This window comes from Schistocerca nitens, chromosome 1 (genome assembly GCF_023898315.1).
Source record: "Schistocerca nitens isolate TAMUIC-IGC-003100 chromosome 1, iqSchNite1.1, whole genome shotgun sequence".
NCBI classification, from domain to species: domain Eukaryota; kingdom Metazoa; phylum Arthropoda; class Insecta; order Orthoptera; family Acrididae; genus Schistocerca; species Schistocerca nitens.
The window spans coordinates 599,143,720-599,287,898 of record NC_064614.1 but is presented as its reverse complement, the minus strand read 5'-3'; positions in this window follow the sequence as shown (position 1 = coordinate 599,287,898).

Sequence of the window (144,179 nt, the reverse complement as noted above, 5' to 3'; positions counted from 1 at the left end):
ACTCGACTACGTTTGCTGCAGCATGGACTATCAGCTCGGAGACCATGGCTGCGGTTACCCTTGGCGCTGCATCACAAACAGGAGCGCCTGCGATGGTGTACTCAACGACGAACCTGAGTGCACGAATGGTAAAACGTCATTTTTTCGGATGAATCCAGGTTCTCTTTACAGCATCATGATCGTCGCATCCGTGTTTGGCGACATCGCGGTGAACGCACATTGGAAGCGTGTATCCGTCATCGCCATACTGGCGTATCACCCAGGGTGACGGTATGGGCTGCCATTGGTTACACGTCTCGGTCACCTCTTCTTCGCATTGACAGCACTTTGAACAGTGGACGTTACATTTCAGATGTGTTACGACCCGTGGCTCTACCCTTCATTCGATCCCTGCGAAACCCTACATTTCAGCAGGATAATGCACGACCGCGTGTTGCAGGTCCTGTACGGGCCTTTCTGGATACAGAAAATGTTCGACTGCTGCCCTGGCCAGCACGTTCTCTAGATCTCTCACCAATTGAAAACGTCTGATCAATGGTGGCCGAGCAACTGGCACGTCACAATACGACACTCACTACTCTTGATGAACTGTGGTATCGTGTTGAAGCTCCATGGGCAGCTGTACCTGTACACGCCATCCTAGCTCTGTTTGATTCAATGCCCAGGCGTGTCAACGCTGGCATAAATAAAGGTTTCTATATACAAGCCTGGCTCTTTAAAACTACGTGATCACGAAGGCGGCATGAAACAAACGTCAAATTATCATGGAGTGTACTACGTTCTTCGATATTTCAGTGCAATCGTCTAAGGTTTGTAGGACTGACCGTCCACATTTTGCACACCAGGAATGATTACGTTGCGTGTCATTCACTTAGAGATCGCATTTGAGCGATGGCTGTTTGCTAGAAGAGTAATGTCTACCAGCACGTGTCTGAATTCAACAGTATCATGCCATATCGAGAGTGCGATTTGGGGTTCCGCGTTGTTGCTGCCGTCACTGTTCGGGATCGCACGACTATCATGCGAACATGTAATCGATGGATTCAGGATGGCCATACTCAATGACATGCAGGATCTCTATGCCTCACATGGCTAGCGCCCGTCGAAAATACAATGGAAATGGAAATGCCGTGTGGCTAGGGCCCCCCGTCGTGTAGACCGTTCGTCTGGTGCAAGTCTTTGGAGTTGACGCCACTTCGGCAACTTGCGAGTCGATGATGATAAGGACAACACAACACCCAGTCCCTGAGCGGAGAGAATCTCCGACCCAGCCGGGAATCGAACCCGGGCCGTTAGGTATGACATTCCGTCACGCTGACCACTCAGCTACCAGGGGCGGACGAAAATGCAATGAGGTGGCAAAAGTCTTAGGATGGCGATGTACACATATACAGATGGAAGCAGCATCGAGTACGTAAGGTATTAAAGGCCAATGCATCGGCGGAGCTGTTATTTGTAATCAGATGATTCTGTGAAAAGGTTTCCGATATCATTTTGGTCACACGACAGGAAATAACAGACTTTTAAGGCGAAATGGTAATTGTAGCTAGACGCATGGGACATACCGTTTCGGAAACCGTTAGGGAACTCGATATTTTGAAATTCACAATGTCACGAGTGTGCCGCGAATACCAGATTTCAGCCATTACCTCTCACCACGAACATCGCAGTGACCCACGGCCTTCTCTTAACGACCGAGAGAAGCGGTGTTTGCGTAGAATTGTCAGTGCTAACAGACATCAAAACTGCCTGAAATAACTGCAGGAATTAATGGGGGAAGTACGACGAACGTATCATTTAGGACAATGCAGAGAAATTTGGCGTTAAGGGGCGATGGCAACAGACGACCGAAGCAAGTGACTTTACTGACAGGACGAGATCGCCTGCTGCGCCTCTCCTGTGCTCGCGACCGTTTTGGTTGGGCCCTAGAGGACTGGATAACCGTGGCCTGGTCAGATGAGATCCTATTCCAGCTGGTAAGAGAGTGGCGCAGAACCCACGAACTCATGCACCCAAGTTGTCAACAAGGTACTGTGTAAGCTGATGGTAGCTCCATAATGGTGTGGGCTGTGTTTACATGGAATGAACTGGGTCCTCTGGTCCAGGTGAACCGAGGATTCACTGGAAATGGTTATGTTAGGCTACTTGGAGATGATTTGCAGCTATTCAGGGATATGTTCCCAAACAACGATGTAGAATATTTGTGGGACATAACCAAGAGGTCAGTTCTTAAAGAAAGAAGGAAGACTGGGTTTAACAGCCCGTCCATATCGAGGTTATTAGAGGCAGAGCACAAGCTCATGGTGCAGATGGTGTCAAGGATCGGGTACGAAATCAGCCGTGCCGTTTCAAGGAAAGGATCCCGGCATTTCCCCGGAGCGATTTAGGAAAATCGGGGGAAATCTAAATTTTGGATGACGGGGTTCGGGTTTGAATCATCATCCTCCTGAACGCGTGTTTGGTATGCTAACTATTGCGCCACCTCGTTCGGAGGTCAGTTCGAGCACAAAATTCTTCACCGGCAACACTTAAGCAATTATGACCGACTGTAAAGGCAGCATATTTCTGCAGGGCACTTCCAGCGACTTCTTGAATCTATGTCACGTGAAGAAAATGTCCAACCGGAGAGTGCGACGACGTTTGGAGCACCACAGATTGTCAGCACGGCGACCATTGTTGTGGCTTCCTATGACGCGGAAACGGAGTGGTGCGACCAATGACAGGAGTGGTTCCAGTCGTCTTTTGAAACGAGTCATGGTTCTTTGTGCAGTATCTCGATGGACGTAACCGTATGCGGTGGCCCCAATGATGGCGAACGTTGGGAGACTGTATTCATCGCCGTTAAAAGGCCCGTCACCTAGTTTGATTTTGTGGGGTGTCATTAGGCACATAACAGGACCGTCTCTGGTTCGGGTAGCGTGCAATGCAGGCATCAGTCTTCTGACGTGTTAAGGCTGATGTTTGTATACCATCTTTGAGATCTCCGTGAAATTATGTTTCAAAAAGGTAAAGACACCATGTTGCCCAAGCTTTCGTGACTCACCTCGATACTAAGAGTGTTCGATTGTTGTTCGTTCTCCAGATCTCTCGCCAAATGAATGCATCCAGAAATGGGTTTCCAAGAGTACAGCATGCCACCACTGGCCAGCCACCACGACTGGTGAACAGCATAGGTCTAATGCGGCATGGGATGACGTACTCGCATCTGTCGCCCAAACTGTTGGAATGGATACCCTGCTGGATTATAACCATTATTGCTGCTAGACGTGGCAACGGCGAGTATCCTGAGGACATGTTGAGAATCGGAGCCTCCTAATTTTTTATGTGAAAACTTTTAAAAAGTTTTTAAATAAAACAAACGTTATTAATATTCTACTTCTTTAATCTTCATGTTTACATATTTGTAGAGCCTAACCGCTAGAGAACGCCATATTGCAGTGTACAACCTGGCGGTGTGTAACGTAACTACGTCAGTGTTTAAGAAGCAGCGTGCTGCAATCGAGTTTCGAATTAGAAGAGTCCGTCCAACATGGAGCACCCTCTTCTTCGGCGTGACAATGTCAGAACACGCACGAGCGCTGAGAAATCTACAACAATTCGACGCCTTTGGTTCACTGTCAACGACCATAATACAATCTTACCTTAGCCCCATAGGAGTTTCATCTGTTTCCAGGCCTTAAAGACCAACTTCGAACACTTCACTTTGATAGTGATCAAGCGGTGAAAGCAGAGATGTGGTTGTGTTCCGTCAACAGTGTCAAATATTATAGTGACGGCATCAATAAACTGATCTCTCGTTGAGAGAAATGTGTTCATCGCCAGAGTAACTATGTTGAGAAAGAAATATGTAAACATAAAGAATAAAGACGTAGAATGATAATAATGTCTGTTGTATTTAAAAAGCTGTAAGAGTTTTCGCATAAAAATTCGGGGTAGTTACTTTCCAGCAACCTCTCGTAGATATCACACTCTGTATACCCCCAGATCAGTTACAAATATCACCATGTAATCTTCCTACTATACTGTAGGACTATATGCACAGTAAGGAAAAGTTCGCTATTTGCTATCATTCCTGCTGTTACAAGTTTATTGGCCAACAGTGTTTGTTCTCGCTACGAACATCAGGACTCACCAGCGCACCTGCTGGAAAATTACTGCCACATTTTGAACGTTGTCTTAAACCTCGAGACAGGGAAGCGTTATACCGCGGTTTGAGACGGCGTTCAAAATGTGGTAGTAATTTTCCGCCAGGGATGGATCCGCAAAGTATTTATATATCTAAGCTACGATCAAAAACTATTCAAGTTACATTACAACTTTACGAGACCGCTTTTGGAACGTCACATTCGGGAGGGCGACGGTTAAATCCCTGTTAGCCCATCTAGATTGAGGTTTTCCTCGATTTCCCTAAATAGTTCCAGGAAAATACCGGGATGGTGCCTTTCAATGGGGCACGATCAATTTCCTTCACCATCCCTTCGTGATCCGAGCTTGTGGCTGCGTCTGTATTGATGGCGCTGTCGGTGGGACTCTAAATCTAATCGTCCCTCCTTCCTTTTGCAAGATAAAAGTCATCCGTACATTCGTAATTAATACAAACGGTAATAACAATGAGGTTCACTTTATAGCGCAATACAAAAATAAAATATAAATAACATATGGATGATTATGAATTGAATGCAAGATGCAGATTTTTGTAACAGAATTTTTACGTTACAAGCTCTGCTAGCACAAAAACTTGGTTTGAACACGACAATGTTTTATTTTGTATGGTTCAAATGGTTCAAATGGCTCTGAGCACTATGGGACTCAACTTCTGAGGTCATTAGTCCCCTAGGACTTAGAACTAGTTAAACCTAACTAACCTAAGGACATCACAAACATCCATGCCCGAGGCACGATTCGAACCTGCGACCGTAGCGGTCTTGCGGTTCCAGACTGCAGCGCCTTTAACCGCACGGCCACTGCGGCCGGCCTTACTTTGTATGATCCAGTTGGATATGGTATGCTCTTATATTCCTATGGCCTTCGAACTGACTTATCTAGGCAATTATAAGGAGGACCCGCAGCTGACTCCGAAGCTTCGCTATTTTTTACTTTAACAAACAGTGCTAGAGGTGAAGGAAGCGACTGATGACTGAAAAAGTATTAGGACTGGCCTTGGATGAGGGCCTAAACTGTACGATCTGTAGCTTGACACTTAATGCTTGAGACGTCCAGCTAGTGATGTAACTGATTCCATCAGCCACAGGTACCACTTACTCTTAGACATGATACTGTATACAAGCCGAAAGTATTACTGTAACTACTGAGAAACATGATGTGCAACAGTCATGCCTAAGTGACCAGCACACATGCACTTCACTTACTGTTTGCCTGCCAGGTTTTCCAGAGAATATCTCACTTCTATAGTAACCGCTGGTGTCAGACTGCCCACTATTGGGCTGCGACCTACTCGTCCTGGTGGCTACTTTGCTAATACTCTGGCTCTCTAGGAAGGTAGGAGACAGAGGAGAGAAGTTAGTCTTAATTGTGCTGTCAACATAAGCCAGAGGAGAAGTGGATAACTGTATTTGGAAAAGAGAAGTTAGTCTCCAGACTGTTGAACCAGTGCTGCCACAGTAGCCCAGCAACAACAAGAGATAAGAGAAGAGCTACATGAATGAAACGTTCTGCTTTGATGACACGAGACGCAGCAACCGTAGATAACTTACACAAAAGAGACAAAAAGTCTCAGTGAATGGTATTTTAAAACAAAAGCAAGAAAAGGTACAAGAGCCTTCACCTTCACCTTCAGTGTCACTTCTACTGAGCACAGTACATGTTTTCATAAACTTTTTAAAGTTTTATTTTTGCTGCGGTCGACGGCCTCACCGTATTTTGAGAATGAAAAGGTAGGCTGTATTGTTTACATTACTTAACAAATCTGCCTGTTTCAACCTTTGTCCATTTACAAGCACGTATCCTAAGCTTCCAGCTTCATATAACATTATAATATGTCAATAATACATGTAGGCAGAAATACATCTTACTTCAGAGAGTTTGCCGGCCGCGGTGGCCGTGCGGTTCTAGGCACTTCAGTCCGGAACCGCGTGACTTTTACGGTCGTAGGTTCGAATCCTGCTTCGGGCATGGATGTGTGTGATGTCCTTAGGTTAGTTAGGTTTAAGTAGTTCTAACTTCTAGGGGACTGATGACCTCAGATGTTAAGTCCCAAAGTGATCAGAGCCATTTGAACCATATGAACTTCTGAGAGTTTGTGAACTACGACGAGACAACTTAACTTGGAAAAGAGAAGAAATACTCGCAGTCAAATTAAGTGGATCTACAAATAAGAACAGCACGCGCAGAAATGAGCTCAGATCTATAGTTTTTTATTAAAGCTTGCTAGTATTAGTGCATATTTGAAACATTGACTAATTGTGTTCATGCCAGATGTAGTTTGATTGACCTGCCCTAGTTGCATTTATCTGTATAAGTACAGTAAGAAAGTAGACACAGAAGTACTCTTGTGTGAAAATTGACATTAATGCGAAATTAGCCTCAGTTACTGAGTGGCAAAATGATTTGAACGCGAAATTAGCCTCAGTTACGGAAGGGCAGGAAAATTTGAAAGCAGAGATTAAGCAGCAGTTACACGACAGTTTTTCCGAATTAGAGCACCGGATAGAGGCGAAGACAAAGGAACTTAAAGATCAGGCCGAAGAGACGGAACGAAAATTAACTGCACAAATAGAATTGGTGAAAGCTCAATGTGAGGAATCTACTCACCGCGTACGTGTAGAAATGAAGGAGTATGTGGCTATTAAGATAGATACCGTACGGGAACAGGTGGAAATGGTTCCGCAATTAGTACAAAAGCAAGATGCCATGTCATGTGCAATTGCGCAACTTCCTGAATTGGCACGTACGCAGACTAACCTAAAGGAAAGTGTTGAACATCTGACAGAACGTCAAGACGTTATAGACCACCAAATTAATGTATTAACGGGTAAATTATCCGAAATCACATTAGAAAACAAAAGGCTAATGTGTGAAAACGTTGAGCAAAATGTTAAAGCAGCATTTCAGAGTCTATGTGGCAAACAGGAAGAGAATTTGTTTGCGAAAGGACTTGAGGAAGTGCGACAGCAGTTAGGTGCTGATTTCGAGCATTGGAAACAAACGATAGAAGAGTCGATACGCGTTTCACAACAAGGCTGAGAACAAATGAATACAGGCCAGCAGCAGAAGTTGGCAGCGACTATAGAGCCAGTTACTGCACATTCGCACACGATACCGACTTGTGTAAGTAACTCAAATATTAAATTGCCACGAGCTAGTTGTTCGCGTGAAGTTTTATCTGACGGAGATTACGAAAGCCTTTGCCATGCCGAAGAAAAAATGATAAAGCATCGGCAATTCCAGATTTTTAACACTGACAAAAGGGGGGTCCACCCGATTGTTTTTATTCGAAGTTTTAGAGGAGTGCTACCCAGAAATTGGTCGGAGTGGCAGAAGATCAGTTTCGTTACGGGGTATATACAAGGTTCGGGGGCGATCTGGGCCTCGGACATGACTTCTGTTTGCTCGACATATGACGATTTTGAGAAAGCGTTTTTAGCAAAGTTCTAGTCAGAAGGGGTACAGGAACGCCTAAGGCAGGAGGTGCTCTATCCAGAGCCTTTCTCTTTTTCAAAAGGAAGCCTTAGGAAGTATTTTGAAAAATATATAAATAAAACTAGATATTGGGACAGACCTATGCCCTTGCCAGACATAATAAACATACTTAAGGCAAGACTACCAACTAGCATCCGGAATCAATTAATTTACGGCAACGATAAAGACCTGGAGTCGTTCCTCACGACGTTAGACCATATAGATATTATCGAAGAGAACAACCAGAAAGCCCGTAACAACAGATTCCAATATAGGGAGATAGAACCTCCGCCAAATGGTAGGCAAGGGAACACACAGAGATCGATAAATAGTGGAGAAACCCCTCAAAATCTCAATAATAATACCGGCAATAGTCTTGCGAGGGGCTATCCAAGGAACAACAGGAATGGGAAAAGATACAATCCCGTATGGGGGAACGAAAGGAATTTCAGACCGCAAGCCTGGAACAATAACAGTAATAGAAAGTGGAATCAACCGGGGGGAATAAACTCAAATAACCAACATCAATGGGGACGGACATCTGCGAATCAACCGGTAATTACCGAAGTGACGGACGATGTCAACCACCAGGCGAATCAAAATCCAACAAACTTGTAAGGACCCACTCGTGCCCCGGAGGAGCGGTCAACAATTGGTTGAGGGGCAACAGGATATGTGTACCCATGCTAGAGTATAATGATGGACGATTACTGGCAGATGAATTGACCGAGGACTTAGAACCCCAAGATGAGGATAAGGAACAGGTGGCAGTAGCCGAAGTGCAAGTCATTTTGGAGACTGTACCTATAGTGGCGGTTTTAGACACAGCTGTGACCACAAATGTTATTTCGGAGGCTCTATTCAACAAGATCAGAAATATAAGACGAGTACCAATTTTTCCAGTTCAAAATTGCAGAATAATAGGCGCCGTTGGGCTAGATCGGCGAATGTAAAGGTGCAGTCACTACTTAGTGTAGAAGTAGGAAATGTAGCAATATTAAGCACATTCCTTGTTGTGAAAAATTTGGTGGTAGACTGCATTATCGGAGTCGACAGCCTACGTCAATACGAATGCAGAATAGATTTTAAAACAGGAAAAATTTGGTTGAATGTAAATAAACAAGAAATTGAGTTGGACTTGTTGAAAAAGGAAAGCCTTACCAGAAAATATAATAGTGGGATCAGTGTGCAAGTAATCAGGACTGCACAAAATTCTAAACAGCACGTAAATAATGAGGTCCAAGTCAAAGAAGATTTCGGTCAATTAGTGTATGAGAAGTTAAATGAATCCGACTGCATTGCTGAAGATCAGAAGAAGCAGCTCAAAGAATTATTATTAGTGTATGAAAACGTGTTTGATGAAAGGCCTGGAGTTATTAAGGGATACATATGCCATCTCTACGTTAAGCCGCACGAAACGTATTGTAGAACTTTCTATCCTGTTCCCTGGAGGTTTAAGGCGCAAGTTCAAAAGGAAATAGATCGCATGTTGAAATGGGGTTTAATCGAACCCTCCACAAGCCCATACTGCTCCCCATTGTTGGTCGTGCCAAAAGCATACCCGGGATCGAACAAAATAAAAGGGTTATTTTCTCATATCGACTAAAAAAAATATAATGAAGATTAGAAGATAGGGAGGAATGGTGTTCCGAGTGACAGAGATGAACGCTCGTAAAAAACATAGCAATAAACTGTGTGTATAGTGTTAGAAACCTTTAACTTGAAATAGTTAATCAGTGACATAGAGTATAGAAATAGTGACTAACTATTACTATGCAGTGTTGTAAAGAAGATAGTGGAGATAGACTTCACCTGTGGTTTGGGTGAACATGGAACATTAGCATTGCTAATGTTATCAAGATTTATAAAGGATCTAACTGACCTTCAAGAAGAATGAAATGTTTCCCGCAAATGACATTGAATAATCAAAAGAGGTTCCGAGTGAATATTCATATATAATCTCATGTGAACGCTTACATGTGTAAACGTGTGAAGGGATGTGTTGTGGCAGTGAATCGTGAGTGACGGTTAACGCCGCAAAGATAATTTCCCGCGCAAAACAGTTGACGTCGGCGCGAGAGTTAAAATCGATATAGACGACACAGATATGCTTTGTAAGAGACTCGCACCAAACGCGAGGGTAAACTGATTCATGTTGAACGTTAAAAGCAGAAGGTGTTATAATTAGAAGTTAAGAGTTTTTAATTTATTAATGAATGATTAAAGAAAGTAATATTCATAGAATTAGTAGTAATTTAATGGTTCGTGTTCGTTTGGGAATTTTGTTTGAAAGAAAATCCATTTCCATATATGAGCATGGATGAACGCCGTATAAATTAGAGAGTAAATGAAAGAAGTGAATCCGCATTCCTCAATGCTAATAACTTTTACATTTCAGCACTCAAGCGGAGAAATATGTGTATTTAGAATAAAAAGTTTTTGAGTATAGATAAATTATATGACTTATCAAGGAAATATGGATTATGTCTTTGTATAAAATGAACTACACTTTCCATTATTCGATGATTTGAATCCAAAATCTATTGTAAGTTGCATGAATCCTTTAAATTACGAAGAACAAATCAGTGATAGAAAATGTGTTAGAACTTTAGGTGGTGGTGGTGGTGGTTAGTGTTTAACGTCCCGTCGACAACGAGGTCATTAGAGACGGAGCGCAAGCTCGGGTGAGGGAAGGATTGGGAAGGAAATCGGCCGTGCCCTCTCAAAGGAACCATCCCGGCATTTGCCTGAAACGATTTAGGGAAATCACGGAAAACCTAAATCAGGATGGCCGGAGACGGGATTGAACCGTCGTCCTCCCGAATGCGAGTCCAGTGTGCTAACCACTGCGCCACCTCGCTCGGTAGAACTTTAGGACTTATAAGCACAAGTGAGGAGGCAAAGTCAAAAGGAGTATTCGAACGAGAGTAAATCTGATGATGCTTTTGGCAACATCATTAGTTAATGGTTAAATTCCTTGAAGTACGTCGTAACACAAAGGATCCATGAAGCCATAAGGATTTTGCTTTCAAAAAGGAGAATCTTGGACGGTGCAACCTAACCAGTTCTCTTACAGGAAGAGTTTCCCTTTTGGTCATTGCTAATTCTTTTGGAATGAATGTTGCATGTGAATTCGAGTATCCCTGTCCCTTCTACTCTTCCTATTGTGGGCCGCGTAGAAGATCAACTACAAAGGGGGCCGCGTAGAAGACCGACTACAAATGTGGACGTCGGGGACATGCAAGACCCGGGGGAGTTTAGCACCGCAAGATATTGTCCTAGGAACAAGATTGTAAAACGAGAATTCACGTTATTTATTGTAAAACGTTTTTTTTTGCTAGAGGCACAAACCACTCTTCTTCAAATCGTGATACAAATTGATCCCTGTCTTTCCTTTAGAGATCTATTTCAAAATTATATTTTCTTTTCTTCTATAGGCTTTCCTATCTTCTATGTACCGTAGGCTGGGGGTCAAGGCTTAAGAGGTTTTCCAAGGTTTCCCTGCTTAAGAAAGTTCCCGAATGGGTAGACCCTGATAACAGTTTCATGAAAGATCATCTTCCTTGGTTGTGCACAGCAAACATAACACCTGGATGCACGTAAAAGCAATACAGCCGCGGTACCTGTCTCTTCATTTCTTCTGTCTTCAACATTTCTTTTCTTCGTCTGTCTCAAACATAATATTCTTTTTCAGTCGGAGGACTGACAATCATCACTTCCGGGTTATCCACGCTAATAGATAGCTCGCGAAGTGTGTTCGGTGAATCAAAATTGAGCTCACAAACTTCGCTCGCTGCGAGGGGCATTGTAATCTCCCCCACGGAAAATTACCCTCTACCACGCAATAATTAATAATGGTTAATCAAATCATCCACAATTATTCACTTGTGGAAAAGTATCTGATCGGATTTTCCAGTAATATATGCGCCGACAGCTCGTCGACGCCAAGGTATTTTTCTAGTACGTTTATTGTTTGGAATAACAGAGAGACAGAGATGTATTCTCCATGGTTATTATAGAGGGATAAGGAAACAGCTTCGGAAGTATCGGTTGGAAGATTGTCGGGTTGCTAAAAGAGACATATTTACTCTTCTTCTCGCTAAAACGAGCTATTAACGTTTGTGCCGCTAGCGTGATAGGTAAAGAGAAAGACAAAAAACTGTAAAAGCAAATTACATAAGACTTGGAACCAACAGAAAACGGAACCTGTAATGGAGATGGATTGAATATACAATTTTCCTCAGAAATAAGGTTTGTGACCATTTTATTCTAGAGTGAATGACGAATGAGTTCTCTGTCTGAATCATTGATGATTGTCTTGGCCCTGTAATTAGTGGGGAAGTTTCAGCTGTGACGAAGAGAGCCTGCAATCTCCGAGTTTTTGTAGATCGTCCAAAAAGGCTTCGTCCACATCTGAAATTCTAGATCTGTCGTAAACTGAACGAATTGTTCAAACGATCGATTTTCCCAACTGAATGCAGCGCTTAATAATAATAACAAATGTAAAGATCTTTTCCAGCAAGCCAGCCGCTGAATATTAAGACGAAGGGCTCCACCAGAGATTCTACTAGGCTGATTTCACGTAAATAATATATTTAAACTGTACACAGATCAAGGACAGAGAGAGAGAGAGAGCGAATGAAATTCAAGAAAATACTCAGCATCCTCCATTAGCATAATTGTTTGTCTGTCTTATCACGGATCAGCCTAATTATAAAACAGGAAGCCCTAACTTTATTGTACCGATTTATGTGTGAGAGTGAAGGAGTAATAAAGGCGACAGATACACCTCTATACAGACAAAACATTACACCAAGTTAGCGGCAAGCTGCATTCACATACTTTCATCATTTAGAGTAGAGAATTCATTATAAGTTGTGGCGCAAAAGCCACAAATTCTTTTCAAAGAGCTTTATTTTATTTTCATTACTAGTTTTGGGCTATCATGACGATCTTGAGACGACTACCCATTATTAATACGTTATTACGTCAGACATCCGCACCATGACATTAGAATAACATAATAACAAATATTTTTAACATTCAAGTCTCCCTTGTCATGCAATAACCGAACCTACATAAATTTGTGCTGCAAGTATCCTGTTTGTGATGTCAGTTAGAAATTAATTAAACCTAACTCCCACAGTAAGCAAATACACTCTAAGACAAATAAAACGACACACCACGAAGGAATTATCCGAATGGGACGTGGTACATCGCTCTACTAGCCGGCCGCTGTAGCCGAGAGGTTCTAGGCGCTTCAGTCCGGAACCGCGTTGCTGCCACGGGCACAGGTTCGAATCCTGCCTCGGGCATGGATGTATGTGATGTCCTTAGGTTAGTTAGGTTTAAGTAGTTCTAAGTTTAGGGGACTGATGACCTCAGATGTGAAGTTCCATAGTGCTCAGAGCCATTTGAGCCGGTCGGTGTCGCTGGGCGGTTCTATGCGCTACAGTCTGGAACCGCGCGACCGCTACGGTACAGGTTCGAATCCTGCCTCGGGCATGGATGTGTGTGCTGTCTTTAGGTTAGTTAGGTTTAAGTAGTTCTAAGTTCTAGGGGATTGATGACCTCAGCAGCTAAGTCCCATAGTGCTCAGAGCCATTTGAACCATTTTAGAGCCATTTCAACAATTTTTGCCTACTAGAGAATAGGAAAACAAAGAGGAAAGACTGGACCCCTTTTGTTATCACTCGTTTTATTTAACAACCGTATAAACAAATTCCTTCAATTCAATAATATCTTAACCTGCTACCAATGTCTTTTATGAAACAATGTCATCTCATATATAAGAAAATTTTAAAACCACTAACAATTATGCGCCTGACGGCTTCAAATTAATTCACAATATATTGTATGTTGCTCTTCAGACAAAGTTTAATAAATATAATAAATAGCAGAGTAAACATAATTAGCACCAGAGTTAATTAGGGAGGAGTGACGCCAGGTCGCTCGAAGGATGAACGAAAACTTAACTTGGAGAAGCCAAGGCGGAAGCCGGCAGTTCGTACAAGACCCACTTCTCGAGCTTCGCCCCTGAGTCACCTCCCGCTACCCAGGATTTCACAGTCCCGGTACCCGTAGGTGGAAAGTAGCGTTTACTCCAAAACATCAGCCAGCCAGCTGTAACATTCAACAAGCACACAGAACAGGTCCGCAAGAACAGTGTAAACAACCACCATAGTGTATTAAATAACAGGTTCAATTACTGCCTTCTTTAAGATCAAGTACTTCATGTTTCGATTAACATTTATAAACATTTCTCCTGCGGAATGACGACCATGTAGACATAGCTAATCAGTTTTAACGAATACGTGCATCTATTTTCAATGAAAAATACTGAATCTTGGATTAATTGTCGCAATACAATGAAGCATGCACATTTGATGATAAAAGAAGAATTACACACCTTAGTAAATAAATGATTCCTACATACAAGGAATATTACATAGCATATCACTCTGAACATCTTCAGAACTTATACACCCAAGGTTTCAGCAGTACACCCAATAGTGGATCCACAGAATGCATTGAAAACCACAGGAACTTTATTATGGCATAAGCCAAATAAAAACGTTATATATATTTTAAAACACTATAGGAATGCCGACAAAATTTGCAGTCACATATAAAGGACAAATTCACTTAACTTGTAGCTGAACGTCCGATATGGCTTGCGTCGTGTACAGCGGGCGGCAATAAGGCAGCGGACGGCCGATGACAGCCGTGTCCGGAAGTAGCAGCACGCAACCCAGGGCAGCAACAAGCCTCCTCACAGGCACCAGGAAGGGCTCTCCACCAAGCTGTCCCACACACGTGGTCGGTTCCCGCTCCACCACAAGCGCACTACGGCCTCAGGTAACATCGAACGCCAACTGTCACGTTCTTCGCGAGAGCCTCCAGTTAACTCCTCCGGCAAAGATAGGGCAGGCAAAACTCAGCACGCGTCGCAAGCAAATACACTCCTGGAAATTGAAATAAGAACACCGTGAATTCATTGTCCCAGGAAGGGGAAACTTTATTGACACATTCCTGGGGTCAGATACATCACATGATCACACTGACAGAACCACAGGCACATAGACACAGGCAACAGAGCATGCACAATGTCGGCACTAGTACAGTGTATATCCACCTTTCGCAGCAATGCAGGCTGCTATTCTCCCATGGAGACGATCGTAGAGATGCTGGATGTAGTCCTGTGGAACGGCTTGCCATGCCATTTCCACCTGGCGCCTCAGTTGGACCAGCGTTCGTGCTGGACGTGCAGACCGCATGATACGACGCTTCATCCAGTCCCAAACATGCTCAATGGGGGACAGATCCGGAGATCTTGCTGGCCAGGGTAGTTGACTTACACCTTCTAGAGCACGTTGGGTGGCACGGGATACATGCGGACGTGCATTGTCCTGTTGGAACAGCAAGTTCCCTTGCCGGTCTAGGAATGGTAGAACGATGGGTTCGATGAGGGTTTGGATGTACCGTGCACTATTCAGTGTCCCCTCGACGATCACCAGTGGTGTACGGCCAGTGTAGGAGATCGCTCCCCACACCATGATGCCGGGTGTTGGCCCTGTGTGCCTCGCTCGTATGCAGTCCTGATTGTGGCGCTCACCTGCACGGCGCCAAACACGCATACGACCATCATTGGCACCAAGGCAGAAGCGACTCTCATCGCTGAAGACGACACGTCTCCATTCGTCCCTCCATTCACGCCTGTCGCGACACCACTGGAGGCGGGCTGCACGATGTTGGGGCGTGAGCGGAAGACGGCCTAACGGTGTGCGGGACCGTAGCCCAGCTTCATGGAGACGGTTGCGAATGGTCCTCGCCGATACCCCAGGAGCAACAGTGTCCCTAATTTGCTGGGAAGTGGCGGTGCGGTCCCCTACGGCACTGCGTAGGATCCTACGGTCTTGGCGTGCATCCGTGCGTCGCTGCGGTCCGGTCCCAGGTCGACGGGCACGTGCACCTTCCGCCGACCACTGGCGACAACATCGATGTACTGTGGAGACCTCACGCCCCACGTGTTGAGCAATTCGGCGGTACGTCCACCCGGCCTCCCGCATGCCCACTATACGCCCTCGCTCAAAGTCCGTCAACTGCACATACGGTTCACGTCCACGCTGTCGCGGCATGCTACCAGTGTTAAAGACTGCGATGGAGCTCCGTATGCCACGGCAAACTGGCTGACACTGACGGCGGCGGTGCACAAATGCTGCGCAGCTAGCGCCATTCGACGGCCAACACCGCGGTTCCTGGTGTGTCCGCTGTGCCGTGCGTGTGATCATTGCTTGTACAGCCCTCTCGCAATGTCCGGAGCAAGTATGGTGGGTCTGACACACCGGTGTCAATGTGTTCTTTTTTCCATTTCCAGGAGTGTATAACAGCGCCAAGGCGAGATACTTGCAAATACGCTGGCGCGCCACTAAAACCCCGCGGTTCAGGACGGACATCTGTAGACGATATTTGCATGCACATACAAATAATGACTGCAATTTCAGAAAAAATGGATGATTTATACAAGAGAAAGTGCTTCATAAATTAAGCAAATTAATAAGGCGTTGATCTATCTCTGACAGTTATGCAAGCAGTTATTCGGCTGGGCATTGATTGACAGAACTGCTGGTTGTTCTCCTGTGGGATACAGAGCCAATTCACTCCAATTGAAATGTTAGATCGTCAAAATCCCAAGCTGTCTGCAGGGCCTCGATTGGGGAGAGGGATCCGTCGAGTTTGCATATCGAAGTAGGGTTTGACAAGCACGAAGTCAAGCACCAGAAACTCTCGGCCTGTTCCGACGGGCATTATCTTGCGTAAATGTAAGCGCAGGATGGCTTGCGATAAAGCGCAACAGAACAGGGCTTAGTACATCGTCGATGTACCGCTGTGCTGTAAGGGTGCAGCGGATGACAATCAAAGGTGTCCTGCTATGAAAAGGAATGGTGCAGCACACAACCACTCCTGGTTGTCGGGCCATTTGGTGAGCAGCAGTCGTGTTGGTATCCCACCCTGTCCAGGGCGTCAAAAATGGTTCAAATGGCTCTGAGCACTATGGGACTCGACTGCTGAGGTCATTAGTCCCCTAGAACTTAGAACTAGTTAAACCTAACTAACCTAAGGACATCACAAACATCAATGCCCGAGGCAGGATTCGAACCTGCGACCGTAGCGGTCTTGCGGTTCCAGACTGCAGCGCCTTTAACCGCACGGCCACTTCGGCCGGCTGTCCAGGGCGTCTCCAGACATGTACTTGCTGCTCATCAGCGCTCAGTTCGAAGCTGGGATAATCCCAAACGACAATTCTACTCCAGTCAATGATATTCCAATCCGAAGACGTGTCTGGAGACGCCCAGAAGGGTGGCGGGGCACCATCCTGCCTGCCACGCACCATGCAATCCAACAACCAGGAATGGCGGTCTCGGATGTCATCCGCGGCGCCATTATAGCATGATGGTATGTCAATGATATTGTACGGATCGTTTGATTGCCATTTATAGCAAGCCATCCTGGGCTTACATTTCAGCAAGATAATACCCGTCCACGCATGGCGAGTTTGTACTGCTTGTTTTCGTGGTTGCCAAACTCTACCTCGCCCAGCGAGGTCTTCGAATATCTCCCCAGTTGAAAATGTGTGGTGAATTATGGGCGGGGACCTCCAAGCAGCTCGGAATTTTGACGTTCTAACCCGCCAATCGGACAGAATTTGGCACGATATCCCTCTGGAGGATATCCAATAAGTCTATCAATCAACTCCAAATCAAATAAGGTTGAAAGGTGGACCAAAGCGTTATCGACTTGCTCAGTTTGTAAATGTCCTTCTCTTGAGTGAATCATCCAATTTCTGGAAACTACAATCATTTGTTTGCCTGTACATGTACATCACATCTACCGATTTCCGCCCCATTCGGATGATTCCTTCGTGGTGCATCGCTTTTCTATTTTTTATTTTTTTATTTTTTTCTTAGAGTGTATGTTAACTTATTTTAACTAATTTAATTCCTTAGACTTCTTATCGAATTGTAAAGCTGATTAGTGCGTCCATATTAATTAACGCTATACACTCTGTTGGCCCTATCATCTTTTATCGAGCTTCTACGGACATTTCCTCGATAAAATTCTCTTTAACACAACTTGTCTTGTGTGCATATACACAATAGCCGGCCGATGTGACCGAACGGTTCTAGGCGCTTCAGTCTGGAACCGCGCGACCGCTACGGTCTTCGGTTTGAATCCTGCCTCGGGCATGGATGTGTGTGATGTCCTTAGGTTAGTTAGGTTTAAGTAGTTCTAAGTTCTAGGGGACTGATGACCTCAGATGTTAAGTCCCATAGTTCAAATGGTTCAAATGGCTCTGAGCACTATGGGACTCAACTGCTGAGGTCATTAGTCCCCTAGAACTTAGAACCAGTTAAACCTAACTAACCTAAGGACATCACAAACATCCATGCCCGAGGCAGGATTCGAACCTGCGACCGTAGCGGTCTTGCGGTTCCAGACTGCAGCGCCTTTAACCGCACGGCCACTTCGGCCGGCTAAGTCCCATAGTGTTCAGAGCCATTTGAACCATATACATAATAAAATACTCACAATTATAGATCAGAATTTCTTTCTGCTATCAACTTGTTGCTGGTGCAACACATCTTCATTGCTTACACTAGATATTTTAAAAAGTAGACTCCCGTAGCACGATTGTCTGGCAGACCCGAAGGGGTGAATTCAGCCGAATAACTGGAGAGGTTTCTTCCTATCCTTCACGCACACCGACACCTTTCCTTCGCGAAGTGTGATAGTTGTGTGTTTTATTTCATGTGTTAAGTATAGGTGTCTGTAATGGGTGTGGGTGTAGTGTGGTGTCATGTCCGTGTTGGACGGTGATGAGAGAAGGGAGCCGCCGAGCATAATATCCCAAGCGAGAGACTGATCACCATCACGTGAGACACTGCAGAGAGATTTCGAATTCAGTGCAAGGGTACCGGCACAAAGACTATTGATCCTCGCATTTGCCGAAAAAGAAAAGGGAAAGCTGCCAGCCCAGGTGGTTACCCATCCGAGTACTTGCCACGCCTAACATTGCTGTACTTCGGTGATCTAACACGAAGTCGTGTACTGAACGAGGCAAGAGCATCGAAATCTTTGCTTGTCGAGAAATGAGTAATACGCTTTCGTTAGAGGTTTATGGCTCAAATGGCTCTGAGCACTATGGGACTTAACTGCTGCGGTCATCAGTCCCCTAGAACTTAGAACTACTTGAACCTAACTTACCTAAGGACATCACACACATCCATGCCCGAGGCAGAATTCGAACCTGCGACGTAGCGGTCGCGCGGTTCCAGACTGTAGCGCCTAGAACCGCTCGGCCACTCTGGCCGGCTTAGAGGTTTATATTTGCTTTGTTAACAAGAACTTTACATGTAAAGCATGTGTCTAAAGCTGCAACTGACAGGGATAATTCTGTGTGACATGTGCATCGTCACAGATATGCAAAACCAGACGAAAAGACGTTCCTAGAACGAATTTAGTTGAATATAACTTTTTAATTTTATAGATTCACAGTGGTTGCATATTCGGATGTTTTGCCACGTTATTAAAATAATCTACACAGAAGTGATAAAGGGTGACAATTATTAAACGATATGAAAAGAAAGGTAAATTAGTTACAAAGTACGGCGTGCACACACTTTATTCAACATGTAAACGTCAGTACAGATACTCTGATTTGGATTATGACATGTTCGTTATGCGTCCCATCATTGCCGATGCTGTGGAGCAGACAAATAGCGAAATTCTGCATGACCCGCTGAAGTGTCGGAACATCGTTGCAGTCGATGAGCTCCTGAATACATGCCTTCAGCTCCGCAATGGTTTTGGAGTTATTTCTGTACACCTGTAATATAACCACACAAAAAGGTACTCCAGAACCAGAATGCGGTCCCCAAAGTGCTACTCCAGGACATAAGTCTCCTGAATCGATAGGGTCCAGCTCCGTCTTGCATGAACCATATCTTGTCGAAATCTGGTTTACTTTGGATAATAGGGATGAAATCATCCTTCAAAACCTTCACGAACCTTCCGGTAGTCAACGCGCCATCAAGGAATATCGCACTGATTATTCCGTGACTGCACATTGCACACCACACAGTCAGACCGCGAAATGCGGATTCTCTGTCCTCCAAATGGGCCAGTTTTGCTTATTGACGAACCTATGCGAAAGAAAGTGGGCTGCGTCGCTAAACCAAACCATACAGTGCATGCTAATACTCATCATGCCACGCGACCAGCCGAGCAGTTTGAACGTCCTAACGCAAACCGTTCAGAAGTTATGACGACTTTATTTCGTATAGTTCAATAACTGTCACCTTGTACTAACAAGGGAACCTCCCCATCGCACCCCCCTCAGATTTAGTTATAAGTTGGCACAGTGGATAGGCCTTGAAAAACTGAACACAGATCAATCGAGAAAACAGGAAGAAGTTGTGTGGAACAATGAAAAAGAAAGCAAAATATACAAACTAAGTAGTCCATGCCCATGATAGGCAACGTCAAGGGTAATGTGGGCTCAGGAGCGCCGTGGTCCCGTGGTTAGCGTGAGCACCGGGGGAACGAAAGGTCCTTGGTTCAAGTCTTCCCTCAAGTGAAAATTTTAATTTCTTCATTTTCGCAAAGTTATGATCTGTCCGTTCATTCATTGACGTCTCTGCTCACTGTAATAAGTTTAGTGTCTGTGTTTTGCGACCGCACCGCAAAACCGTGCGATTAGTAGACAAAAGGACGTGCCTCTCCAATGGGAACCGAAAACATTTGATCGCAAGGTCATAGGTCAACCGATTCCTCCACAGGAAAACGCGTCTGATATATTCTATACGACACTGGTGACGGCATGTGCTCCACATGACAGGAATATGTTGTCGATCCACCTAACTTGTACACTTGGCGAATGGGTAAAAAGATTCTTCTACCTTTCCCGATTTAGGTTTTCTTGTGGATGTGATAATCACTCCCAAAAAAGTGATGAAAACAGAAGAGTTTGTCACATAAACTGCTACAAATGAATGCAACAGTTTCACAGTCGCACAGTTTTCCCTGTGCTCTGTCAAAACATATGTTTTTAACGTTTTCAAATTTTTCCATGTGTAGACCGTCAAATCCTGCATATGTCCAAGCAAATCTGAACATGTCCTGGAATTTTGGAGAGCAAAGTTGATTATGTGTGAGTACCTGAACTTTGATAATTATCTGAAAACAAAAAATTAAACTTTTCACTCAATGGTAGACTTGAACCAAGGACCCCTCCTTCCGCAGGTGCTCACGCTAACCACGGGACCACGGCGCTCCTGAGCTCACATATTGCTTGATGTTGCCTATCATGCGCATGGACTACTCAGTTTGTATATTTTGCTTTTTTTTCATAGTTCCACACAACTTCTTCCTGTTTTCTCGATTGATCTGTGTTCAGTTTTTCAAGGCCTATCCACTATGCCAACTTATAACTAAATCTGAGGGGGGTGCGATGGGGAGGTTCCCTTGTAAGTAAATATTGTCACGCATTGCAGGAGCCGACGACATATTGCTGGCATATGTAATGCTGTATTAAAACAAGCGGAGCAGCCCGAAATAGGTAATCATAGTAAAGTAATGCTTTGTTAAAAGTAAATGAATTCTTTACAGACGAATGGAAAAACTGGTAGAAGCCGACCTCGGGGAAGATCAGTTTGGACTCCGTAGAAATGTTGGAACACGTGAGGCAATACTGACCCTACGACTTATCTTAGAAGGAAGATTAAGGAAAGGCAAACCTACGTTTCCAGCATTTGTAGACTTAGAGAAAGCTTTTGACAATGTTGACTGGAATACTCTCTTTCAAATTCTGAAGGTGCCAGGGGTAAAATACAGAGAGCGAAAGGCTATTTACAATTTTTACAGAAACCAGATGGCAGTTACAAGAGTCGAGGGACATGAAAGGGAAGCAGTGGTTGGGAAGGGAGTGAGACAGGGTTGTAGCCTCTCCCCGATGTTATTCAATCTGTATATTGAGCAAGCAGTGAAGGAAACAAAAGAAAAATTCGGAGTAGGTATTAAAATCCATTGAGAAGAAATAAAAACTTTATGGTTCGCCATTGACGTTGTAATTCTGTCAGAGACGGATAGTGGAATGTAGTCGAATTAAGTCGGGTGATGCTGATGGCATTAGATTAGGAAATGAGACACTTAAAGTAGTAAAGGAGTTTTGCTGTTTGGGGAGCAAAACAACTGATGATGGTCGAAGTAGAGAGGGTATAAAATGTAGACTGGCAATGGCAAGGAAAGCGTTTCTGAAGAAGAGAAATTTGTTAACATCGAGTATTGATTTAAGTGTTAGGAAGTCGTTTCTGAAAGTATTTGTATGGAGTGTAGCCATGTATGGAAGTGAAACGTGGACGACAAATAGTTTAGACGAGAAGAGAATAGAAGCTTTCGAAATGTGGTGCTACAGAAGAATGCTGAAGATTAGATTGGTAGATCACATAGCTAATGAGGAGGTACTGAATAGGATTGGGGAGAAGAGAAGTTTGTGGCACAACTTGACTAGGAGAAGGGATCGGTTGGTAGGACATGTTCTGAGGCATCAAGGGATCACAAATTTAGTACCGCAGGGCAGCGTGGAGGGTAAAAATCGTAAGCAGGTTCAGAAGGATGCAGGCTGCAGTAGGTACTGGGAGATGAAGAAGCTTGCACAGGATAGAGTAGCATGGAGAGCTGCATCAAACCAGTCTCAGGACTGAAGACCACAACAACAACATGTGGCTGTTTGCGATTTTATTTCTGAGAATAACTTGTTCATAGAGCCGGCCGTGGTGGCCAAGCGGTTAAAGGCGCTACAGTCTGGAACCGCGCGGCCGCTACGGTCGCAGGTTCGAATCCTGCCTCGGGCATGGATGTGTGTGATGTCCTTAGGTTAGTTAGGTTTAATTAGTTCTAAGTTCTAGGCGACTCATGACCGCAGAAGTTAAGTCGCATAGTGCTCAGAGCCATTTGAACTTGTTCATAATTCAGTTATAACACAGCGTAGAGGTTTTGAGATGTATACGTTACACAGGAGATAGCGTTTCCTGTTTACGAAGAGTGCCGTGTTGTGCAGTTTTGTCCCTGGCGCTGCAGAATCATTTATGCACTCACAGCAAAGGGAAGGGGAGATGATGGCGCCTCGGTTCCGTCGGCAATTCCGGCAAGGGATGAAATGTGTGTGTGTGTTTGTGTGTGTGTACGCATGTGTGCGTTTGTATGTGCTCGCCTGCAGGAAGGGGAGAAGGCAATAAAGCGAGCGCCTGTGACTGCTTGCGTGGGTGCGTGCGGGCGCCGTGCCGGTGATAGCTGCAGCGATTTATGGGCTGCAAGAATATTCCGCCGCCTGCGGGCTGTAGGCGCCGGCCCGTGCCCCCGGCCTCGCCTTCCACGCAACTAGCGGCGGGCGATGTAATTATCGTCGTGAACCGCGGCCCCCGAAGGATGCGCGCGGCGGCGTCGGGAAGTCGGCCGCCTTTGTAGGAAGCCGCCCCCGCAGCCGGGGGCCGACGCAATAAGGACCCAGTGTGGGGGCTAAAAATGGCCGCCTCAGACTGCGTAATTTCCTACTCTTCCGCAACCGAGGGCCTTACTTTGAGGTATACACACCACCAGTCACAGCTACGACTACACACTGGCACACGCTCATATTTTCTACGTCTTACGCTAGCAAGGGAGAGAAACTGTAGCACTAATAGTTGCAAAACAATATATCTTCTACGTAAAACATGCGATACATATTTCGCACTCCATCATCAGCAACACGGAAAACACGAACTGGAGAGGTGAAAAGTATAAGTTCGTAGCGTTTTCGTTTTGCATGTTGGCATTCTGGGCCGGCCGGGGTGGCTCTAAGCGCTACAAACCGCGCGACCGCTACGGTCGCAGGTTCGAATCCTGCCTCGGGCATGGATGTGTGTGATGTCCTTAGGTTAGTTAGGTTTAAGTAGTTCTAAGTCTAGGGGACTGATGACGTCAGATGTTAAGTCCCATAGTGCTCAGAGCCATTTGAAGAGCGACGGTGTGGTGAACTGCCGGCCACTGTGGCCGAGCGGTTCTAGGCGCTTCAATCCGGAACCGCACTGCTGCTACGGTAGCAGGTTCGAATCCTGCCTCGGGCATGGATGTGTGTGTGATATCCTTAGGTCAGTTAGGTTTAAGTAGTTCTAAGTCTATGGGACTGATGAGCTGAGATATTAAGTCCCATAGTGCTTAGAGCCATTTGAACCATTCCTGTGGCGAACTACGAATTGCTTTCCCAATGTGTAACCGTCACTCCTGACATATATTATTAACAACAGAGACTTATTGCAGGCGCAGTCCAGAACAACGACCAGGAAAACTGCTTGAAGTGATGTTACTCCACGATAACACCCGCTCCATTCTCCTAGACCGACAAAAAACGCTATACAGGAGTTGGGTTGGGAAGTCGTTGTGCGCCCACCTTATTCGCCTGATCTCGGGTCCTCAATTTATACACCATTTCCGCTCACTGTTGAACAATCTGCTATGAACTTCATTTCCGGATGAAAATACGCCCCGAAGATTGCTCGACGAGTTCTTTGCCTAAAACCACATGATTTCTATTGTCGCGGAGTCGAAAAGTTACCCCAGCGTTGGCAGACTGTTGTAAATAGTGAAGGAGAACATATTATTGACGACTAAAGTCTCTGTAGTGTATATTTGTTGCGTTTATTAAACTTATGGAAAGACGCTACGAACTTATGCACCGAATTAATAATTCTTTCTGATGCCAGAGTGAATCTTTCATTCGGAAGAGAACTGTGCGCTATTTTGAAACTTCTTGGCTAATAAAAACTTTTTTGCAGGAATGCACTCTAACTCGGAACCTTCCTGTCACGGGTGACATTCTTGTCTATTTTATTCTTTTTTTAAAAGAAATATATCAGCAATCTCTCCTACAGACCAGTTTGGCTTTTGAACGTTCTCGGCAAGATATTTGAAAAAAAAAATTATGCAAGAGATTACAACACCATGGACTGATACACGGGGTGAGCCTTCACCAGTACCGTTTTAGAAGACGCAAGTCCACTGAAGACAAATTTAATAAAGAGATTTCGCTAGCGACGGTTATTCGTTCTATGTACGGTCTAGCTATGATGACCGATATTGCTCGCGCAGTCGTTAACCCGTAGTGGCCGTCTTTTTCTGGTCGCCTTATGGAATTGGAGTGTCCAGGAGCGCTCTACAACTATCTGAGAGGTAATTGGCGCGGGAGTCGTGCTTCTTTAATATGCCCACCAAAGAAAATAACGAAGACAATAATAAAGGGCTGTCCGCAGGGACCAGAGTGTGGTCCAGCGTTTTGGGATATAGCTCTGGATTCCATTTTACAGAAGTTACATGACAGGGGTAACATAAGAGGACTAGTACCATTGCACTCCACAAACCTGACGGCTGATACCGAAGTGTTAAATTATCATTGGCACTTCGAAAAACTACGTACATCCTGCTGAAAGGGAACCTTGCAAGAAACCCTAAATCATAATTAAATAACGTAACGGTGAAAAGAAGCGCAGTAACGAGATATCTAGGGGTCTTCGCTGACGAACTTCGTTACTTTGCACATCATATAGAGGAGGCAGGCGGGAAAGGTACAAACGTGATGAATAAAATTAAAACCATTACAGATACGCAACTCGGCTTCCCTTGAAAACGAGCACAGAACCGCAGTGTACCGCAGGTGCTCTACCTTAAGACGTGGTGTCAATGTGTGATGGGAGATTAGCATCAGTAGTGGGATATAGTGCGAGCGTTTGAACTAACAGATTGCAACTAGTGAAACCATTCTCGTTAGTGAGAAGGTTCAACGAGAAGTGCTACTAAGATTAATGGGGGTCTACTGCACTACCCCGAATGCTGCTTTGTTAATAATTCTAGGAATATAACCACTGGACTTGGATATTGGGAAAAGGGGAGACCTTTATTAGTTAAACAAATGCAATCAAATGGAAACACGATGAATGCTCGGAACTGAGGCCAATACGAAAACGTCAATAGAAGATCGTATATAACAACTATGGCAAAATGAATGGGACACTTCAGGCGCAGGCAAGAGAACATACGGACTTGTCCCTAACACCAGGGAGGCACTAAGAATGAGATTCCTTAACCCGTAGAGTGGACTGATACATCATCTGACTGGCCATGGTCTGTATGCTCCGTATCTATAAAAAAAAATCGAAAGACAGATGAATCGTAGCTGCGCCTGCTGTAGTCTGGGCACTCTAGTACAAACATTGTGGGACTGCGCACTCTGCGAAGATGCGAGGGGTAATGGTCGTCAGTCATTGAGGAAATTGGATCCCAAAGCGAGTCAACCTGGCCATCCTGAACGATACTGCAGCCACAGTATCAAGGAATGCCAAGGATGACTTCTCGAGGCATTCAACCACACATCAGCATGTTGCCGTTCCGGCTAAGTTGGTTGGTTGGTTGTTTGTTTGATTCGGGGGAGGGGACCAAACGGCGAGGTCATCGGTCCCATCGGATTAGGGAAGGATGGGGGAGGAAGTTGGCCGTGCCATTCCAAGGGAACCATTCCGGCATTTGCCTGACGCGATTTAGGGAAATCACGGTAAACGTAAATCAGGATGATTGGACGCGGTTTTGAACCGTCGTTCTCCCGAATGCGAGTCCAGTGTGCTAACCACTGCGCCACCTCGCTCGATCCATTCCGGCTAGACAACATACTTTGCAGATGGAGAGCAGATAAAAAAGGGCAGTTACCAACGAATGAAATAGTTTCTCAAGAATTTAGACTCCAATGGTGCAAGTGATTGTGGAAGTGTGGACTTCAATATGTAACAGTGATTGGTGGAATTGCTAGCTATAGTGAAAATGCTGTTGACGTGCTGCCCGACGCCCAAGGAATCAAGCAATGTCTGTTGAGCAGAACCTTATGAGGACCGATCCAGTAGCGAAAACAACCGTCTACAAGTTAAATGCGCAATAACAAATGAAAAAATATAAAAACAAAACAGATTCTGCAATTTTAACAGTAATATTAGTAGGTGGGTAACTGGTTAAGAGTTTTGTTGTAGATTTTTAGTAGTAGAAGTAGTTGTAATACTATAAACATTAAGTATCAGAAAAAAGTAATTAATATATAAGTTTATTATTATAGAAGAAATTGTAATTTGTATGGCTTATTTTACCGTTTCAGATAATTGGCTGTAATTGTGAATAATAAATACAAATACAAAATAAAATACCAGCAATCTTCAACAGCCGCTACACACATACAGTTAGCAGTTCGATCATTTCTCGTGAACAATAGGAACAATAGGAACAGCTTCAATCAATTCATTACGCTAGAAAAATACTTTCATAATATTCTTTCTCCACGAAATTGCCTTTAAAGCTATTGAATACATTAGGGGTAAGGTTCTGTTAAATATAGTAAGTACACATTGTAACTAATACTCCAGTATTCACAAGAAGTAGTTTTCCTCAAAACAACTAATAACATTTTAGAAAATACTGGCTATAATTACTTTCATAACATAGAATTAATCCTGTTTAGAAAAATAGATCATGTCATCATATGAATATATATTATTGTAAATCCCAGTAGTTCAGAAAACTATATTCTGCATTAAGTCATAGTGTAATATCGATGTCGTAAACGCATGCATCCTCTTCCTCAATCAACTGGAAGGGTGACACCAGGCATGAAAGACGCATCATCTGAAGCCAGGAAACCAACTTTCTCCGCATTTCCAGGTCTCCCTAGAGAATGTGCTGTGTTACACTTCTCAAGAAACTTTTCATGCTCTACATAGAACATGCCACCACGTTGGTGCACCCCAGTAAAGACAAGGTCTGGCTTCATAGTGTTCTCTCTGATTCCGCACTCAGGAGGCTGTAGTGCAAGGCAATATGTAAACTCGTCCAAAGATGCTCTGCATATGCCAAGATAATTGCAAAAGATCTGATACCGGCTATGCTGGTAACGTTGATAATGGTACCTTTTGTTTTCTCAAGTGAGAAATCAACTAGCTGAGTGAGAACAACAGCTAACTGTACATTCACACTCATGAGGGTATCATGCTGGTCTAAAGTCTTGTTATATATTTGCCCTGTGGTAAACTGTTCACCATTATTCAACTGTACATCCAGTTGTCAAAAGCGACCTATTATTATGCGTTTACAGCCATCAAAGATGATCGCATCTCCCAAGAAACATTAACATCCCGTCTTGAATACCTTCGGTAAACTGCGATACGATTTTCTTCAAATTAGTTTCGTTACGGCCACGAAGAACGAAGAGACAACCCAATTTTGTCATTCTAATAGCAACATCCGCTCCAGCTTGTGTAAAGGCTACTTTCGACTTCAGTGATACAATTGTATCTTAATATGCAATTCATTCGCATTAATCATACATACTGGGCTATCTAGAAACGGTTCACGACCCATCGTCACAACTTTACTTCATTCAGCCAGTACCTTTCAGGTGACGACTCGTGGTTGGACGGTTCAGTCGATAATAGCACTGGCTGTAAAAGGCTTGGTTCCCGGTCGGACACACAGATTTAATTTGCTTTGTGATTCCATTTCTCGATGTCGTTAACCAGACGGTTAAGGCAGCATCCGATAAGGCTCTTAATGTCTAAACTTTCGGCAAGCAGGAGGATACCCCGCACAATTTCTTAATAAAACTCAAAATTCTTTCTAAACTATGTTCATAGATCACCAAACATAATCATGCTACCAGTTTATAAAAGGTACCTGCCGTCTATAACGTACGTAAATGAGAGTATAGTTCGTATGACATTTTAACTTATTTTGCTGACTACGCAGGCTATGTTCAAATACACGCAAATACACTTCTGCTCATAAATTAAGGATAATTGCAGAATGTGGTGCCACACAACGTGGCACTACACAGAACTGGCGCTAATAGCATAGGCACATAGGCAACACACACGACACAGATCAGTAAGTCCACGGTTTTGGTGATAAGTTGAGAAAACCGTCCCGAAACACATGTGCAACAAAACGCCACTGTTTCCTGCGCATTTACCGCGATATTTATTTGTTAGTATGATGTTGCTCTCGGCAGTCATCTTCTAGTCAACGAATGATTGGATTTACTTTTCCATATGCATTTCGATTCTATTTCTTCGGAAGCATAATCATCGCCTAAGAAAAGAATTTACGCTCATTATGGTCTGATATGTTAGGTATCCATTGTGTTAGACGTAGTTTCAGCACGTTGTGGAAATGTGAAGTACCCTCTCATGTTGGTATCCGGAATCTACACACGCGGGATCGGCTTGGGGATGGATGGGTTGTTTTGGGGGAAGAGACCAGACAGCGAGGTCATCGGTCTCATCGGATTAGGGAAGGAAGTCGGCCGTGCCCTTTGAAAGGAACCATCCCAGCATTTGCCTGGAGCGATTTAGGGAAATCACGGGAAACCTAAATCAGGATGGCCGGACGCGGGATTGAACCGTCATCCTCACGAATGCGAGTCCAGTGTGCTACCACTGCGCCACCTCGTTCGGTGGCTTGGGGATGGAGGGGGGGGGGGGGACACGATGGGTCAGTCGTAGCAGCGATTTCCTTGTCAGTGCATTAAATCACACTTGCACATGTGGCCTATTAGAGACGCCACATGTATGGAGTAACGAACAATAAAAGCTAATTTTACTTTTTCACATAGTGCATTTCAGCAAACTTTTGGTGGAAAAATACACAAATAAATTGCCTTCGCAAGCACAAAAATGAGCAATATGCAGTGGTTTCAACGCTTAGAAGCCTCTGGCAATAATTCCAGACCTTTAGGCAAATCTTGGGAGGCAGAGGGAGATGTCTTCCCCCGGAGTAGCGACGCTCTCAGATATACGTAAGTGCCAGCCGAATCTGATACTGACAATCAAGGCCATCACAATGCTGAGAGGCTCATCAACATTCAAACAGAAACAAAAGGCAGGCGCCGGCTCCCTTGCTCCCCAAGAAGCCGTGACAAAGAGGCCGAAGCGTCCGGGTTTCTTCCGGATGGAGGCCGAGGACAATATATGAAAAGGGAAACAAAAGACCAAGGTAGAGTTTCGCGGGGGTTCGCCCCTTAAAAAAAATTGAATAGCTGTTAGGGGAGGGTGGATGCATCGTACAGGGTTGCGACACCAGCGTAGGGGCAGCACGGGGCAGGTAACCAATCGCCGGAGGAGAATACGTCCTGTGACATCCTTGCCGATCAGAAGTCCCAACACAAACCACCGACACATAAATTCCTTTATATCCTAGACTACAGTACGCCCTTTTGTGAAGGATGTACTAATATCAAGAACCAGAATTTTTTGTTCTAAAAAATGGTTCAAATGGCTCTGAGTACTATGGGACTTAACACCTGAGGTCATCAGTCCCCTAGAACTTAGAACTGCTTAAACCTAACTAACCTAAGGATATCACACACAATCATGCCCGAGGCAGGATACGAACCTGCGACCGTAGCGGTCGCGCGGTTCCAGACTGGAGCGCCTAAAACCGCTCGGCCACACCGGCCGGCTTTCTATTCTAAAAAGTAGAAAACATGAACTACATTTTCTTTAACTCAGTGATTAATTTAATAACAGATTGAAAAATCAGCCAACCAGTTGCAAATCAAAGTTTATTATCCGTTCACCATAGTTTCGATATTTGTAAAAATATCTTCTTCAGAAGCTGTTGGCCTTTGTCTCTGACATAAGGTACATGTAACTTACGCAAATACTTTATCTTGTGACGCCTATTGTTTCATGTGATGTAATAAGCTCCATACTTCTGAAGAAGATATTTTTACAAATATCGAAATCGTTACCAAGGGATAGTAACCTTTATTTGCAACTGGTTGGCTGATTTTTCAGTCTATTCTGAATTACACAGTTGCTGTTTCGTAGCCATATTTAAGATTTTGATTAATTTTAACATATTTTCTGACACGTTTCCTCTCAAACGTTTGTATATATTTTCAACATTACTTTGTATGCGAAGTTTATATTCTGGAGAATCAATCTGTCCTGAAGGCGGGCCATGTTCTTCAACAAACTGACTGTCTTACAGACCCGGAGATGTTTCAAAGGAGTATTCCTTTACATGATCTTAAGTTGTGTAAACGTAATTTTGTTACGATACACTCTATTGACTACTATTATAAAATAGTGTTAAACTTGGTGAATCTAAGCACAGGCACCACCACGCAACACAGGAGTAACAGCTTCTAGGGGAAGACATCACATCTGGAGCGTACTTTTAGTTTTTTTTAGAATAGTGGAATTTACAGGACTTCCTCCACAAGCGCATTACAAGTCACCTCGAAGCCGAGACCAGGGAATCCTGAATATTACGCTTCCTGAAGATAAATACTCAAAGCATTCACAATTAAATCATAGAATTAACAGCTTTTAACGTAGCAAGTTCAAACACCACCAGTTTGTGAGAAAAGAGAAAAGTGAGTCGCAACAGGAAGCTGCACTCTCTTCCAGTGCAAGGAGAAACATTACGCCTTACATCTAGCGAGATCGAAACTGAAGTCAGCTATGAATCTGGTAATTTGGCAATAGGCTGTCACGCTACACCAGTAAGCATGAAACTGATTTATTAAGCGACAGACGAGAGTTCAGCATCTTCAAAATCAAAACAGGTGAGAAATGAATCATTCTCCGACAATCGTCTCAATGACGGAGACGCGTCATTAGCACCTGAAACACCTCCCGACATCAAACAGTGATTGAGTCATGTTAGAAGTGTTGTAAAGACAGAGTGTTAAGCGCACCGCAGTGTTACTTTACCTCCTATGTTTCTAGTCTAGGCAGTTCTGGAACTCAATAAAATGATAGACTTAAGATAGTTAGAGGATATATCGTTGGCAGAAACAGACTTAGTAAAGTTTATTAATGTGTGGGCAAACTGTACTACAACTGTGGAAAACTGAGTGTTTCATTTTGGTGCGACTTTCCAACTATCACATCTCTGAGCTATTACCCAGAAACTTTTTTTTGCTTAGATGATTCAGCGATCGGATTTTGGAATTCATCTGACGGTAGTCCCATCAACACAAGGCAGCGAGGTGTAGCAAACAGTTGTGACTTTTCAGTCTTGGACTACGGGTTAGTGCTTGCATCGTAGTCATGATAGTGCAGAATGGCAGCAGAGATGGAACTCGTCTGACTAAGGAAGGAGAAAGTTTCAGTTTCTTCCTGATGTTGCTGAAAGGCTTCAGATGACACATTTTGAGTCAAATAGGGGGCCCGTCCACTACCTTTTCGGAAATGAGCCATATCCCACATATCTGAACAGAATCGATAAATGGGCGATGACTAGCTGTGACTGTGACGAAATCGCACACCATATCTTGTTCTATGGGGATGTCCCCTCGTTGAATCTATAGCAAGGACTGCTAGGCAAGCTCTGAGAGGTAAGTAATGTTTATGAAATAATGAGAGCAAACGAGGACTTTGATACTAATAATTTTGTAGCTAATGCCGTCTCAGAAAAAGCAAGGCGTAGCTACAGTCAACAGACACCACAGCAAAGACGAGTAAGGCCTGTATACGATCCTAAGAAAAGTGAAAGAAGCCAGACATCTCTATACTTACCCGCCTCTGTAACGGAACGAGGGAGGTGGTCACAATCGTACCCAAGGAGACATACAGGAGTCAGTGAAGTGTAAGTGATATGCTCTGACCCGTCGTCACGCTGTCTGAAGGCAGCAAAATATTGCTCAAACGACGGAGTCGCAGACCAGGTACGGAACGTAGAGGGAAACTAGACATATTTCGATAGTACTAAATTGTATGTACGTGTTTCCATCTCAGCTTCGATAAAGATAAATATTAACCATTTCCAATCACAGTAGAAACATTGAAATGCTAGTACTAGGGTCAGCAACAGTAACATAATTTTCAGTAGAAGTAGCATTTGTTAAAGAGAAGAATAAAAATAGAACTCTAGGTGTTGGTACTAGTATTAGAGACTTTTTTGTAAGTGTAATAGTTATATTGTTCTTTACTGTTACAGTAGTATATGGTGTTGTAAAAGTAGTAGTAGCAGTAGGTATAATGACAGCTGTAAATTAGTCAAGATAATCTGAAATAATGAAAACCTGTTGCTCTCTTTCCGCTGCAGTAAAGAAAAACCCGACAGAAGGCCATGGGAAACGGCCATCTAAATACTAGAGTGAGAACAGAAAAACAAAAAACAAATAAAGACAGTAAAAATATGAGGTATTATAGACATTATATACTTAACTCAAGTTCAGAACGGGAAAGAAGGGATAAGAAAATGAGTGCACTACAATGAACTTTCACGCACATGTAATTCTAAATGTAATGGTCCATTGCTGTAATCGAGAATGTGGATTACGAGAATTAAATAAACAATAAAAAATATCATAATCATGCAGCCGGCCGAAGTGGCCGTGCGGTTAAAGGCGCTGCAGTCTGGAACCGCAAGACCGCTACGGTCGCAGGTTCGAATCCTGCCTCGGGCATGGATGTTTGTGATGTCCTTAGGTTAGTTAGGTTTAACTAGTTCTAAGTTCTAGGGGACTAATGACCTCAGCAGTTGAGTCCCATAGTGCTCAGAGCCATTTGAACCATAATCATGCAAAGAGCTGATCAGGGGAAAACGATTAACAATAATTCCTTCGTAGGCGGTCGTGTGATTCCATTGACCATCGGAATTACGAGTCTCACACAGCGCTGGATCATGCGCATTACGACGAGTTACCAGAGAACTGAAGAACGAAAGGAAGTAAGACAAATTAGGGTTTAACGTGCCGTCAACGACGCATTCATTAGAGTTGAGTATACGCTCGGAATGGGGAAGAAGGGAAAGAAATCAATCATGACCTTTTCAGAGCAACCAACCGGTCATCTGCCTTAAGCAGTTTAAGGAAACCATGGAAAACAGTATGGCTGGAACTGGATATGAACCACAAACCTCCCGAGCGCTGAACCAGTGGCTCGATAAGAACAGGAGGAAAGCTTTGTTAGATATGTTGCAGTTTACAACCAAGCAACCAAGCTTTCCTCCTCTTCTTACCGAACGACGTAGTGCAGTTGGTAAACCACTGGGCCAGCGTTTGGGAGGTTTGTGGTTCATATCCCCGTCCAGCCATAGATTTGGGAGGTATCAGATATTGCGGATTATTTGATTTATATGCAAGCTGAGTTCACTATTTTCTCGGGATAAATATTGTTGTACCACTTCCAATATTAATTCGCTGACTTGGTATCCTTGGGAGTCTCTCAGCTCCAGGTTTATCAAAATTTGTATGTAATGAAGTCAGCAGTCGAATCATCCTAAAATACATGAATGCTACATCCGTGAAGTGGTTGCAGCTGAATAGCCTTTTGATACACTGCGTACTTTATCCGAGGTCGACTGGTAACCAGTTCGTTGCATGGCTTATTTTCCGCGATGCCTCACACGTACGCAAAAGAGAGAAGGTCAAGCCTTGCCGCACTTCCCCTTGAAATGATTATTCGCACAGAGTGAATGATAGGTTCATTAAAGAAAAACTTAATCATGAAACAACTTAATCAAAAACTGTTAGTCGAAATTTTTATGTGGAAACGTCGATTAGTGAGCAAAAGAAAGTAAGTTCACAGCATCTGAACTTGCCGCCATAATTTATTACTTACCATCTGTAAAAAGTCACTATTGCCCAACAGGCGTAAAATAAAGCAAACGGATATAGATAGATAAATACTAAATGAAACGCGTTTGGCGTCAAAGGCACAATGCGTGAAGCCTTCAGTGACCAACGTAACAGAATCCTGTCAGAAGAACTGTAATTAAATTCTAGTCGTAAGTGAAGACTGTCAGTGTTACCAAAGTTAGTAGACAGATACTCATGGATCAAACGTCAACTGATTACGATACTAGCAAACCAAAAGCAGAAATGCAGACTCATGTTTTCAGACATTCCACTGCCCAATTTGTCTCACCACTGCAAATATGAGTGATATAGATACTGGTGACACTAATGGAGAGGGTCAAAAGGAATCCTGTCACATTTTATAACAAATTTGTGGCTGAGTTAGCTCATATGTTAACAACAACACATTGTAGATCTTTCGAACAAAAAACTGTGCCCGGCAGTTGCAAGAAAGTACAGGTCACATCCGTCTACAAGAAGGTTAGCAGAAGTGATACAGAAAACTACCATATCACATCCCTGATATCCAGTTCTCATACAATTGAAGAAAATATTCTGAGCTAAAGCGTAATGAGGTATCTTGAACAGAATGACATTCTGCGTGCCACCGAGTACGGATTCCAAAAACATTAGTCATGTGAAATTCAAATCACACTTTCTCACATGATATCCTAAAATTCATGGATCAAGGTAGATACAGTCTCTCTTGACTTCCGAAAAGCACTTCAGTCAAAATTTATCGCAAGTACGAGGGCTATCCCAAAAGTAAGGTCTCCTATTTTTTATAAGTACATAGATCTGTTTATTTCTACAATGAAGGCTTGAACACTCAGCTATTTTTCGACTTAATCACCATTTCTGTCGATGCATTTTTGTAGACGCTGTGGCAGTTTTTGTATGCCCATGTCATACCAGCTCGCCGCCATTCTGTTCAGAAAGTTATGAACTGGCGTGATTATTGCGTGGTCTCAGGTGTAAAGTGGTATAGTGGTATTCCCAGGTTTCGTCACCCGTGACAATTGAGTCCAGAGAGTTGTCCTCTTCGGCTGCAAGGCGGTGAAGAAATGCGCGGGAAGCATCATTTCGTTGCCGCGTGTGGTCCTCAGCCAGCATGCGTGGCACCCATCTTGCGCACCTTCCGGTAGTTCAATGTTTCCGTTAAAATTCTGTGAGCGGTGCTTCGGGAAACCTCAGGAAACAACGTGCAGAGATCATCCAGGTTGATCCGCCGATCTTCGCACATGCTCAACACAGTCTCCTCAGAAACTGACAGTCTCCCGCTCCTTTGTTCGTCGTGAATATCGGTCCGACCAGCTGCAAATTCTCTACACCACTTACGAACATTTTTGACATCCATTCACGACTCACTATACACTTCCGTCAATTGGCGATGGATTTCAATCGGCGCAGTGCCCTTTGAGTTCAAAAACCGAATAACTGCGCGCAATTCGGACTTGGCGGTAACATTCAACGGGAGCTCCATTCTCAACGGCTGCCAAGCCAAGATAGCGCCTCAGCGCGGCGTGCGCATGATTAGACACAGCGCGTGAAGCACTCTTCATAACAGTGTGACGAACTGCCACGCAAACTGAGTTCTGTTCTACATCAAGTGAAATTGTGATTGGACTGAGGATTGCTTGGTAGGGAGCACACAACATGTTATCTTGGTTCAAATGGTTCTGAGCACTATGGGACTTAACATCTGTGGTCATTAGTCCCCTAGAACTTAGAGCTACTTAAACCTAACTAACCTAAGGACATCACACACATCCATGCCCGAGGCAGAATTCGAACCTGCGACCGTAGCGGTCACGCGGTTCCAGACTGAAGCGCCTAGAACCGCACGGCCACACCGGCCGGCTACATGTTATCTTGAATAAAGAGTCATCGACAGACGTAAAAGCAACTTCAACTGTGCCGCTGGGAAGTGTGTTGAAACCCTTGTTGTTCGTGTTGTATATTAGTGACCGTACATACAATACTGATGGTTCCCTCAGACATTTTCACAGATGCTGTGAAGTACTACCGTAAAAAAGGTGCACAAATGTTCAGTCAGATCTTGATAAGTTGTCGAAGTGTTGTCAAGACGGGTAACTTGCATTAAATGTTCAGAAATGTAAAGTATTCTACAAGACAAAACGAAAAAACGTACGAGAACAGTATCAATGAGTCTCAGCTGGATTAGGCTGTTGTAATTTGTAGGGATATGAAATAGAACGATCGAATAGGTTCAGGCTTAGATTCATTTGTGGAATACCAAGGAAATGCAATCAGATTACAAAGGAGATTGTTTACAAAACATTTATTCTACTCATCCCGGAATGCGGCCTATAGGTGCGGTACTCAGACGATGTAGGGGATGTTGAATGTATACACAGAAGGCCAGCACGAATGCTTAGAGGCTTGTTTGATCCCACAAAGAGAGTCACTGAGGTGGTGAAAAATCTGAATTGTCTGACGCTTGAAGATGAACGCCAACTGTCTCGTAAAAGCCTATTTACATAGCTCCAGGAATCAGCTTTAAGTATGGAAGCTAGGAACACACTACGAGCCCCTACATATCGTGAAGACAAGATGACGCTAATTAAAGACCACAGAGGTACCGAAGCAATCATTCTTCCCTCACTTCGCAGTGGAAATGTCACATCTTCTAAGTGCTATATTTACAAAACGCGATTTCAGTGCTACTTTGTTCTCGGCACTGTATTGCATATCGCTACACTTATTCCAAGTGTAAAATCATGGAGGAAATATTTTAAACACTCATTACTAAATGGCGCATGCTCTTTATGCCAAGTACGGCTTCCTTCGGGACTTCGAACTGCCATATTCAATGTCTCCTCCATTTAGTTGCTGCACAGTTTGTGTGGTAAGCAGAGTGCATGTAAGCTTTAGTTTGTATCAGTAAAACATCTTTGTAGTGGAAGAAGGTACTTTGAGTTTCAAAAATAGTAAAAAACGTTGGAGAAGTGGACTCGAAAAACAACGTGTATCTGAAAAATGAAAAATTTTGTGAAAAACCATTTCTTCTTCAACAGCACAAGGAACTCTACCATAAAATTAATAACATCTGATACCAAGAATCCCAAGAATCGAATTTTGTAAGAAACAGAAGTCAATAATAAAAGACTTTTTCTTGAATTTAATTTATTATTCTCCGGGAAAAAATTAAAAGATATGAGAAATGGTTTTTGTTGACCAAAGATCTTCTAGTTAAAGTATTACTGCTCTATTTCTGTACTTGTATTATCATAAATAAAACGTAGTGCCACAGTATTAATGGCACTTCAAGCAAAAACGTTCTTATTGACACTTAGAACCAATTAGTTCCCTGATATGGCACTTAGAACGTTATTAATAAATTACTTATTTCTTAATTTGTCTGAACATGTTTTTGCAGTGATTAGGAGACCAGCATAATTCTGAGCTGTCAGAATACTTTCCCTGTATTTCGGATACAAATAAGTTACGTACAAAAAGAGAAATATTTTTTTTATTCTCTTGACAAAAGTGAGATTTGGCTCTTAGAACATTTGACATTTCCACTGTTCATAATTCACGGGCTGAGAATCATAAGGGTCTAAAACACACTATCAATGATTCTGACATTATAGCATGTATGCAAACTCCTGACATGTTTCGATCTTATGGTGAACCAACTTCATCTACGTCTGCAACCGCACACTGTATATACGGACATCCAAGAAAAGCTGTCTCAGTGATTTCTCGGATATTCATTTCCATATGGGCTCAAAGCACACAGCATAATTTTGTTGTTCTGTGATGCTTAATTGTTGGCAACTTAATTTAGTGTATACATCATGTACATAGCAGTAACAGTTCATGATCGGAGACGTACTGGCAGTTTTATCTTAACCTCAAGCCACAGAATATGCTTAATGAAAATCATGACAACGAGGACCATGAAGTGCTGGAATAGCTGGTAATTGTGTGCGCACTGCATTTAGTGTTTATTCTTTATGTTCTGATTCTAGTTTCACATTGAGTACAAACTGTACAACTATCAAAAGACATTATTGCCCCTAGCTTGTATACGCAAGTTTTGTGAATTAACATTAATAACGAATATAACCTTTTTCATAGGAAGTATAACACATGAACAAAAAACAGTTCTGACCTATGACTATGATGGTTTGTCTACGAAAGTGATTGTCACAAACGTCTATTTTTCTTTGCTTTGGGCCCTTACGGTTCTCAATGTCACTTATATTTTTTACAAGTTATTAAATGTAACTGGAGCAGCTTTAGGGAAATATTATCAAAAGAAAATTATGGTGACCGCTAAGTTCGGCATCAGGGTAAGCCACCGTTGTTCGATACTGAAGCGGAAAATCGGACATTACCCCTGGCCACGAAGCTCGATCATGAACATGCGTACCTGGTACATCACCTTTACCCCTTGTGAAATTGCTTCTCAGACAGCACTTTATTTAAGCCTACCTTTCCCTGAAAAAGTTATCAGTACGCCACTCAGATTAAAATATTTATCGTTGTACATTTTTCTTAAATGTGGAGGCTTGAGGGACAACAATGTAAAGAAGAAAGAAGTTTACAGTTGAACGTCTCTTCAACGATGAGATTCTTGGAGAAGCAGCACTACCTAAATACCACAAGGATGGAAGAGGAAGTCGTTCCGCTCATCTGCTAATCGCGCTGTTTGCCCAAAATGGTTAGGAAAATCATACAGTACCCAAATTAAAAGGGCCGGGCGCTGATTTGAAGGACGCGACGCCCCTTCGTCTCAGCTACGACCCAATATCTCAAGCAATGTGTCTCACAGTGGGCCATCTCGCTTCTAAACCCAAAGAAAATACAGAAGAAAAGGTGCGCGTTCCGACTCACGCGGAATCTTGTGTAGATTACAATGCTGCATACTTTCCCATTGCGGCTGTGTCATTCTAGTCTGAAGTCGATATGGTACACGCCATTACAGCTGACAGTAAACAGTGCATCGGACGACGGTATACTTTTCAGATATTGTTTGTGAGGTCAGTTTAATATTTGAAAGCGATCCTGATATTATCAATATTTACAGCAAAAGCTTCACAATCCAGGTGAGTAGCAGTTTTCGAAAAACAATAAGGTTCACTAATGTTCATTTTCATAATACCTGTTTGAATATTCTCAGACAGATTAGCTAACACTTTTTCACTGATAGTATACAAAGAAATATCATTTAATCACATATCAGTATGAGTTATTTTATTTAATGGACAACATATATTTTTTGAAATCAATTCAAGGAGTTGTGAAAATGTTTCACGAACTCTTCTGTTTCCTCTGGATTGGTATTCTATAGATGTTCCAAATTGTTCTGGGCTAGTGTAATCATTTGTTTCACTGCCTTGCCTATCGCACAAATCGGATCCGACGTGTCTCATTTCATTTTGATCTGTTTCAGTTTCGCTCTCCATTGAATCGGTTTCGCCAGGTAAAATGAAACTCTTTCTCTAAGTCCTGCTTCCATGCTTCCATTTAAATGTAGTGCTCTGCTTGTGTGTTACCACATAGATACTTGATGGTATTCTGTAATCCTTTTTTTTTTTTTTTTTTTTTTTTTACTTCGGTCTCCGGAATTTGCGACCTTGACTAAGCTGTAGCCTCCCATTGCAGCCATGAAAAATCGTCCTTATGGGCATCTGCTGTTGCCCCAAGGCGACGCCAGTTGTGGACGACGTGTGCGTGCGGTCTGGTTTCGTTGAACTCGAAGCAGAGGTACCAGAATCTATAATCTCTTTCTCACTTTTCATGTTCGTAAAGTGTTTTTCCAAAGTGTGACAAAATGCTGTGTACTTTTGAAGAAGGAATCCCACTCTAATACATGATGCGTAATATCGAGTTCCATTCCTTTGAGATAATTGTACAGACACGATGTTTGAATTTATTGACTAAGTGTTGGTACACTTGATAAAATCCTGATCGGAGGTTTTTTGGAATACTTACTAAAGCACTCCATCTTCAGGCCACGAGTGGCTTACCGGGACCATCCGACCGCCGTGTCATTCTCAGAGGAGGATGCGGATAGGAGGGGCGTGGGGTCAGCACACCGCTCTCCCGGCCGTTATGATGGTATTCTTGACCGACGCCGCTACTATTCGGTCGAGTAGCTCCTCAATTGGCCTCACGGGGCTGAGTGCACCCCGGAATACTCACTACCTAGTTCAAAAAGTTTTTTCCGAGCTTCTTTATCCATTCCGATTCCAGTTTGCATCAAAACAGTTATAACTAAAGTTTGAATTCTTGAAGTGTAAGAATTGTCCAACTTACGTCTTTGGTAAGGATTCTTTGGCGTCGCCAGTTTGTCTTCCTCGATTTCTTCAGCGACGTGAACCATTTCCCGTTTCTGTTTAATGTTTTCTTCCCTTGGAAGTTGAGTGTTTTGTGGAGTCTTAGGATTCCTGTTGTCGTCGTAGTCGTCTAAGATCTCGTCGATGTCTTGCGCGAGTTCTTCCACTTCGTTGTCAGGCCATGCTATGTCTCCTTTGTCACCAAATCGTTGGCTTGCCATCTGAATTAAACATACCTCTTAATCAACGGTCCATTTTGTCTACATGTCAGTATATTAATAGTAAAACAACTCTCAAATCTACACTAGAAGTTGGGTTGTAGTCATCTGCAGTAGTATAGCTCTTCAAAATTTTTGTATATAGTTTCGAAAAATTTCTTGGTATCAAAAAAATTCTGTGTGATATGGCTCATATCTGTGCTGATCCGGCAATGATAAACATTTGTTAAATTTAGCAGTTTGCCTGTTCACATGAATATGAGTACTGACTAGTAGTCGGAAATTGTCTTTTTTGAGTACTAAATACTGCAAATAACGCTTGCGATATAATGTAGTAACACAGCTGTTCCGCCGAAAGTCTCTTTAATGTCCAGTACACATATTGATCAGTGTAATCGCATTCGTATATTGATAGCCACATGCCACTATTGTGACCGTAGTTTTGAACAAATTCTGTCTATCAAAATGTTCCGACGGCCATTTGTCAAAGTCACCTGATACCTCGCATTAGTACCTCAAAAATTCCTCATAGTCTCAACACCACATTTTAGCAATGTCCGGTTTGTCATATTCTAAACGAGTCACAAAAGATGCTGTGAGATGATCATGAATACAACTCGAGTACCTGAGCGTCATTTTGTGTAATATTGTTTGACTTCTTGGAGTAAGAGGTTCGTCAATTACTTTTGCTTTATAAAGAACAACACCTCATAGATTTCCTATGTACCAAATTTCGATGTACTGGTATTCTTGCATACCACACCCTAGCTCTAATTGATCCTTCAAACCTACTAATACTTTCGGTGTTTTCCTCGTGAATTTTGAATTCTATGTTCGCAAACAGTTTTTCCTCCATATATTCGATACTAAGTTTACTATAAATCCAACTTGTCGCCCACACGTTTAGTCTATAAAGCACTTCTGCACTTTCATATAGTTCACCTTGAATACAAAGATAATATTCCTCAACACAAGAAGTTTCATCACCATCATGTATAGTTCTTAGTATCCTGTTTAATCTTTCATCAGTATCACTCATACTCACTTTTAGTCACACGAAAAATATTTATATCAACGTCGAACAGAGCTTCCGCACGCAGAGAGTAAGTCTAACAGACTGAATGTGCTTTCTAAGTGCAGTTCCCTATATGCTGGTCTCACCGGAAGATGGAAAGCGGATTTGGTCATCCGGCCGCGGCACCATGCGCTTCGCGCGCGTATAGTTCCGTATGCAGATAAAATAAGATGGGTAGCACTCCAGGGGGTATTTTTATGACACTTTTAACCACTGTAATGACGTATATCGACTTAGAACTAAACTACTACCGATGTAATACGAAATCATTGGCTACAAAATTTCCTCTCCCTAGCAACACTTTCGTAAATGGCTCTCCTGCTACCTTAATAGTATAGTTAACAAGTTGAGCTGTATTTTCCTGTACATATTCACACGGTTTAATGGACGATCGTTTGTCTACCGTGCGGCAGTGCCACACGACAAAAATGGGTCCATCATTATTGCAATTACCTCGTAAACTATTCTCTGAACAAAAAGTATCATTAAGGTTTTCTATAGAATTATTGGGGAGCCATTCGAAATTGTGAACATAATTTTCTGTAGCAAACTGACAATTTTTTTACAGGATGAGAAGTTCCCCGAGTAATATTGTATTTTTTTAAATACCTTCAGATCTATTAAAATTTAGTCCAGAGAGCGCTATTACTAAAACATGTGTATCAATAACTTAGAAAAAATTTAATTTTCTCGAAAGTCGGATGCCAAATTCAACGGACTCACAATATTATGCAATCCACCCAAGAAAGCGGAAATCAGCATCAGAGGACAAAAAATAAAAATCTCATCAGACTTTAAATACCTAGGAGTGACATTGCAACCAACAGCCAAATGCTTCACAAAACATACAACAGAATGTGCAGCCCAACAATAACAGCAATACAGGACATCAAAAACATCCGCCTACTAAGCCTAGAAACAGCCATGAAATTATTCAACACAAAAATCTTGCCAATCATGGCCAATGGGATGGAGGTTATATGGGACCGCCTGACAGAAAAAAATCTAGAAACACTAGAAAAGGTAAAATCGACTTACATAAAAAGAGCACTAGGTCTCTCAAAGACAACAAGATCTAGACTAATGTACCTGCTAGCGAGAGAGACATTCCTAACTGAAGCCATCAGACTTCGATATATGATGCCACACACCAGGGCTTCCAGAAAGCAACTGAAGATCATGGAGGACAAACGAGAAAAAATATGGCCGGAGTTCTATGGTACCGAAGCAATGACGAACGGCTCATGGACAGCACCAAACTTCGAACAGCGACATGTCGTAACTAGACTTTCTATTCACGGCTTTCATCATCTAATCTGCAAAAACAAAACTTATCACGACCCAACCACAATATGTGTATGTGAACTGTGTAACAAAGCCTGTGAACGATATCACATAGAACTGTGCCGTAAAAGAGTGAAGTCGATAAATGAATATGAAAATTTTTAAATGTAAAGTGTTAAGAAAAGTAACTGTATATCGCTATTTGGCTGCAATTTTATTAAATAAATATTTTGCAATAATTCCCGATGCCAATATCAGTCCACGCAATTTTGATGCACGGGTATGCCATAACTGAAGCTACTCCGTTGCCGATGGGTCGACTACTGAAGAGGCGCAAGTAGCTCGGAAGAAGGAACTCGACGTTACCGAGAACATTTTACACGCTAAAGTTCACGTGAGGAAACGATGCATGTAGTATTCGTCGGCTTCTGGCATCTTCGGATCCATTCATCCCGAGCGTCCAAAAGATGACAACAGAAGAAGATAAACAGATGCCACCTGAGATAAAAGATCTTCTGATTTACGAAGCAATTGCCATACGTCAACCCGACTGCGACCTTTCTGAAAGCAATAATGACGCAAGCGACGAGTGTGATTATGACTTCGATTTGAAAATATAAAATATCGAATAATAAATTTCAATACGACAATTTCGACTTCTGAATCGTTATCGGCGACCTCAAATGCTTTTTATCAGAAGTTTTACTCGAATCCGCAAAATTTATAATTTTTTGTCCCCAAAATTGGATCCGCCATTTTGAATTTTGTATTTTCGATACCAGATTCCTAATCAGCGACCTAAAGAATCTATAAAAAACACAGTTTTGAGGGATTTTATAGTCATTTCTCTATTATGTACAGGTTTTGAAGCGAGTTAGCCAACTGTGTGTAAATGCATCTTTACTCTAACAGTATACATAGTGAGCTCATGAACAAGTGAGTCAGAGACACCTTCCTGGCAGCGACAGTTCTGGACGTGAACTCCTTCGGACATTGAAACCAAACCATCTTGATCCTTGACCACTGAAATGCCTCCCACATCTCACAGACATCGGTGGGAACAGAATCCAATAGGCGCTCATCTAATTCCACTGCATTCCAGATGTGGTAGTTGAGACTGTGGTTAGGTGACCGTTGGAGGTTCGTAAGCATCATCATGTTACAAAAGCATTCTGACACAGCTCAGAAGCGAAGGGTTGCTGCATTGTCTCCTTGAGAAGACATGGCACCTGTCGGCTACCGTTGACACTGTAATCTCCAATTTACGAGTCACTGATGACGGAAAGGAGACAGCAGTTTCAGAGCATTCCTCTCTTGGAGACGTGGCTATATGTGAAATTTAACATGTTGAGGATAGGAGAGAGCATTGTGACCAAATATTACGTGTCTAGGGTAAGGATATGGCATACCGCAGAGGAAGCGAATAGCAAGATACCAGGATAATAACAGAATAGAGGTAAATAGTTTCATCAACAGTTCCGAAATCAAGATGACTTTGTACGTAAGTGAAATCAAATTTGAAATTATGACTGAAACTCCATTACATAACCGATGGGACAGGTACGTGTACGGCAGTACCCTACCCACTCCCTTTCGAATCACGAGATTACCGAAGCTATTGCAGAAAAGAAACTAGAATACATTATTCACTGAAATTAATTACGATTATTTCAAACCTTTCGTATTAATTATAACCACCACAAATACTGACATCGTTCTTACTTATTTTTTCTTTTATATTTTCTTTCATTACCCCTCTCATTTTTCATTATCTCTCTATTTTTATTATTATTATTTCTTTTAATATAGTTATTACATTTTTGTTTTGCAATATGGACGGTGGGTAGCCTTGTTGTTGTTGTGGTCTTCAGTCCTGAGACTGGTTTGATGCAGCTCTCCATGCTACTCTATCCTGTGCAAGCTTCTTCATCTCCCAGTACCTACTGCAACCTACATCCTTCTGAATCTGCTTAGTGTATTCATCTCTTGGTCTCCCTCTACGATTTTTACCCTCCACGCTGCCCTCCAATGCTACATTTATGATCCCTTGATGCCTCAAAACATGTCCTACCAACCGATCCCTTCTTCTAGTCAAGTTGTGCCACAAACTTCTCTTCTCCCCAATCCTATTCAATACCTCTTCATTAGTTACGTGATCCACCCACCTTATCTTCAGCATTCTTCTGTAGCACCACATTTCGAAAGCTTCTATTCTCTTCTTGTCCAAACTAGTTATCGTCCATGTCTCACTTCCATACATGGCTACACTCCATACAAATACTTTCAGAAACGACTTCCTGACACCTAAATCTATACTCGATGTTAACAAATTTCTCTTCTTGAGAAACGCTTTCCTTGCCATTGCCAGTCTACATTTTATATCCTCTCTACTTCGACCATCATCGGTTATTTTACTCCCTAAATAGCAAAACTCTTTTACTACTTTAAGTGTCTCATTTCCTAATCTAATTCCCTCAGCATCACCCGACTTAATTCGACCACATTCCATTATCCTTGTTTTGCTTTTGTTGATGTTCATCTTATATCCTCCTATCAAGACACTGTCCATTCCGTTCAACTGCTCTTCCAAGTCCTTTGCTGTCTCTGACAGAATTACAATGTCATCGGCGAACCTCAAAGTTTTTACTTCTTCTCCATGAATTTTAATACCTACTCCGAATTTTTCTTTTGTTTCCTTTACTGCTTGCTCAATATACAGATTGAATAACATCGGGGAGAGGCTACAACCCTGTCTCACTCCTTTCCCAACCACTGCTTCCCTTTCATGCCCCTCGACTCTTATAACTGCCATCTGGTTTCTGTACAAATTGTAAATAGCCTTTCGCTCCCTGTATTTTACCCCTGCCACCTTCAGAATTTGAAAGAGAGTATTCCAGTCAACATTGTCAAAAGCTTTCTCTAAGTCTACAAATGCTAGAAACGTAGGTTTGCCTTTTCTTAATCTTTCTTCCAAGATAAGTCGTAAGGTCAGTATTGCCTCACGTGTTCCAACATTTCTACGGAATCCAAACTGATCTTCCCCTAGGTCGGCTTCTACCAGTTTTTCCATTCGTCTGTAAAGAATTCGCGTTAGTATTTTGCAGCTGTGGCTTATTAAACTGATAGTTCGGTAATTTTCACATCTGTCAACACCTGCTTTCTTTGGGATTGGAATTATTATATTCTTCTTGAAGTCTGAGGGTATTTCGCCTGTCTCATACATCGTGCTCACCAGATGGTAGAGTTTTGTCATGACTGGCTCTCCCGAGGCTATCAGTAGTTCTAATGGAATGTTGTCTACTCCGGGGGCCTTGTTTCGACTCAGGTCTTTCAGTGCTCTGTCAAACTCTTCACGCAGTATCGTATCTCCCATTTCATCTTCATCTACATCCTCTTCCATTTCCATAATATTGTCCTCAAGTACATCGCCCTTGTATAAGCCCTCTATATACTCCTTCCACCTTTCTGCCTTCCCTTCTTTGCTTAGAACTGGGTTGCCATCTGAGCTCTTGATATTCATACAAGTGGTTCTCTTCTCTCCAAAGGTCTCTTTAATTTTCCTGTAGGCAGTATCTATCTTACCCCTAGTGAGACAAGCCTCTACATCCTTACATTTGTCCTCTAGCCATCCCTGCTTAGCCATCTTGCACTTCCTGTCGATTTCATTTTTGAGACGTTTGTATTCCTTTTTGCCTGCTTCATTTACTGCATTTTTATATTTTCTCCTTTCATCAATTAAATTCAATATTTCTTCTGTTACCCAAGGATTTCTATTAGCCCTCGTCTTTTTACCTACTTGATCGTCTGCTGCCTTCAACACTTCATCCCTCAGAGCTACCCATTCTTCTTCTACTGTATTTCTTTCCCCCATTCCTGTCAATTGTTCCCTTATGCTCTCCCTGAAACTCTCTACAACCTCTGGTTCTTTCAGTTTATCCAGGTCCCATCTCCTTAAATTCCCACGTTTTTGCAGTTTCTTCAGTTTCAATCTGCAGTTCATAACCAATAGATTGTGGTCAGAATCCACATCTGCCCCAGGAAATGTCTTACAATTTAAAACCCGGTTCCTAAATCTCTGTCTTACCATTATATAATCTATCTGAAACCTGTCAGTATCTCCAGGCTTCTTCCATGTATACAGCCTCCTTTCATGATTCTTGAACCAAGTGTTAGCTATGATTAAGCTATGCTCTGTGCAAAATTCTACAAGGCGGCTTCCTCTTTCATTCCTTCCCCCCAATCCATATTCACCTACTATGTTTCCTTCTCTCCCTTTTCCTACTGATGAATTCCAGTCACCCATGACTATTAAATTTTCGTCTCCCTTCACTACCTGAATAATTTCTTTTATCTCGTCATACATTTCATCTATTTCTTCATCATCTGCAGAGCTAGTTGGCATATAAACTTGTACTACTGTAGTAGGCATGGGCTTTGTGTCTATCTTGGCCACAATAATGCGTTCACTATGCTGTTTGTAGTAGCTAACCCGCACTCCTATTTTTTTATTCATTATTAAACCTACTCCTGCATTACCCCTATTTGATTTTGTATTTATAACCCTGTAATCACCTGACCAAAAGTCTTGTTCCTCCTGCCACCGAACTTCACTAATTCCCACTATATCTAACTTTAACCTATCCATTTCCCTTTTTAAATTTTCTAACCTACCTGCCCGATTAAGTGATCTGACATTCCACGCTCCGATCCGTAGAACGCCAGTTTTCTTCCTCCTGATAACGACGTCCTCTTGAGTAGTCCCCGCCCGGAGATCCGAATGGGGGACTATTTTACCTCCGGAATATTTTACCCAAGAGGACGCAATCATCATTTAATCATACAGTAGAGCTGCATGTCCTCGGGAAAAATTACGGCTGTAGTTTCCCCTTGCTTTCAGCCGTTCGCAGTACCAGCACAGCAAGGCCGTTTTGGTTAATGTTACAAGGCCTGATCAGTCAATCATCCAGACTGTTGCCCCTGCAACTACTGAAAAGGCTGCTGCCCCTCTTCAGGAACCACATGTTTGTCTGGCATCTCAACAGATACCCCTTCGTTGTGGTTGCACCTACGGTACGGCCATCTGTATCGCTGAGGCACGCAAGCCTCCCCACCAACGGCAAGGTCCATGGTTCATGGGGGGAGGTGGGTAGCCTTAATGGGTACTTTATTAATAGTTAACGAAACAAAAATATTTCTTAAAACAAAGAAGGATAAAACAACGCACGCTGTCGGAACTGTCGACCGCCAGCGAGTGACGATACCACAAGAATATACTGTGTACTTTGCGAAATAATAATAAAAATCTACATATGTTTTCTACAACTTGTTTCAAAAATGTGGTGTAAAAATACAATCCTTATTAGTTCCGTAAGTTAAAGATAACTACTAAATACACTGACGGAAAAAATTGCAACACCAAGAAATAATTAATGCAGAGTAATTAAATTTTGGGAATACATTTATCTAGGTAACATATTTTAGTGATTAACGTTGCAAGGTCACAGGTTGAGTAAGCGCGAGATCAGCCGTTGCAAATGTGAAATACTGGTGCGATAGCAACCGGTGTAGCCGCTAGAATGCTGAATTCAAGCATGCAAACGTGCATTCATTGTGTTGTAAAAGTGCCTCGGATGTCAGTTTTTGGGATGGAGTTCCATGCCTGTTGCACATACTCGGTTAATATAGGGGCGGCTACCGCTGTTTGTGGGTAGCGCTGGAGTTCTCGTCCGATGATTCCCTATACGTGTTCGTCTGGAGAAAGATCTGGTGATCGCGTAGGCCAAGGGAACATGTCGACACTCTGAAGACCATGTTGGGTTACAACAGCAGTATGTCGACCAGAGTTAGATATCGTGGGAATTAGTGAAGTTCGGTGACGGGAGGAACAAGACTTTTCGTTAGGTGAATACAGGGTTATAAATACAAACTCAAATAGGGGTAATGCAGGAGTAGGTTTAATAATGAATAAAAAAATAGGAGTGTCGGTAAGCTACTACAAACAGCATAGTGAGAACATTATTGTGGCCAAGATAGACACGAAGCCCACGCCTGCTACTGTACTACAAGTTTATATGCCAACTAGCTCTCTGTAGATGATCAAGAAAATGATGAAGAGTATCATGAGATTAAAGAAATTATTCAGGTAGTGAAGGGAGACGAAAATTTAACAGTCAAGGGTGACTGGAATTCGAGAGTAGCAAAATGGAGAGAAGGAAACATAGTAGGTGAGTATGGATTGGGGGTAAGAAACGAAAGAGGAAGCCGTCTGGTAGAATTTTGCACAGAGCGTAACTTAATCATAGCTAACACTTGGTTCAAGAATCATAAAAGAAGGTTGTATACATGGAAGAATCGTGGAGATACTCGAAGGTATCAGATAGATTATATAATGGTAAGACAGGAAACAGGTTTTAAATTGTAAGACATTTCCAGGGGCAGATGTGGACTTTGACCACATTCTATTGGTTAAGAACTGTAGATTAAAACTGAAGAAACTGCAAAAAGGTGGGAATTTAAAGAGATGGGACCTGCATAAGCTGACTAAACCAGAGGTTGTACAGAGTTTCAGGGAGAACATAAGGGAACAATTGTCACGAATGGGGGAAAGAAATACAGTAGACGAAGAATAGGTACCTCTAAGGGATGAAGTAGTGAAGGCAGCAGAGGATCAAGTAGGTAAAAAGACGAGGGCTAGTAGAAATCCCTGGGTAACAGAAGAAATATTGAATTTAATTGATGAAAGGAGAAAATATAAAAATGTAGTAAATGAGGCAGACAAAAAGGAGATCGACAGGAAGTGCAAAATGGCTAAGCAGGGATGGCTAGAGGACAAATGTAAGGCTGCAGAGGCTTATCTCACTAGGGGTAAGATAGATACTGCCTACAGGAAAATTAAAGAGACCTTTGGAGAAAAGAGAAGCACTTGTATGAATATCAAGAGCTCAAATGGAAACCCAGTTCTAAGCAAAGAAGGGAAAGCATAAAGGTGGAAGGAGTATATAGAGGGTCTATACAAGGGCGATGTAGTTGAGGGCAGCATTATGCAAATGGAAGAGGATGTACACTCCTGGAAATGGAAAAAAGAACACATTGACACCGGTGTGTCAGACCCACCATACTTGCTCCGGACACTGCGAGAGGGCTGTACAAGCAATGATCACACGCACGGCACAGCGGACACACCAGGAACCGCGGTGTTGGCCGTCGAATGGCGCTAGCTGCGCAGCATTTGTGCACCGCCGCCGTCAGTGTCAGCCAGTTTGCCGTGGCATACGGAGCTCCATCGCAGTCTTTAACACTGGTAGCATGCCGCGACAGCGTGGACGTGAACCGTATGTGCAGTTGACGGACTTTGAGCGAGGGCGTATAGTGGGCATGCGGGAGGCCGGGTGGACGTACCGCTGAATTGCTCAACACGTGGGGCGTGAGGTCTCCACAGTACATCGATGTTGTCGCCAGTGGTCGGCGGAAGGTGCACGTGCCCGTCGACCTGGGACCGGACCGCAGCGACGCACGGATGCACGCCAAGACCGTAGGATCCTACGCAGTGCCGTAGGGGACCGCACCGCCACTTCCCAGCAAATTAGGGACACTGTTGCTCCTGGGGTATCGGCGAGGACCATTCGCAACCGTCTCCATGAAGCTGGGCTACGGTCCCGCACACCGTTAGGCCGTCTTCCGCTCACGCCCCAACATCGTGCAGCCCGCCTCCAGTGGTGTCGCGACAGGCGTGAATGGAGGGACGAATGGAGACGTGTCGTCTTCAGCGATGAGAGTCGCTTCTGCCTTGGTGCCAATGATGGTCGTATGCGTGTTTGGCGCCGTGCAGGTGAGCGCCACAATCAGGACTGCATACGACCGAAGCACACAGGGCCAACACCCGGCATCATGGTGTGGGGAGCGATCTCCTACACTGGCCGTACACCACTGGTGATCGTCGAGGGGACACTGAATAGTGCACGGTACATCCAAACCGTCATCGAACCCATCGTTCTACCATTCCTAGACCGGCAAGGGAACTTGCTGTTCCAACAGGACAATGCACGTCCGCATGTATCCTGTGCCACCCAACGTGCTCTAGAAGGTGTAAGTCAACTACCCTGGCCAGCAAGATCTCCGGATGTGTCCCCCATTGAGCATGTTTGGGACTGGATGAAGCGTCGTCTCACGCGGTCTGCACGTCCAGCACGAACGCTGGTCCAACTGAGGCGCCAGGTGGAAATGGCATGGCAAGCCGTTCCACAGGACTACATCCAGCATCTCTACGATCGTCTCCATGGGAGAATAACAGCCTGCATTGCTGCGAAAGGTGGATATACACTGTACTAGTGCCGACATTGTGCATGCTCTGTTGCCTGTGTCTATGTGCCTGTGGTTCTGTCAGTGTGATCATGTGATGTATCTGACCCCAGGAATGTGTCAATAAAGTTTCCCCTTCCTGGGACAATGAATTCACGGTGTTCTTATTTCAATTTCCAGGAGTGTAGATGAAGATGAAATGGGAGATACGATACTGCGGGAAGAGTTCGACAGAGCACTGAAAGACCTGAGTCGAAACAAGGCCCCGGGAGTAGACAACATTCCATTAGAACTACTGACGGCCTTGGTAGAGCCAGTCCTGACAAAATTCTATCATCTGGTGAGTAAGATATATGAGACAGGCGAAATACATACCCTCAGACTTCAACAAGAATATAATAATTGCAATCCCAAAGAAAGCAGGTGTTGGCAGATGTGAAAATTACCTAACTATCAGTTTAATAAGTCACAGCTGCAAAATACTAACGCGAATTCTTTACAGACGAATGGAAAAACTGGTAGAAGCCGACCTCGGGGAAGATCAGTTTGGATTCCGTAGACTTAGAGAAAGCTTTTGACAATGTTGATTGGAATACTGTCTTTCAAATTCTGAAGGTGGCAGGGTTAAAATACAGGGAGCGAAAGGCTATTTACAATTTGTACAGAAACCAGATGGCAGTTATAAGAGTCGTGGGGCATGAAAGGGAAGCAGTGGTTGGGAAGGGAGTGAGACAGGGTTTTAGTCTCTCCCCGATGTTATTCAATGTGTATATTGAGCAATCAGTAAATGAAACAAAAGAAAAGTTCGGAGTAGGTATTAAAATCCATGGAGAAGAAATAAAAACTTTGAGGTTCGCCGATGACATTGTAATTCCGTCAGAGACAGCAAAGGACTTGGAAGAGCAGTTGAACGGAATGGACAGTGTCTTGAAAGGAGGATATAAGATGAACATCAGCAAAAGCAAAACGAGGATATTGGAATGTAGTCGAATTAAGTCGGGTGATGCTGAGGCAATTAGATTAGGAAATGAGACACTTAAAGTAGTAAAGGAGTTTTGCTATTTGGGGAGCAAAATAACTGATGATGGTCGAAGTAGAGAGGATATAAAATGTAGACTGGCAATGGCAAGGAAAGCGTTTCTGAAGAAGAGAAATTTGTTAACATCTAGTATAAATTTAAGTGTCAGGAAGTAGTTTCTGAAAGTATTTGTATGGAGTGTAGAGATGTATGGAAGTGAAACATGGATGATAACCAGTTTGGACAAGAAGAGAATAGAAGTTTTCGAAATATGGTGCTACAGAAGAATTCTGAAGATTAGATGGGTAGATCACATAACTAATGAGGAGGTATTGAATAGAATTGGGGAGAATAGGAGTTTTTGGCACAACTTGAGAAGAAGAAGGGACCGATTGGTAGGACATGTTCTGAGGCATCAAGGGATCACAAATGTAGCATTGGAGGGCAGCGTGGAGGGTAAAAATCTTAGAGGGAGAACAAGAGATGAATACACTTAGCAGATTCAGAAGGATGTAGGTTGCAGTAAGTACTGGGAGATGAAGAAACTTGCACAGGATAGAGTAGCATGGAGAGCTGCATCAAAGGAGTCTCAGGACTGAAGACCACAACAACAGCAACATGTCGACCAGCGTTAGAAATCACCCCCAGGAATGCTATTCAGGAATGGCAGCACGACAGGTCGAATCACCACATTGACATACAATTTTGCGTTCAAGATGTGTCGGATAACCACGAGAGTACTCCTGCTGTCATATGAAATCGCACCCCAGACCATAACTCCAGGTGCAAGTCCAATGTGTCCAGCGCACAGACGTTCTCTGCACGCCCTCAACTGGCCTCCTACTAACCATCACAAGGCCATGACTGGCACCGAGGCAGAACCAGCTTTGGCGGCCGTTGTGGACGAGCGGTTCTAGGCGCTTCAGTCCGTAACCGCGCAACTGCTACGGTCGAAGGTTCGAATCCTGCCTCGAGCATGGATGTGTGTGATGTCCTTAGGTTAGTTAGTTTTAAGTAGTTCTAAGTTCTATGGGACTGATGACCTCATATGTTAAGTCCCATAGTGTTCAGAGCCATTTGAACCATTTTTGAGAACCAGCTTTCATCAGAAAACACAACAGACCTCTACCCTATCATCCAATTAGTTCTCACTTGACACCATTGAAGTCGCAAATGGATATATTTTTGTATCGGCGGAATGCACGCTACAGGGCATCGGGCTCGGAGCTGTCCTTGAAGCAACTGATTCGTAACAGTTCTTTGTGTCATTGTGGTGCCAACTGCTGCTCAAATTGCTGCTGCATAGGCACTAGATGTGCCAGAGTCACACGCTGAACGCGATGGTTTTCCTTCTGGATAGTACCACGTGACTATCAGGAGCCCAGTCTTCTTGCGACTGTACATTCTCGTGACCACCGCCTTCAGTACAGTGGTTACCGGTACATTTCCGAGAACTCTTTCTGCAATATCGCCGAAGAAACATCCAGCTTCTCGTAGCGTTATTACACGTCCTCGTTCAAACTCAATACGGTGTTGATAATGGCGTGTTTGTCAACATAAAGCCATTCTTGACTAACATCGAGTCACCACGTCCTGTCTCAAAGGTAAGTAAAGCTCACGACCGTTACTGCGTGTATATAAAGCAAACCTGATTAGCGTTCTCATAGTGCCGCTGATAGCACCACTCTTATGCGATTGGTTCGGAATATAAACATACATCATCTTTCAGATGTAGAAGTACACATACCAACTTTCGTTTGTATGGCATGACTCTATCTTGGTGTTTTTATTCTTTTTCAGCCAGTGCACATATAATTAAAAAATGTGATAACATGACTTACACATATAGTGGAAAGCTGTTACTCAGACAGTTGGTTCAAGGTCTGGAGACATTACAGTCACGTGCTACATCAGACATTTTCATGTCGCTAAGCGGTAAAATCACTATCTGTCCATTGTGGCAACTAAAAGTAATTCAGCTTTTCAACATTATAAATACTTCAGAACTAACTGCTTACTGTTCGTCAGGTACAACGCTGTAGCATGTAACGTGTTTTTCTCGGCATAATAACAGACTGTGTGTATTGAGATAAGAGTATTATATCCATTTACTACTTTAAAACACTGCTGTAATTTGCTTCCACAGCAGATTCCTATCCGCGGGTGTGGTCATTTGGCTCCAGGTTTTGAAAGATTTGAGGTGTATAAACGTATAAATGAAGTGTTTGGAGTACTAGCTGGGGTAATGTTTTTCATCGTCGACTACATTATCTTGATGCTTCGTACATGGACGTGGAGGACCTTTTAGCACGTCCTTGTCGCATACCCATCTTCTTTTCGGAAACTCTATAGCGGACGTCTCCGAACTGTTTTCAGAGACTTCCAGTAATAATGATAATAATTAAGTGGGATTCAATGGCCGAGAGCAAGTCTTTCGACTGGATGCCACTTCGCTGACTTGCGTGTCCCTAATATACACCACAAAGACAAAAACCTACGTACCATAAAGGAATTGTGCGAAAGGCACGGAAATACGTGGATGTGATTTACATGTGCATACAAACAAATCATTAGAATTTCGTAGAAATTGGACTAATTATTCAAGAGAAAGAGCTTCAGAAATTGAGGAAGTCGCTAACGCGTTGATCCACCTCTGGCCCTCATGCAAGCAGTTATTTGGCTTGGCACTGATTGACAGAGTCGTTGTATGTTCTTGTGAGGGAAATCATCCCAAATTCTGTCCAACTGCCGCGTTAGATCGTCAAAATCTCAAGCTGGTTTGAAGGTTCTAACAATACCACCACTTGCAAAGTAGGTTAGAAATCAGATTAATAATGTGCTCACGCAGCGTATGTTCGCTTTATCGGGCAACAACAAAGTTATAGACTGTGGATGGTATCGTCAGAAAGGAAATAATGAAGTCACTGCAAAAAAAGTCATTAACTTTGCCACTTATCTTGAATGGATTCCCACGTAGATTTCGTCGAAGTTGTTATGGCTCATCTTATTGATTCTAGGGGGATTCCACTGTGATGCTAGAAGGTCCAGATCTGTATTTTAGCAATATTTAAAGACCTAACAAATGCGTTTTTCAGGAAATTCTTAATGATCAAACAATCCCAGATCAGAACAATGGTATGGTAGAAATAATTTTTGACTTGGTGTTCACGATCCACATTTTTATTAAACTTCTCGTAAATTCACACATACTTCTTCTTAATTGTCACATCATCAAGAAAACAGTTTTGTATCAATCTTCAAATATTTAATTTCCACTTCAACCAAACACAAAGCGAAATAACAACTTAAATTCTGCAAAGTGAAACAAAGAATGCTCTGTGCGCATTCGCGTCAAAACGGTTACAAGTAAGTCAAAGATTATGACAGTCTCACAGAAATGAATACACACAAGACCCATATCACTGTAATATATCGATACATCTGAGTACCTATACATTAATAAAACCAAATGTGAATATTGTCACAAAAATATGTCTGTTACTTCGCAGAAAAGTAGTACGATGTTACTGGTATCGAGAACTGGGGTTGGAGTACCGTAATGGTCAGATAAATAAAGAACCATTAGAATGATTAATAAAGACGTGACTAGAGACGACCCAGACTGCGATTGGATACCAACCCGACTGTCGCCCGTCATGTCGCTCGACAACCAGGAGTGATGGTCTCGGGAGTCATTTCATCTGCAGTAGTACCCTTAAAACACATCGATACGTATACGTTATCCTACGTCCCGTTTTGGTGTCCTTCAAGGCAAGCCATCCTGGGCTTACATTTCAGCAAGATAATGCCCGCCCGCACACTGCTGCTTGTCAAACCCTACGTTGTACAGTAAGGTCGGCGGATCTCTCCCCAATTGAGGACGTTTGGAGCATTAAGGAATCGGCTCTCCATCCAGCTCAGGATTTTGACCTTCTAACGAGCCAACTGAACAGAATATGGCACGATATCCGGAATAACCAAAAATTCTATCAGTCAATGCCAAACCGATTAATCGCTTGCGTAGGGCCAGAGGAGGACCAACGTGTCTTTTATTAGCTCAATTTGTGGAGATCTTTCTCTTGAATAAATCATCCATTTTTTCGGAAATTTTTGTCATTTGTGATACCGCACATTACATCACATCTTCTGATTTCCGTCCTATTCAGATAACTCCTTCGAGGTGCGTCGTTTAGTTTTTCGTCTTAGAGTGTATCCTCCAGTTACCAAACCGGAGAAAGGGGACCCACAATTTAACGAGGAGGCACGTGCTACACCCCTAGACTGTCGGCTCTGTGACAGCGCCAGTAACGATATATAAGTAAAATATGCTTTAACTCTTCCTATATCAGGACGATATACTCAACAATAACTGCCTATTTATTGAAAATTTTAGTTTTGTGACCGCATACGAAATGACAATTTGCGATCGTTGTTGCAGACTGTCCATTTTACTGACACCTCTGGAATGCTGTGCGACAGACGTCTCAATTTACTACTGTTGTATAGTATCAATTCTTTGAGATACTGATTCAGCTTGTATTGCGAAAATTCGTTTGTCATTCGTAATTAATTTACTGATATTGCTGGAAATGCGGGAGATTTGGAAAGGACCGTCTCTGTTTGTACAAACATAGTACTTTCTTTTTACATTTACAAGCCGTATTTGCAACAAAGTAAAGAAACTGTGATACAGTAGGTATGAAAGGAAAAACCTGAAGACAGGTCAACATTCAGTGTATTGGCGACCTTCGTCACGACGGGAGAATTACACGGTCGTTTCAGAATCGCGTCGCCGCTCTTTAAGTACTCTAGACAGACCACATCTCCAGTTGCAGGCAATCAGTGGCGGTTGTCATTATCATACTGCATAACGTAAACGGCATGAAATTGAGCCCTTTCAAGAGTTTACGGCTACCAAGGAAACGGGGGCCCACAATTACGTTCACCGTGAACTTTATTGCCTCTAAAGTGGCACTGTCATGACTAAACGAGGACTATATAACCCAATGTGATGAACCCTCATGGAAATGACATACAGCGTTGTGAAACCCAGCAAATGTTTTACAATTTTTATTTCAGACACTGCTACTGGTTAAACGTGCTTATTCTATGTTAGATAGCTGTTCCAGCTTTCCCACTTATTTATTCCACATTCTGTTGCTGCGTTCGGCTGTTCCTTTAATGGGCAATGAGACTTGCTTCGCTATTATTCCTCCATTGCAATTCTCTAGATGGTTCTTTGTTTGCTTCTGTCAAACAGAGTCTCCTTTCTCATCAATTTCTTTCTCAACGTAAAATTCCATACGCTAAGATTCCATTATCACGTTGTTAGCAACAAGTGCCAGTTTGGTTTTCTGTTCTACATATTGTCTTTGTTATCTTTTACTGCATTGGGGTGCAAATTTTAATAGTAAATAGCGATTTTGCTGATGTAGCGCTGTAAATGGGAAGCTCTCAATGTGGCTGTTACTGTTTACGTCTACATACTATTACATACTCTGCTAACAACTGTGAACTGCATGGCAGAGGGCATTTAACGTGGTACCTCATGTTAGGCTTTCTTTCTGCTCTAATCTCGTGTGGTATGCTGCAAAAATTGCGCTGCCATTCTTTCTGTACCTCCAATATCCCCTCTTAGTCCTATTTGGTATGTGAGCTATGCACTTGAGCAGAATTCTATGATGGGACGTATTTACAACCGGTTTGTAAGCAGTCTCCTTTCTAGACTGACTACACTTCACCAGTAGCCTGCCAACGAATCGAAGTTTGTCACCAGAGGACTCAAGCAGGAGATGTGAGGAGATGCATGTGACAATTGGCTAATAACCTGTTTTAATATGCTCACTGGTGTTCTATGCCAACAACATAGTAAACATGAACGGACGGAGATTTCAACCCCGCTCCTCCTGATTAGGAGTCCAGTGGCTTGACCTCTGTAACACTTCGTCCGGTAGGACGTAATAGTCTGTCAAAAAACGGTAACTCACTTTTCATACGTGTGCAGAATTTAAGCATCAATTAAAAATTTAAGTCATTAAGAAATAAACATGCTTCACTAATTTTAACGCAATTTCATCACATTATAGCGTCGATTTACCCAATGACTCTTTTTTCCAAATTATACTATCGTGTTTGATCGTAATATGCGCGTGGCCACTGGGATTAAAATACACATATCAAAAAAAGGTTCGCATCACCTCGTTTCCGAGAGTTCCGGAACCTGTACAGAAAATTGGAATAGAGATCAACGTAAACATCATTTCCGCCCTTTTTGTTGCTCATGAAAACCAAACATTGCATGTTGTACCACCATACAGCGAGACCTTCAGAGGTGGCCCTCCACATTGATGTACACACCGGTATCTCTAATACCCAGTAACACGTCCTCTTGCATTGATGCATGCCTGTATTCGTCGTGGCTTACTATCCACAAATTCATCAAGGCACTGTAGGTCCAGATTGTCCCACTCCTCAACGGCGATTCGGCGTAGATCCCTCAGAGTGGTTGGTGGGTCACGTCGTCCATAAACAGCCCTTTTCAATCTATCCCAGACATGTTCGATAGGGTTCATGTCTGGAAAACATGCTGGCCACTCTAGTTGAATGATGTCTTTATCCTGAATTGTCGTCCATGAAGACGAACGCCTCGACAATATGCTGCCGATATGGTTGCAGAATCGGTCGGAGGATGGCACTCTCGTATCGTCGAGCCGTTACGGCGCCTTCCATGATCACCAGCGGCGTACGTTGGCCCCACATAATGCCACCTCAAAACAGCAGGGAACTTCCACCTTGCTACACTCGCTGGAAAGTGTATTAAAGGCGTTCAGCCTGTCCGTGTTGCCTCCAAACACGTCTCCGACGATTGTCTGGTTGAAGGCATAAGCGACACTCATCGGTGAAGAGAACGTGATGCCAATCCTGAGCGGTCCATGTTTTGGGCCCATCTGTACCGTGCCGCATAATGTCGTGGTTGCAAAGATGGACCTCGCCGTGGACGTCGGGAGTGAAGTTGCGCATCATGCAACCTACTTCGCACAGCTTTGGTCGTAATACGACGTCCTGTGGCTGCACAAAAAGCATTATTGAACATGGTGGTGTTGCTGTCAGGGTTCCTCCGAGCCATAATCCGTAGGTGGCGGTCATCCACTGCAATAGTAGCCCTTGGGCGCCTGAGCGATTCGTCAGCGAAAGTTCCTGTCTCTCTGTATCTCCTCCATGTCCGAACAACATCGCTTTGGTTCACTCCGAGATGGCTGGACACTTCCCTTGTTGAGAGCCCTTCCTGGCACAAAGTAACAATTCGGACGCGATCGACCAGCGGTATTGACCGTCTAGGCATGGTTGAATTACAGACAACAGGAGCCGTGTACTTCCTTCCTGGTGGAGTGACTGGAACTGATCGGCTGTCAGACCCCCTCCGTCTAATAGGCGCTGCTCATGCACCGTTGTTTACTTCTTTGGGCGGGTTTAGTGACATCTCTGAGCAGTCAGAGGAATTGTCTCTATGATACAACATCCACAGTCGACGTCTATCTTCAGGAGTTCTGGGAACCGGGGTGATGCAAAACTTTTTTTGAGAATTGTAGTTATGTCTGAAGTTGCTTGATGATTTTTTTCCTTATACTAATATCAAATACAATATATTCTCCGCAATCATAGCGAGTTATATTATCATCTTCATCGACGATCACCTCGTCGCGAGTTACATTTCAAGAAAGAAACAGACAGGTAACGTTATAGTAGCTGTTTGTTCCATACATTTCACAACCTGTACACTGTGTCAGAACCTGTATCTGTGTCACTGACAGCGTCTTCGAGATGGAGTAGAAGAGGAGACGCAGTCTACAGCGTTGTCTTTTGGGCAATCATCCCAATATTCTTTTGAAGCGAGGGAAATTAATCTTTCTCTGTTTCTTCTCCTCTACATCCATTAGAAGTTTTTTCGCGTGGTAAAGCAGAAGAAAGTGAGTGGTTCTTCAGAAAAGTCCCTCAATCATTACAGAAGTCGTCTGTAACATGAATTCACGTCCGCAGCGCTCGGAGAACGTCGAGTTGTTACCAGTGTGTCAAGCGGAGTCTGCCTACGTTAATCCCAGCCAGAGGCGTTGCGTTCTCTCACGTCTATAGTGCTGTCTGCTGAAATGACTAAAAGTAATAAAAAAGACAAAACATCACAAATAAAACCCATTGATTATCCCGAAGAGAAAGGAGGAATATCAGAGTTCAACGAAACGTCGATGAAGAAGTTATTAGAGACGAAGTACAATCGTGAAAAACGTAAATCTGACGTTCGGATGGCGATTTGAACCGCCATCCTCCCGAGTGTGTATCAGGTTTTCTTAGCACCGTCCACGTCGCTCATGAAAGTGTTGGAAGAAAATTCTCAACATACTCTTCCGACAGAAAATTCTGACTATGAGTAAGAATATAATTAGTGAAACATAACGTTGTTTGCACTCTGGCACGAAAGTTGCACCTAATGAGACGTAATACACATTAATTTCAAACTACAGTAATGACGCAAATAGTGGAAATCAGACAAAACTGAAAAACACATCTACACCCGCTGACTTAGCATCTTCATATAGCCGGTTCTAGGCGCTTCAGTCCGAAATCGCGCTGCTGCTACGGTCGCAGATTCGAATCCTGCCTCGGGCATGGATGTGTGTGATGTCCTTAGGTTAGTTAGGTTTAAGCAGTTCTAAGTCTAGGGGACTGATGACCTCTGATGTTAAGTCCCATAGTGCTTAGAGCCATTTTGAACATCTTCATACACAAATTGATTCATTGATAGATTCTTTTGCGTACTTCTACGTCTCTCATCTTTACGAGGGACTTTCCATATTGATTTAAACTTAATTTTCCCCCGACATTATTGGTGCGCTATTTGACTCTATTACAGGCGCAAGTATGTAGTATTTGGCCTAACGATAGGTGACAAGACGATCACCAAAAGTGTAATCCCTGCGCAGTACATCTTATTGTCCCAGCTGCTGCCGTTATGTGAGAAAACAACAGAGTGTCATCAACAGGGACAGCGCTGGGAGACATGGTTTCTGTGGAAGGAGAGTATAAACACTGCGTACATTCACAGGTAATGAACGGCAGTGTTTGGAGAATGCGCCGTCACGAAAAGTTCTCTTGCAACGCGACAACTCTCGTTCCCATACGAATCGGAAAACCACGGTTGTCAACTCTGAAATTGGGTCACACTCAACGTATTCTCCGGACTTGGCCCCTTCTGGTTACCTCCTATTCGGTACTAAGAAAAAAATCTCTCACAACTTCCAGGAACTGCGAGCAGCTGTCCGGTGCGACAAACTCCAGAAAAGTGGTTCGAGGAGGGGCTTCAGGAGTTAAAGGGACCATGTCAGGGGAATAATGTGGGCACTGAAGTACCTGGAGCCACATTGGAATGAGGGCAGTCGTGGTTTTAGGACACGTATGGGGACGAGCGTTGTCGTGTTGCGAAAGCACTTTTCGTGCTACCATCCGCCTGTGGGTATCACGAACGCTTATACCCTCCTACCACAGAAGCCACGTTGTCCATCATTGTCTTTGATGATCACGTCCATGGTGTCCGCTCATGTAATAACAAGTTGGGAAATGGCATTACTGTGCAATGGCTACACGTCCAGTTCTTGTCCTCTGACCTACAGATAGATGAAATTATTACCTACTTGTGACTGTAATGACAAGTCAAATGGCGCACAATGAAAGATGGGAAAAAGTAAAATGTAAATCAATATGGGACGCCAGCAAAAAGGAGAGGTATAAGAGCACATAAGAGACTCAGTCGATGAATCAATTTCGAATCAAATGATGCACTGTGAATGATGGGAAAAAATGAAATGTAGATCAACATGTAACGCCATTAGGATACATCAGTGTCGAGATTTTTTACATACAAGTCTGGATTTAGTCTCGATCCTTTCTGATATATGCCACTGCTTCTCCTATCTGTTATTTCTTCATAATTTTCGTTGGCTATTCCATACTACTGACCAATATCATAGGGCCACTAGAGTCTACCCGCTTTAGGTGAACATCTAACTAAAACAGTCTATTTCGTTCACAATCGTCAGGTATTGTTCTAAATAACACTCGCTCAAGCTTACATGCTGTTACGCCTTCTTCTGTCCTCCTTGTACAAACTGTACACTGTACCATATTACACTGCTGTTTGTCCGAGCTTCGCCAACATTCGACATAACCTTTTGTGTTTCAACTGTTTCTCTAGTATTCGCGCATCTGCATTTTCTATAAATATGGGAGCGTTTCATGAACTCGTGAAACGTACTGCATCCCAAATGCTTTCAGTGTGTAAGCTCCTCCCTTGTTATTCATTCACCTATTATTTTGGCCTTCGACCTGGCGGGCGGAGTGCGTAGTGAGCAAGCTCAACAACCTTATTGGTTGGCTCTGAGCACTATGGGACTCAACTGCTGAGGTCATTAGTCCCCTAGAACTTAGAACTAGTTAAACCTAACTAACCTAAGGACATCACAAACATCCATGCCCGAGGCAGGATTCGAACCTGCGACCGTAGCGGTCTTGCGGTTCCAGACTGCAGCGCCTTTAACCGCACGGCCACTTCGGCCGGCCAACCTTATTGGTAGGATGAAGTACTGTCTGGCGAGGGAAAGGCCTGTGGCGAACGCAAGTTAACATATAAGTTATCAAATACGGAACAAAGGCTATCTTTATTTATATGGTTCCACAAAACGTCCATCAAGACACTTATTGAGTTCATTAATGACTATGTGCCACCACCATACAAACAGTCCTACACGTAATACACATCGTGCTACTCAATAAACGCGCCAGACCAGTGCCGCCAGCGAGACATTCATTCACACAACGACTTTCTCTCTTACATACTACTGAACAACATTTGCACACGCTGGCGTAAGCCGAACCAGGCCCATACCCAGGCCCAGGACCAGGAACAAAGAGCAGTGCCCTCCTAAATTCACACAACGGTATATAATTCACAAAACCGTTCAAAAACTTTTACATACACATATACTATCTAGTACATTGATAAAAGACTGGGACACTTGAGGTACACATACGAGTATAATGACCATGTCCAGATATCTCATACGTATTAAACATTGTTAGATTAAACATATTTTTTCACATTCCAAATATTCTTTTGACATCCATCACTTATACAATCATGTGGATGAATTTGGCTGTATTAAAGGGACTGTCCTATTATTTTCTGTATCTCGGCAGTCTCTTCAGTTCCACCTCTCCTGTTCTCGCTCTTACGTTTCAAGTTGAATCAATTTTTCAAATCCTTCTTACTCATATGAAGGGCTTATTTCAATAGTGGTACAAGTATACTTTTGTGCATTCTCAGATACAGAGTCCTAAAGTCAAATGAGCGCTGAAAAATCTGCAGTTGAGATACCTGAAATATTAAGGTATATATACTTGAATATTTCTGGTATCTCAGCTGCAGATTTTTCAGCACTCATTTAAATTTACGACTCTGTATCTCAGAATGCACAAAAATGGACTTGTACCACTATTGAAATAAGCCCTTCATATATTCCAAGGTATTATAAACTGCAGTTAGTCAACTTCTAATCAACCTTCCCAAATTCCTATTGTACCAGTTTCATAATACTTTCAGTTCTTGCAATATCACGAAGCACGTTTTCGAATTTCCCTCTCACCCAAACACTTACATTACTGGTAAGTCTTCTTAACATGCAAATCCATCTAGGCCTTCACATTGTTTATTTACTTTCTTTATTGCGGCTCAGATTTGTTCAGACTTTAGTTGCCATTTATTTGATAGGGTTCAGTGTTAACCGAAATGAAATGTGGGTATGGCATCTTTGGCCAGGAGTCCTGCTCTGGGGAGTTCGGCTACCTGGCGCAGGTCTTTTTTATGTAACGCCACTTTGGCGACTTGCTCGTTGATGATGGAATGATGATGAGGACAACACATACAGCCAGTCCTGTGCGGAGAAAATCCCCGACCGGTGTAACGTAACTTTTCCTTACTGAATGAATAAAATTTGGGAAAATATCTGGACATATCAAAACATATGCAATCTATTTAAGTATGGCTTGCCTCGGAAAAAGTACGTTACATCAGCGAGAGCGACAGCACGATGCAGTTATCAATTTAAAATACATCGCATAAACCTTGAAATATTGTATTTACCCTCGCTCTGGATTACTTATTACCGTACAATTGCCATCGTGTGATGACGTAACAGATCATGGCGCCTATTGTACTTCTTCATCGTTTGAAAGCATTCTTTGACCGTGAGGACACTGCAATAATTTCCACGTAAAAATGTAGTGACAAGAATCAGTTCGGACTTCAAGAAAAGATATGCAGGTGCGACTTCGTATGTAACCAATATTTAAACGACGCGACGCGATATACAGACATCAAAAAAACGTTTTACATCACCTTGATCCCGAGAGTTCCGGAACCTGTACAGAAAATTGGAATAGAGATCAACATAAACATCATTTCCTCATTTGTTTTCTTTTTTTTCTCATCTAAAGCAAACGTTGCATTTTGTACCACCATGCAGTGAAACCTTCAGAGGTGGTGGTCCAGATTGCTGTGCACACCGGTAGCTCTTGCATTGATGCATGCCTGTATTCATCGTGGCATACTATCCACAAGTTCTTCAAGGCACTGTTAGTCTAGATTGTCCCACTCCTCAACGGCGATTCGGCGTAGATCCCTTAGAGTGGTTGATGGGTCACGTCGACCATAAATAGCCCTTTTCAATCTACCCCAGACATGTTCGATAGGTTTCATGTCTGGAGAACATGCTGGCCACTCTAGTCGAGCGATGTCGTTATCCTGAAGGAAGTCATTCACAAGAAGTGCACTATGGGGATGCGAATTGTCGTCCATAAAGACGAATGCCTCGCCGGTATGCTGCCGATATGGTTGCACTATCGGACGGAGAATGGCATTCACGTATCGTCCAGCAGTTAGGGCGCCTTCCATGATCACCAGCGGCATACGTCGGAGCCACATAATGCCACTCCAAGACAGCAGGTAACCTCCACCTTGCTGCACTCACTGGAAAGCGTGTCTAATGCGTTCAGTCTGACCGGGTTGCCTCCAAACACGTCTCCGACGATTGTCTAGTTGAAGGCATATGCGACACTCATCGGTGAAGAGAACATGATGCCAATCCTGAGCGGTCAATTCGGCATGTTGTTGGGCCCATCTGTACCGCGCTGCATAATGTCGTGGTTGCAAAGATGGACCTCACCATGGACGTCGGGAGTGAAGTTGCGCTTAATGCAGCCTATTGCACACAGCTTGAGTCGTAATACGACGTCCTATGGCGGCACGAAAAGCATTATTGAACATGGTGGCGTTGCTGTCATGGTTCTTCCGACCCATAATCCGTAGGTAGCGGTCATCCACTGCAGTAGTAGCCCTTGGGCGGCCTGAGAGAGGCATGGTTCAAATGGTTCAAATGGCTCTGAGCACTATGGGACTCAACTGCTGTGGTCATCAGTCCCCTAGAACTTAGAACTACTTAAATCTAACTAACCTAAGGACATCACACACATCCATGCCCGAGGCAGGATTCGAACCTGCGACCGTAGCAGTCGCACGGTTCCGGACTGCGCGCCTAGAACCGCGAGAGAGAGAGGCATGTCATCGGCAGTTCCTGTCTCTCTGTATCTCCTCCATGTCCGAACAACATCGCTTTGATTCACTCCGAGATGCCTGGATACTTCCCTTGTTGAGAGCCCTTCCTGGCACAAAGTAAAATGTGGACGTGATCGAACCGCGGTATTGACCATCTAGGCATGGTTGAACTACAGACAACAGGAGCCGTGTACCTCCTTCCTGTTGGAATGACTGGAACTGACCGGCTGTCAGACCCCTTCCGTCTAATAGGCGCTACTCATGCACCGTTGATTACATCTTTGGGCGGGTTTAGTGACATCTCTGAACAGTCAAAGGGACTGTGTCTGTGACAGAATATCAACGTCTATCTTCAGGAGTTCTGGGAACCGGGATGACGCTAAACTTTTTTTGATGTGTGTAGCATTCTGTTGTTCTGCCTTCAAACAATGGATGCACAACCCTGATACGTATTCCTCTGTAACACAAAGAAAATTACATAAAAAATTAATGTGACATACTAAAGGATTCTACAAATGATTTACAAACGCCTTTTAGTTATGGAGTTGGCGGTTTTACTGAAAAATAATTACGAATTAGACAGGCAAATTATACGTACCTGTGTTCACTAAGGAAACACAAGAAGAAGTCAAGATCGGATGAGGAAGACCACGCTTCCTTACTTTTGTTTTAAAACATGAGTAACATTTAGATGCAGTCTTTGCCGGTTTAGGCTATAAACAGTCTGTGAATTAAATCTACTTTCCTCCGAATAATATTAAACTGATATTTGAAATTTACAAAAAAAGATAAAAAATTACATTCTCTTCATAAGATATGCTTCACTGGTAGGTAATCGAACCCGGAGCCCCGTGATCGAGAGTGTGCAGTGCTGACCACAAGACCACGTGATTGGTGTCAAGTGATTCTATTCCTGAACTCATAGCTTCCATACCTAATTTTAAACGTTATTTTATTGTTTGAATCTTTGTCTTATTTCTTACTTGAATGTTCATGACATCTATTTTAATATTCGCAGTCTAATTAATTAATTAAAAAATTACAATTGAGCGCCACGTTTGTGATCAGTACCAAATAAAACTATTTTGTGTGCTACATGGAGGAATGTAATTAGGTTTCTTATAATTTCTTTTATTGATGCAAAATATATATGTTTGTGTTATAGCTAGACTGATTGCAGTTATCCTTTAAGAAACTTGCTCCGAAGCAGTTAATACTTTACAACGTTTCTAGTTAACTTTTGCAGGTCACAACATGACGGGTGCATAACCGCTGCAGAGATTCTGCAAGCAGATGGCTGCAGCGTTATGCTAGTTATCAATCCCCAGCACGTCGGTACGACCACCATTTGGCAACCAACAGTATTACCGAAATCTGGGACACCACTTTAGCATTACGACAGAGCAATTATGTGCCGCTTGGGGCATCTACGCGACAACACTCTGAGTCGGGGCGAGTATAAATAGCGCCTGGCCATGCTGCAAAGGGAATCGAGGTGGAAATCACTGTTGATCAGGCTACTGGCTAGAAGTCCGAAGAACCGTCGTTGCTCTATCATCCTCCGTTCGAACGGCCATCAGCCTCAGTGGGCGTCATTCAATGACACCATTTGCCCGAGTCTCAAACTGGGAGTCTATTAGCCATTGTCTGTTAGCCATTGCCTCCTAGCAACTGCCATAACTGGACGCCATCAGCCAGATGTTGGAGGCAGAAGTTCGCGCCTTGGTGATCCTACGGTCACCCCGCAACACGGCCACGTCACCGGCACTGCCTCGGCTCTTAGCCGATTCCGAGTTGCATGCCCAGCCAGAACACTCTCCTCCGAGACATGCTGTGCTGTTTGCTGTATATTCTGTCTGTCGAGTGAAGATTTTTGCTTATATTTCAAAGTGCAACACTTGATGGTGACTGAGTCCCAAATAAAGTTTGCCCTTCCTACTACATTAATAAGACCGAATTAATATAACACAGTCTGACTAATCTCAGCAATGGTACTCAGAAACCAATACTTAAATAGCGCAACATACGCCAAAGTTGATGCCTGAAAGGATTTGACATTGTCCTCTAGTTTACTTTCCTCTTACTGAACCCAGACTGAATATTGATGACTTCTAACTTTTCTCTAATTAATAAATATGTGACCAAATTTGTGCATTTATACACTCCTGGAAATGGAAAAAAGAACACATTGACACCGGTGTGTCAGACCCACCATACTTGCTCCGGACACTGCGAGAGGGCTGTACAAGCAATGATCACACGCACGGCACAGCGGACACACCAGGAACCGCGGTGTTGGTCGTCGAATGGCGCTAGCTGCGCAGCATTTGTGCACCGCCGCCGTCAGTGTCAGCCAGTTTGCCGTGGCATACGGAGCTCCATCGCAGTCTTTAACACTGGTAGCATGCCGCGACAGCGTGGACGTGAACCGTATGTGCAGTTGACGGACTTTGAGCGAGGGCGTATAGTGGGCATGCGGGAGGCCGGGTGGACGTACCGCCGAATTGCTCAACACGTGGGGCGTGAGGTCTCCACAGTACATCGATGTTGTCGCCAGTGGTCGGCGGAAGGTGCACGTGCCCGTCGACCTGGGACCGGACCGCAGCTACGCACGGATGCACGCCAAGACCGTAGGATCCTACGCAGTGCCGTAGGGGACCGCACCGCCACTTCCCAGCAAATTAGGGACACTGTTGCTCCTGGGGTATCGGCGAGGACCATTCGCAACCGTCTCCATGAAGCTGGGCTACGGTCCCGCACACCGTTAGGCCGTCTTCCGCTCACGCCCCAACATCGTGCAGCCCGCCTCCAGTGGTGTCGCGACAGGCGTCAATGGAGGGACGAATGGAGACGTGTCGTCTTCAGCGATGAGAGTCGCTTCTGCCTTGGTGCCAATGATGGTCGTATGCGTGTTTGGCGCCGTGCAGGTGAGCGCCACAATCAGGACTGCATACGACCGAGGCACACAGGGCCAACACCCGGCATCATGGTGTGGGGAGCGATCTCCTACACTGGCCGTACACCACTGGTGATCGTCGAGGGGACACTGAATACTGCACGGTACATCCGAACCGTCATCGAACCCATCGTTCTACCATTCCTAGACCGGCAAGGGAACTTGCTGTTCCAACAGGACAATGCACGTCCGCATGTATCCCGTGCCACCCAACGTGCTCTAGAAGGTGTAAGTCAACTACCCTGGCCAGCAAGATCTCCGGATCTGTCCCCCATTGAGCATGTTTGGGACTGGATGAAGCGTCGTCTCACGCGGTCTGCACGTCCAGCACGAACGATGGTCCAACTGAGGCGCCAGGTGGAAATGGCATGGCAAGCCGTTCCACAGGACTACATCCAGCATCTCTACGATCGTCTCCATGGGAGAATAGCAGCCTGCATTGCTGCGAAAGGTGGATATACACTGTACTAGTGCCGACATTGTGCATGCTCTGTTGCCTGTGTCTATGTGCCTGTGGTTCTGTCAGTGTGATCATGTGATGTATCTGACCCCAGGAATGTGTCAATAAAGTTTCCCCTTCCTGGGACAATGAATTCACGGTGTTCTTATTTCAATTTCCAGGAGTGTATATACCAAGATTATCTTCGTCATGGCGAGGTTTAAATACCATCGTATCACAAAACATCCATTCAGAATGTGATGCAGCTGCCCACTTGAAGACCTTGAGGTGAATTACCTTTTGTAACCTGTAAGCAGTATAGTAACACAAACAGTGCCTTAATTCTGAACATTCGTCACGATCAAAAGTGGTGCCAAATGAAATATACGAGGGTTGTCCAGAAAGTAAGTTCCGATCGGTCACGAAATGGAAACCACTGGGAAAATCCGGTAAAGCTTTGCACAGATGTGTTGGGCAGTGTCTCTTAGTATGCCCGTCGATCGTGTCGCATTGCTCTTTTCAGTTTTGAGTGAACAGTGAGCAAGTAAAGGAGCGCAGGGAATAGCGTCTCCCGCCAAGTATGAGGGCCTGGTTAGAGATTTCGCCTGTGTCATGCAGCCCACTTAACACAACTGTCGAGCAGTTACTTCTTCAAGCCAATTCTCGGCCGCACACTGCAGGGGCAATGAAGACGCTCCTGCAGTGTTTCCGATTAGAAGTGTTTGATCACCCACAATACAGTCCGTAATTGGCTCCCCCTGAGTCTCATCCCTGCTCACAAGAGCCGCTGGCTATAAAGACAAAGCTTTTCCACAGACGACGAGATGCAGACCAGTACTGATAACTGGCCGAAAACACAGGCGGCTGCTTTCCATGACGAGGATACTGGATAGTTGATACAACACTATGACAAAAGTCGAAGATGGAGCGGCGACTATGTAGAGAAGTAGGTGGAAGGTATACCTAATTGTTCCAAATAAAACGTTTCTGGTTTTCACTGTGCCTTCCATTTCGCGACCGATCGGAACTTACTTTCTGGACAACCCTCGTATACTGAAATGGCCATGAAAATGTTTTTTTAGTTTGTTATTTCCACACAAAACATTCATGCATTGCCTCGTAGTTGCAAGAATTTTACTTTATTTAACTGGTTACATGAACGACATGGATTCTGAAATAAAAGGCATCAGCTTTATGTTAACTTGGACCATTATTGTTCCTCATACATATAGAATCTGCATGGTCCACAACTATTAACGAGAGATTAAACACCTGCTGTCTTTAATATACCCACACAAAGATTATTACTTCAATGTACCTTGGAAAACAATGTAAGATACAGCTTACATCTACATCTACATCTACGTGATTACTCTGACACTCACAATGAAATGCCTGGCAGCTGGTTCAATGAACCACCTTCAAGCTGTCTCTCTACCGTTCCACTCTCGAACGACGCGTGGGAAAAATGAGCACTTAAATTTTTGTGTGTGAGCCCTGATTTCTCTTATTTTATCATGATGATCACTTTTCTCTATGTAGGTGAGTGCCGACAGAATATTTTCGCAATCGGAGGAGAAAACTGGTGATTGAAATTTCATGAGAAGATCCCGTCTCAACGAAAAACGCCATTGTTTTAATGATTGCCACCCCAATTCACGTATCATGTGTGTGGCACTATCTCCCCATTTCGCGATAGTATGGAACGAGCTGCCCTTCTTTGAACTTCTTCGATGTCACCCGTCGGTCTCACTTGATGCGTGACCCACACCGCACAGCAATACTCTAGAACAGGGCAGACAAGCGTGGTATAAGCAGTCTCTTTAGTACACCTGTTGCACCTTTTAAGTGTTCTGCCAATGAATGCAGTCTTTGGTTGGCTCTACCCACAACATTATCTTTGTGATCGTTCCATTTTAGGGTGTTTGTAATTGTAATCCCTAAGTATTCAGTTGAATTCACAGCCTTCAGATTTGTGTGACCTATCGCGTAATCGAAATTTAGCGGATTTCATTTAGTACTCATGTGAATAACTTCACACTTTTCTTTATTCAGGGTCAATTACCACTTTTCGCACCATACAGATATCTTATCTAAATCATTTTGCAATTCGTTTCCGTCATCAGATGACTTCACAAGACGGTAAATGACAGCATCACTTGCAAACAATCTAAGACGGCTACTCAGATTGTCTCCTATGTCGTTAATATAGATCAGGAACAATAGAGGGCCTATAACACTTCCTTGGGGAAGTTTTACTCGATGACTTTCCGTCTATTACTACGAATTGTGAGCTTTCTGACAGGAAATCACGAAGTCAGTCGCGCAACTGAAGCGACATTCCATAGGCACGCAGTTTGGCTAGAAGACGCTTGTGAGGAATGGTGTCGAAAGCCTTCTGGAAATCTAAAAATATGGAATAATTTTGACATCCCCTGTCGATAGCACTCATTACTTCATGAGTATAAAGAGCTAGTTGTGTTTCACAAGAACTATGTTTCCTGAATCCGTGCAGACTATGTGTCAATAAATCGTTTTATTCGAGGTAATTCATAATGTTCCAAAACCCTACAGCAAATCGACGTTAGTGATATGGCGTGTAATTCAGCGGATTACTCCTATTTCCCTTTCTGGGTATTGGTGTGACTTGAGCAATTTTCCTGTCTTTAGGTACGGAATTTTCCGTGAGAGATCAGTTGTATATAATTGCTAAATATGGAGCTGTTGTATCAGCATACTCTGAAAGGACAAGTGTACAATCTGGACCGGATTCCTTGCCTTTATTAAGTGATTTAAGCTGCTTTGCTACAACATGGATATCTACGTCTATTTTCTCATCTTCGCAGTTGTTCTTGATTGGAATTCAGGAATATTTACTTTGTCTTCTTTGGTGAAGGAGTTTCGGAAAACCGTGTTTAATACCTCTGCTTTAAAGGCTCTGTCACCAGTGGCTTCACCGTTGTTATCGTGCAGTGAAGATACTGATTGCGTCTTGCTACTGTTGTATGACCAGAATATCTTTGGGTTTTCTGTCAGATTCCGAGACAGAGTTTCTTTGTGCAAATTATTAAAAGCATCTAGCATTGAAGCAAGCTCTGTAATCCGAACTTCTGCAAAACTTTGCCAATTTTTGGGATTTTGCGTTCTTTTAAATTTGGCACGCTTTTTTCATTGCTTCTGCAACAGCGATCTGACCCGTTTTGTGTACAATGTGGATCAGTACCATCACTTATTAATTTATGTGGTATATATCTCTCAATTGTCGTCGATACTATTGAAATCATTCCAATATTTTCTAACCTTACGTGATCAGATCTGAAAGAGTGGAGACTGTCTCTTAAAAAAGCGTTACGACCATTTTTATCAACTTTTTTTAATAGATGTACACTGCGTTTCTTTTTGATGGTTGTAGGTGTTACGGTATTCAGCATAGCAGCAACTGCCTTGTGGTCGTTAATCCCTGTATTCTTCATGATACTCCCTATTTGTCCAGGATTATTTGTTGCTAAGAGTTGAAGTATGCTTTCGCAACCATTTACGCTTCGAGTGGGCTCATCAACTAATTGTTCAAAATAATTTTCTGAGAAATCATTCAGTACAATTTAGGACGATGTTTTATGCCTGCCGCCGGCTTTAAACGTATAATTTTTCCAGCGTATCAAGGATACATTGAAATCACCACCGATTACAATTGTATGAGTCGGGTACCTAATTGAAATGAGATTCAAGTTTTTTTTTAACTGTTCAGCAACTATATCTTCTGAGTCAGGGGGTCGGTAAAACGATCCAATTAACAGTATAGTACGATAGTCAAGTGTAACCTATACCCACACTATTTCGCAGGAACTATCTACTTCAATTTCACTACAAGGTAAACTACGTCTGACAGCAATAAACACTCCACCACCAACTGTATTTAATTTATCCTTTCTGAACACTGTCAGGTCGTTTGAAACAATTTCGGTTGAACTTATTTCCGGCTTTAGCCAACGTTCCGTACCTATAACTATTTGAGCTTCAGTGCATTCTGTTAGGGCTTGAAGCTCTGGTTCTTTCCCAACACAGTTACAACAATTTACAATTACAATACCGATAATTTCTACAAGTACCTTACTGTGTTTTACCTGCCCCCTTTTTGACAGACGTCCTTTCTGTGGTTTCCTGAGCCCCTCTAACCTAAAAAACCGCCCAGTCCCTTCCACACAGCCCCCGCTACCTGTATAACAGCTTTCCGTGTGTAGTGGACTCCTGACCTCTTAAGCGGAACCCGGAAACCCACCACCCGATGGCGCAGGTCAAGGAATCTGCAGCCTACACAGTCACAGAACCGCCTGAGCCTCTGATTCAGGCCCTCCACTCGGCTCTGCACCAAAGGACCACAGCAGGTTCTGACTACGATGCTCCAGATGGTGAGCTCCGCCTTATCTCGTAAGCAAGATTGGCAGTCTTTGCCATTTCCGCTAATCGCCCGAGATCAGAGACAATCTCCTCCGATCCAAAGCTACAGACGTCATTGCTACCGACATGGGCCACCACCTACAGTTGGCTGCACCCTGTGCTCTTCATGAAATCTGGAAACACCCTTTCAACACCCGGAATGACTCCTCCCGGTGTAACGCCGGAGATGCATATCCTCCTATTTCCATCTATTGTACTATAATTTGTTTTCCTTATTTTTGTTACCTGAATATATGACATTTCTGTGTCTTTACATATTGTAATTGTTTTACTATTTGTATATATATATATATATATATATATATATATATATGCATTTATGTCGATGTATAATTGGTTTGTTTCGTAAATATTATTTGTATTTTTACGCTGGGTCTTGCCTAGGGAAAACTGCTATTGAACGATTACATCGATAGGTCGTGTGAAGAATCAAAGTGTGTAGGATCTTTGGGAGTGTTAACTCTGCCGCGTGGAGCGCGGGCAGAGAGGAGAGTCTGGCTGGAGTAGCGAGTGGAGCAGGTGTGTGGTGTGAAGCTCCCGCGAGTTGCCGCGCTTTCGGGGTTTGGCAGCATGTAATTGCGCTCGACTTGCGATGATAAGTTTCTGACATGGTGTCGCGGACGGGAAGCATTAGTTGGCGCACATCAAGAGCCCGTTTCGTCTGGTGACCGTGTCGAGAGGAAGGCGCGCCAACATCCAGCTTCTGCAACAGCGACGGCCGACAATGAGTGACTGTCGCCACATCCTCGATCGACGGCTTCAAACCTTCAATCAACCAACAAGGAAGACTGGAAGCACGTAAAGTTTTAGAACTGTATGGCAGACCTCAGCTTTTCAAACTTTTAAAATTGTTGCATCACAAAATTACAGCTACTTAGCATGAACCTTTGTTGCTCATTGTCCCAATTGCATTACCAAGCAGGGTCCCTTCCTTTTCCGAAATGAACCCGAGTGTCGTTGAAATTCAAACGCCAGCATAATTCCATTTCACTGCTTTAATTTCAAAGTTCAGTTAAAGTATTCATAGCTGGCTACAATACTTAGATTACACAAGCACAAATTAAGAGTGCTAGTTTTGTTACCATATTTTAGCTTACCTGTGACTGCAGCTCAGCTTGGTACGTACTAAATTTTACTATTGTTAATTGTTCAGAATCATTTAATTCAAGTTCAAAGTAAAATCTCTTATTTCTAAATTGCGTAGATTCAAGTTGCTTTTGAAATGATTGTTGAGGTAGTCCAAGACTAATCGTATTTTACTGAATTTCGATGTGCTTCAGAAAGAAAGCTCACTATTAACCTCAGTCACTAAATTAACTTTCAATTTTCCGGTTTTATTAATTCTTTTGCTAAATTATGTCAGAGTGTAGCGAAATTTATTACTTCTGGCAAACTTTCAGTTTTCACACTACACGTGTCAACCTTCAGTTGCCACGCTTCTAGTGCTAATTGTATGTGTAATAACCTTTCTTTTTCAGGTACTATAGTAATTGTCCATAGGACTGGCGACCGTAATTTCCCCCAAATCTCAAATATCTAATTACCGCTAGTTAATTGTTAACGTAACGGCCGCATATTTACTTTCTTTATTAACTTTACCCCTTTTCAAAATTAATTTCCACCAGTTTCATTTGCATGTTTCCTTTCATTTAGATGTAACCCTTTCCTCCCTCTTTACCGACAAATTAACCTCGGTGACGATTGCTTTTCCCAAATTTCCATTAGGTACACGCGGTTTAATTTTTCACTGTCATTTAGGTCGATAAGTGAAGGGGAGGTTACACGTGGCGACCTGGTGACAGGACAATCTTCGGATTTGAGGTTGTCCTGGACACGAATTTTGTATGGTGCAAATATTGTAACAAAGTACTGGTTACGAAATGGTCGATACGTCAGCGAGAATATTAGTGTGAGGAATCCTAATTAGTTTTGAGATGTGGTATTTATATTGAAAATTATTAAAATGAGTGAAGGCAACAATTACCAAAATTTGGTAGACTTGGATACGGAACAATCGGTCGAACAGTGGGAAACGCGCACCGCGGTACCCATTGTTCAGGGGCAGGCGGCGAGCATGAAAGACGCGACCGCCGAAACGCAACAAAGAGCAGAAATGGAATTCCAAACTTTAGAAAATGTTTCGGAATCGGAAGTGAAAATCAAATCTGAATCCCTTGATGACGAATACGGGGGGACAATTAAAGAGGAAGCCGCTACGGAAGTAAAGCCGGTAGTTTCCGGGAATTTAACTGATTTATTGAATGTTTTGATTAACGAAATCAAGAGTCAATCGGCCAAGCAAGAAGATCAGGCTGCCAAGCAAGAAGCTCAGGCTGCCAAGCAAGAAGCTCAAGCTGCCAAGCAAGAAGCTCAGGCTGCCAAGCAAGAAGCTCAGTCTGAAAAAATTGAACGGATGCTAGACAATCAGAACAAAGCTATTAACGTTGTTAACAACAATGTTGGAGTTGTTAACACAAAAGTTGATAAAATCAAAGAAGATATTGTTGTAATTAATACCGAAATCGGTAATCTTAAACAGGAAATGATAGGCGTTCAGGCGGAAATTGCGAGCATAAATACTCGTTTTTATTCCGAAATTAGCAGAATCGAGAAAAGTGTAGGAGGAGCAGTTGCTCCGATCATCGAGAATAAGGTGACGGAACAAATTCAATTAGTGAAAAAAGAGGATCAAAAATAAGGAAAACAAATTATAGTACAATAGATGGAAATAGGAGGATATGCATTTCCGGCGTTACACCGGTATGCAGACGGAGTGCACACTGGCTCCCTTCCCCTCGTTGTCAGCCATGTTCCGAAGGGGCCCCATTACGCGCCTAACGTTATATCTGAGTTCAGTATCTCAGGTAGATAGATTTCAACAAACTGTCGTGTTTCGTCCACATCTACTAATGCAAAACTGTTGCCTCTTAAAATATGTCCCACATACAGGCCATTGCTTCTTTCGTGCACACACGCAATATATATATATATATATATATATATATATATATATATATATATATATACTGCTGGCCACCGTAAATGCAACACCAAGAAAGACAAGAGGTAGCACAACAAAATTTATTTGGTAGATAACATGTTGACCAAGCTCCAGCACCTCGGATATGTAGCGTCGGCTATTTAAAGTACCGGCAATGCGTACTAGAGGCGTGCGAGAGTAATATCCAACACCGCCCCATACCATAATACCCGGTGCAAGACCAGTGTGGCGGTGCATAATGCAGCTGTCCAGCATCCTCTCTCCACGGTGTCTCCACACTCGAAACCGATCATCGTGGTGCGGCAGACAGAAGCGTGCTTCGTCAGTAAAGACAACGTCATTCCATTCTCCCGTCCACATCCGTCTGTCATCACACCATTGGCGACGGAGACGTCTGTGGTTCTGCGTCAATGGTAGACGAAGCAATGGACGTCTTGCAGACAGACCACTCTGCTGTAAACGGCGTCGAATGGTACGCGCAGACACTGGATGATGCGTTACAGACGCAATGTGCTGTGCTATGGTTCGGGATGTCACTGAGCGATCCGTCACTGCCATGCGCATAATTTGCCTATCAGCACGTGCAGTGGTGCACCGATGTGAATGCGATCGACCACGTCAGTCCGTCGTACCCTCCTGCATCCAACGGTCACATATCCGCATTACAATTGTTTGGTTTCGTCCAACACGACTAGCGATTTCTCTGTATGATAATCCACAATCTCGGTAAGCCATTATCCTTCCTCTGTCGAACTCGGATACTTGATCAAATGATGTTCGCTGTTGTCTACGAGGCATAACTGATCGTCTTGTGAAACAACCACAAGGTAAACACACATGCCTAACGTACACTCGTCGAAATCGCCAAGCCTTAAATGCCGCTATGAGGTGGCGCCACAGGCGCGCGTGATGTGCGTCTGCGCTGAAATTCTGATCAGTTGCATATCTCATCGCTGCAAACCCATGGTGTAAATTTCACCTGATTCGGATGCTTCCTTCAGGGTGTTGCATTTACGGTGGCCACCAGTATATATATATATATATATATATATATATATATATATATATATATATATATATATATATATATATATATATATATATCGCTCAGCATGTATAAATGTAGCTCGTTTCAATAACACAATGCTTCCTTCAGGGTGTTGCATTTACGGTGGCCACCAGTATATATATATATATATATATATATATATATATATATATATATATCGCTCAGCATGTATAAATGTAGCTCGTTTCAATAACACACCATTTCACCGCTACCACAGTTCACGAACAGAATAGGAAAAAAGCCAGTGTTCGAAATTTGCAAAAGCGTGGCCAGCGACTGCACATCTCAGCATTTCGTTGACTAGGCTACCTATGTGCCAAAGAACTTCAGCAGATATAACGCCGTACCAGACGTTACAACGGATGTCGATTACTGGGTTCAAAAATAATCGACAGCGGAACATACTGACTCTATGAAAGTTGACAAATATTCAAATAAAACAGATAACTTCCATCTGCTGCCTAGGATCGTGGATTCGATACCCACTCCAACCACGTGGTCTTGGAGCATCACTGCAGCCACTTCATATCAATAAATATAGATGGTGTGAGCGATAATTTTTTCCGACGTACCACAGTGCCGTCGGGGAAGCCGAAACGAACAATTTGATGCAAGATTCTTGTGATCTATCTAACCGGAAAAGAGCCTCAAACTGGTCTACAAAGCCATCTAAGCTCCGCCGCACGCGCCCCGCGCGATATTTTGAATATTCTCTCGCCCCCTTACGCCACCGGCTTAGTCAGTCCATTTTTGAAACTTCATTTCGTTAACAATAGTAATTAGAGCTTTCACGTCGAAAGTTGTCTGTCACAACCGCAACTTTCAGAACTGAATTTCCTTCCACGTTTGCTAAATTGCAGACGCTCTGCAAAGATGTTTCTGTACCGAACAATCAAGCTCTGAAAGTACCACTGTCTTTCACGAACGCAGCAGGGAGATGTGTGTGTGGAACATTTTGGGGAGCTATAACGGCAGCCTCTCCGAACGGAGCGCGCCTCCTATTACGCTGGGAAATGCCAGTTTAACATGTACACGCCTGTGCTGGGAACTGTGTCCCGCTTTGAGGAGGAGCGCGTATTCGTTCTTCCCTTCATCGAGAGGCGGTACTATTCCTGTTTCTCACCGTGGGACACTCATCGTATTCAAACTCCCTAGGCTACTGTTTTAACAAACTGGCATTTTTACTTTGAAACTGCGTGCTTTTAAAACAACGAGAGAGCAGATAAAATAATTTTACATTAAGTTAGTCACAAATTATGTGATATCTCATTTGTCTGGAAAGATTGCTCATTGAAGAGTCACACATAGTTGTCTTCTCAACCGTTCGTTGGGCCTGGCTGACAGCTAACACATCATACGTTAGTGTATTGCTGGTAGCATAATTGGTAGATCCACCGGTGGTACACGCCGACCGATGCCAGGTTGTAACGTGAGCCACCTTTGGTACACGCTGGCGTAAACGTGTTTGGTAGGACAAAACGAGTTGTAGTCTGTCTGTCTGTCTTGGGACTCCGATCGCCAAGTTTCCAGGTGCAGAGGTGTAGCTAAGGTTCAGCAATGTATTACATAGAATTGAAGTCTTGTTCTGTTGTTCGTTCTCATATCTCGTGCGATAAACGTTTGCCAAGCTTTTGGCTTCCATTGCGAGGCTTCGCACATTAGTATTTACTGCATATCCAGTTCGTTGCTTAGTGGGGTGGTCAGATTTCAAAAAACGGTACAGAATCAGGTTTACATTAGACCCTCCGAAAACTAGTATCTTTGAAGTCTTCACACGCTCATCTAATGAACTCTTTACAACAATTTCTAACGCATATGGAATTCTTTTTGGCACACGTTTCCTTTGTGGTGATCTATTGTAAGACGTGTTTTATTCATGGACGATTTTGTGCTTCATCGTGCTTTAAATGAAATTATACTCTCTTAAATGCAAGTTTAGGTGTTTATTCGTGATTTGTTGTTACTGTTTAACGATTCTAATACCTTCCTGTACTGATTGACAATTTCCTTTCGTAACTCATTTTCAAAAATTTCACCATTAACTTAAAAGCAGTTGTAGTTCGTAAAGTAAATTGTGTTATTTGCATTCTCCCATCAAGCATTTAAAAACACATGTGGTTTATACCTCAATTTTTTGCACCGATGCCTTGTAGTGATCGATCTTTAACCAAACCTAAGAACATTATTTTAACGAGAGTCCTTGATCACAAGCAGTATAACCATCACGACTGTTCCAACGCCGAGGGCAGATTTCAATCTGGAATTATCAAATCACTGCTGTTATTGTTAAAGAAACATCCCACATCTGTTCCACCAACAATTTGTTCTCAGACAGTGAGATGAAATGTCAGACACAATGAACAGTCAGTAAAAGGGACCAGAAGATATCATTCAGGCGACGTCTTTCGACTGACTGAATCTAATATTTTGATGTTTAGACTATTGCTTTCGACTGCACTGTACCAATGAAACAAAACATATTACCGACGCAGGTGGCCAATGATTATGACTATGAATTCGTATTCCGAAGTTTTTCCGCAGATTTCTCAAATCCCTTGACACGAGTATCTGGATAGGTTAATAAATTTCCAAGCTCAGTTTCTTTCCCCATTCTTCTTCTTTCCGAACCTGTGCTTCGCATCTAATGATCTCGATGTGAATCGGACTTTAATACTAATCTTGGTAATAATGTCTAACTAAGAACTGTTGTTCCTTAATGAGTACGCCTAAGGAAACAGCGCTGTTGGTCGCTCTGGAAAGACATAAAACTAAGTATAGCAATGTTTGTTTTAGACAGCAGCATCTATGAAGCTGTGTACGTACGACTGGAGCGGTATTAAACCCACGTTTCCACGTTTAGTGCCTATAACTTGTAGGTATGTAGTAAGCTGCGTTGCAAAGTGACAGGATTAGTGTGCAAGTGGAATTCCTGCTAAGCGGTCGTAAATTCTGGGTGCAATATCATGAAATGTTTATCTAAGGACCTGTAAGGGGGAACGTGCTTCCATCCGGTACAACTCACTCCACATTAGCTTACAATGTCGTAAACATAGATTGTTAACACTATGAAGTCTTGATTTTTTAAGAATTTGGGTCTGAAATTTCATAACTGGACATATAATGATTACAAGTTGCTATCTATGGACTTCCTACGTGATAGTATTCAATGATTTGATGGTAACCGCAAGATTAATAAAAGTAACTGGACGTAACGACCCTAAAAGTATCTCACCATATGGTAATTAGCATTCAGCACAAACATTTGACTTGAGCAGCTGTAGGAACACATTGCGTGTGAACGCCTAAATAAACTAATAGTTTTCAGTATGATTACATGGCTCCAACCGAACAAAATGATCTCTTAGGAGGATGAAAATTGTAGGACTATGGAAGTGTTTCTCCCTGAACATTTTGATATACAATTAATAACTTTAGTTCTCGTACTGGCTTCATTACAATTTTTGTGATGATCGGTAAATTACATTTTGACATGACGGTCCATACTTAGAATCTATGCATTGACTAAATATCTAATTAAATGCTTGAAACTTTAAGTACACATTAACAACACGTCTTTCTAGACAGCAGACAGTAATCATGTCATTTCAGTCAGACGTTGGTATTCTGGAATTGTTTTCCTCTGATAATCAAAATAAAGACTACTTTTTTTATAATTAACCAGTATGTGTCTTCCTTCCTGTTGTTAGAACGTTAGTCTTTATAGTTTGCTTTCCTCCAAGTATACCCTCAAACATCCGAAAAAAATTTCAGATCTCTAGCTCAAATAGATTTTTTTGTGCATGAAATGAACATGTCAGAAAATATAACTGTCGGGTAATGTAATTCAAAGTATTGTTTGATCTATGACTCGCAGAATATTCTTGGTTTACACGGTCCTCATCTTCTCTCTCCCTTGTTTCTCCTTTTTATCCTGCCATCTTTAGTTGCCTCAAGGATCCACTTTTCAGCTGCGGCCACTCTTATGGAATGGGTTGTTGTCAATTCCTAGCAACTCGAGAGCCTCACACCTGCTGACTGCCCCACATCAAAACGAATTTCAGGCAAAATAATTTTCAAGAATGACGACAGAGCGATAACTCTAACTGCAGAAAAGTTCATAAGGAAAACAACACTCTAAAACGAAATATATACAAACGAAACACAAATCATCGCAAAGCGTAGCTTGCAATAGGGCTGTTAACTTTAAAACCAGTCGTAATATGTATGTTTCTCGAATAGGAGTCTAATAACAACATTGACATGTGAAGCAGTGGAAAAGTGGGTGTGGACGCAAACCGAGACATCTTTAAGGGAAGGTTTACTAACTTTGTGTTCAAAAAATCGATTTATTTTAAATTGCATTTTTGGATCCATAAAAATGTTTAGAATCCACCCCTCAAACGGTTTTTCCGAATACGGAACGGAAATGTTTGTTATTCTCGGTTGAACAAAAAAATGCACCTGCCTGAAATAGGCCTTTTTGATGCACCAGTTTTTTTTCTTTCGAAGGACGAGTGTTTGTACCGCTGCTTGGGAGGATACACACAACATTCAATTGAAAGTCTGAACGCGTGTGTTTGGAAGTTAAGCAAGAAGCATTTGCATTCTGGTGCGAAGACTATGGAGACTGCGACTTTCCTGGCAGTGATCAGCTTCAACGAAGGGTATTCAGCAATTTTGAAGACCATGACAACGATGGACGTCATCCTGGGACTCTATTCGACGCAGTTCGCCAATCATTCGGACGGCCACCGGATTCAAGCGGCCGAAGACCGCTTGTCACCGGCCGTACGAGCGGCTCTGGAGCAGCACAGGATGGCCCAGGATGAGCATAACGCCCTCTATGAGGAAGTGGAAGGACTAGTTTATGGATCCGGAATAGCAGATTGAACGTAAGTTGCATAATACTGCATTTACATGTAGTCAAAACTTCAAACGCGTTTTTCTCGAAATGACTTTTTTAATCGCGCGGTATGGTAACTTCAAATCTAGTGAACCGACTGGCATGATTCTTTGGTTCCGACGAAGCTAACTAACGTGTCTAGGAGTTGTACCACTTTTATCCAAACCCATCAACAATAAATACTTTTACTTGGCCGAAAAATTCGAAAAATCGATGAAATAACCCTATTTTTTTTTCAAATGGACGCCATTTTGTTTACTATAGTCCATATAATTTAAGCGAGGTACAACTCCTAAAGAATCTTATATACTTCTCATACGTCAAGTCAATTTTGATTTCAGACGAGCCGACTGACCTGTGACATACCACGCGTGGAGGTCTACATCGAAATTTTGTTTCGTTCCGACGGCACGTCCGCCTTTGCTCTTCGACATTTCTGATCGAAAAAATTCCAGTTTGTAGAGGAAATATCAATAAACATTTTGACTAAATTTGACATTGATACCTATAACACATTCCGAGAATAAAATTCTCAAAGAACACGCTTTTTTCGGGCTAAAGATAGTAAACCTTCCCTTAACTTGATTTTTAAACAACTCCCTGATGTCTGTTCAGTTCTTTTGTTCGAAAATCTGTAAATATCGATTTCAGATGAAACAGAAAAAACCGATTTTTTGAAGCAGATTCACGGGCAAGTTACCTTAACTACTACCTGTTACTCTTATCTCAAAAAGAAGTTTCCCGACTAGAATTCCTGCCGGAAAGACATTTTCGCCCGTCGACAGACAAAAGAGAAATTTGCACACAGTGATGACCGGCAAGTGACAAATTTATGTTCAGTAAGATGTTTGATGCAGTCATGCCATAGTCGAAACATAAAATTTTAATAACTGTCCAAATGTTTCTTTTGCTGTTGTAAAACATTAATACTACGATGACCATTCTACTAAATAGCGCGCTCGAGACTAACAATAGTTCACAGTCTGGTTGGGGTCTAGGCAGTGAGTACACGTAACAGCAAAAGTCGCAGCGCATGAGAAAGGTGGTTGGGTCGATCGTCGAAACATTATGCAAAAAATGGGAACATTAACCCGGTGAACACCCGTAAGTACACCGTTCAACATTAACACTCTTCGCGTCGTTCTGTTGTAATTTTGAGTTCATGCATTGTACAACAACATGTTTCTTATAGTAGTATCGTAGAAGCAGTGTAGGAGCGGATACAGACACAAACAGTGATGAACCCAGAACAGCAGAGTCGTCATAGACAAAGAGACACCTGGTGCAGGAACGTTGAAAGAAAGACCAGTTCATAGCATAAGTTCCAACACCGGAGCTACCAGCAAACGGTCAAAGTGCAGTCAAAGAAAAGACAAGTCCGATGAAGCGTAGCAAAACGTGTAGATGGTATTCACAACACTGGCTGCTAAAGGCAGAACAGGTTATTGCAGTTCGGGTCATTTTAGAGAAAGATACATTTTAGTAGGTAGTCTGGGACAGAGCGAATCCAAATTGAGAATGTTTTTAGGGGAGATTTCCAGTTCCGTCATTTGCCTTAGTACTTAACGAAAAGTCTGGGAATTTCATTCAGTTCTGGGACGTTATGTCGCAGTTAAACGTTAAGAAACCCAGAGTATGTGAAAGTGTAATTGTTTGCTTGTATACAGAGTAACGACGAAGACTCGCTCGGCACGCGCAGTGTCACTGAGCTGCTTTCCGCCCGAGCCAGCCACTTTCTGTGAAGTCCAGGGCGCGACGCGGTGCTTAGGGGACACTACGAGGGCTATCTGGTGGCAGCCATAGAGTCTCGCAGTGACAGTGTTCTCGATGGAGGACACTGGTAACTATCTGATGTCGGGCACCGAACTACTCGTCATTAAAGCTTTCTACACCAAGTATCTCGTTCTTTAAGAAACATACAATTCTTACGTGCTCTGTTTAGTTGTCGTTTTCGTGTTTAACTCTTGTTCCATTATTATGTTCCTTTCGCTGATATTTACATTTGTTCTCGTGCCTCTCCGACTTCGAGTAAGCAAGGTTTACATTGTCAGGCCGCGTACTTACTTAATTTCCGACTACGGAAGGTCAGGCGCTGCCTAAAACATTTCCCAACACTTTCTGTTAAACAAATAATAACATTTGCAGTTCCTTTGACATACTTGCCCCACAGTCTGTGACAATGTTGGCAATATTCCGGAAATTATCTGCCTAATTCGGTTCTTTAGTTGGAATGTTTGTTAGCCACCGTTTTTTTTTTTTTTTTTCATCTTAAGCGTTTTTATTCGTCCGTTGTGATTATTTTTCCGAAATGAAGTCGTTTGTACCTCCTGAGGAGATCAGTGAATTTCATAACGATTTAGATTATACGAGTCAATGTTTTGGTCACAAAATATCTAATGAAAATTGATTACCGGTTTCGGCTTTTCAACCATCATCAGATCTAAAGCATTTTAGCAGCGACATTCAACCGCATAATCAGTACGTTTTCCCACAGTGGATAGTGATGTACTTCTAAATCAAATGGCTCTGAGCACTATGGAACTTAACATCTGAGGTCATCAGTCCCCTAGAACTTAGAAATACTTAAACCTGACTAACCTACGGACATCACACACATCCATGCCCGAGGCAGGATTCGAACCTGTGTCCGTAGTAGTCGCGCGGTTCCGCACTGAAGTGCCTAGAACCGCTCGGCTACCGCGTCCGGCTGTACTTCTAAGTTGTTCCTCACAAGACAATACTATTCTGATCCCTCATCCGGAGGTTTCATCAACCTGTCTCTACCTTTGATATAATTAACGCGGCAAGATCTCCACCCTCTTTTTTTTTAATCACGATAAGACGTATAACGTCAGCCTCGATTTCATACACAGTATGATCTACTTTTGAAAAGTTTAATTCTCCGACCGGTCTGCCACTTAGTTTTCTTCCTCTAATCCACTGTGCTGACCCGTAGTATATTCGACCGATTTGTATTTACCACTCCTTCACATTCACAGATTCATCATTCTTTTTGACGGACTACTTTTCCATCAGCGGATACTGCGATGCTACTGGCCAAACTGCATCTGTTGTGGCCTTCAGAGACGCTGATGCTTTAACGTCTAGATTTTTCTTAGATACATCTTAGATACATCATTCCTTCTGCGTACACCTCTTTGCACTATCATATCTGCCTCAAACTGATCGAGTTTTTTTTACGTTGTTCGTCTCGTTATTACTAATCTTGTTGTTACTGCAATAATGGCTCTGAGCACTATGGGACTCAACTTCTTAGGTCATAAGTCCCCTAGAACTTAGAACTACTTAAACCTAACTAACCTAAGGACATCACACACACCCATGCCCGAGGCAGGATTCGAACCTGCGACCGTTTACTGCAATAATGATACTACCGCATGCTGCCTCTATCCACTCCAATTCACCCCTCTCCTGTTGCTCTTTTCCATTTTTAAGACGGTTATCTAAGTGGAATTGCCTACAATTATTGCTCCTTCGCCTGGGTCCGGAACATATTTCTCCTCTCTTAATTCTATTTACTCTGGCAGTTCTCATGCATATTCGAAATTTTTCTGTTATTAATGTTGTTGTTATTGTGTTTGGACCTGCTCAAATTCCATTAAATCACTTCTCATGCCCTCGATTCCATACGAAGAGCTCAGTATTCTTCTGATCGACGTGGCCCTGTCCCATTCTCCCGAACTAATGTAACCTTGAACATTCCAGGGTAATTTTCGGTGCAGTACGTGAAACACAAAGTATTTTCTTATAATCTGTATTAGACAGTCATACATTTCTTTAAAACGAACCAAAAATTTCCGCAGTGCGTCACGAACTTCCGCTGCGCGAACTATTCTACTTCGAGCATCTCAGTTTTATTTCGTTACTACTGTTAAATCTCTGTTCTTTGCAGGCTGTTCAGTGGCAATTAAATTCCTACACGTCTCCATGAATGCCACCGGATGTATTTATGTATTTTTCCTTTCGGGTATAATTTTTGTAATCCGACACTTAGATGACTGTGGCATGCTCTTTGTAGCGACAAACTGGCTAACAGGCTCTTAATACCCTACAAATTTCCGATACGTTCGTAAGTTTTTTATGTTACTGGCTTTAATTCATTTACTACTTTGTCTTTAAGATCTGCCTTTCGTTAGTTATCAAAACTTTGTTTTTGCCACTAACATTCTGTTTTACTGCTGTTACTGTATCGATTAATTTGTTATCAATTGTCGCCGAGACCGAGGGTGACTCGCATGGCGTCACACATTTTCACCATTACAGAGGAAGGTTGTACTACCTTTGAGCCAAGTTTCAAACTTATGCGTCGCATTAGGAGACAACTGCAAGCAGAGCAAACATGAATGGAGAAATCCATTGACATAAGCCAATGTGACAAACGGGAGAGTGTTTCGGCCCCACTCTCAGGAACGAGCATCTCGGAAACGGTAAAACTGTTCGGCTGTTGGCGTGTTTCCATCGTGAGCATCTACGGAAAGTGGCTGAAGGCGGTGAAACCACAAGTAGGCGACAAGGTATTCGATATTCATGTCTCACCACAGATTGTGGAGCTAGGAGGCTTCGTTGCTTAGGAAAGTACGATGGATGGCAGTCTGTGCATGGTCTGACGATTAGGTATAAAGCTTGTGCAGCCACAAATATTTCAGCGCACACTGTTGAACGTGGGGCTCTGCGGAATGTGAACCCTACCTGTCCCCAAGTTGACCGAACGTGTTCTTCGATTACAATCGCAGTGCGCACAGGTCCAACATCAATGTCACTTGCTCAGATGAATCATGTTCCCTGTTACACCCGGTCGGTGGTGCCCAGACACACCGTCATGCAAGGTGAAAGGCTACCGGAAACATGGACCGCACCGCAGACGTCGGCCGCTGGGGAGCATTATTATCCTACGGGCGACACTCGTCTACTACTACTTACATATTAATCTACATTCTGCAAGTCACCTTACGGTGTGTGGCGAAGGGAGCATCTTATAACTCCATGTGGGAAGAATGAATGTTGGTAAAGCTCCGTATGAGCTCACATTTATCGTCCTAGTCGTTTCGCGAGGCGTATGTAGACGGAAGTATTGTATTGCTTGAATCTTGCTGGAAACTATGATCTCGAAATTTCAACAGTAAACCTGTCTGTGATGAACAACACCTCTCTTGTAGAGGCTGCCACTCGAGCTTGCTGAGAATCTCCGTAACGCTCTCGCGTCGCCGCTGGGTTTCGACGTGATGAGTTCTATCTAGAAGAAATTCCTGTATCCAGTCACAAATACGGTCCGGTACTCATTAAGGTCGTATGTTGCTCACTGAATGATATTGTGGGACTGTTTGGAATGCCCTCACGAAGTCAAGAATCACGGCGTCAATATGAGAGCCTTTATCTACGGCGCCCTAGGTCTTGTGAACGAACAGAGAGATAATTAACATGAAGGTTTTGTAAGTATCGTACCGCGTCATAATGTAAAAAGAAGTATACTGGAGAAACCAACGCCTTGGACACGGCTGCAGCTTTTTTTTTTTTTTTCTTTCTACGTTACGATGCCGTGCGGTACTCAGAAAATATTTGTGTTGACTGGCATTGACCACGGAAGCCTACGTAATTATAAGAGCGTGCTGAGTTTCGCTTGAACTGTTTGCAAAATCAATGCTGATTGTTATAGAGAAGATTTTCGTTTTCCATAAATGTCTTAATATAAGAGCGTAAATCATGTTCCATAGTTCTACAACAGATTGGCTCAACTGTATAGGTCTGTAATTTATGTGCGTCTATCCGACGACCTTTCTTGAAAACGGGAATGACCTACACTTTTTTTCGATCGCTAAGTACTTCCGTTGCTCCAGTGATCTACGAGAAACTGCTTCTAGGAATGGAGCGAATTCTTTTCCATAATCTCCGTAGAACCTCACAGGTGTCTCACCTTACTCATTTGGCTTTTCCACTGGGCTCCCATTGCACATGCGGAGGCACCATGACACCTGCAGATCACCTGTATCTGTTCAGGACTGACGTCTCCGCCGACGACGACGGTATCTTTCAGCAGGACAACTGTCCGTCTCACAATGGCAGAATTGTACTACAACAGTTTGAGGAGCATGATAGTGAAGTCACAGTTACGTCTTCGCCACCAGATTCACCTGATCCGATGTCGATGGAACACATCTGGAACACTATCGGGCGCAAGGTCCACGCCCACAAATCATAGTCCCTTAATTCACGGGAACTGCATGGCCTGTGAATACATACTTGTTGACATATACCTCCAGAAACCTTCCAAGGACTTATCAAATCCATGCGACGTGCAGTCGCCGCTGTATTGTGTTCCAGGGAGGGCCACGTTATTAAGTCGCTGGTTATAATAATGTGGCTCATCAGTCACCTGACAGCTCTGTGCTACTTTCTTTTCTTTCAGTCTCGTGTTTTTCGTTTATTGATTTGATTTTGCGAGATGTCTTTTGTTCAAGGTTACGACAACTTCTTGACACTGCGTTTGCAATTCCTATTTGTCGTTATTTCCTTAACTCTGCTGTCGAAAGTACCCCTGTGCTCTTCCAATGGTTTGGCCAAAAATGTATTTTATTATGCAACATAATGTCCAATGTATTTAGTGATTCACTCTTTGCTCAGGCGACAACGTTGGGCTTCTTATTGCCGCAGAAAGTACAAAACCCAGTTAATTTTGGCCCGCCGCACACGATTATGTTCTTTTCACATGAAAACGGTTGTGGATGGGAGGTTACACTTGGGGGCTGAATATCACGCCATTTGGTGTCGAAACTGGTAGCTTGTGTCAAAATGAATCAACGACGTAGATTCAAATACAGCCGCTGGTTTTGTTATCACTATTCAAGTACTTCGTTTCTGGCTGCAGTACCACGTTCCTTCATGGATTACCAGAGACTACATTTGACTCAGTTATCACACCGTTTTAATTCGATCTTACACGTTAGGCATAGGACTCCCTGTTCCGAACTTTTCTGACTGAAATCTATGATTTCTTGCCTTATGGCCACGTAATTTGCGTTTACCACGACTGCTGAACTGTCTTTCTCGGTGTTTCGTTTCCCTCCCCGTTATACTCTTTATGCTAGCTGCGATAGTTTATAGTGACTACAACCTCCACTACAGAATCCGGAATGTCTATTGCAGCTCAGATTTTTAAAACTCATTGTCCAAAATTCTACTTCAATTTCGCAAAAAACATTCTGTCTACTAACTGTCACCATATGTAACTCTCGCACTTCGTTCAACTTCAGGGGCTCTGAAAAGGTTAGAAATAATGAAAGTTTCAATTATTCCTTTTTAGCGTTTTAAAAATCTACAGACATTCCCGTTTCAATTGATATATAATTTATTCAGTTCACAAGAATACAAACATTTTTAAAATATTTTTGAAATAACTTCTGCACCGGTGTGACTCACAGTGGCGCTGTTAAACTGCTGTTAAATGTTGTACACACGAAACTACGTGATCATCATGTACATTTTAGTAATGTAAGAGAAAATACGTGTTACAAAATAAGTGTTGTGAATAACCTGTGATAGTTCGATGTACAGGGATAATCAATAACTACTGCCACCTGCAATAACTCCGAAAGTATGATAGTAGCTGAAAAGTTTGTGGGACAAATGTTGCATGGGACAAAGGAGGCCATAATATGACGTTAGTTTTTTGTTGCTAGGTGGGATCGCGTCAGAGATATGAAGTTCAACTTTGTTTTTCTTAAATGGGATGCTATAGTTTGGTACTTATTTTCCGATGGCGGCTATCGAGACGAATTCAATGACGTGTAACAGTAAGGTAATTGAAGGCCAACGAAGGGCAAAAAGGTGGCATGAACGTCCATTTACAGAGGGTGTTCGACGTGATGACCACTGGTATCAATACGGTGCTGAAATCTTCTCATCATGGATTGACGGGTATTCCTTATCACTTCGGCACTTATCGAAGCACATGCTCTGACATTTCTCTCTCGTATATCGTGCAAATAGTAAATATTCGCCGAATACGGCGTATCCATCTAACGTGCCATTGACCTGTAAACACCATTCAACGGTTTCACAATACAACACCAATAGGAACGGTAAGACTACTATCTTCGAATCAAACGAATGTGAATGATTTATTCCTTTGAAGAACAAGTCGTATGCTTTTCATTTACGGAGAGTGCCAAAGAAATTCAGTGAGAGCTAGAGACTTATACGCTGAAAGATATTTTCAACGTACTCACCCTACACGGCGTACATTTAAATGTGTGTTTGATAACTTGAGAACAACTGGCTCTTTAACGAATTGGAAACATACCCGGCAAAGGAAAGTTACTAACGAGGAAACGGAAATTGATACTGTTGCCACTGTGGTTCGAGATCCTTATGTTAGTTCACGTCAAATCACAAGGGAATCTTGTATGAGTCAGAGTAGTGTTATTCGTGTTCTATATCGCCATAAATATCTTCCTTAGCATATCAGTCTCCACCAAGAATCAACTGGTACGGATTGTATGCGTCGCATTGAATTCTGTCGATGGGCGCAACTTCAAATTCAGAGGGATGATACCTTTATTAATTTAATCTTATTTACTGACGAGGCTACATTCACGAACTATGGAAATGTTAATTTGCATAACATGCATTATTGGGCAACTGAAAATCTATGTTGGCTGCGGCAAGTTGCACACCAAAAACCGTGGTCGGAGAATGTATGGTGTGGGATTCTGGAGGACAGAATTATAGGCCCCTATTTCATTCAAGGAAATCTTAATGGTAGGAACTACACCACATTCCCGCAAGAAACATTAGGTCTGTTATTGGAAGAAATACCTTTAGGTACAAGTAACAATATGTGGTATCAGCACGATGGGTGTACGGCACATTTTTCGCAGATGGCTAGAAATTAGTTGCAGAGACAATTTCCAAATCGTTGGATTGGATGCGGAGGAGATGTGTCGTGGCTGGCTCGTTCGCCAGACTTGACGCCTCTGGATTTTTTCTTGTGGAGATTCGTAAAACACCTTGTTTATAAAGACGTTCCAACTACATCTGAAGATATGCGAGATAGAATTGTCAGAGCATGTGCTTCGATAAATGCCGATATTATAAGGAATACCACCTAATCCATGATAAGCAGATTGCAGCACTGCATTGATTCCAATGGCCATCACTTCGAACACCTTCTGTAAATGGCCGTTCATGGAACCTTTTTGAACTTCGTTGACCTTCAAAGACCTTACGGTTACACATCATTAGATTCGTCTCAATAGCCACTATCGGCAAATAAGTACCAAACTATAGCGTCCCATTCAAAAAACAAAGATGATCAATATATCTCTGACGCGACCCCACCTAACAACAAAAAACCAACGCCTTATTATGGCCCCCGTTGTCCCATGCAACTTTTGTCCCACAAATTTTTCAGCTCCTATCATCCTTTCGGAGTTATTCTTGGTGCCAATAGTTCGTGCCTCACCCTGTAATCTCTCGCTCGATTGTCGTGTGTTTCATATTTATTTACTGTTTTGTAATCCTGAAAATATTCGTAGTGAGTTCTGTTCACTGAAGTCTCTGTTTTATTGAAGGGTAATCATGGGAAAACGTAAAGTGACTAGAAATCCTCTGAAGGCTTTTAACAAAAGGAGAAATGTTGGAAAGCCTAATGTTGGTGTTATTACCGTAAACAATAAAGACGAAACGAAGTGTGTCAACCTAACCTTGCTGGTACACCTGCCCATTGCAATGAAAGTGAGAGAGAAAGTTCTTCGCAGAGCAAGCTTGGTCCAGTTAATGAAAAGTATTAATGTTTTATGCGCGAATCTGATGCGAATGAAATATTTGATGTCAGTTCTCAACGAAATTTTTTTCAAACTGAGTAAGATGTATTCAGTGTGGTGAAGTCGGTCAGAAACTCTCTATAAAAAATCACGTAGGACTTGCCAGTGAAATGGAACTGAAGCGTGGCAAGTGCTCATACATGACCACCTTTGGAACAGTCATGCAGTAGCTCCAAACGAAGAAAATGGTAGCAAAATCTATGAACACAACGTTAGATTTGTTTATGCCATGCGTTCAGTTGGTAAAGGTGCTACTGCAGCTGCAGTCTTCTGTGGCCTGACGAATCTTCCAATCCCCGAACCAAGTTTAAGAACTATAATAGATGTATAGGGTCAAAAATAGAAGATGTGTCTGTATAGACTCTTTGAAGAAAGCTGTGGAAGAGGCAATAATAGAAAACGGTGGTAACAGGGACCTGACTGCAGCATTCGATGGTATCTGGCATAAACGGGACCATACATCTCTTCATGGTGTAGTACCTGCCACCAGTATGTATACAGGGAAAGTTTTAGATGTAGCAGTAATAGCTAAATATTGTAGATGTCCACAAAAAAATAAAGATACACATGAAAACAATCGTACCGTTAACTTTAGTGGCAGTATGGAGGAATGGAAGTGGCTGGTGTTGCTACCATATATCGAAGTTCTCTTGCGTGTGATAAAATGAGATAAGCGAATTACCTTGGTGACGGTGATATTAAAAGTTTGAAACGTATTCAGGAATTGAAACCCTACGTTAGTGTTGTTGTAGTGCTAAAACTTGAGTTATTGAACACGTAGAGAAATGAATGGGATCAAGACTCCGGTGACAGAAAGCTTCGTACAAAAAACAAAAACTCGGTGATGGTAAAGGGTTGGATGGGAACGGAAGGTTAACTGTCAGTGTAATTGACAAAATATAGCATTATTATGGAGTGACTTAGGCAAAACACACACAGTGTTGATGAAATTAAGAAGGCTGTTTGGTCTCTTTTTTTTCATACTTTTTCAACCGATGAAAGCCCCCATCATCACTTGTTTCCTAAAGGAGTAAACAACTGATGTAAGTACAAGGGAATGCTAACTGACGCAGTGTACACTCATAAACATAGTTCGCCTGATGCGGTAATAGAGGTGATAAAACCTATTTTCAGAGACTCAGTAGCACCTGAACTGTTGAAAAAGTGTGTTCATGGAAAAACTCAAAACCCCAATGAAAGTGTAAATAGTGTCATATGGTCAAAATCCCCAAGACTTCATTTGTTGAAATAGAAACACTTCACTTTTGGTGTGTATGATGCTGTTGCTACTTTCAATGATGGTAACGCTGTAAGGTGCAAAGTATTTCGAAATAGGGGAATAAAGATAGGTTTCAACATGGTACGAACGATGCTTGCTTTAGATAATGAACGTCTTCGTGCTGCTAAAATGGCCAGGGTAAACAGTAGGAGGACAAAAGGAGGAAGGTGGAGGTGGAGTTTGCAGAAGATTAAGGTAATCCAAACTTCGTTGCTCGATTCTCAAAAGTTTTATTTTTTCATATAAATTACAAGATTTTTCAGTATCTGCTAAACAAATTTGCTTAAGATTTTCAGGAAATGTTACACAGTCCCTTCTGCGTAACTTAACACAGACTTTTTCCAAAAATCTGTATGTTGTTGAATTTATAAGCAAAAAAGTCACAAAAAAGTGGTGAATTTTCATCGTAATAGAAAAAAATTTCTCACAACTGAAATCAAATTTTTAAAAATACCTGTGTTAAATTGTAACCAATACTCCAATAAATAACCTGTAAAAATTTCAACTTCCTAGATCAAATACTTTCTGAGAATAAGTGTAATTCATAAGCGCTACTTTATCATTGGAAGGATAGGGCTTTCAGGGCCCTTACCTTAGTCGTGATTACTTGTATATAGACTACTAGATCCATAAGGCATAAATTTCGAAGCTTTTGTAATGAAAACGATAAGGAAAGTGTACATCTAATGAAAAGAATGATAATTTGTTATATTTTTTATTAGAAACTTAATTAATGAAAACTGTAGCGCAGTTAAGATTTGTTCGCTGGAGATTGATTAACATTCGTATTACAGTGAAACACTAATAAAATTATAAAAGAGCTCGATTGTTAGTCCTATAGCAGACAATTTCTCTTTGAATTAATTAGTTGTAATTATTTTCGAATTCACTTAACAATCATTTATCCTTGCACTGGTGACGTCAGTCACTGCCCGCACAGAAGCAAATTTTGTAGTTACGGGGTCGTAAAATTTGTTTTCCTTAACTTTGAGACTTATAAATTAAGGATCACTTAATATGGTGTTAATATAGTACTGAATAAATCACTAACTGCTGCAGGCAACACTGTATTAGTGATACTGTGCGGCCTCACGGTAACTCTTACTGTCACGAATTCTAATACCTGTATAAGATAATGTTGTGGTGGTGGTAGCCTTCGGTCCGAAGAATCGTTAGATGCTGCTCCTCACGCTAGTCTCTCCTATGCAAGCTTTTTCATCTCCGACTAACTGCTGCAGCCTTCGTCCATTCGGAGCTGCTTCACGTAACCATACCTTTGTCTCCCCCTACATTTTTTACACCCCCCCCTCCACAAACACCTAGAAACTTCCCTTCAATAGCAAACTGACAATTTTCGAATGCCTCACAACGTGGCCTATCAACGGATCCCTTCTATTAATCAAGTTCTTTAATACATCTCTTTTCTCCACAATTCGATTCAGTATCTCCTCATTAGCAACGCGAAATACCCATTTAATCTTTATCCATAGCACTACATTTCAAAAACTTCTATTCCCTTCTTGTCTGAACTGGCTATCATCCAAGTTTCAATTCCGTACAAAGGTACCCTCCAAATAAATACCTTCAAAAATGTATTTCCAACAATTAAATGTATATTTGATATTAACAGATTCATGTCTTCCATAACGCTTTCTCCACTGTAGCCAGTCTGCATTTCGTATCCTAATTCGGTGATTATCAGTTAATTTCCTACCGAAATAGTAAAACTCACCTACTATTTTTCGTCTCGTTTCCTAATCTGGTGCCTTCGGCATCATATGATTTTATTCTACTACATTCTGTTATTTTTGTTTTACTTCCGTTGATGCTAATCTTGTAACCTCTTCCCCAGAAACTATCTATTTCGTTCAACTTCTCTTAAGAGTCATTTGCGGATCCTGACAGAATTACAATGTTATTGTAAACATCAAAGTTATTATTTCTTCTCCCTGAAGTTAAACTCCTAAATTTTTCTCTGGTTTCCTTTACTGTTTGCTTAATTTACAGATTGAATAACATTGAGGATAATCTACAACACTGTCTTACTCTCTTCTCAATCACTGTTTCCCTGTTTCTGTGCAAGCTGTATACAGACTACCTGAGTGGTAGCTTCTACCAGTTTTTCCACTGGCCTGTAAATAATTTGTGTGAATATTTTGTAACGACTTATTAAACTAGTGTCTCGGTAATATTCATACCTCTAAGTAACTGATATAATGTCTCTAAAATGTTATTGTTAATGAGAAAATGTTTTAATGAATATTGATTATTACTTTTGGTTATTATTTAGCTTTTAAGGTTTGTCGTAGTTGAAGTTCATTTATAGAAAATGTGGCTGGTGTATTTTCTTTGGGTTCAAGCCTACATACATAACGTGCCTTTTATCAACTTGCCACGTGTTTCTTTCACTGTCTTGTAATGAATTATTGCAGTTAATGATACCTTCTGCCTTATTTAGCATAAAAGAATGATTTTAAAATCAGAGAATAACAAACACACATCTGTAGCTAGTCCTAACCCCCTATGTACTACTACTACAGATATTGTAACCCAAATCCCCATGTGAAATCTCTCAACAAAATTAAGTAGCAGATAATTCTCACTTAACTGCTCTCATAATATTTAACAGAGAAAATATTTGTTATACGTAGCTAGGACAACAACAAAAAAGAATGTTTGAAGTACACCTATTTCAAAAAAGAATATTGTCTGCACCAGGTCCGCTTAGTTATAACTATTTGTTGCGCCAATATGAGCACTGCTGCGAAGAAAAAGGTTTAAATTCAAATTTTCCCGGTTAATGGCAGCGATCTGGTCGATCAGGCGCTGCTAGTTTGTTTAGTCGTCTGCCTGCTATGAATGCTAAAATAATGCAGATATTTGACACACGGCACACAAAACTACAAAATAAAGGTATAAAATAACTAGTTTTAATCGATTCTCTACTTTAAAAGTTAGTTCATTACATATACGTTTACCGACCTAATATGGCTACGTAAGCTGTTATCACATATACGAGAACAAGAGAACCAGAGAACAAGACAGACGACGAACAAGAGAAGAGGAGCGTATATTGTCTTTTATACACATACAGAAAAACCATAGACAGTAATTTTCATTAATACAGTTACCATAATATGCCCATACGAGGCATATCGTCTGTGATTCAGTTTTACAAAATTAGTTATTTTTTATAATAGTTTGGTCCATACGTCCACATGACGTGTTCTGCTAATTTCATACAGTCTCATATATATTTCGTGTAACTGCGTTCCATGAAAACATATGAGGACCCCATATTGCTTTCCTTGGAACTGGAGTTATTACCTCATCCTAAAGTCTGAGGTTATTTTACCTGTCTCATATACCGTATTGACCCGCTCTCTTTATCCAGATTTCACCCTCGAAAAGTTATGGTTCGACTTATGTTCACTACCTTGTCCCTTTACAAACGATTGCTGTACAAAACTTAAACTCATTTACTGTAACACAACTAGCGTCTGTAGCCGAAACTGGCGACAAGCCATTTCATTACTCAACAATGCCAACTTTTACCAGTGAAATTGATATTAACATTGCATAGGTCTATTAGAATCTTTTCGTTAGCTTATAATTCACTTTCCGTTGGATATCGGTAAGAAAACCTGATTTATGACGGTATGAATGACCATTTAGAGCGAAAACCATTATCAAGACAAGGAATTCGGCGTAGTTACGACGTGAGGTTCAAACTTACAGTTGTGCGTTATGTCAAAACCACAACCAACAGAGAGTCCGGAAGAAAATATGGATTTGACGAATCTGATGTGCGACGTTGGGTTGCTTCAGAAGAAAAATGGGAAAAGGCACTTTCAGCGAGAAAATCGTTCAGGGGACCGAAACGTGGTATCCAGAACTTGAAGCTAAGGTTCCTATCTACGTGTAGATAACAGGAAAGATGAATTGCCTATCTCACGAAAGGCCTTAGAAGTCGCAAAAGTCTTAAACGTGCCACAACGAGAATTTCGTGCAAGTACTGGTTGTTGTCGTCGGTTTATGAGAAGAAATGGCCTTGCTCTCCGACGAAGTACTACGCTAGCATAGAGAATGTCAGCAGATTTCGTGGAGAAGCTGGTCAACTTAAAGCGTTACGTCATTCACTTGCGAAAGTGTCACTCATAGCCTTTTCATTAGGTGTGCAATGCTGATGATACACCAGTATTTTTTGACATGCCGCGCAATAGGACAGTAGGCATGAAGGGGGCAAAAAGTATCTCATTAAGAGTAACAAGGAATGATAAAAAAGAATAACTGTGATGTTAACCGTTACTGCCGATGGGGGAAAGATTCTCCCTTCTCTTTCTGAAGGTAAAAACCACGTCCTAAGAAAACTTCCCTATGGGCTTAGTGATTTGCTGCCAAGACAACAGCTAGATGACAACGCTGATTATGGTTGACTGGTTGTCTGTTGTTTGGAATCGCAGACCTGGAGCACTGCTTGGTAACAGACACATGCCAATTTTGGATGCTGTTAAGGGACAGCTAACTGCTGAAGTAAAAGATAAACTTGTTGCACAAAATACAGATCTTGTCGTAATACCTAGAGGAACGACTCCAAAACTACAGTTACTAGTGACCATAAACAATCTGCTCAAAGACAACCACCGAAAAAATGTATTCATATTGGTTTCTGGAAGAAGACTATGTTCTTACAGCGTCTGTTAAGATTAAGAAGCCACTAGTCACTCTTTTGTGCCAGTGGATTCTTGTTTCATAGTTCTCAATATCATCAGAGTCCGTCATCAAGGGGTTCAAGGAATGCTGCATATCGAATGTGCTGGATGCTAGTGAAGATGGCGTACTGAGGGAACAGAATGAAAAAAAATGATAGGATTGAGAATGATGAAGTGAATACAGGTACTGATACTGATAAGAGTAAATAAGACAAAATATGTTGCAATATGTAGTATCTAATGTTAGAACAAATCTGTAGTGTACATACCTACGTCTTACATGTAAGTACAAATAATTTTTTGGTAATTTTTCTCCTCTCTTCTTTTCACCCAAAATATTTTTTTTATTTCTTCTTAGAAATTTAGGGGTGCGATTTGCATGCGGCGGTGACTCATTTTCGGACCAATACCGTATCTTGCATGCCAGGTGGAATAATTTGCCAAGACTGGCTCTCCAAAGGGTCTCAATAATTCTGAGGGAAAGACAATCTTCAGGGGCCCTGTTTCCAGTTAGATGTTTCAGTGTTCTCTCAAATTCTTTTGCCAGAAACTTTTTTCCCATCTCATCTTAATCTACCTCCTCTTCCCTTTCAATAATATTGTCTTCAAGTTAAATCTCCTTATAGATCCCATCTATATAGTACTACAGGATGTCATTTTATTTGTTTCATCCTCTGCCGCCTTTATTATTTCATTTCTGAAAGCTATCCATTCGTCTATTGCCGTATTTCCTTCCCATGTTTCAATCGAACGTTGATTAATGCTCCCTGTAAAACTCTCAACGATTTCTGGTTCTTTCATCTTATCCATGCCTCATATTCTTCGTTTGCTATCTTTTTGCAATATCTTTTTGCCCAATCAACTGCACCTACATCCATACTCTGCAAGACTGTGTGAAATGCTTGAAACTCTGTGGCAAGAAGCAAGATCATTCAAAGCTGAATATTATACTCATTCCGTGGCAAGATTTAATAAAGTTTAATGCCAATATCGTCGAAACCTGCTAACATGGAGCTCTCCATTAAAAGCGAGAAAGTACGAAAAACGTACGCAAACAAAAATAACGTAGAATACGAGCAATAATATGGATATAAATCGGACAATTCGCACTCGGATTCGTAAGCAATAACAGATACACATAATTCCGCAGAGCACCATACAACTAAAGGAGTTTCTATTTTATGTATAACAAAAACAAACTGGAATCGCTTACCCCACCCAATAGTACAGATGCAATAAGAACTCAATCAAAATACCAGTAACATGTTTACAACGCAGTTCAAAGAGTGCAACACATACGAGAAGTCGTAATCAGAAGGACAATGTGACGAAACCAACTTCTGTCAACTATGTAATGAAAAAAAAAAAAAGTGGAAGACTAAATATCAGCCAATAATTTATTCTAGAGAAGCTGCATGATCATCAATGGTATCTGTTCTTTCGAGAACATTTACTATCTTCATATAAATAGTTAAAAGCTACCCAGCCATTGCCCTTCGTCTGTGCGAATGCGTAAGGTTGCCCGAACTCTTACGGGAATCGTCATCTTAGTGTGCGCGAGTAATGAGTGGATGAGCAGATACCTATTAGGTACATTACGTATGTAGATTGTGGACAGTTCGGAATGTGGGTCTCACGGGAAGCGTGCAAGGGATAAGGCCCTGCTGTCGCGCTATTCATCTATGTCCTCAGTGGCTTAGATTGATAGGGTATCTGCCATGTAAGCAGAAGAACCCGGGCTCGAGTCCCGGTCGGGGTACACTTTTTCAGCTGTCCCCATCGAGGTATATCAACAACACCTGTCGGCAGCTGAGGGTTTCAATTAATTATCATTTAATAAGAAAGCGGGATGATGGACTGATAAACTTGCAGCACTCCATGTGGCGTGGCAACGAATCAAGGGCGTGTTACTAGAAGCCCCTATATGAGTTTCACCACCGTACTGTAAATCCAGTACATTGCTGAGTCCTGTGGTCGTTAAGTCGACGGTTCCCCGTAATGTTCTTTCGCATCTACTACAGAAGGTTGTCGCTGATGCGTTATGGCGTCCCACAGCGCTCTTAGTTATTGTCATTTACGTATCACTATTAATTTTCTGCATACCTGTTAACGAGGCAACCTGAATGTCTAAGCTGGTAGTTGGCGGGAAAAATAATTAGAGTCACAGTTTTAAAACTCTCTATAACGGCGGCGAGGCGAACGATCGGGGATGTGCGAACAGTTGCAAGCTAGAACTACTCTTACGAGGAGCGTTCAATAAGTAATACAGCACACTTTTTTTTTCCTGAGAGGGCGGGTTGTTTTTATTCAGTATTCCAGTACACCATATTATTTCCCACTCTTTTGGCTAAAAATCCTAATTTTTAAAGTTAATCTCCGTTCAATGCGACGGCCTTACGCCTCCTTACTTATAGGGCATGTATGTCTGCATGGTAGCAGTCTACTGTTGGACGTCAGAGCCAACGTCTTGCTGCATCAGTAACCTCCCCATCATCCACGTATTATTCCGCGCGGAGTACATCCTTCATTGAGCTAAACAAATAGATGTCGGGAGGTGCGAGATCCTCGCCATAGGATGGATGAGGAGGAATAGACCAATGAAATTTTGTGATCTCCTCTCGACTTTTTTTTTTTTTTTTTTTTTTTTTTTTTTTTTTTTTTTTACGAACTCGCTGAAGTCGTCAGTTCAAGTTTCTGACAGGCAGCACAGCTGTGTGCGGTCGGCAGGCAATTTGGACAGATTTTCGTGACCATGTTGCGATGGTGAGAGACGCCTCGCCCATCTACTCACCGTGCTTTTGTTCACTGTCAGGCCTCCGTAGAAATATTGCAAGTGCCTATGAATAAATCAATGAGGATTTGCAGAAAATAAATGCGTGGTGTAATGATTGGCAGTTATCTCTCAATAGTTATCTCTCAATAGTAATAAATGTAACCTACTGCGTATAACAAGGCGAAAATCCCCATTAATGTACGAGTACAAAATAAATACCCAGTCTTTGGAAGCGGTAACGTCCGTCAAGTATCTGCGTGTGACTATTCGAAATAATCTCAAATGGAATGATCAGATTACACAAGTAACGGGTAAGACGAACTCTAGATTGCAGTTTATTGGTAGAAACCTGAAGCGATGCAGTCCTTCAACAAAGGAAATAGCTTACAATACGTTAGTTCGTCCAGTCATGGAGTATTGTTCGTCTGTTTGGGGCCCTGACCAGTTGGGTCTGATTCAAGAGGTTGAGAAGGTCCAAAGAAGAGCGGCAATATTCGTTACTGGTACATTTAGCCATCGCGAGAGCGTTACAAATCTCATAGAAAGTTTGAAGTGGGACACACCTGCAGATAGACGGCGCGCTAAACAGAAGGGGCTGCTCGCTAAATTCCGAAATCCGATCTTCACCGAGGATGTAGAGCATATATTATTACCACCAACTTTCAGATCGCGTAATGATCACCATTCAAAGATAAGGGAAATAAGAGCTCGTACTGAGGCGTTCAGACAGTCGTTTTTCCCTCGCGCTATCCGCGAGTGGAATAGAGGGGGGGGGGGGGGGGGGGAAGATATGATTTTGGCGCGAATTGTGCCCTCCGCCACACACCGCTTGGTGGCTAGCGGAGTATAGATGTAGATATGTAGATGTAGAATACCTGCGATGCTCTGGTTTTCCGGCAAAACGAACCCAATGTCAGCTCTCCGCTTGGAACTCATCTTCGTTACAGACGACATTTTGAAGACTACGTATAGCTTTGCCACTTATTTGAATTACGTGAAACTATAGAGGCTGAAGCAGGAATACTGCACGATGTCCCACAACAAAGTCTGCATTTTTTAACCGAAACTGGCCGAGAGAAAAAATGTTTTGCATTACTTATTGAGCACCCCTCGTACGTCCTGCATCTCTTGAACATTCGCCTTCGCGTTCCGTATGTACGACTTGCAGTGCTTTTTCATTGTGGGATAATTTTCGGTTTAGCGCCAACTGGTTCATTTCCTGCGTTCGAGGATTATCAGTCAAGACAGATATTATAATCCCTTTCTGCGGTCATTTGGGCTCACAATCTCCAACTCCTGCGCTTGGATATCGGATTGTGGCACTGGGAGGGCCGTTCTGCTTAATTAAGTAAAAATATACGGATCGTTGGTTTCCGTGCGCGCCGCTTCCGCGTTAGCCACGGCAGCTCGCGTGTTGCTGGCCGTGTATAAATCTCGCCTTTGTCGGCGAGCGGAGTGGGGGGGGGGGGGGGGAGGGCAGACTTAGGCAAGGACACCCGCGGAGGTTTACTGCCGCGGCGCTGCCCATCTGGCACAGAGCGACGCGCCCTCTGCTCGTATTTCGCTTGTGCGTGAGCTCGAGGCGGCAAAACGCGCCAGCCCTGCGTGTTAACACGTTGCCAAGTAACGGTCAATTACTTCCAGCAGACTCTCTCACAGAGCTATTAAATTGGCGCCGCTGCTGCCGCCGCAGTAATCGTTAATTCCCCGTCTGTGTCGAGATAACGATTGCCGTTCGCAGGAGGTAAATTTGTTTACGCTTCTGTCAAGAAAATATAAATTCTACTTTGTTGTGTGGTTGCTGCAACCCATAGGCCAGCCCGTAAAAAAGTGCGATATACTTACTGTCTGTGGAGAATCGTCTTCTGAAAATATATGCGCGTTACGCAGCTATCAGTTGATAGGTGGAACTGCTGCCAAAGTATTTTTCGTAGAACACGCTGTCAGCACTAGACTGTTTGTGTTAAAATTCTGTCCGACCGCCTACAACTAGGTTCTATACGATTTCAAGAAATTACATTAGTTGAATATTGGGATGTTACTTTTAGAAACTTCGTTATCAAACCTCCCTTTCCTTTTCCAGACGGAACTCAGCTATTTTTGCAGTCCAGTCGATGACTGAAAGATACAGTGGCAACCAACAATGTGTAAATAAAGCGAACACAACAGCAGCTGACAGTCTCGTATTCTGCAGTCAATAGCGACGTAGTTGCACTACATACATCGACTAAGTTTCGTCATTACTGTGTATATACATAAAAAAATACTGTTTCAAATACACTAGGTTTTCATATATATTTCTGTAATCTATTGACCCAGAATTAAATTGAAAATACGTGGGTGAGTAAAACTTAAGGACGAAAGTAACTTTCGCATGATAGATCACTGTTCGATGGAATTTAGACCACATATAGTGGTGGTGGTTAGTGTTTAACGTCCCGTCGACAACGAGGTCATTAGAGACGGAGCGCAAGCTCGGGTTAGGGAAGGATTGGGAAGGAAATCGGCCGTGCCCTTTCAAAGGAACCATCCCGGCATTTGCCTGAAACGATTTAGGGAAATCACGGAAAACCTAAATCAGGATGGCCGGAGACGGGATTGAACCGTCGTCCTCCCGAATGCGAGTCCAGTGTGCTAACCACTGCGCCACCTCGCTCGGTTTAGACCACATATAGAAAGAATTATTACAGTACAGTAAAGAAGATAACTGGAAGAAATACGCAATGAGACGAACAGAATTAACACTTTCATTCAAAGACAATAATGACACCGACGCCCCTCCGATTTATGATGGTCCCTTAACATTACAAAACGGGAAGATGGTTCTTAACAAGGTATGTGATTGTGAGGTAACGGGCGAGTCGTGGCGCCCTGAAAATATTCTAAGTTCAGAGTTGGCGGCCACCGCTCGGGCCGCTCGGCAAGGCTTGGCTCGTTAGCAAACACGTGGTGCCTCACAACGGTCAGACCTCGGGGTCCGTCGAGCACGTGGCTGAGAATTCGTCGGTGACGCTGTGCGCCGGGAGGGCCAAAGATGGCGGACTTTGTGAAACCTTAATGGCAGACGTTTCACAGTTCGTATAGAAATTAACAGTAGCCAGATGAATCACGATACCTCAGAAAGAAACATGTACATTACTATTATTTTGCAGGACGATTCTGATGGTGTAATCAGATTTTCAATATCTTTATTAAAGTTTTGTATCTGATGGTAAATTATACAAGTAACACCCAGCAACGAATTTCAAAAATATAAACGCTTCATCCGATTTTGTCGATCGCCGCGTCTTTAGAAAGCTATTAGTGTAAACCTAAATTGGTATGAATTACAGGCATGTAACTGGAATAGTACATCAGTTATTGGAGGTCAAAGTGGCTGATTACTATCGATCGCGTCAGGCCATGAGTACTCCACAGTTACGCGAAGAAACGGCAGCAGCATGTTTATAAATATATTTATTCATCTATGTCTTTGTTTATATCCGATATATACTATTCATGAAGAAATTGGTTAAATACTTACTGTGTTTTAGAAATCACAGAGACATTAGGCTACTGGCCTACCTTTTGTTGCTATTCCTTTCATACATGTTTATTTAATTTGTTTAGGTGTTTAATGATGTGTATTAGAGCGTGTTTATGGTCCAGCTGTAGGAATGTTTTTTTTTTAATTTCAAGTATTTAAATGTAAATCCAGTATTTCGAATATGTTTCATTATCAGAATGAGATTTTCACCCTGCAGCGGAGTGTGCGCTGATATGAAACTTCCTGGCACATTAAAACTGTGTGCCGGACGGAGACTTGAACTTGGGACATTTGCCTTTCGCGGGCAAGTGATCTATCATATGAGCTACCCAAGCATGACTGACGCCTCGTCCTCACAGCTTTACTTCTGCCAGTACCTCGTCTCCTATCTTCCAAACTTTACAGAAGCTCTCCTGCGAACCTTGCAGAGCTAGACTCCTGAAAGAAAGGATATAGCGGAGACATGGCTTAGCCACAGCCTTGGGGATGTTTCCAGAATGCGATTTTCACTCTGCAGCGGACTGTGCGCTGATATGAAACTTCCTGGCAGATTAAAACTGTGTGCCGGACCGAGACTCGAACTCGGGTCCTTTGCGTTTCGCGGGCAGGTGCTCTACCGTCTGAGCTACCCAAAGAGAAGAGCTTCTGTAAAGTTTGGAAGGTATGGGACGAGGTACTGGCAGAAGTAAAGCTGTGAGGACGGGGCGTGAGTATTGTTTGGGTTGCTCAGATGGTAGAGCACTTGCCCGCGAAACGCAAAGATCCCGAGTTCGAGTCTCGGTCCGGCACACAGTTTTAATCTGCCAGCAAGTTTCAAGAACTGCATCGTTTCCGGAGAGGACACAAGGTAGTTTGGAACAGTGCGGCGCGAGGGAGAGTCGCACAGGACACGGGGGTACTGCACGGGAAACGGTAAGTGCTGGACGCGACCGCGCGAGGGACGCACGGTCGCGAGAGAGACTTATAGTGTGGAGCAGTTTGCGCGTGGTCGCTGCGGATAGAAATACTTCGGAGTGCCGACTTCTGCACTTGTGAGATTTCCGTCGCTTCTACAGTGAAGACGCAGTGTGCGTTTAGAAGGGAATGTCTGGCGAGCTGTGTTGTTGTGTAGGTATCTATTGTTTCCCTGTCATTCAACTTATATTTTATTTGATGATGGCTCTGAGCACTATGCGACTTAACTTCTGAGGTCATCAGTCGCCTAGAACTTAGGACTAATTAAACCTAACCAACCTAAGGACATCAGACACATCCATGCCCGATGCAGGATTCGAACCTGCGACCGTAGTGGTCGCCCGGCTCCAGACTGTAGCGCCTAGAACCGCACGGCCACTCCGGCCGGCCATATTTTATTTAATTGCTGGACCATCGACACCAATAAGTGTTTTTCAGAAATATACCGCATTCTGAAAAGTACTTCTACTATCGTGCTCATCATTTGAAGTCGTTAAGATAGTACCTGCAGAGTTTTTAGTTGTAATCTTTAATTTATAAATTTTTATGTTACTTTCATAATTCGCAATTGCCGAGTGATAGAAACCTTCGGCCATTCGATTCATGAGTGTATTCTTATCGTATACTGTAGACTCAGCATTATTTGTCCTGTAATGCGGCAACTACGTATCCCAGCCCCTAGACAACGAAACCAGCCAAAACATAGGTTTAGAAAGCACCGTTCCTGTGAAACACAACTAGCTCTTTATTCACATGAAGTGTTGAGTGCTGTTGACAAGGGATTTCAGATCGATTCGGTATTTCTGGATTTCCGGAAGGCTTTTGACACTGTACCACACAAGCGGCTCGTAGTGAAATTGCGTGCTTATGGGATATCGTCTCAGTTATGTGACTGGATTTGTGATTTCCTGTCAGAGACATCACAGTTCGTAGTAATTGACGGAAAGTCATCGAGTAAAACAGAAGTGATTTCTGGCGTTCCCCAAGGTAGTGTTATAGGCCCTTCGCTGTTCTTTATCTACATAGACGATTTTGGAGACAATCTGAGCAGCCGTCTTCTGTTGTTTGCAGATGACGCCGCCGTTTATCGACTAATAAAATCATCAGAAGATCAAAACAAACTGCAAAACGATTTAGAAAAGATATCTGAATGGTGCGAAAAGTGGCAATTGACCCTAAATAACAAAAAGTGTGAGGTCATCCACATGAGTGCTATAAGGAATTCGTTAAACTTCGGTTTCTCGATAAATCAGTCTAATCTAAAAGCCGTAAATTCAACTAAATACCTAGGTATTAAAATTACGAACAACTTAAATTGGAAGGGACACACAGAAAATGTTGTGGGGAAGGCTAACCAAAGACTGTGTTTTATTGGCAGGACACTTGGAAAATGTAACAGACCCACTAAGGAGACTGCCTACACTATGCTTGTCCGTCCTCTTTTAGAATACTGCTGCGCGGTGTGGGATCCTTACCAGATAGGACTGACGGAGTTCATCGAAAAACCTCAAAGAAAGGCAGCACGTTTTGTATTATCGCGAAATATGGGAGAGAGTGTCACAGAAATGATACAAGATTTGAGCTGGATATCATTAAAAGAAAGGCGTTTTTCGTTGCGACGGAATGTTCTCACGAAATTCCAATCACCAACCTTCACCTCCGAATGTGAAAATATTTTGTTGACACCGACCGACAGAGGGAGAAACGATCACCACGATAAAAGAAGGGAAATCAGAGCTCGTACAGAAAGATATAGGTGTTCATTCTTTCCACGCGCTATACGAGATTGGAATAACAGAGAATTGTGAAGGTGGTTCAATGAACCCTCTGCCAGGCACTTGAATGTGATTTGCAGAGTATCCATGTAGATGTAGATGTAGAATATTGTAACTGTGAGTCTGAGAGTACGTACTTGAGGGCCACCAACATCATTTCATTTGCATTTATTGTTTTGAAAGCCCGCATGATCACCATGGACAACAGTGCATGCTCTGCAACGTGCTCTCTCGTTGTCCACAAGGTTGGTCGGCAGTTTTGTGATAGGGCGTTCCATTCCTCCACCGGCGCAGTTGACAGCTGCTGGATGGCGTCACAACATGGGGACGTGCTGCAGTACGTCTCTCCAATGCATTCCACACGTACTCGATAGGATTTAAGTCGGAGAAACGGACAGGCCAGGCCTCTCGCTGAATATCCTCTCGTGGCAAGAGCTCCTCCGCCTGCGGGCTCACGTTCTCATCGATACCTCCATAGAAATGTATCCCTGAAAAGACGCACATGCAGGAGGAGTGCAGTGCCACAATAAGGTTGGCCAGTGAGTGTGCCCTGTTCAAAGATTGGAGGTCAGTATGCCCATGCGACGTTATACCTCCTCGCTCTATAACACCTGGACCACATAAACGACAATATTTCTTATCGCGTTACGTGCTCTCACCTCTCGCCATATGAGCGTACATCCAGAATCACCATGGAGACCGAATCTTCTCTCATTCGAGAAGAGAACGTGAACCCACTCCTCGTTGGTCCAGTCCCTACGCTCTTGTCACCATCACAAACGGTCTCGCCGATGTGCACGTATCAACAGAACACACAGCAATGGTCGTCGGGCGAGGAAACCACCCACTTGCAGTCACCGTGCCACTGTGAAGCGTGAGACTGTGTCCTGCAGTCATGTTAAATGTGGTTGAAATTGATCTGCAGTTTGACATGGGTCCGTTATTGTCTGTGGCACAATCTGGCCATCTCCTGCCACAGTAGGTGACCATGATAGAGCACCTCGTATCCTTCGCACAGCAGTGCCTGTGGTTCGGAACGCAGTCCAAGAACGTGAAACAGTTGTGTGAGTAATACCAAAATACTGGGCTACACTCGTCACACTTCGTCCTTCAAGTTTTCCGGTGATCCTTCCCCTGTGAAGCCATTCACGTGTTGTCTTAAAACCATGTTGAGGTTAAGAACACCACCACGTGCACCGTGCTCGCTGATTGACACACACTGTCCTTTCTCGTTTCTTCAATTGCCACGTGTCTAGGGCATGGTTTTGATTTTGTTTTCCAGTCCGGAACCGTGCGACTGCTACGGTCGCAGGTTCGAATCCTGCCTCGGGCATGGATGTCTGTGATGTCCTTAGGCTGGTTAGGTTTAAGTAGTTCTAAGTTCTAGGAGACTGATAACCTCAGAAGTTAAGTCCCATAGTGCTCAGAGCCATTTGAACCATTTGGTTTTGTTTTGCCTTAGGGCGCAAGAAACAACTGGGGCCATACGCGCCCAAGTCAAAACTGTAGAACAAGAAGACAGGGAGGATTTAAAAGACGACTATACGCCAGCCCCATTTGACATAACAGAAGACAGCTAAAAACAGGCACGTGGGAAAAAGGGCTAAAAAAAAGTCCAAAACTAAAAATTAAATGGCCTTCGCCATATTGCAGCCTGCGGGTCATCTGCTAAAATGGCCGATAAATCAGACGGCAAACCCGAGCGGGAACGTAAACGGTTATAAAATGGGCATTCCATCAGAAAGTGGCGAACAATTAAAACTTGGACGCAATGTGTAGAACGTGGTGGGGTAGCGCCACTTAGCAAACCGGTAGACCTTTGGCAACATGCTCGGCACTTTCATTCATTTCCACCTAATAATTAATGTGCTATATTACTTTACCCATATTGTCCTACATTTTGCAGAGTAGTTTAGCTCAAAGTTTCCGGGACGTTTGTCTTACTTGCAAGGCAAACGCTGAAGCTTTAAATCCTCTTTTCCGGTTGAGACTCTTCCCTATCCCCCAACATCCTAAATAACCAGGCTTCATGATACCTGGCTGAGACAACGTGACTCCAAAATGGATTAGAACTCTAACAGCCTGAAAAACCACTGTTTATTGAATTTGTGCCCTAACGAATCTTTCTGACAGATTAAATTTGCTTTTGGGCCGAGGCTCAAGCAAGGACCTTCAATTATACTGAGCGTCCAGCTGTTCACCTTGCCACCGGATTGTAGTACTAACTTGATTTGTTATAATTGTTGTTATAGTAAGACCTCTCCACAGGTAACCATTTCTCTAAGAAAGCTTTCAGAGCGGAACAACCATTATTCGATAACTAATTAACGTAACGTACATAAACGTCGTACTTCGTAAACATGATTTCTGGAAGGTGATAATACGCAAGTTGATAAATACTTGCTGAACAATCAACACTTGTATTACCAGTATCCGCTGAGAAGTTGGACGAAGAACGTTTTATTAAATACTGAACAAACATTTTTGTTCTTAATGGCATTTGATGCCTATACGAATATAAAACCTCCGAATCTTTGCAGTGAAAGGTTCCTTAATTTGGCATTTGTGACTCTATCGTAAGCGTAAGTCCAAAACATTATGAACACATGCTTAATAGCAGGACGGTACGCCTTAGTAACAATAGAGCAACGATTTTGCGTAGCATGGATTCGACGAGTCCCTGACACATTTTCATAGGTCTGTGGCACCATATGTCCACACACTGGTTGGACAGATCGGTGGTATGTGGGCTCGTAGCTGCTAACGGATGGCTTCAAAAATATGTCTCAACGGGGTCATTTCAGGCGACTTCCGTGACCAAGATAGCAACGTGAGTTTACTTTCATGCTCCTCAAACCATTGCAGCCCTGTGACAAAGTTACGCGGATGGAAACACCATCACTGTCTGGAAAGACATCAAACGAGAATGGATCTGGCTGGCTGGTAATGATGTTAAACGCAGCTATCATGGTGCCTTCTATTACTGCCCCAGGATCCATGGAAGCCCAAATTAATGCCCCACGTTACATAATACTGGCCCCATCGACCTGTGCATTGCGGTGCGTAATTCGCGCAGCTGTTTGTCTAGACGACGGCATACACGGATAAGACCGTTGACTTGATGTATCAAGAAACGTAATTCATCCGACCAAGCGACACATTTTCATTGATCCACGGCCCAGCCTCGATGATACCGTGCCCACTGCAATCGTAACTGACCGTGAAGTTGGATTAACATGGGAACACATAGGAGTCATTCTCTGGTGCGCCCCATAACTCCATGTTCAACAATGTGCACTGAACCGTATGTTCCAAAACACCCGTCCTGCTCCAGCATTGTCAGATCTCCCATAAACAGCCGCCTGTCATCCTTTACAGTGAGAGCACGCTTTTAGCCACGTTCTGTGAGGATGTGTTCATGTCTGACACCTTGCCGCCTATTCGTGATTTCGTCAGTGTTCAACCATTTTCCATAGGCCCTCGAGACAGTAACACACGAACAAATAAGCAGCTTCGCCGTTACCGAGATGATCGTTTCCAGGCGCTGGACCCTAACAATCTGCCCACTGTCGAAGACGGTTATGTCAATGGATTTTCCCATTTGCGGTTTGTGTCGTCGACAGAGTTATTCACATTCGCCTCGGCTTCGCTTATACGCGTCCATTCACATAAATCTGACCGCCAAGTATGATCGACGTCAACGTGCAATAACTAATCACAGACGGCAGCTGGCAGCACTAGCAGTAGAAGGTATATAAATCATGTCCTTGTGATACGGGAAAACAATGCAGTTCTTGAAACTTGCTGGCAGATTAAAACTGTGTGCCGGACCGAGACTCGAACTCGGGACCTTTGCCTTTCGCGGGTGAGTGTTCTACTATCTGAGCTACCCAAACACGACTCACGTCCCGCCCTCACAGCTTTACTTCTGCCAGTACCTCGTCTCCTACCTTCCAAACTTCACAGAAGCTCTCCTGCGAACCAGCAGAACTAGCACTCCTGGAAGAAAGGACATTGCGGAGACACGGCTTAGCCACAGCCTGGGGTATGTTTCCAGAATGAGATTTTCACTCTGCAGCGGAGTGTGCGCTGATATGAAACTTCCTGGCAGATTAAAACTGTGTGCCGGACCGAGACTCGAACTCGGGACTTTGCAGGTTCGCAGGGGAGCTTCTGTGAATTTCGGAAGTTGGAGACGAGGTACTGGCAAAGTAAAACTGTGAGGACGGGGCGTGAGTCGTGTTTGGGTAGTTCAGAGGGTAGAGCATTTGCCCGCGAAAGGCAAAGGTCCCGATTTCGAGTCTCTGTCCGGCTCACAGTTTTAATCTGCCAGGAAGTTTCATATCTGCGCACATTCCGCTGCAGAGTGAAAATCTCATTCTGAATGCAGTTCTTATCGTAATCCGGAAACGGAGCTGTTTACCTGACGACCAAAAGGGCATGATCATTGGCTTTCGGGCAAGGGGTGGAACCATTTTCGAAACGGCTAAGTTTGTAAACTGTTGGCGAACCACCGTGAATGGGAAAAATGACGTCTTCCAAAACTGGCGCCGAGCCAACTGTGATGCACCACGAGCCATGGATGATAGGGGTGAATGATAGCTGCGGAGATGTGAAAGAGCATAAAATACAATACTTTAATAGTGCGAAGTACTGGTGCTAAACTGTTCGCATTGACCCTGTGCCTACAGTCATGTTGTACAAATGGAGATGATGTCTTAATTATTGACGACGCCTTTGGCAAAATTGTTTTATTAATCTCCATCGCATGACGTAATTTTAGATTTTTTACTTCTGATGAAGGTATATTTATATACACCGAAACCTCGGTCAAGAATTTTAATAAATTTTTATCCTGCAACTGTTTTGGCTGTCATCCTTTATCGTGAAGGATTGGCATAATAATAATAATAATAATAACAATAATAATTATGCATAAAAATGCTGTTCACTTCCAATATTTTATGTGCATGTCAAAGATGATGATGTGCATAAAAGTACTTCTGGCACAATAATAAAATGATTTCAAGGTCAAAAGATTTACATTAATTACGTAAAATGGCGTGCAGACTAAGCGCATAACGTACCTTCTCCCTTTCCAGTAAGAGCCTAGTGATTTTGACACCATTAAAATGAACGAGCCAATCACAACGAAGCCCAGTTTGGGCTATGCTCAAAAGTATCCGAATGATGTGAAATATTTATCGAAAGAAAAGTCACAAAACTTCCTCTCTCCTCTCCTCCTATCAGAGCCTAGTATTTTAGTTGTCATTAAAATGATAGAGCCAGTCACAATGCAGCCCCATCAGGCTGTTCTCAAATTTACCCAAATTGTTTGAATTCTCCTCCAGCCATAGCCCAAATTTAAAATGAAAGAGCCAGTTGCAATGCAGTCCCATCTGGCTTCGCTCAAAACTACCCAAATTATTTTCTTCTCCAATCATAGCAATCATAGTCTAGCACTGAAATGAAAGAACAGATTGCGATGGAGCCCCATCTAGTCTATGCTCAAGAGTATCTTAATGACCTGAATTATCTATCTCAAAAAGTATCTGAATTATGTAAAATAACGATCTATGTTTTCATTACTAAAGTCAAAAAATCGTTTATAGATTGGCTCACCAGCTTCATCGGTAAATTAGATTGGGAGCTATAAATGGAGTATTATCCACTTTAAAATTTTGGAATGAGTGAATAACATACTCTCTACCAACAATCAAATATCAACATTTGCTTATAAAAATAGAGTTATAAAAATAATAAATCATAGTTTTGAAACACTATAATATTAATACTAGTCTGCAACCCCTGAAAACGAGCAATAAAAAAAACTGCTGACTTATGTCGCTGTTGCTTGCTGTCACCAACTGATGTGTCCAATGGTAAGAACGTTCAAAATTCTGTCTATGGACCCACTTAGTGTTAGAGCCTTATTTTCCACACCAATGATGCTTGGAAAATGTCACAATATTCTAAAATAACTGCAAAATACATCAACAACATAAAAAGGCGATGTTTATCTCGATTATCATAATGCTTACATCGACTATCATGATGTTATTTTCGACATATATCCGTCAAACAGATGTCTATAAAACATAATTATTAAGTCTAAAGTGTGTGTCAAGGAAGGGGAGAGTGAAGATAAAGCAGCACTAGTGAAATATAATCGATAACAGTTATCGCAAATGAATGGGACCTAGTTGAAATCAAGTACGAAACGTGTAAGATTGAAATTAATTATTTTACCTCGCCTATGACTCTTATCCAATTCCATAATATTCTAAAATGCATTAGCAATGCAGTAAAAGATAGTGCTTACTTTCCAACAGAATCTAAATAAATGAAGTGTATGCAGAACACGATTTCTGTGTGACGTAGGAAGAAAGAAGGTGTTTGATTTTAGGGAGTAGAAAGGTGTTGTATTACGATTTATCACAAACTGCAGAAAGACATACATGAGATGACCAAAGAAGATAAAGAGATTGGGCACCTATAAAGACAATGGCGGAGCCAATATCTCGAAAGAAAAAAAAAACAGTTATCACTTATTGTATTACATTCATTGTTTCACACACTTCGCAAGTAAATTAAATATTTTCGCATCTATACTGTCTGTATTGCTTGTTAAGAAGCACACTGCTAGCATTTTGGCACTGCTGATAAGAACCTTTAGATTTATGAAATAATTTCTGCTTCTTCAGTAACTTATTACTAGTAATAAAGTAGCACCATTTGATGCATACTACCATCATCACGTGCATTGCAGTTATGTGTACATTTCATAAATCTGAGGCATGATTAGGTTCGTTTGCTGTGTGTGGCGGTGAGCCTATGTATCGAAATACAGTCCTGTACAGACAACTAAATGTCCAACGAAAACTTAAGTACTGCAACTAAATTATCTGAACAAGCAATTCACTTAATGTACACACTAATATATATATGTATATATATATATATATATATATATATATATATATATATATATATATATATATATATATCGTACATGATTGTGTTTAGATACGTAACCTCACTGGCACACACAGAAAATGAATCTAATCACATTTCTAATTAATGTAATGTACTTACAACCGGAATGTACTTGATAATGGGAGTGTGGTGCTAAAACACATCGTGCTAAGTAAATATAGTAAAAAGTGATTGAAGTATACAAGTGATTTTGTAATTGTGCAATACAGTCGCAGTCCTCAAAACATTCCACACAACATGGGTAAATTTAAGATCTTTGAGGGTAAGCAGCAGTCATTTTCGTCAATAGTTCGATATGTGTACTACAATTGCAAGCTCTTTAGACTTTTAAACTAAATATTTCTCTTCTAAAGCGTCTGTATAGCTTAATAAAATACAAAGAGCTTGCATGTTTATCATAAAGTGCGACACTTATACGACATCTGAACAAAAATAAAACTGTATTGTATGTTATATTTTGCACACTTTACAAGAACAATGAGGCTTCAAATTAAATATTTCTGCACCTAAATTGCCTGTTTTCCTTATTAAAATACACAGAGCTCACTTATGGGCAGTACTAAATAAATTAGAGATTAGTAGATGAGAGTAGTCTGATCGCATTAAATCCATCTAAATACTAAAGAATCGGTTACATATGAGGAGTACTGCTGTTCTAGCTTATAGTTAAAATGCAGAACATCTAAATATCATGGAAAGTTCTCTACTATTTGGAAAAAAATTAAATATTTCTGCATCTAAATTTTCTGTATGACTTACCAAATATATACATTAAAACTGGGTGCAAAAGACACATAAGCCTAGTCGATGAGAATCAGCATGGCGCCAGATGTGTGTTCCATTGGGTACAGACCAGGTACATTTGCCGGCCAAAAGAAATCGATGTGAGATCACTATAACGACCCTCAAATCACTGTACCACGATTCCGACCTTGTAACACGGACAGTTATCCAGCTGGAAGGTGTTATCACTTTAGGGGAAGACTTCAAGCATGAGGTGATGCAGGTGGTCCGCAGTAAGGTTCACGTAGTTCACTGTTGTCATGATGCCTTCGATTAGCACCCCATATCCCGTGGAAGCCGAATTCAATGTACCCCATAGCATAATTATGCCCCCCCTGGCCTGAATCTTTGGAGCAGTGCATGTTCTGTGCAGCCATTCGCCTGGATGGCGATGTGTATGGACACAACTATTGACCTAGTGTAACAAGAAATGCGACTCATTTGACAAGCGACACGTTTCTATTGATCCGCAATGAAAACTTAGTGATCCTGCAATCATAAGTGATGATGTCGTTGTATCAACACAGGAGCACGTAGGGGTCGTCTGATGTGGAACTCCATGTTCAACAATGGCCGTTGAACAGTGAGCTCTGAAACACTTGTGTACGTACCAGCATTGTACTCCATCGTCAGATCTGCCACAGATTGTTGCCTATCCTGGATTACACAGTGTAGGATGCTCCGACCTTTACGTTTTGTGATGAGATACGTTCGTCCAATAACATACGGGCCTACTCGTTACTTCACCATCCTTCAACCACTTGCGTAGGTGCCTGCGACAGTAGTACGCCCATAAGCGACCATCTTCGCCGTTTCATAGACTGTCGTTTCCAGCCGCAGGGCCACAATAGTGTTCCCTTTCTCAAAAGGGATTTCCACATATTTCCACATTTTTGGCCCGTATTTTCGCTATAATGATAGCCCATTCGTCTCTCTTCCGCTTACATTCTTTCCTTACTGCGTCACGTGCCCGCAACACCACCATGAGGCATTCCTCACGATGGACAGTGGTCATAATGATTTGGCTCTTGAGTGTATACACCACAGTAAATTTCCTCGCGTGTAAGCTGCACAAATTTTTATAAGTTATATAGATACTTAAGAAACGGAAATATTTAGTTTGAAACAAGGAGCTTGCAGGTGTGGTAAACCTACTGAGCTTCCGACGAAACGAGTGCTCCTTAACCTAAGAGCTCTTATCAGAAGTGCCAATATACACTCCTGGAAATTGAAATAAGAACACCGTGAATTCATTGTCCCAGGAAGGGGAAACTTTATTGACACATTCCTGGGGTCACATACATCACATGATCACACTGACAGAACCACAGGCACATAGACACAGGCAACAGAGCATGCACAATGTCGGCACTAGTACAGTGTATATCCACCTTTCGCAGCAATGCAGGCTGCTATTCTCCCATGGAGACGATCGTAGAGATGCTAGATGTAGTCCTGTGGAACGGCTTGCCATGCCATTTCCACCTGGCGCCTCAGTTGGACCAGCGTTCGTGCTGGACGTGCAGACCGCGTGAGACGACGCTTCATCCAGTCCCAAACATGCTCAATGGGGGACAGATCCGGAGATCTTGCTGGCCAGGGTAGTTGACTTACACCTTCTAGAGCACGTTGGGTGGCACGGGATACATGCGGACGTGCATTGTCCTGTTGGAACAGCAAGTTCCCTTGCCGGTCTAGGAATGGTAGAACGATGGGTTCGATGACGGTTTGGATGTACCGTGCACTATTCAGTGTCCCCTCGACGATCACCAGTGGTGTACGGCCAGTGTAGGAGATCGCTCCCCACACCATGATGCCGGGTGTTGGCCCTGTGTGCCTCGGTCGTATCCAGTCCTGATTGTGGCGCTCACCTGCACGGCGCCAAACACGCATACGACCATCATTGGCACCAAGGCAGAAGCGACTCTCATCGCTGAAGACGACACGTCTCCATTCGTCCCTCCATTCACGCCTGTCGCGACACCACTGGAGGCGGGCTGCACAATGTTGGGGCGTGAGCGGAAGACGGCCTAACGGTGTGCGGGACCGTTGCCCAGCTTCATGGAGACGGTTGCGAATGGTCCTCGCCGATACCCCAGGAGCAACAGTGTCCCTAATTTGCTGGGAAGTGGCGGTGCGGCCCCTACGGCACTGCGTAGGATCCTACGGTCTTGGCGTGCATCCGTGCGTCGCTGCGGTCCGGTCCCAGGTCGACGGGCACGTGCACCTTCCGCCGACCACTGGCGACAACATCGATGTACTGTGGAGACCTCACGCCCCACGTGTTGAGCAATTCGGCGGTACGTCCACCCGGCCTCCCGCATGCCCACTATACGCCCTCGCTCAAAGTCCGTCAACTGCACGTACGGTTCACGTCCACGCTGTCGCGGCATGCTACCAGTGTTAAAGACTGCGATGGAGCTCCGTATGCCACGGCAAACAGGCTGACACTGACGGCGGCGGTGCACAAATGCTGCGCAGCTAGCGCCATTCGACGGCCAACACCGCGGTTCCTGGTGTGTCCGCTGTGCCGTGCGTGTGATCATTGCTTGTACAGCCCTCTCGCAGTGTCCGGAGCAAGTATGGTGGGTCTGACACACCGGTGTCAATGTGTTCTTTTTTCCATTTCCAGGAGTGTACAAGCTGTGTGCAACTTAACAAGTAATACAGACAATAGAGGGATGGAAATATCTAATTTACTTGCAAAGTATGAGAATATTACATGCAATAATAAATGATAAATATGTTTTTTTTTAGATATATCAATTCTGCCATTGCCTTTGGAGATGTCGCATCTTTATTACCATCTTTGGTTATCTCATCAGTGTGTATTAACAAAGCACGTCTTTCTACACTTCAAGTGATATATCCTAATTAAAAAAAAACACCTTCTTCCTACCTAAAATCGAAAACTTTCTTTCTCCTTCCTCAGATAAAAATAGTGTTGTGCATCTGGTGGTACTTTTGTTGGATGTTTGCTTAGTTGATTGCACTTTTGTAGTGAGTCAAGTTCCGAATGCTGCAGTTTGTTCAAGCATTTGTAATACTAGTCTCACTAGTATTTTCTCTAGGATACATTATCTTCACTCCCCTACTAAATTGGTGATAAAATGAGTGTTAGGTTATGACAGTATAATCATCAGATTGAATATTCTTCACTTCTTTAGATACAGTTGTTAAGTAAACATTACACTTTATTGCATTACTAATGCATGTGAGGATACCGTGGCATTTTACTGGAATCATATCTGAAATAAAATAATTAATTTCAGTCTCATGTGTTTTGTACTTAGCCACAACTATGTAGGTCCTGATCTTTTGCAGAATTTGTTATCATTTATATTTTTCTAGTGATACGTTATCTTCACTCTCCATTCCCTTGACACCTGCTTTACAGTTCACAGTCATGTTTTATAGACACCAATTTAATGGATATATATGTGGAAAATGGCATCATGATGCTTTATGTAAACACAGTGATAATCGAGATAAACATCGCACTTTTTGCATTTCCGACGTATTTCGCAGACTTTTAGAACACTGTGCGTTTGACAAGCATCATTGATGTGGAAAACAAGGCTCTGTTGTGCCTAATACCAAGTGTGGCCCATAGATCGAGTGTTAATCGTTTTTAATAGTGCGGGTATCTGTTGATGAATACAGGAAACTGCGACATAAATGTGCACTCTATTTCATTTCACGTTTTTAAGGTTTGCGGAATAGTATTTAATGTAAAACTCATGTCTGACATCTATATCTCAGTAATTTGATGCTCATATTTTATAATCAAATATTGAATTTTAATTGCTTGTGGAGAGTATGTTATACACTCATTCAAATATTTCATAGCGAATGATATGTAGCTCCCAACGTTATTCGATGTGACTAGTGAGCCACTCCATTTTTTGAAGAATGTTTAATCTATTTTGGATAATTTTGAGCTCCCTCCAAATTAGTTTCATTGTGGTTGGTTATATCATTTAAATACTAAGCTCTGATTGGTGTACAGAAGAGGCAGGTGGTACATTATGCGTTTGCGAGCGCCCATTTTACGTAAATAATGCGTTTCTTTAACCATAGAATCATCTTGTTATTGTGCCAGAGGTATGTTTATGTACATACTCACAAGAAACACCGCAACTTGACACCATTTTACGCATAATAATAATAATAATAATAATAATAATAATAATAACCAACAATGAGAACCCCTTTCCCCCAAATGGGAGCATCTTCGGGCGCACGGGTATAGGATTTTTGTTTGTTTGTTTTATTTTTTCATTTGTAATACTGCACTGTGAGTGGCTGGAGATAGGGGAGATGGGAGGGAAAAACGGTCGTGGCTTTCCACTGATAATGTTACTGATAAGCCGGCCGCGGTGGTCTAGCGGTTCTAGGCGCGCAGTCCGGAACCGCGCGACCGCTACAGTCGCAGGTTCGAATCCTGCCTCGGGCATGGATGTGTGTGATGTCCTTAGGTTAGTTAGGTTTAAGTAGTTCTAAGTTCTAGGGGACTGATGACCACAGATGTTAAGTCCCATAGTGCTCAGAGCCATTTGAACCATTTTTTTGTTACTGATAAGAGTGATGACGTCACTATGCCTGCCCCTATGTGTAGGCAGTCTCAATGTAAAGGTTAATGGGGATCAGGTTCCCCTAGCATTACTACTGTCAGGTAACAGTTGATGCCAAAAAGAATTAGAGTAGCACATCATAACTTATGGTGAACATCCGCGTATCCAAACCAATGTCAGTGGTTCGCACCTTTGCAATTTATGGTACAAACACTACTAGTCATAGCCACTGCCACGACACTGAAGAAGCCAATTAAGTACGATAACGTAAATAAATTCATTTAAGGTTTGCCTTACGAAAACACGCGAGTCATTCACTGAGAAACACAGAACAGCCGAAAGCGTGTGTTTTAAGATGCCTCTCACCAAATTAATTGTCTTCGGTTTCTGAACTGGTGGCACAATGAACGAAATTGCCAACAGCTAGTTTTTATTAGGCGCAGCTGGCCTCGGTCAGTCCCTAGCCCGACTCTACGGACTGTAACATGCCTCCTCAAAGGCAATGCATCTAGTGCATCTCCTCCAAAGATCTAGTGTCAACAGCATGGCACTCAGCAACGGCTCACTGTGCGGCCTCATACAGAGGTCAGTCACAGAAGAAAGCCGCCAACACATTGAGAGAAAAACTGTCACGCAGCGGTTCTAAATCGGGCACTTGGATATTTTTCGTTAATGTTATAGTACAGTTCGTGATGTGACGAGCTACATCGCACTGCACAGATATGATTCGATTTGGAGGGTGTGGCAGGGTCGCTCGGGGGTATAATCGTTTGCTAGCACGGCAACCGATAGGTGACTGACGTGTCCGTGAAAAAGGCAAAGTGGGGTGACGACGAGGATGACTCCCGACCAACCCCGCACCAAAGTCTGCAAAGACGCATTCTTACAGGAAGCAGAGAATGGTAAATTTCCTGTACTGTCCAGTATGAGAGCCACAGGATAGAGACTGAACCAATTTATCTACACAAAAAGTATAAAGCAAATGAAAGTTGTGGCCTGAATTTATGACTTGCATGCCCCATCTACCCAATAAAAATTTTACGAATTATTATTATTTAAATATGAGTAACTATACACCTTGATTGAAACTTACAAGAAGAAAAACCAATACACATACAGTAGTGACGATATCAACAGATTACGCTCTTAATGCAACATATATGAATCGAATCTACTTTTTACTAACTAGGCATTTGATATATATTCTGTTAGCGAATGTTAATGTCATCTATTACTCAATTGAGAAGTTAAAAAACCTGTATATGTTGGCTTTGGTGTTTAGATGCAACACTATAGTCATACATTTGTAAATTTGTATGCAAACTTTATTACATTCATCAGTGTAATTAAACACAAGCGATGAAATTTACCATGATTTGGGTGCATCAACTGAGACATGAAGAAACCTGTTGGAGTGGAACATCACTTTTTTAATCTACTATTAATACTATGATATAACTCGAATTCCAAAGAAAGGTACTGGCAGAAGGGAATATTATAGACCAGTCAGTTTAATAAGTCACTGCCGTAAAATACTGACACTAATCATTTATAGAATAATGCAAGGAATGGGGGAAACTCTCCTCAAGGAAAATCAGTGAGGATCCCGAAAAAATATAGGCAAATGAAGCAATACTGACCCTGCGACCTATATTAGAAGATACACTGAATGAAGGCTAACCTAGGATTATAGAATTTGAAGGTTTAGGCAAAGCTTTTGGCAATGCTGTCTGGAATACTCTCTTTAAAATCATGAAGATAACAGGTTAGGCTCAGGGAGCGACAGATTATCTATAACTTTTACAGAAACCACACTGCTGTTACAAGGGACGAAGGACATAAAGGCGGAACACTAGTTGAGAAGGAAGCAAGAGGTGGTTGAAACCTATCCTCGATGTTACAACTTTCACAGAAACCAGACTTATTTTACAAGAGACAAAGGACACGAAGGCGGAACACTAGTTGAAAAGGAAGTGAGGTGGGGTTGAAACCTATCCCCGATGTTGTTCAGTCTGTACACTGATCGAGCAGGAAATGAAACCAAGGAAAATTTTGGAAAGCGAATTAAGGTTCACGGAGAAGAAATAAAAACTTGGAGGTTTGCCGATGGCATTCTAATTCTGTCGGAGACAGCAAGGGAAGATCAGTTCCACAGAATGGATAGCGTCTTGAAAAGAAGTTCTAAAATCAACAACAAGGAAAATAAAAGAAAGCAATGACCTATAGTGGAATTAGGCGATGCTGAGGTAGATTAGGAAATTATACCAGCAGGAGATGAGCACTGCTATTTGGGTAGTAAAGAACTGACGAGAGCCGAAATAGAGAGGATACAAGCTTGTGTTTGGGGGGAGGGGGGTGTGATTGTTGTTAACAGCCGTCCAACAACGACGTTATAAGTGTCCTTACAAATACTGGTTAGACGAATGTGGTTAAAATATCAGAATACTTAGGAAGAGTACGAATGTCTTCCAAGCTCACTCCCGGTCATACGCACGTTCACACAAACTTAAATCCATTAAGACAAAATGAAGACCAGCTATTGCAAAGAATTCTGAGAAAGAGGAATTTGTTAACATCGAATATAAATTTAAGGGCAATGTTAGGCAACAGCTCCGCCAGTGTGCCAACGATGCAACGTCAAATCATAAGCGAGCAGCTGACATACTCGTATTAAAAGTGAATCACACGGTTATCACAGAGAAGTCAACTGTTGTAAAACTATCTAGATACCATGCAGGCTGTGGTGCCAGTCACAACAAGCAATGGGGCATAGGTCCACGCAAGCAGAAGACACCACTGTACAGCGCTCTCTGGCGAACCACTGCCCTCCCCCCCCCCCCCCCTCTTCCTTCCAAATACCCAACAGCCACTCCAGCAGCAGAATAGGAAGCAAAATAATGTTTTATGTTAATTTAGATTAACACATTTCATTGCTAAGTAACATATGTCTACCTGTTTAAATGTCAAATGATGAGCAAAACATGCTTGAAATGCGTTGCAATATATTAAATGTAAAATAAATAAAGTCTCTGGTAGCAGAAAAATACAAATATTTACGAGAACAGAATCTTTTGGAATGTGATGCTATAGAAGAGTGTTAAAGTTTGGTGCGTTGTCGAGTAACTAGTGAGAAGGTACTGAAAGAAACTGGGGAGAAAAGAAATGTATGACAAAACATGACTCAGTCCTTTCGTGGCTGATGGGACACATATTCCCACTAAAGTAATGCACAGTTCTGTTCGTTGGGACGGCTATTATCTCATGTCTGTCTAATGCTAGCATGTAGGGAGGTGCTTTCGGAACTTGGGGAAAAATACTACGTATAGCAATTTCGATACATCGAAAGCTGTCAATGATCAAATGGGTCATCGTATGTTTCTAGGTGGCACAATGCGCATGTTTCACGAAAATCAGATCAAATCACCATCTTCTCCATTCTAAGAATCTCTGAAATAACTAATTGCATTTTCTTATACGTCATAGACAATGTTTTGAAACATTGCTACACACTACAGTAATTCTGCTGGTTTGTACATAATTTACGTGTAGTGGACCGTATATGTCCAGTTAACTTCATAGAATGTAGAAAACATCGGTGTGTGGTACGTCCAAGGCATCTTCAAACGTTATGTTGAAAACGTGTGTGCAATATTTCATGTTTTCATTGTCAGGAGAAAAAATGTATTTTGGTACTGATTTGTTACACTTTTCCCCATTACTGCCATCCAGATAGAGTCATTCTAAAACTGAAAATCTAACTTAGAAATTCCTAGGTTCAAATGAAACATGGATCTAGTTAGATTCATGGGACACCATGCATCCCACTTAAACGATTTTCAAAATTGATCAGCTTCAAAGTTTTTGGTGCTGTAAGTGTATTATTTATCACAAAGGAGGACAGTTATAACCTTTTATTATTCAAATATATGCAAAATATATTTTAACCACAAAAGGCGTAAGGAAGAGACAGTTGTTAGGACACATTCCGAGGCATTAAGGAATTGTTAATTTCGTAGTGAAAAGAAGAATAGGAGGGGTAGAGGAAATCGTAGAGGGAGACCTGCAGTAAACAGTTCCAAATCAATGTAGGCAGCAGCAGTTATGCAGAGACGAAGAGGATTTCACAGGACAAATTTGCATAGAGAGCTGAATCAAACATGTCTTCGGACTGAAGGCTACGATAACAACAACAACACCACATGTATGACAGTCTTGTTTGTTGCATATAAAGTGGTACGATCTATGCCTATATTTTAATCAGTTCTCGTCATTGTAAAAAGTGTTTCAAAGTGTAAATTTTGATGATTTTAGCTTTATTGCAGGACGTAAAAGGCAAACACTGGAATAAAACTGCTACCTGGTGGAGTGATACGAGTAGCGCCGAATATAATTAGGGAAAACCTAGAAGTCACACTAGCGGGAGTCTAGTTTTGGGAGCCTGCTAGTAGTCGACACACGTGGACGTAGACTTTCGCTAAGTGTGTGTTATGATTCTTTCAAAATTTTGGGGTGCAATCAGCACTTTGACGTTTTAATATGAATAGCTGGCGTGAACTTGAAGTTATCTTTCGGAATAGCTAGTGCGGAATTTATCCTGTGAGGAACTTCGAGATGTGTACTGAATTAAACGATGCGCTTCCATACTGTTGAATTGAGAGATTTAAACCATTTCACCTCACCATTAAACCTGACCGATAGCTGACTATAGAAATGAGAAATTTCCGTGACTCATGCATAAATGAAATGCACGTAGCCTGTCAAGCGCTACACCAGCTTGTATACTCCTGACTTCAGTCCTGGATCATAGCGTGTGGTCAGCCCCACAGCAATCATTATGTTCCAGCCTCCAGCGAAGCAGTGATAGTGATTCCATGGATTACACATCGTAATTGAAAGCACGGTATTTAACTTTCACAAAGGCTCTGCAGTAGTGAATTACTCATTTTCACACTCAAGTCCGTACATTTCATAAGGTGTCATGGCTGCAGAGAATTTGCATGGGTAACTATGAAGCATTCAGTTGTCAAAATAATGGATTAGCACGTGTCTTCATTCTTTAAGATAAGGAATTCACTGGAAATTCCTTCAGTGTCACAAACTAAGTGACTGTATCTTATCAGTTAAGCTTCTTTTCCACGCACATCGGTTCAGTAGCGAAGCTATTTACCTGTTACTCGAAGATACACAACAAATTACGTTGGGCATAGCCGGAAAACATGGACTACAACGGTTTTCTCAGCGGGGAGTCCAGGTTATGAAATTTACTCCGAAATCCCAGCACACAATGTCTTCGTCACTAAGAATTGTGTGTTTCCGTCTCCTCTCATGTTCCACACATGTGACGCACTGGAGTATGAGCCTTTAATAATCCTTTACTGATTCTGGTTAGCGGGATAGAAAACTTATGAGCCCGAGTTGGGAAATACCCAAACGTTGTAACTAGCTACCTGGCCACGACCGCGGTTAGTTTACAGGTAGACCAAAAACGCTAGGTCTGAATACAGAGTCGCTTGCAGCAATTAGCGGCACCGAAGATGTCAGCTACCCGGCCAGCTTTTTTGAATACTGCACTTATTGACACCTACGTCGCTCTAGTACCACCACGGTAGCCCATGGTCTGTCGCTGAGGCTGTCTTAGACGCAGAAGACAATAAACACGCATCCATGAAATACAAAATGTAATCAGCTAAGTGGTAATTTATCTAACAGCTCCACGCTAAATTTCTGATTTCTTTAATTGGGTTCAAATAGTTCAAATGGCTCTAAGCACTATGGGACTTAACATCTGAGGTCATCAGTCCCCTAGAGTTAGAACTACTTAAACCTAACTAACCTAAGGTCATCACACACATCCATGTCCGAGGCAGGAACCTGCGACCGTAGCAGCAGCGCGGTTCCGCTTTAATTAGGCTAAGGAAGTCTACATATTATAAAGAGATAGAGTCCTCCTCCCACGATGCCATACAACCTCTCATTTGTTGGAACTGCTTCAAAACGCCAGTGTCCGACCAGTCAATCAAATAATGTTTTCTGTCACCGCTCCGTCCATTGTGCGGAGTCATTCCAGCGCTAGTCAAGTATTTTCCAAGATGCATTCACGGAACATTCTTTATCCACGAGAATTGTCGTCAGTTGTCAATACGTGCTGGCCAGTGCAATGAAGGAAGGAAAGAAGATCAGAGTTTAACGTCCCGTCGACAAGGTCATAAGTGATCGTCAGAAGCTCGTATTAAGGCTGGACATAGAAGGAAATCGGCCGTTAGCTTTCGAAAGAACCGTCTCGGCACATGCCTTAAGCGATTGAAGGAAATCGCAGAAAACCCGAATCAGGATGGCCGGACGTGAATTTGAACGATCATACTCCCGAGTGCGACCCGAGTGTGCTAACCACTGAGCAACCACGTTCGATGGCAGTGCATCGACGTAGCTGATTACAGCGTCAGTGATGCTGAAAGCCTAAGAGACGACTGGATGCATCTTATTACTCGAAGCAGAAAGCAATATTGTCTACGGCTTTCGGTTACTGAGCTTAGTCAGACGGACAATAACGAATTGTGAATGGGTTCTCACAAGGGAAGACAATATCATTTTCTGTCCACACAGCAGTTCTCTGGGGATCAGATAATATTTTTCACGAGACACGGTCACCAAATGGTTCAAATGTCTCTGAGCACTATGGGACGTAACATCTGAGGTCATCAGTCCCCTAGAACTTAGAACTACTTAAACCTAACTAACCTAAGGACATCACACACATCCTTGCCCGTGGCAGGATTCGAACCTGCGTCCGTAGCGGTCGCGCGGTTCCAGACTGAAGCGCCTAGAACCGCTTGGCCACATCGGCCGGCACACGGTCACCGAGTGCCTGGTCGCCCTCCTCAATCCTCTCCAGCATAGTATAATCGTGGCTGTTGTTTGTGTACCCGATTGACATACCTCGGCAATTCCTCAAGGACATCGTTTCCCACACTACACAGTTTAAGTATCACACTAGCACACCTCCATAGATTTACAGCCAAAACGTGTCACTGTTTGCTGAGACTACTTTCAGTTTTACGTATGAGACCATTTGCAGTACACGCTGATGAACGTGACCATGTGATACAGTAGGTGTAATGTTCTGTACTTCCTCTGCGGACCGACATGTACATGAAATTTTCTGCAGTGGAAGTCAACAAGAAAACAAAATAGGGGATAAGAGGCCTATCGATTCAATTCGTGCTGTATAGAGGTGGCGCTACAAAACAGTTTGAGTATGTATTGGGATTTTGGATTGTTTTTGGGGAAGAGACCAAACAGTGAGGTCATCGGTCTCATCGGATTAGGGAAGGACGGGGAAGGAAGTCCGCCGTGCCCTTTCAAAGGAACCATCCCGGCATTTGCCTGGAGCAATTTAGGGAAATCACGGAAAACCTAAATCAGGATGGCCGGACGCGGTATTGAACCGTCGTCCTCCCGAATGCGAGTCCAGTGTGCTAACCATTGCGCCACCTCGCTCAGTGAGTATGTATTGTATCAGAAGGTTTACAACATTAATCTAGACTAATTCTACGTCAGGCTTACGACATAAACTAACAAACAAAAACATCATTATTCCAACAATTATTAGCCGGCCGTTGTGGCCGAAAGATTCTAGGCCTTTCAGTCTGGAACCGCGTGACCGCTCCGGTCGCAGCATCGTATCTTGCCTCGGGCATGGATGTGTGTGATGTCCTTAGGTTAGTTAGGTTTAAGTAGTTCTAAGTTCTAGGGGACTGATGATCGCAAATGTTAAGTCACATAGCGCTCAGAGTCATTTGAACCATCTGAATCGACAAATATTCATTCAACATTAATTACGCTACTCAGTATTAAAAAATGTAAATAATACAAAACAGCCATTAATATGACCAGCACTAGAGTTTCGTAAGCGACTGTGTGTATTAAACTGGGGGCCTAGAAACAACGGGGACGCTTCGTGACGCCGTAGCTCTCAGTGGCACACAACCCCAAAACAGGCCACTGCGGTCCACACACCGACCCCATCGCCGCCCCACACCGAACCCAGGGTTATTGTGCGGTTCGACCCCCAGTGGTGGATGCCGACCCCTCCCCCCGGGAACGTCTCATACCAAACTAATGTAACCCCAAATGTTTGCGTGGTAGAGTAAGTATGGTGTGCGCATACGTGGAGACAGTGTTTGCGCAGCAATCGCCGACATAGTGTAACTGAGGCGGAATAATGGGAACCAGCCCGCGTTCGCCGAGGCACATGGAAAACCGCCTTAAAAACCATCCACAGACTGGCCGGCACACCGGACCTCGACACTAATCCGCCGGGCAGATTCGTGCCGGGGACCGATACGCCTTGCCGCGCGGGAGCAGCGCCTTAGACCGCGCGTTAGTTGGGCGGGCCTAAGCGACAATGGGTTATAAAGAGTGTGACAATTTATTTTACGAGCTAGCTTCCTTTTCGGGCGTGTAGGATGCAGGGAGCTGGTTTGAGACACGTAATTTGGAAAAACATATCACCATTCAAATATGGTAATTTTATAGAAACTTGCTATACCAAAAAGCGTTACAACCAACTATCGCGAAATTTGTTTCTTCGTATGCGTTACAGTATCACGAAATACCCGATTTCTCAAACTCGATCTTCTGCTGGTAGACAGCAATCGTATCACACTTATCATTACGAAGGAAATTGTGAGGTACGTGAGAAAAAGTTTTGACCTGAACTCAAAGCGGCTTCCGTTTTATAGTGCCGGTTGGAAGCGGTCCGGCTTCGAGGTAGCCTCTACGTAAATCTGCCTGGCGGCTAATTTATGTACCGTCTCAACACCGGTGTGACTTTTATTGCCGATTTCACTTAAAGCGGCGGCCTCTGACCGGTTCCAAAGAACTCGTATACATTCTAACATTAGTTGCACGGAATTAATTACGCTATTTCACTGCCACTACTTCAAACAGACGTCCCAAGGACAACATAGCAAAATATCAATGGTCAGAAAAAAATGTCACCGTTCTTCTGACCGATGCCTTAAGGAAGACTACAAACGATCTGCTTCTAGTGGTGACTCGATCTGTGTGTTTACTTCTACGGTAGTTTTACTGCATCTACGGATCAATTGGAGCAGAAGCCCTAGGCCTGTTACTCGTAAATAGTCATCGAAAACATTATAAGAAAAGGAGGAACAAGAAAATACCATTCAGTTTTAGTCTCAGTTATTTCAATCAGGCAATGGGGAGGCGTTAAACAGGAGCAGTCATAAGAAGCAAATGGTTTCAATATCATGAAAGTTCTATGTGTATTCTTAAGAGTCCCCTCGTTCAGCATACCTAGCTGCCCCAACCGAAGAAGGCACTAATATCTGATCTTTGTACCCCCGGAGTGCTCTCCAGTTAACAAATGTAGCAGTATGGACGATAAGTAGCCAGCAGCTTGTTTGTGGCTAACATTAATTGGTCGCAATGTCTCGGCAGGACCGTTAATTCGTATACACAATATGTAAACGCTAACTGTTTGCAGTCAACCAAAGTAGTGAAGGCGAAGCAGAGATGAACAAATTGATATGGAACATTTCTCTTCCACGCAGCTAGAAAATAGCGTAAAATAAACCTAAAAAGGACATCTAACCTACAGCGCATCCACGCCACCCGATAATTTGGCTAGAAACGCCCCGGAATGTACTTTTGATGTTTTTAGGCCAGTTTAACCGTGTTTGCAGCGTTGTTAGAACACAAGCGTTCTCTATCAAAATGTTCGTCTCGACTTCCCCTACACCACTATGTATGTTGTAAACTTATCGTTTACACCCTGCAAATCTTACCTTGTGCAAATCAGTGTCGAGGTTATGAGCTAAGTCCTCACACGACCTAACGTGTGCTGTGGACTACAAAACCGCCCACAGCAAGAAACATACCGATGGCATGTTTAGTAAGCACTACAACATCTGAGAGACTAGAATGACCCTTTTTGTTGAACTGAAACACTGTAAACACTGGTGAAACACATAATTGTGAACAGCTTTAATCCTCGTGAACAAACACAAAATTCCACTAAATACTCAAGGCCCCTAATACAACTTAATGAGGTGGCCCACGACATAGAGATAGGCCGTAAGTATCCTCGTCGCAGAAGATACTGTACCCTCAGTATTTATCAGGGAAAGAAAATGTGATTGGTGCCTTACAGTTCTTAGCCATCAGATTTTCTGTACACCGGTATTAAATCCCAAAACTATGCGAAGTGTCTCATAGCTCAAGAACCTGTTACAGTGCAAACTGGGAGACATTAATTCATCTTGTGGTTGAAGCTCGCTTTTTACCCGTATTTGCTTTCACACACACACACACACACACACACAAACAGAGAGAGAGAGAGAGACAAATAAACAAACAAACACGCACGCGCCCATCTCTGAGCTTATTGACAGTTAAAATTCGGGACTCCCGTCCAGAACACACAAAATAATGACGCGGAACAGGCAAATACTTTTGTGAACAGTGACATAGTTCGTATTAGGAAAAAGAGTTTGCAGAGTGGCGGGAAGAACAAAAAATAAGTACATTATAAATTTTACACCCTCATCCGTCGCCTCACACACACACACACACATATTTATACACAAGGTGGTCCATTGATACTGACCGGGCCACATATCTCACAAAATGAGCATCAAACGAAAAAACTACGAACAACGAAACTTGTCTAGCTTGAAGGGGGAAACCAGATGGCGTCATGGTTGGCCCGCTAGATTGCGCTGCCGTAGGTCAAACGGATATCAACTGCGTTTTTTTAACAGGTACCCCCATTTTTTATTACATATTCGTGTAGTACGTAAAGAAATATGAATGTTTTAGTTGGAACACTTTTTTCGCTTTGTGATAGATGGCGCAGTAATAGTCACAAACATATAAGTGCGTGGTATCACGTAACATTCCGCCAGTGCGATCGGTATTTGCCTCGTGATACATTACCCGTGTTAAAATGGACCGTTTACCAATTGCGGAAAAGTTCGATATCGAGTTGATGTATGGGTATTGTGATCAAAATGCCCAACGGGCGTGTGCTATGTATGCTGCTCGGTATCATGGACGACATCATCCAAGTGTCCGGACCGTTCGCCGGATAGTTACGTTATTTAAGGAAACAGGAAGTGTTCAGCCACGCGTGAAACGTCAACCACGACCTGCAACAAATGATGATGCCCAAGTAGGTGTTTTAGCTGCTGTCGCGGCTCATCCGCACATCAGTAGCAGACAAATTGCGCGAGAATCGGGAATCTCAAAAACGTCGGTGTTGAGAATGCTACATCAACATCGATTGAAGCCGTACTATATTTCTATGCACCAGAAATTGCATGGCGACGACTTTGAACGTCGTGTACAGTTCTGCCACTGGGCACAAGAGAAATTACGGGACGATGACAGATTTTTTGCACGCGTTCTATTTAGCGTCGAAGCGTCATTCACCAACAGCAGTAACGTAAACCGTCATAATATACACCATTGGGCAACGGAAAATCCACGATGGCTGCGACAAGTGGAGCATCAGCGACCTTGGCGGGTTAATGTACGGTGCGGCATTATGGGAGGGCTGTGAGGACCGGGCGTGAGTCGTGCTTCGGTAGCTCAGATGGTAGAGCACTTGCCCGCGAAAGGCAAAGGTCCCGAGTTCGAGTCTCGGTCGGGCACACAGTTTTAATCTGCCAGGAAGTTTCATATCAGCGCACACTCCGCTGCAGAGTGAAAATCTAATTCTAGAAATAACTCTGCCTGTTGTACATTAGACGGTAGATCATTTACATATATGAGAAACAGTAGCGGACCTAAGATTGAGCCTTGGGAAACCCCATATATGATTTTTCCCCTGTCAGAATTATGTCCCTGGATTCTGTTGGTTGAATTACTACCATCAATCCCATAAAACTTTAATTTATCTAGGAGTATACTATGATTCACACAGTCAAATGCCTTGGACAGGCTAGAGAAAACGCAACGAAGATGTAGAGAAAATGTAGCTCATAGAATAACTGAGATAGCCCTAGAAAAAATACTTACCAGACAGAACAGTTAAACAGGAGAAATCCCCCTCTCTGTTCGACAAATAGAAGGAAAACTCTTAATAAACAGTGTATATTCTCAGAAGGTACGAAGAGATCTTTAAATCCACACATAGCCAACAGTTAATCCAAATATGTAATGTACTACGCATGCCACCTGCATTCTGTCGCAGTTTTGATTTCTGATGTTTATTTAGATATTAATATGTGGTCTAGAAGCAGAAGTTGTAAGAAAGAAATAATTTTATTCTGCAATTAAGGCCATTACTATAGAATGGTATTTTGTGAAGAAATTATTTCTTAATTAGATGCCAACATTTTTATTTCGTTCGCGTCTGAGCTAAAGTTTTATTCTGTGGAGGGTAGTAATGGTCATTTTTCTATTAAACACAAATGACAATGAAATATACCACTGAATAAATGTGCTTTTAGTGGTCCTGGCTGCTTAAACAAATACTTTCACGCTGTTCACCCTATTAAGCACGTTGATTAACACTTCCGTAGCCGTTGCGACTGCGACATTCCACCCTCCATCAAATATTCTGAAGCAGTGCTAAACCACAGTGGAAACTTCCACGTGATTTGACGCTGACACCTAATGAAACTAAAATTGAATACACAGAAGAGAAGTGCAATACCCGTCTCAAAAGTGAGGGTCTTCTGGAAAGAAGACTTCACAAAAGATGAAATTAAAAATTTACTGAGGAAAAGTCACACACCAAACGTTCTTATTACGTTTCTGCAAGGACACTATTTTTTTTTCGGAGTCGTAGAAAAGGTTCTTTTTAGGATTCGGAGTAGAAATCAAGCATTTAAGATTTCAGTCACTGTTGAGTTGAAATTTTCAGCACTCACTACTGTTAAAAACTTCCCCACAAGCCATTTCTTGAGGCCTAGGGTGCCGTGCCTGATGAATCATATGTGAGGCACTGGACGCTGGAGGAGATGGGTTCTAGTCCCCGTCTGGCTATCCATGGTTCCTTCGAACGACTCGGCCGATTTCCTGCCCCATGCGCCGTCATTCGGAATCTCTTATAACTGACTGTGTAAATCAGTTCAAAGCTCGAAGGAAGGCAACGTCATACCATGCTTAGTACAGCACTATGATACTCTGCAGTTCGAGTCTGCGCTCCGTTTCTAATGAACTCCTCGTCGACGGGATGTTAAACGCTCTTTTTCTTCTTGGGTATAGTGCTGGAGATGGCGAGTTAGATTTTGTGAGGGAAGTCCTTTCGGAACTAACGATGAAGGAGGTATTTTTGTGCCAGGTAGGTAATCTTCTTTGAACCATTGTACGTAACTGTTGTTCTATGGAACAGTTCTTTTGTCTTTCGAAACCCTAGGAACAGTTTTGAGCTCAAGGGATTTATGGAACCTGCGGTACATAGTGAAACTAATTTACTGAAAATTCTGTACACAGGATGCATCACAATTAATGGCGTAAACATAGGTCCGCGAGAGACCCATTTGTGAGATAATTTCGAGATTGTGGTCACCAGTCACTACCGACGTGATTCTGTGTAAACATCGCAAGTCGGGCCGTGGTGTGGTCTTTGTTTAAGTATTCGAGACGTGAAGTTGTAAACAGAATGGATACGACAGTACAGTACACAGTAATAGTGCCACTCATGTGAGGTTTTTGTGGAGCGTCAGTTGTGTTGTACAAGTGTTCGTGGTAAAGTAGAACATTACTATAGTGAAGAGTATATGGACATACATTTCATGTATGGTAGGGCTAAAGGAATACGCGGGATTCTGCAAGCCTGTACGAAAAAGCATACTCTGCCCAAAGGCACCCCAAGTCGAACGTTTACAAGGATTCATCAACGCCTCCGAGAAACTGGGAGCTTTCTACATGCTGCGGGAGCAGGGAGGCCTGTATGAATTACACTGTGCTTGAACATGTGGTACTGGAAACAGTCGAACTCACTCAAGGAATCTCAACAAGGAGACTTTGGCACACTGATTGCTCGAATGAGTCTCAGTTGTGTTTGGAGGATAATGCATCGAAGTGCAACGTACCCGTGCTACATCCGACGAGTTCAGCGTCTTAGTGAGTTGGAGTTTGGTACTAGACTAACGTTCTGCCAATGGATGCAACAACAAGCCTACATTTGAAAAGAACATTTTATTTACAGATGAAGCAAAGTTAACTGTGATAGTGTGCTTAGTTATCGCAATTCTCCCGTTCGTAGTCATCTAGGCCCGAATCCACAAGCTGTGCATGGGTCTCCTCACCAGTGACGTTTTTCATTGACGGTGTGGTTAGGGGTACCCGGTGACCACCTTACTCGGCCGTACATGTTACCAAACAAACTCAATAAACGGAATTACCTTCGGTTTAGAATGCTTCCTCAGAGCAACGCCAGAGGATACGGAATATTCATGATGGAGCACCTGCACATTTTTCTGCTATGGTGAGACGATATCTAATGCGCGGGTGTCGCCAAAGATGGACTGGGTGAAGAGGGCCTGTACCATAAGCCTCCATTATCACGTTATCTGAACCCCATGGATTTCTGTGTATGGGGCCACCTTAAATGTGTGCTGTACGCCACTCCAGTTAACACGGTTGAAGAATTGGAGAAGAGATTTGTCAATGGTTGTCAAGAATTTCGAAACGACCCAAGCGTGTTTGAAAGGAGTCGAAACCGATTGCGGCCCCAGGTACACACTGAGCAGCTTCACTTAGACCAAAGAGCCTTTAACAACGTTTCCTAATGTTGTACGCTACTGCTACTTTTTCTCTAACTGGGATTACATTCACAGGCCGGCCGGAGTGGCCGTGCCGTTCTAGGCGCTACAGTCTGGAACCGAGTGACCGCTACTGTCACAGGTTCGAATCCTGCCTCGGGCATGGATGTCTGTGATTTCCTTAGGTTAGTTAGGTTTAATTAGTTCTAAGTTCTAGGCGACTGATGACCTCAGAAGTTAAGTCGCATAGTGCTCAGAGCCATTTGAACCATTTTTTATTACATTCGCACAGAATCAAGTCAGTGATGGCTGGTAACCACGAAGTCACAATTATTTCGGAAAAGTTCCGTTTCCGGACCTACGTTTACTGAGATTTACTGAGATCTTTTTTTTTTTTTTTTTTTTGCTTCTAGTATCGTGTACTTTCAACTGCATTCCTTTAAGCCATTAATTATGATACAACCTGCATAACCTGACAGCATTCCGTAACATTCTGGGAACTTGAGTTTCTACAATTTCTGTAGCTTTCCAGCACCGCTAGTATTGCTTTACAGTTCAATACGCAGCTATGCAGTGATACGATGGCAGAATAGTACAGGTGAATTTTTTGCCTCTGATAACCTTTACACGTAACATTCAAACGTCTCATTTGAGCGTGGACTGTTTGTGTAAGAAGAAGGAAAATCTACCAGCACGTGCATGTATTCGACAGCGGCAGGACCGTGGTCTATGGAGGCTGCTATTTATTGTTCCCCGATATTCCCGGTCGCGTTGATCGGGATCCTACTATTGGCATGCGAATATGAAAGCGATCAATCGGGGGGGGGGGGGGGGGGCGCTGATTATACACTACTGGCCATTAAAATTTCTACACCTGTAAGAAATGCAGATGATAAACGGGTATTCTTTGGACAAATATATTATACTAGAACTGACATGTGATTACATTTTCACGAATTTCGGTGCATAGATTCTGAGAAATCAGTACCCTGAACAACCACCTCTGGCCGTAATAACGGCCTTGATACGCCTGGGCATTGAGTCAAACAGAGCTCGGATGGCGTGTACAGGTAGAGCTGCCCATGCAGCTTCAACACGATACCACAGTTCATCAAGAGTAGTGACTGGTGTATAGTGACGAGCCAGTTGCTCGGCTACTATTGACCAGACGTTTTCAGTTGGTGAGAGATCTGGAGAATGTGCCGGCCAGGGCAGCAGTCGAACATTTTCTGTATCCAGAAAGGCCCGTACAGGACCTGCAACATGTGGTCGTGTATTATCCTGCTGAAATGTAGGGTTTCGTAGGGATCGAATGAAGGGTAGAGCCACGGGTCGTAACACATCTGAAATGTAACGTCCACTGTTCAAAGTGCCGTCAATGCGAACAAGAGGTGTCTGAGACGTGTATCAAATGGCACCTCACTCCATCACGCCGGGTGATACGCCAGTATGGCGATGACGAATACACGCTTCCAATGTGCGTTCACCGCGATGTTGCCAAACGCGGATGCGACTATCATGGCGCTGTAAACAGAACCTGAATTCGTCCGAAAAAATGACGTTTTGCCATTCGTGCACCAGGTTCGTCGTTGAGTACACCATCGCAGGCGCTCCTGTCTGTGATGCAGCGTCAAGGGTAACCGCAGCCATGGTCTCCGAGCTCATGGCCCATGCTGCTGCAAACACCATCGAACTGTTCGTGCAGATGGTTGTTGTCTTGGAAACGTCCCCATCTGTTGACTCAGGGGTCGAGACGTGGCTGCACGATCCGCCACAGGCATGCGGATAAGAAGCCTGTCATCTCGACTGTTAGTGATACGAGGCCGTTGGGATCCAACACGGCGTTCCGTATTACCCTCCTGAACCCATCGATTTCATATTCTGCTAACATTCATTGGATCTCGACCAACGCGAGCAGCAATGTCGCGATACGATAAACCGCAATCGCGATACGCTACAATCCTACCTTTATCAAAGTTGGAAACGTGATGGTACGCATTTCTCCTCCTTACACGAGACATCACAACAACGTTTCACCTGGAAACGCCGGTCAACTGCTGCTTGTGTATGAGAAATCTGATGGAAACTTTACTCATGTCAGCACGTTGTAGGTGTCGCCACCGGCGCCAACCTTGTGTGAATGCTCTGAAAAGCAAATCATTTGCATACCACAGCATCTTCTTCCTGTCAGTTACATTTCGCGTCTGTAGCACATCATCTCCATGGTGTAGCAATTTTAATGGCCAGTAGTGTACTTTACGCCAGGCGGGATCCCACAGCCCCGCGCGAGTTACGCCGGAGGTGACACCCCTACTGTTTGCTCAGTTGTACAGAATCGTAAAGTCAAATAATGTACCGTGCCTTAGTAAAGGGGCTTGTTTGCAGCAAGATAGGTATCAACATAGACAATGCAACAACAACGTCTGAAGCACCACAGACCGCTACGTAACACGACGACCATTTTTGTTGTTTACCTTGACCTGGACTGAGGAGAGGCGCGCCGACAATGGTGCGTGCCATGACACTGGACACAGGAGTGGTGCCACCTCGGTTATGCCACCTCGGTTATTGAAGGAGAAAGCACACTGCTAGAGTACATGTGTCATCATGATGCGGTCCTAGCACATGGCATAATGGTATGGGGTTCCACTGGGTAAACATCACGATCGCCTCTGGTTCGCATAACTAGTAATATGGACAACATGATTTGCAGTTATGATATGCATGTTCCCTATTATCGAGGTCTCTGCGATATTATAACAAAATAAAGTAAGACTGCATGTTGCCCCTGGTATCCTGACCCTACTCAACACAGATTTTCCCACTATTAGCCTGACCGCCACGTTCTACATCTCTCTCACCCACTGAAAACACCTATCACCGAGAGACTGGCACACTACAGTTCACTAGCCACTACGATTGATGAACTCTGGCACTGAGTTGAAACAGCATGGAATGACGACCCTTATCTGCCATCCTAGCACAGTTCTTTGTGTAGAGTCTGTTGTGTTGGCAGAAGAGCCAACACCGTGTTACTAGAGGAAGCCGAAATGCACGCGTTTTAACTCACGCAGGCTGGCGTGAGGAAGGAAGGATTATACTGACGTGAGGTCTGGAACATGACAAGGAATTAGAATTCAGAAAGCGGACGTAATTAGTTTGATACTTAACTTTAATCCATTAATGATGAATGTCGTTCTTGACGGTACATGATTCACAATATTATCTGTTCAGAATACTTACAGTAACTGAATATGTCGTCTTGCTAGGTCGTAGCAAATGACGTAGCTGAAGGCTATGCTAAACTGTCGTCTCTGCAAATGAGAGCGTCTCTATACAGTGAACCATCGCTAGCAAAGTCGGCTGTACAACTGGAGCGAGTGCTAGGGAGTCTCTCTAGACTAGACCTGCGGTGTGGCGGCGCTCGGTCTGCAATCACTGATAGTGGCGATACGCGGGTCCGACGTATACTAACGGACCGTGGCCGATTTAAAGGCTACCACCTAACAAGTGTGGTGTCTGGTGGTGACCCCACAGAGACAGCGCAGGATACGGTGGTCGATGTGCAGTGACCAATGTTTGTCCAACGCGCTGGGTGAGTCCATTCGTCTGTTCGATAGGGGAGGCCGATAGTGTTTGGCTCCTTCCGACCGTTGGCGATGACCGAATTGCAGTCTTTCTCAAAGGCTTTTACAGAAACCATTTTTGCGTTACTTATAGCTTTACATGTCAGGTTCATGATGATGTGCTCTTCATTTCGTTAATGGCCACAGTTATTGCGATATTTACATGGGAGTAAAACACTGCGCAAAATTAGAAAAAGTTTGCAATGAAATATAGAGGTCGCTACGAATTTGCATTTGGTGCATATTGCATAATATGTTGTTCCATATGTAATTTAACTAACATATTGAATTTTACCTTAGACTTGAGTGGAGATCTATACCTGTCATCAATCTTGTGAAAACTGATATGATGTAGCACACTTTTGCGAATGCACTGCGGCATCGATAAAGCGAGAGTGAATATCCACAACATTCCTCATACTTCATAAACGATTTGAGATATCGAAATGAGATTCTTGCAAATATATTTCGTCATACGGTTATTATGCAAAATTATAACGCATTATCCGTGCTGTTATTTCACTAACTACAGACTTTTTCGATGAAAGAATGTAATTTTTAAGGGCCACCGATAGTTGGTGAAACGGGAAATGCTACGAGGTTTGAAACAACATAACTAAAGACATTAAGTGTTTATTTTGTACCGAAGATGTGCTTTTTCATAAGCTACTGACATTTTCCTCAGTTCCTCACTTAATAAACTTAATAAAACATTGTTTCATGTTAGTGAGGTCACACTGTATAAACTCCACTGTGATTTGGCAAAAGAAGCAAATTTCAACAAGGTAGTAGGAGAAATGTTTAGTTTTTACCCAAAATTCTCCACTTACGACGCTCCTCTGAAAGTTGTTGTTTTTGCGGTCTTCAGTCCAGAGACTGATGCAGCTCTCAATGCTACTTAATCCTGTGAAAGCCTCTTCATCTGAGAGTAACTACTGCAATCTACATCCTTCTGAATCTGCTTTGTGTATTCATCTCTTGGTCTCCCTCTACAATTTTTACCCTCCACGCTTCCCTAAAATACTAAACTGCTGATCCCTTGATGCCTCAGAACGTGTCCTACCAACTGCTCCCTTCTTCTAGTCAAGCTGTGCCACAAATTCCTCTACTCCCTATAGTGTTCAGTACCACCTCATTGGGCGCTGATGACGGCGTAGTTGAGCGCCCCAAAAGCCAAACATCATCAATACCATCTCATAGTTACGTGATCTACCCAACTAATCTTCAGCATTCTTCTGTAGCACCACATTTCAAAAGCTTCTACTCTCTGCTTCTCTCAACTGTTTATCGTCCATGTTTCACTTCCATACATGGCTACATTCCATACAAATACTTTGAGAAAAGACTTCCTGACGCTTAAATCTATACTCAGTGTTAACAAATTTCTCTTCTTCAGAAATGCTTTCCTTGCCATCGCCAGTCCACATTTTATATCCTCTCTACTTCGATCATCATCAGTTATTTTATCCCCTAAATAGCAAAACTCTTCTACTGTTTTAAGTGTCTCATTTGCTAATCTAATTCCCTCAGCATCAACTGATTTAATTGACTACGTTCCATTTTCCTCGTATTGCTTTTGTTGATATTCATCTTATAACTTTTTTCAAGACACTGCCCATTCCGTTCAACTGCTCTTCCAAGTCCTTTGCTGTCTCCGACACAATTACAATATCATTGGCAAACCTCAAGGTTTTTATTTCTGCTCCCCGGATTTTAATTCCTACTTCAAATTTTCCTTTGGTTTCCTTTACTGCTTGTTCAATATACAGATTGAATAGGTGATAGGTGACAACCCTCTCTCACTCCCTTCTCAACCATTGTTTCCTTTCGTGCCTCTCGACTCTTATCACTGCCTCCTGGTTTCTGTGCAAATTTTAAATAGCCTTTCACTCCCTACTTTTTACCCTTGCCACCTTCAGAGTTTGAAAGAGAGTATTCCTGTCAACATTGTCAAAAGCTTTTTCTAAGTCTACAAATGCTAGAAACGTAGGTTTATCTTTCCTTTTGGGTCAGTATTGCCTCGCGTGTTCCTACATTTCTACGGAATCCAAACTGATCAACCAGTTTTTCCATTCGTCTGTAAGGAATTCCTGTTAGTATTATGCAATCGTGATTTATTAAACTGACAATTTCGATAATTTTCACACCTGTCAGCACCTGCTTTCTTTGGAATTGGAATTATTATATTCTTCTTGAAGTCCGAGGGTACTTCGCCTGTCTCATACATCTTGCCCACCGGATGGTAGAGTTTTGTCAGGACAGGCTCTCACAAGGCTATCAGTATTTGTAATGAAATGTTGTCTACTCCCGGGGCCTTGTTTCGACTCAGGTCTTTCAGTGCTCTGTCAAATTCTCCACGCTGTATCATATCCCCCGTCTCATCTTCATCTACGTCCTCCTCCACTTCCAAAATATTGCCCTCAAGTACATCGCCCTTGTATGGACCCTCTTATGTACTCCTTTCACCTTTCGGCTTTCCATTCTTTACTTAAGACTGATTTTCCATCTGAGCTCTTGATCTTCATATAGGTGTCTCTCTTTTCACCAAAGATCTCTTCAATTTTTCTGTAGGTGGCATCTATCTTACCCTAGTGATATATGCTTTTACATCCTTACATTTGTCCTCTAGTCATTCCCGCTTAGCCGTTTTGCACTACCTGCCGATCTCATTTTTGAGACGTTTGTATTCCTTTTTGCCTGCTTCATTTACTGCATTTTTATATTTTCTCCTTTCATCAATAAAATTCAATATATCATCTGTTACCCAAGAGTTTCTACAAGCCCTCGTGTTTTTACCTACCTGATCCTCTGCTGCCTTCCTTATTTCATCCCTCAAAGCTACGCATTGTTCTTCAAGTGTAACCTTTCCCCTGTTCTTGTCAATCGTTTCCTAATGCTCCCTGTGAAATCCTCGACAACCTCGGGTTCTTTCAGTTCGTCCAGTTCCCATCTCCTTAAATTCCCAACTTTTTGTAGTTTCTTCGCCGGCCGGAGTGGCCGAGCGTTCTAGGCGCTACAGTCTGGAACCGCGCGACCGCTACGGTCGCAGGTTCGAATCCTGCCGGGCATGGATAAGTGTGATGTCCTTAGGTTAGTTAGGTTTAAGTAGTTCTAAGTTCTAGGGGACTGATGACCTCAGAAGTAAAATCTGAAACTTTCCAGCGTCTCCAGGTCTCTTCCGTGTATGCGACCTTCTTCCATGATTCTTAAACCAAGTGTCAGCGATGATTAAGCTATGCCTTAGGCAAAATTCTACGAGGCGGCTGCCTCTTTCATTCCTTACCCCCAGTCCCTATTCACCTACAATTTTTCCTTCTTTTCCTTTTCCTACTATCGAATTATACTCCCCCATGACTATTAAATTTTCGTCTCCCTTTACTCTCTGAATAATTGCTTTTATCGCATTATACATTTCTTGAGTCTCTTCATCATCTGCGAAGCTAGTTGGCATATAAACTTGTATTACTGTGGTGGGCGTGGGGTTCGTGTCTATTTTGGCTGCAATAATGCGCTCACTACGCTATCCTTAGTAGCTTATCCGCATTCCTATGTTTTTATTCATTATCAAACCCACTCCTGCATTACTCCTATTTGATTTTGTATTTATACCACTGTATTCACCTGACAAGAAATTCTGTTCCTCCTGCCCCCGAACTTCACTAATTCCCACTATATCTAACTTTAACCTGTCCATTTCCCTTTTTAAATTTTCTAACCTACCTGCCCGATTAAGGGATCTTACATTCCATGCTCTGATCCGTAGAACACAAGTTTTGTTTCTCCTGATAACAACGTCCTCCTGAATAGTCCCTGCCCGGAGATCCGAATGGAGGACTATTTTATCTCCAGAATATTTTACCCAAGAGGACGCCATCATCATTTAACCATACAGTAAAGCTGCATGCCGTCGGGAAAAGTTACAGCTGTAGTTTGTCTTTGCTTTCAGCTGTTCGCAGTACCAGCACAACAAGGCTGTTTTGGTTGATGTTACAAGGCCAGTTAAGTCAGTCAGTCAGACTGTTGCCCCTGCAACTACTGAAAAGGCTGCTGCCCCGCTTTAGGTACCACACGTTTGTCTGGGCTCTCAACAGACACCCCTCCGTTGTGCTTTCGCCTACGGATACGGCTATCCGCATCACTAAGGCACGCGAGCCTCCCCACCAACGACGAGGTCCATGGTTCATGGGGGGCTCTGAAAGTTACAAACGGTTATTAACCATTTGCAGCTCTCAAAGTTACAAAGGGTTAACAAGCCAGGCGAAAATAAATTGCTGCATTTTCAGCGCAGTTCTTTTTAGATGGTGTCAGGTCTTTTTGAATTGTCACCGCTGCAAATGGGGACGCGAAGGGGTTCCACTTAACATTTACAAAAAATTTGAGCGTAGACTTCAGTTTAGAACGGGATTTCCTGCTACGGTCGCAGGTTCGAATCCTACCTCGGGGATGGATGTGTGTGACGTCCTTAGATTAGTTAGGTTTAAGTAGTCCGAAGTTCTAGGGGACTGATGACCTACAATGTTATGTCCCATAGTGCTTAGAGCCATTTGAACCATTTGAACCGCCAACACTACCGCTCTCCCCACACATGCCCTGCTGACTGCTCATCTATCGGCCACCTAATTCTGCGCAGACTCTACTGAGTTTCGCACTCTCTCTACATCTAAATCACATACTAATTTGACCATGTTTTCTTCCTACTACAAGTTACTGTAGACGCCCAATAAGTAAAATGTTATTTGCTGACATGAAACTGCGTCTCATTCCCTAGCATTTTTTTCATGTCGGGAGACCATTGGCTGCTGGGCATCAGCAACTGGGTAAGAGAAGTTCTCTACCGCAGGGTTTTCAGGCCAGTCTGTTGTAGCTGCAGCTATATCGGAGATCTACCACGCACCACTAAAGACGCCGTCGATAAGCTTGGTATTCGAGGAGTTTATCACTTTAGCTGCGAATGCGAATGGCCGAGACGTTAAGGCCATTAACATACGCCTGAGGCAGCACGAACGTTATTTACGTTTCGGTCGAAGCATCATGCAGTAGCATAATGCCGGAGGAGTGTGACAAGACGTACAATTTGGAAAATCTCTTTTGCTTTCTGGCAAGCCGTAAGCAATAGTAGGGAGAATGAGAGAGGCCGTGAAATTTTCATAACACCCTGTCAGCATGAAATTCAGTATTTGCGTCCTTATTCTCAGCGATAATCGACCAACTCTCCATTACTGTTCACTATTTATCTCCATAGAACGGGGAAGTAAACTCTTCACAGAGGTAACAGGATGAAGGAAAACGTCCTATGTGCGACTGGAGAACAGAAGCAGAGCAAAGGCCAAAATATTGCATATGATACGAATTTTCCGGTCAACAATGTTGAACACTGTCATCTAAAAAATAAATGAACTCCTTTCTCCGAGGTCCTGACTCGTGAATAATCACTACATCGTTGCCCTGAAAACCCTGTCACGTAAAAATTACACGGGTATAGGACAGATTATTTGGTCCCTTCTCGCTGAATAGTTCAAAAATGGGTTCAAATGGCTCTGAGCACTATGGGACTTAACATCTGTGGTCA